Source organism: Trichosurus vulpecula, chromosome 5 (assembly GCF_011100635.1).
Source record: "Trichosurus vulpecula isolate mTriVul1 chromosome 5, mTriVul1.pri, whole genome shotgun sequence".
NCBI classification, from domain to species: domain Eukaryota; kingdom Metazoa; phylum Chordata; class Mammalia; order Diprotodontia; family Phalangeridae; genus Trichosurus; species Trichosurus vulpecula.
The window spans coordinates 26,827,265-26,971,443 of NC_050577.1; the positions used below are offsets into that span (position 1 = coordinate 26,827,265).

A 144,179-nucleotide genomic window follows, 5' to 3' on the forward strand; every position below is an offset into this window, starting at 1 on the left:
GTTTATTATGGTTTTTACAAATCTTCAGACATACATGATTAGAAAAGATACCCACTACTCATGATTGGGCCACCTCAGTATGGTATGACAATACTACCCAAATTAATGTGAAGACTGAATACTAAACCAATCACATTACTGAGGGGATATTTTATAAAACTACAATTTTAAATATAACTTCATAAAATATAAATTAAATATAAAGCTATAGCAAATGAGACTTTTATCTTTATAAACTAATAAAATTTATTCATAAGAATGAAAGGTTTAGAATATTGAGGAAAATGATGAGAAAAGTGTAGAAATTAGCATTGCCAGACTTCAAACTATGGTATAAAGTAAAAGTCATCAATACTATTTGGTACTGTTTTTAAAAAAAACAGGAAAAATAGACCAGTTAAATAGACTAGATAAGCAACAACAACAACAACAAATTATGGAGCCTACAATCAGGAAGACTTAAGTCAAAACTGTACTTTAGACATACTATGTGAGCCTGAGCAAATGATTTAACCTCTTGGTCTTTTTCCTCATCTCTAAAATGAGAGGGAGTTGGAGTCAGAAGTCCCCAAGGTCCCTTCAGATTCTAAATCTATGATTACATCATACTATCAAAACCAAAGTTCAGTGTTTGATAAACACAAGAACACCACTTATTAAGGGAAGGTTTCATTTTATGAAAAAGAAATGCTGGGATAACGAAAGCATTTTCAAAAAATAAGTATAGATCAACATTTTTTACTGTTTAGCACAATAACACCAAAATGGATAAGTAACCTAAATATAAAAAATCACAACATAAACAATACTAGAGGAGAATGAGATCACTTATCTCTCACAATTATAGCTAGAGGAGTATTTTTATCTAAATTTAGGATAAGTGATGTTCTTAAAAGAAAAAAAGGATAATTTTTTTCTGCATGAAAGTGAAAATACTTTTATACAAATGATGCATATAAAACAGAAGTGAAATTGTGTTTTCCCACATTTAATTGTATCTTTCCAATTAACATTTATTTTCTCTCCCTCCCAAATCTCCCCTCAATTAAACATTAAAAAATAAAGGAAGGGGGAGCTAGGTGGCACAGTGGATAGAACACTGGTGCTGCAGTTAGAAAGACCTGAGTTCAAATCCAACCTCAGACATATGACACTTACTAGCTGTGTGGCCCTGGACAAGTCACTTAATCCCAATTGCCTCGCAAAAAAAAATATGTAAATAAATAAAGGAAAATAAAACCCTCCTCACAAATATGTATGTGTATGTATGTATATACGAACATATGTATGTATTTTTCCATGTTGGCCATGCCATGGCCAAAACTGTATGCCTTAATTCTGCATTTTAGGTCTGTCACCTCTCTCACATGAGGTATCCAGCATGCTTCATCTGGAATTGTAATTGGTCACTGCATTTGTCAGACTTCCATAGTCTTTCATTTTTATTTATAATGTTGTTGTCATTATATAAGTTGTTCTAGTTCGTCTCAATTTAGTCTGTACTAGTATATACATACAGACTTAGATCTTCCTGATTTTAGGCTCAATAACATACTAGTACATACAATTTCTTCTGAAACTGTTCATTCCATCTTTTAATGATACAATAATATTCCAATACATTATTATACCATAAATTTGATCAGCTATTTCTCAAAAGGCAGACACCCCCTTAGGAGCCAAGTTGTTTTTACTACAACAAAAAGATTTGCTATAAGTTAGTTTACTTTACTTTCAGAACATCATTGTCTTTAAATGCTAGGAAAATGGGATAGCAGTGTGTAACAAATTAGACATAGATCAACATATCACATCATGTATAATAATGCCCTCCAAATGGATACATGACCTAAATAAAAAGGTATAGAATATACCTTTTATAAAATATACCCTAAATATAAAAGGTCATATCATAAACAAATTAGAAAAGGAGAATTGCTATTATTATATAGGATACTTATTCAAAAATATCAAAACAAGAATCATTCCTCAATGGAATGGTCAAAGGCTAGGAACAGGGAGGTCTCAAAAGAAGAGGAAGCTATCAAGCAACCATATGAAAATATGCTCTAAATCCATAGTGTAACTTCTGGCTCAAAGGACCAATTACACAGGACTCTCTCCTCATTGGTGGAGATTAATTACTCAATGCCCTGTGCCTGTGTGAGGGGCAGGCAAAGTTGGTAAGAATGGGAGAGAAGTGAGATCCTGGGCTCTTCTGACTTCTACTGTCAAGAGATAACTTCTGATTCCAACATCTCTTCAGGGCTCTGAAGGAAGAAAGATTCTGGGAAGAAGTGGACATGTAATACTTTGATCACGTCCCTATTCCCAGCTTGCTACACTAGAGACTTTCCCCTTGGGTGAGATCTGGGACTGTCTTTTGGTTGAGCTGAGTTATATTGCTCCCAAGGGAGAACTCATTCACTCTATATTATCTGCTATATATTCTCATATGAATACTTTCTCTGACTTCTGTTTTGCTATTGACTTGGATAAATGGGCTTTTTTGCTATGCATGATCATTGTAGAACTGGCCTCTGGTGGCAAGTGGGTAGGAGCAAGCCTTAGACAGAAAACTCAGAACACTCTTTTCCCCATTAAGAAATAATGATCCAGAGCTATAACTTAAACCTGAAAATTACTTCCCCTTGACTAACAACATTTAAGGGGGCAGATAGATATAATTCTAGCCCAGTACTCCTCTATTTGAGTACATGGGCAAACAGTCCCACATGTACACACAGCCCTTACATTCTACTTCTTTAAGGAATACAGTAGCCTCCCCAACCACTAAATGAAAAGACTCAAGAAGCCTGAAAATAGCTGAGCCAACCTGTGTAACAACAATTCAGCTAGCAGCTGTTGTGAAGCTGAAAGACCAACACAAGCCCAATAACCAGAGCTGCCAGCAAAGGTTCTTTGATCTGCTTTACTAAGGAAAGTAATGTTAAGGGGTTAACAATCTTACTTTAAGTCAACATACAAATTTCATTGACTTAGTTCAGGAGGAAAAGCCAGCAACCTGAACTTCAGAGCAAATACAAACAAGTTACAAACACACACAATACAAACAGACCAGATCACAATTCACAGTTACCAAAAAACCATCAACATCTGGGTTCACAAGCCAGAGGGCTCTTAATGACAGCTGCCCAGAGTCTCCACATTAACACTCCTCCAAGAGTGAGAACCCCAAGGGAAGATGCCAACCTCATGAGTTTATATATTCTGTTCAGGGTCAAAGGGCATCACACATGTGACTCACCCACGTAACCTAAAAGCATCACAAACATGTGTCTTAAACCCACGTGGTCTAGGCTTTCCTTTGAGGCAAGGAGGTCAACCTTTGATGATTTAGTCAAAGAAACAAAGGCCAGATTCTTCAAGGGCACTTGACTAAATAAGTGCTAAAAGAGAAAACAGTAAAAGAAAGTCCCACCTTAATTACCAATACAACCTGTCAGAATAAAATCAGCAGTAATGACCCAAAGCCTCTTTTCCCTCCAGTGGGAAATTTGGATATCAACTAGCAACCTATTTCTCCTTGTGTTACCCCCCACCACCATGTGTGGTCTAAGCTCCTCTTACCCCTGTCCCCAATGCCTGGTCCTGCCTAGCCCAGATAAGAACTTTATACCTGCTTTCCCCTCATCAGGTGCCTAACTCTATTCCGGACCCAGGAGCCTGCCCTGTGTATGTTTATCCTCCCTAACTGCCCTGCACTAAGTGAATATCCCCCTTCAGTAAAGCTTGATAGTAAGGGCTTTCGCCGTCCACTCCTGTCGTTGTTACTTTGGTTTTGTCCAGCGGTACTGTGTTCCTTAGGCCAGCTTTTTAGAGGCATGAGCTGTGGCCCAAGACAGTGAGGCAATCCAGTAATCTCACCTAGGTCAGGTCCCAAGTTTGATGTTGTTGCTGTTGTTTTACTTAGGGAACAGAGAGTGAGGGCTAAACCGGGAATTAATTATCTCCAGCCTGTACCACCTGACACCAAGACTGTGACTGGGGCAAAGCCCCAAATCACATGCCCCTCAGTCTTTTCCCCTTAGCAGTGTAAGTGGAAGAGATTGCTGCTTTCCCCAGTAAGCTACTTTCGTATTCCAAACTTCTGAGTCCATATGAAGACAAACTCACACTCAGCAAACTTGAAAAGATTTTTTTTAAAAAAGGAATATGACAATTTTTAGAAGGGCTGTAGAAGGCAAGACACATTAATGTACTTTTGGTAGACCTAAGAATTGGTCTGACTCTTCTGAAAAACACTTGGAACAGTACCCAAAAGGCAGTTGGTGTATCCAGGCCAGAACTAGGAGGTCCTATACAAGGGGAGGAATGGCCTGGCTATACAGACTGCCAAAATTTAGAGTTTTTTCTCATTTTTCAAGGCAAGAAAATATCACATGGTTTGGGGATAGAGACTTAACTTGGAAGAAAAACATCAAGAGGGGAAGGGATGAGGCTTCTCGGAGCAGCAGGGAACCAGCAGCGTGGGAACAACAAGAACAGCAATGTTTTGTAACAACAGCTCATCAGGCTCCCTTCCACAGACTCTCAGGGAGAAGCAAGCACTAAAGAGACAAGCAACAAGGTATAAGACATTCTGATTGTGGCTATCTGAATGGCTGGCACTTCGCAGGGAATATGGAGGAACTGATGGTCCTTCTTTCCCTTTCTCTTTCTCCCTGCTTCATCTGGGCATGGCTAAAACTAATTTCTAAGCATGTTCCTTTGTTCTGGTATAAATTATAAATGGCTAACATAGTCTTACTTCTCATAAATGCCTGTGGTCAATCCAGACCTATACATCTCCTTGTGTCCTTTTGTCCCAGCTCTCAGTGTGTAGTGGACCCAAGAAAACTCTGTGGGTTAAGACAAGGAACAAGGGCACTTGGACAGGGGATCTGGAGCTGTTTTCTTTCTAGCTCATGGCTGGGAATCCAATCCTTGGTCACCACCATCACCACTGCCTTTCTCTACCAAGAACATATTATGAGCCATTTATCCAGTGTTCTGTGCTAACTATGAACTCAGAAAGTACTGAGCAATTTTTAAAATGGAGCTTGGGAATATTCATTTATAAAACATATATGTGTATACACATGCATGCATACTCATACATACATGCATATATGTGTGTATAGATATGTATGTAGATATACACACATGTATATCTGTATGCATGTATCCCAAAGTGATTAAACAGAGAGAAAAAGAACCTATAGGTATACGTAGCAGAACTTTTTGGTATAGCAACAAACTGGAAACAATGAGGTAGTGCAGGTATTGGGGAACAGCTGAACAAATTATGTCATACAGATGCAATGTATTATTGGGTTTTTAATAAATGATGAAAAGGACAAATACAGGGCAATTTCAGAAGACTTACATGAACTGATGCATCAACTGATGAGTCAAGTAAGGCAAACTATGGTAACAGTTTGGATGGGGAACCTGCAGCCTCAAGGCCACATGTGCCCTTTTGACGAGGTTCAAGTTTTACAGAACAAACCATTTCATTAAGGGGATTTGTTCTGTGAAGTTTGGATTCAATCAAAGGGCTGCACTTGAGGACCTAAGGGCCACATGTGGCCCTGAGGCTGCAGGTTCCCCACGCCGGGTTTATACAGTGATTATAGGTACAGAAGGAGACATATATTTTAAGACACATCAATGTATGAATTTGTTTTGCTTAAATACACACATACATAATTGTTACAAAGGAGGAGTTTTACTTTAGAAGGAAGGAGATTGTGGGAAAAGAGTGGGGGTAGTAATAGTAATAAAAAAGCAAGCAAAGAAATGAAACATTTTTTAAAATACAGAGAAGAAATCAGAAGGAAATTCAGAAGGGAACACAGATAAGCAAAACAGCATTTGTAATACTATGTTAAAGTATATACTTTAAAAAATAAGCTGCACCTAACAGAGATTCATGATTTCCTATTCATCCCTCTTCATTATGTTCTTTGCATAGAGAAATGATGGTGTTGTTTGTTCAGTTCATAATAAAAAAAATTTAAAAACAAACATAAAAGGACATTAGGCCTCTAAAACCCTTCTAAAATCCATAACTATATTTATTTTGTATATATTTTCCTTCTTACTCAAAGATTTTAGCAATTGTTGAATCATACTAAGATATACATGACAAATCAATAATGAGGCAGCAGTAACTTGGTGGATAGAGTATAAGACTTGGAGTTAGGAAGATCTGAGTTCAAATTCTGAGTCTGGTAGCTGTCAAACCAGGGTAAATCATCTAACCTCTATGTATCTCAAGCCACTGTCTGAGACTTCTTTACCAAGCTACAGACAGGTTATACATCAGAGGTTTCCCAAAAAGTTTTGTTGTAAGGAAAGAATGAAAATAACAAAGTGAGTTAGTTCCAAAGTCTTGATAATTTATATTTGAATGAAGTATCTACATTAATTGATAGCAGGCTGGTGTACTGTAACATAGAGTTCATAGTAACAAAGACATGTGGGTCAATTCTACTTCTGATACCCCTGAGCTCTGTGACCATGAGCAGTAGCTTACTCTATCTGAGCCTCAGTTTTATCATCTGTAAAATGGGGAGAATAATATCAATACCTGCCTCACAGGGTTTTTGAGGGACCTAAGTGAGCTAATGTCTGGAAAGCACTTAGCAAATTTTAAGGTACTCTATGAATGTCCATTATTCCCATTTGTAATTGTAATATTTGTTATTTTAAGCAGTTTTATGTTAAATATTTAAACATATGAGAACAGATCAAAACAGAGGTAAATGTTAAATTTTTATTTACTTTTGTCTTAAGTACTCACATGGACATCATTTGATTGCCATAGTTAAGTAATAAATTTTAAATGAATAAATGTATCATTTCTGTACTGCTTTTGCTTCCTGGACCTTATATTTTAAATACCTGTGTCATCTGAAAATGGATAGCTGCTTGAATAGGTCATTTTAGTCACTTACATGCTAGTCTAAAACTCAGACATCAAAGCATCTATTTCTTTGAACTTGTCAGTTATACTCTCAATACATTCTCCAGTTCTGAAGAGCACTCCATCAATTATAAGACCATCCTCTTCGCACTGGTTTTCACATAGGATTTCTTCTGAAGCTTCGGTGTTGCACAGAGATACCTGAAGAGAATAACAGCATACACAGTTCACAAGCCCCACACAAAGCTTCCCTAGACTTAAACCATGCCCTGCCAACTAGGTGGGGAAAAAATCCAACATAACATTGTGGACTGTGGGAGAAAACCCTGTGATCTGGGAAGATAGAACTTTAACTAAGGAAATCATGTAAACTTTTAGAGGCTTAGTATCAGGGCTGGAAAATGGGGATAAAAACCCTGCACAGGGGGGCAGTGAGAAAGAACAGCAGTAACATTTATAGAACATGCTTCACAGTTTATGAAGCACAATGAAGAGCTATGGAGATATGAACTGCTGCTGTTGTTGTTTGGGGGATGAAGAAGTGTGCGAGCCTCAAAACCCAAGCTGAGAAAGTGCTGGGAGGAAGCCCTTAGTCATCAGGGTCATACTTGGGGTCAGATCACAGATTCACCCCCCCCACCATGCCACAGAGCCTCAGAGACACAGGCTAAAGCTTCTCAGATGTTAATGGCAAACGCCAATAATGTGAGAGTTGCCTTTGTCTCAACTCTAATATTTCAATAGGGTATATTAGAAATGTGAGGTGTTTTTATCATAAGAATTTTTCACCTTGGTTTTATCTTTGTAAACAATGTCATGAATGACCTTGAAGACTTCTCTTTTAGATTAGTGTGAATAATTTTAAAGCCATCACTAGTAAAGAAAAAACTTCTTGTCACCATACAGCCTCTTTTAGTGGCTGGGGTTAAAGACTAATAATGGTCTTGATGTGGCCTGGAGAAGCATTAAGGGAAAAACATTTGTGGGATGTTAACATCAAATGCTGAGGCATTGTCCTAGTGACTATTTTCCATTTTCTCTGTTCGTCTCTTCTCTCACTCTTCTCCTTTCTTCCCTTCTCCCTCCTTTCTGTCACTGTCTGTCTCTCTGTCTCTGTCTCTTCCTCTGCTCCCACCTTCCCTCTCTCTCTCTTCATCAACTTCAGTTCTCCCTCCTCTAGTCCATTATTGACACAGCTGCCAAAGTCATTTTCCTAAAGAACATGTCTTACCATGCTACTCTGCTACTCAATAAGCCCAAGAGGCTCCCTATTACCTTATAGCAACAAATGCAAACTCCTCTGTTTGGCATTTCAAGCCCTTCACAAATTGGTCCCCAACTACCTTTCCAGGCTCTTTTTGTATCACTCCCCTTTACACACGCTTCAGACTGTTCTTGTTGTTGCACCTGACATAGAACACCCCATCTCCCACCTCTGGCCTTTGCACTGGCTGTGCCCCATGCCTGGGATGCACTCACACCCCTGAAGAGAAGCTCAAGGCTTAACCTGCCATCTTTGGGAGTGCTAATGTCTTACCTTCATATTACCTTGGACTTACTTTGTATATCCTTATACATGTACCAGTTGTTTTCCCCAAAAGAATGTAATCTTGTCAAAGGAAAGAATTGTTTCATTTCATAGAGCCTAAGATAATGCTAGAACACTGTAAGCACTTAATGTTTGTGATTGGGTATCTTTCAGGTGCCTGTAGAGGCTGACTCAGAAAAAGAATACAAAAAAACTATTTGCAATTTAGATCAGTACTTTTGGGTATCAAAAATTCATGTTTTACTAATATTAAAGTCCTCTCATGGATCTGTGATTTCATTGTTTTCATAGTTCTTTCCAACAAAAATGATTCAGACCCACTCATATACTCCATCCTGTACAATTCTTGTGCACATTTTCCCAAGTCATCGGCATCAAAGTCCACCTGGTTTTAGAGGTCTTTCTCACTTCCTCCTGACCGCATGTGGTTACCAGAGGAGTAGTCTGGTCATTCACTTGCCATCTCTCATCTCTTCCATGTGACCAGCCCGTCTTCTCTTCTTGTCCTAGAATTCCTGGATAAGATTCTTTATTTGTGCTCTTCTGAGTTCCTCATTGGTTATGTTACAGCCCACTTGGACACATCATCATTTCTTTATTGCCTTCTGTGTAATAAGCATTTATAATTCTCCAGACAGAGTGTTGCTCCATGCCTCAATGCCAAAGCATAATTTTGGCAGGATGTCAGAATTAAAAAGATAGGCCTTTGCTCTCAGGGGAAGCTTGGGATCAGTGAAGAGCTTTGTTATTTCCCAAAGGCCGTCTAGCTAACCCTCTTACTCACCGTGTTCAACTCTGGGTCCAGCTTATTGTCTATTTTTACTAGCTTTCCCAGACATCCACACTGAAGGCCCAACTGTAGCAAATCCATCCAAATGCATATTGAAATCTGGGCAACTAACATTCTTCATCCATTTGGCCTTTCTCATATAAGTGAATTGCAGAGTTCTTCCAGGAAGCTCTGCAAAGTTCTAGGGCTTGATGAAAGTCACAAACAGGAATACTTGAAGACTATCACTGTCCATTCTGAATCGATCTTCCATTTGGACTCTGGGCTGGAATTCCGCCAGATATTTACTATCAGAGAGTTATTAACAAGGTCATTTCTGATGTTCTGTCTTCCAAGGAATCTTGAATGATTTTGATGTATGGAAGTTCCTTTTGCAAAAGAGTCTACAAGACAGGGTTTTGTTCTTCCAAAGCAAATGCTTTTTCATGATCAACCAACAATAAACACAATGAGATCCTTTATTCTCCACATCTTTCAGTTAACTGTGAAACAGTAAAGATGTGGTCCATTATTGAATATTGTTTGTGAAAGCTGACTTGTTTCCTGTGAAAATACTTATTGAGGATACCTTTGATTCATATATACATGTCCCTCACAAAGATTTTTGTACAAATCAAAGAGTAGGCATTATATTATCACTAACATATTAGCAACAATACATTTCAGATTTTTTACACATTTGTTCAAACAGTATCTCAGTTAATCCTTGCAACAACTCTGTAAGGTAAGGCAGATATTGTTATCCCTAAGTGTACAGATGAAGAAATGAAAATTTGGATAAGTTGAATGACCTAAGATACTAAGTAGTAAAGTTTAACTGGAACCTCTGAATTCCGGTCCACTGCTCTTCCCACTTCACCAAGCTGCCTTTTTTAGTTTAAATTATTACAGGATCCATTTTCAAATATCTTTGTGTGAACTGTCCACTTAGTGGACTATCCAGGTTAAGTTTCTGTCTATTTATTAATTCTAGAACATTTCACTATTCCTGTCTTGCTGCTTAAGAAATGCAAACAATTAGCCCAAGAACAACAAAAACAGGAATTCTAATCTGCATTTTGAAGATAAAATAATATATTCCCAAATATAATGGAGCTTTGATTACTTGTTGGGTCTTTATGTGTGTGTATGTGTGTGTGTGTGTGTGTGCACGTGTATATGTGTGCTTTAGTGGAGGGAGGGAGGTTCCTGAAATCATACATGCTATTGTTTCCCTCCATAGGGAAAATCATTGAGAGTAATCTGTGGTTTTAAACATTCAAACCTCAAAGAAGAAACAAATAGTGGAAGCATCAAGATGATAGGACCAAAATTTATCTACCAGGGTTCCCCCTCTTTTTCTTCCACCCCAACACAGATTAGGCTAGTGTTCTCTAAAAGGTAACAAAGTTATTCCTCGAACTTCAGTTGTTCCATGCTTCCCTTTATACAGTTTTCTAATAGGATCTTGCCATGCTGACATGGCTTCCTGGTCACCTAAGGCTCACCTATGTGATTCTGGGCCCCTCAAACTTGGTGAATGGCCCAAGCCTGTGTGAATCATCATGTCCTGCCCTGTGGATCAGACACGCTGCCATGTGAAAGCCAGGAAACAAATAACACTGTATCCTTGTTGAAGATCCTTTCTATGCTACAGCCAAGAAACTTCCTTTTTGAAACACTCAATGACCTATTAGAGCCTCATTCCATCCCATATCAAATCTGAACTAACAGGGTGCTTGCCTGAGTCAGACCTGTTTTAACAATGACTAAACTTTAGAACCCAAAATATCCCAAACAGGGCATTCTCAGAGACTAAGTATGCTTTGAAAATGATAATCTTAGTGTTTTCTGGACTGTTTATTTTCAAAAAGCTATTTTCCCTTTGTCTAACCTAGTCTCTGGTCATGTTAAACCTGCTTTTAAAAGCTGCATTAATTTCTTAAAACCACTGAATATGCTGTGCTTTACTTAAGACAAATTTATCTAGCCATGCATCTTTTATCTCACATTCATGGTGATTTTTTAAACCTGCATATCACCTTTATATTTCTCCCTCTAAAGTTTCATATTTTAGATTCAGTGTCTTAATCTAGCCATTCAAGATCTTTGTCATCCCATCTGTTAGCTATCCCTTCTACACTGGCATCATCTACAAATGTGATAAGAATGCCATCTATTCCTCTATCTAAAACATCAATTTTTCTTTTTTGGGAGAGGGAGGAAGGAGTTGATCTGTGATAACATTCCTAGAGGGAACACTCAGTGAAGAAACTTACTCTTGGATCACTCACTAAAGATCTTCTTCCTTACAAGTTGACAAAATTGATTACTCTTTGGGTCCAACAATTCAACCAATTCTAGTTCCATATCTATCTAAATATATTACAGTACCAATCTAGGCCAAATCATTCCATCCTGTCCACAAGAATAGCACAAGGGACTTTGTCAAATGCTTTAATAAAGGCCAGGAAAACTATATCTACAAAAAACCCCTTATCTAGTTACTAAAGTAGCTCTGTACATAAACGGTTGATAAAAGGGAGAAATATGGGAAGAATAAGAAGAGAGACAAAAACAAATACTCGGATAAGTTCCTAATTGTTCAAAGGAGTAGGAGAACTTCTATGCCATGGTTCATTCCTACTTCTCTGACCAAACATCTTTTAGATCCCTAGGCTACTCTCCACTTGAGCCAGGTTCCATCCTTCCTGCTGCTTCTGACACTTACAGCCCTGTGACCTTGGACAAGTCCCTTAACCTCTCTGAACCTCAGTTTCTTCATCTCTAAAATGGAAGAGTTAAAGCATGGCCCCCGGGTAGAGATAAGAAAATGCAATTCCTACCATTTTATGTAGAGGTGGGTGACTGTCTATATGGAACACGCAGACTCTGTAAAAGTTCTAGTTGTTGTTTTTTTCTGAACTGATTTTTTTTTCGTTTCCCATTCATTAAAGGGATGCCTCTAGCTTCCATAGGTAAGGGGACCCAGATATTAAAAAATATAATATATAATTTATAAAAAATATATAAATTTATATATATAAATATATAAAATATATAATATATAAAAAATATAATATAAAAAAAGTCCTTTAAAAAGAAAATATGTCTATACAAACTTTTAAAAGAAAATAAAATGAAATGTGACCTAGATGAGCTCCAAGGCCTCTTTTATCTCTGAATCTTATGATCATTTGATTATTCAACTAAAGGTCACAGGAACCTTTGACTCTCCACATTCAAGATAAATTTTTATTGTGTATAAAATGATGTTCAACCTGGAAGCTCTCAGCAAGAACAATTCTGCTCCTGTGAAGAATGTTTGAAGAGACTATTCTGCAAGAAGCAACAATATGAAGGGTCACAAATACCTTTCCTTCTGCATGTATTTCATCTCCATGTGCATCTGTCTCCCCAAAGGACTTCACGGGTTCTCCTGCTTCCTGCAGCATTTGTTCAAGATCTTTTAGTATGTCCTCTGTCTCACAAACAACTGAGAAAACACCAGTAGTAGAGTTTAAGTGTTACTCTGAGTTAATTTAATGTATTTCATTTTTTTTCAAATCAACCAAAGTAAAGATAAAAGATAAAAAAGAAACACTTCTTGTTGCTTTTATATATATATATATATATATATATATATATATATACACACATATATATATACATATACATATATATATATATATATATAGTATCTAGTGGGTATAAAATAAATAGTCTTTATAAGGGAGTTGCCTACAATTCCTCATCAAAGTACATGATAGTCTCGCCATGTGGAGACAAGCATTGTAAATGATTATAAAGTACCTTTGGAACAACTACAGCCAGCAGATGGGGGGGGGGGGGGCAGGCGGAGCCTATTACAAGAGAAACATGGGAAAAAGGAAACTGGGAAAGCTAGGGGACTTAGTAATATAGAGGGAATTCTGGATTGTACAGGAGAATCCTGGCTCTATAATCCTGAACAAATCACCCGATTCTTGGTGCCTCAGAGTTCTTATCAATAATAGGTGAATAAAAGGATGAAATCTGGGTAAAAGGTTCTAAACTGTAATTGAATAAGTAAGCTAAGAAATCTGTGAATTCTTTACCCATTCTAAGATCAAAATCTATAACTCACTCATACAGTATGACTTAGAGAATATCTCACATATCACTAGTACTCTTGAATCCCTGAAATAAATAACAAATCATTATCATGCTGATAGATACAGTACACAGACTGGGGAGAGGAGGCCATATGTGGACTGGTGCCTCCAACAGTGGCAGACCAGATATATGAGAAGCTCTTCTAAAAGACACCATGGTTCTAAAGGCAGGGCCCAAAGACCCTTCCCTCACCATCATCCCCTTTGGTAACAAAAAACTAACATATCGCTTCCTATTATTTTCTGTACATTGGAAGTTTAGCAAAGTTGGGGGTTTTTTTTGGTAGAATAGTTTAAAGTATACACAAGATAGAAATTAAAGTGAGCAAGGCATGTCTGTTAGGAACAAAAAATGTAAGCATGAGATGTTTCCAGACAAAAGTCTTTACTAATAGTTTAATTAGAAGACAATTGTCAGTTTACTTTTCCTTTATGCCAATTCCTTATATACACTGCAAAAGTATATACACTTGTAGATATACATGTATGTATACATGTAATAGCAATAATAATAACAAAGTCTCAAAGAAAAGGACAACTTATACAGAAGGTCAACTAAAATTCCTGGGAGAGATAATGTTAATAATGTAAAAAAATCATAATTAAATGGATCTTTCCAGAGGAAAGAATTTGGAAAGGAAATGAGACTTCTAGGAGAAACATTGACCTGGAAAATAGATCCAGGAGAGATAATTTTAAAATTATTGGACTACCTGAAAGCCATGATCAAAAAAAAAGGGCCTAGGCATCAACTTTTAAGAAATTATCAAGGAAAACTGCCTTGATATTCTAAAACCAGAGGGTAAAACAGAAATTGAAAGAATACACCAATTACCTCTGGAAAGAGATCCCAAAAATAAAACTCCAAGGAATATTGTTGCCAAATTCCAGAGTTCCCAGGTCAAGGAGAAAATATTGCAAGCAGCCAGAAAGAGACAATTCAAGTATTGTGGAAACAATGCAGTGCCTGGCACATGTGTGTTTAATAAATGCTTCATCAAAATGAAAATTAAACAATTCTGAGGTTCTATTGTACATCCAATAGATGGTCAAAGATGGCAAATTAACAAATCCATAGGCATTTGAGAACCTCCTATGTGCTGAGCACTGTACTAAATACTGCAGATAGAAAGACTAAAAAAAAACCCTCTGTTTTCAAAGTTCATGAGCTAATGTGAAAGACCACATGCGAACAATGTACAAAACAAGACAAAGTCAGAATAAAATGGAGATCATTAACAGAATAAAATTACTATCATTAAGAGGGATAGGAAAGTCTTCTTTTAAAATTCTTTTAAATTTAACTGAGACTTGAAGGAAATCAGAGAAGCCAGGAGACAGAGATGAGGAGGGAGAGAATTCAAGGAATGGTAGATAGCCAATGAAAATGCATGAGAACTGTTAGAAGGGCTTAGTGAAATTGGTCACTGTTGGTGGAGCTGTGAATTGGTCCAGCTATTCTGGAAAGCAATCTATTACCCAAAAGTCTAAATTGTGCGTACCATTTGACTCACAAACACCACCACTAGACTTAGACACCAAAAAGGTTAGAGAAACCTTTGTACAAACCCATATGTACAAAACCCATATGTACAAAAGTAATTACAGCAGTTCCATGTAGTGGCAACATACTGGAAAGTAAGAAGATTTTGATCAATTGGGGAATGGCTAAACATATATAACTACTCTGTAAGAAATGAGCAGAAAGTTGGTTTCAGACAAAGCTGGAAAGACTTGTGTCAATTAATTTAAAATGAGGTGAAAGTTGGGGAAATAACACACAATAACTGTGTAAAGATGAGCAACTTTGAAAGACTTAGCACCTCTTTTCAATGAAGTGAGCAAATATAGTCCGGAAGACTGATGATGAAGTCTGCCGTTGTCCCCTGACAGAAAGGGGAAAGACCCAAGACCATAATGCAGTATATATTTTTGGACGTGATCAATGTAGTAATTTGTTTTGCTTAACTATGTATATTGTTACAAGTTTTCGTTTTCTTAAATTTTCTTGGAGGCAAGGTAGGCAAGAGAGAAAATAATTACTGGAAAAGCAAAAGAAAATAAGTTTAAAAAAAAGTAAATTATTATAAATGAGTGGGGTATGTTTTCTAGGCATTGGGGATGGCCTAGGGAACTGCACATAGGTGAGACAGAATATATGAATTATAGGGTATGGCTATTTATGTGATGCTAATTATAATGTATCTGGTTTAGTGTTCCAAGTTTTTCTCTGTGGTTTTCTTTATCTTTCTTTTCACAGAAGTTTTTTTTTATTATATCTAGTTACTTGAAGATGTTATGTTTGTGTGTGTATCTGTTTATTGTGTGTGTATACATACAGTGATTCGAAGGCATAAAACTTTTCTTTCTTGGTTGTCTACTCTGAAAAATAATTTTTTCTAAAATATGGCATTTAAATTCTCATTATGTCTATAAAGGAAAATTTTTCAAATAAGATTATTCTATTTTCACTAAAAGCTTACATTATTAATCACCATATGTTTCTTATGTGGCAACTATATATAAGGCATTATAGAGAGTGAAAAGAAATAGCTCAAAATCTGAATTTTCCTGGATATGTTCTAATGATAGCTAACAAAAGGTTCTATGCAGAAAACTTCCTTAAATTTTGAATGTGTCAGTTTGAAATAAAGGTTTTGGTGAAATATTTCTTAAAACCAGTTCCCATTTTTTGAAAAAAGGAAAACAATGAACAGGTTATTTCCAGAAATATTGCCCTGCCCTGTCCATTTCACTTATGATTTTTAGCCTGGAGAGTAGACGGAAAACCCTGGATACAGTTTTAATTCTACTTTTTGAGAAGCCTATAAAATATTATTAATAAAAATCCTTAAAATTCTCTCTACGTTGCATATTGCATCCAAGTATCCTGGTTATTTCAGGCCTATGTTCAAATCCTTATCCTGTCTTAATTCTGCATCTTCCTACCTAGTCACTGGCATCTTCCATTGCCCTCACCCTTGCATGCAATTAACACAGAGATATATATCACAAAGAAGCTAGGAGCTCTCACAGTTCTGTGTCAAGGGTAAGACTCTTTCAAAGATGCAAATTAAGAGAGGAGTTAAAAGAACAAACTTACAGAAAACCTTTGGAGTGAATGCCTGCTGTCAATAGGTAGAAGTAGAGGCAAGGGAAGGGGCAAAGCATTGGAGCATTTTTCCCCATACTCTTCGAAAGCAACAGGTCAGTCACACTACACCTCAGGGGTCTGGATAGGTAGATGCAGCCTGATTTCTCAGGCTGCCACTTTAACACCCTAGTCTCAATCCCCATTCAGAACAGGTGTGTTCTTCCCATCTGGCTAACTTGCTTGCTCCTCCATCCCAGCTCCAACTCCACAGAGCTCTTGAAAATATTGAAAGAAAAGGCACATCTCTGGCTGTAGTCTAGTTCAAAAAGTCCCAGTGGGCAGAGTTCTGCTCCTGTCTCAGAGTTAGTGGTAGTTTCATTCCATTCCAGGGTGACAAGAAAATTATGTCTGACTAAGACTACGATTTCTCTAATTCACAGTAAGTTTTCAGACTTTTTCTTCAGCCCTCAAGGGAAAGTCTGAACACTCGTTTATACATAAAATCTACTTGTCTTCATACTTTGTGTTCCTAGTTTGTAGGACTTCATGATAAGATCTCCTAATGCAGTGTTCATAAGGCAGATTGGGGACTACTGCAGACAAGACCTTCACTACAGTATTTAGCTGATGACACCTCACTGTGGTATGGAAGGGACGTTTGGTTCCAATCCATCCCGCATTCAGCCACTAAAGTTATTTTCCTAAAACACAGGTCCAATCATGTCACTCCCTATCCAGTAAACTCTAATGGCTCCCTATTGCCTCCATAATCAAATGCAAAATGCTGCTTGGAATTCAAAGCCCCTCATAAGCTGCCCTCCTCCCCAACACACACACATTTCCAGCCTCCTGGCTGTTCCATAAACAAGATACTCCATCCCTTCACTCCAGGCATTTTCTCTGGCTGCCCCCCACCCACCCAAGAGTCTCACTCTTCAATTCCACCTAGTGATTTCCTTGGCTTTAAGTCCCATCAAAAATATCATATTTTACTAGAAGCCTTTCCCAAAGTCTCTAAATTATTGTGCCTTCCCTCTGTTATTATTTCCTATTTATGTTATATATAGCTTGCTTTGTATGTATTTGTTTGCATACTATCTCCCTCATTAGACTGTAGGCTCCCTGAGGGCAGGGACTGTCTTTTGCCTCTTTTTTATATCCCAGTGCTTAGCACAGTGCCTAGCACAAAGCAGGTTCTTAATGAATGTTTTTTGATTGGTTTGCTCTCAAAGGTGTTGCAACAATTCAGCTAGCAGCTGTTGTGGGGGTGAAAGACCAACACAAGCCCAACAACAAGACACTGCCAGCACAAGTTCTTTTGATCTGCTTTACTAAAGAAAGTAATGTAAAGGGGTTAACAATCTTACTTTGATCCCACACATACATATAAACTCACTTAGTTCAGGAGGAAGAGCCAGCAACCTGAACTTCAGAGCAAATGCAAACAAGTTACAAACATATACGATATAAACAGACCAAGTCATAATTCATAGTTACCAAGAAACCATCAACATCTGGGTTGACGAGCTGGGAGGCTCTTAGAGTAGCTGCCCAGAGTCCCATGCCAACACTCCTCCAGGAGTGAGAGCCTCAAGCAAACACTTCTGTTCTCTCTTTTTATACAGTCCTTGGACATCATCAAATGTCATCTGAATGACCAGAACTTAGGTGCCTACTATTGGCTCTTGCCTTAGCAACTCCCCTTAGGAACCTGAAGGCTTCATGCCCACATGGGCTTAGCACCTAGTAATTAGGGGTTTGGGGCTGGGGCTTTGCACCTAGTAAGGCTCAATCAAAGACAATTAATTTAGCATTCTAAAATGGAAAAAAAAAGTCCCAACTTAATTAACATTACAAAAGGCTGTAGTATAGATCACTAGCTGAGGAAGATCCTATAAAGCTTCAAGTCTGAATACAATGAGTGAAAGAACTCTGTGTTCTTATAGTATGTACACTGTGTGTCTACTATTGGAAGACCAGCCCAGCTGAATCTGGAGAAGCTCATCACTAGGTTGGCCATAAGGTGTGTCCAAAATGATAATTCTTGAGGATCATAGATTAATCATAGAGTTTTGTAAGCTGTGTTGGGGGAGTTCCCATACCAATGAAACTGTAAGTCCTTGAAATGCTGAAGAAAGAAAACAAAGATGCTGATACGTACATTTTCACATTTCCAAGATTAGAAAAGCAACAGTCAAATTAGTAATGATAGTGAATTCAACTGCATTGATAAATGCATTTTGGATTACTTCTGTTAGATATAAACAACGAAAACATACACACACACACACACACACACACACATATATATATATTTTTGGTCATACAAAAACCCACCAGGTCATGAATTAAATGATGAATCAATATTGGTAACACCAAATCAACAGAGACAAGATACTGCTTCCACAGCAATGGGACCATTTCTTCTCTGACTTCTTGCAATACTCCCTCAGTTGATAGAGCTCAAAATAATCCCCAAAGAATATATGTTATTATTGCCAATGATCCACAGACTGGGCTAGCAAAATTGGTCAATGATAGCCTCTGGGCATAGAAAAAGAATGAACGCCTTTGTTGATTGTGTGCCCAATCATCTCCCATCAATACTGATTATCCTGTAGTTTCACTGACTTGTTTCAATTTATTGTGAAGTGTAAAATGGTAGCATTATAGTAGCTCTATTACTCTCTGAAGGTAAAAAGGATCTCCTAGTGAAAATCCATATCTGGCCTTTTGAAATCAACCTAAGTAAAATAAATCAGGATACTCTGTTGGTGGTAGCAGTATTTCTACTTCATTTTTGAAAAGAAACAACTCACTATTTCTCTCATAAATCAGTCTTCTGAACTTTTTCAATGAATAGCTATAAAAAATTTTTAACTCAATTTTCTTTAAATGATTAAAGGCACAATTTTCTCCCAATGCAAAGAGGCTATTGGTTGTGTTAATAAAAAGATGACCTAAAGAACTTTCTAAAAAAAGTCTTCAACAAGTTGACAAACATTTATTTATCAATAAACTTACTATGTGCCATTGGGGATACAAATACAAACAGAAAGAAAAACAGTTTCTGCCCTGAAGGAACTTACATTTTAATGGCACATAGTAAATGCTTAATAAATCCTTGTTGACTGGCAGACTGATTCCCATGGATTCAATTATCATCTCTACACAGATGCCTCCTATCATGTACATACCTGACTTATCTGTAGCTCCTGTATCACCAACTTCTTTCTGCATATCTTTGCCTGGGTGTCCCATACCTCAAATTCAGCATGTCCAAAATGGAATTTGTTATCTTCCCTCTATACCTACCCTTCCATCTCCTAGATTTCTTTTTAAGGTTCTCCCATCCTTCCATTTACTCAGGTTCACAACTTCAGAGTAACCATCAATCCTTCCCTTTCTTTTATCACATAGATATCATCAAGCATCTCTCCTCCTCTCTCTCTCCTCCCACTGATTTCCTCCCTGGGTCAAACTCTCATCACTCCTTCCCTAAAGTAGCAAAGTAGCCATGACAGTTATGGGGTGCTTGTGCTGGTACCACAGCCCTAAGATCATGATGTCTCCAGAAGCCTCCTAATCTCTCACTAGGCCCCTGCCCTGTGAGAAAGTTTTCCCTTGTTGCAAAACACTTGCAGGCCTAACTCTGTAATTTCTTTATCAGAACAAGACACAGGAATACTGACCCAAGAACTCTCTTTTTGGTGCCAGATCCCCAAGGTCCATGCCTTTGGCAGTTAAACAAAAACTGTCTTTTTTCCCTCAGTGTCTGATGTCAACAAAGGTGTCTCTATAGACCCTCTGAATTTTCCCATTCGTCGCATCACTGACACCTGCTCCCAAAGACACGTGGACACTTTGCACATTCCTTTCCCTGCCCCTTTTCTATATAAGCTTTAAATTCACCCCCATGTAGTTGCAAGTTCCCCAAAGGAACTTCACCCACTACTACTGGTGTTACAATAAATCTTGCCACTTGCCTGAAAGCAGGCTTAAGTGCGTGAATTCATTCCAGGTAACTCTACCTTGTACCCTGTCATTCTCAGCTTCAAAACCCCAAACAGCTTCAAAATTGCCAAAATAATTTCCCTAAAGCACAGGTCTAAATATGGCATTCTCCAGATTGAGTTCAGTAGTTCCCTACTGTCTCCAGAATAAAATGTGAAATTCTTTGTTTGATATTTAAGATCCTTCTGGACCCAGCCTACCTCGGCAGACTTACTTCACAATACTTCCCTTCATCCCTTCTGCCTTCCATCCAAGCTGGTCTCCTGGCTGCTCCTGGTGATATCTCCTCAGGGCACTGGCCCTGAAAACTTCTCTTCATTCTCTTTCTCCCCCTCCTCTTTCCAGCCCTACCCCTCCCCATCTCTGCCTCTTGGAATTCCTGCTTTTTTCAAGGTCCCTTTCTTCATGCTTTTCCTGATTTCCCCATATGTTAATGTTTTCCTCTCCCTCAAATTATATTGTCTCTCCTTTATTTATACTTTCATTTCCTCATCTGTGTAAACACACGCTGGCATTTTACTCCTTAGCTCCCACTATAACGGAAGCTCCTTGAAGGCAGGGGCCATTTCAGTCTGTCTTTGTATCCCGTCACTTCACAATGTTCCTTGCAGATACTAAGCACTTAATGGATGACAGCTGAATTGAAAATTAATTGAGGACAAGTACATAAATTAACTGTTCCAAAAAACCAACAACTTCTAAGGCTTTCATAGCTTAAAAGCCCTAAGTCCCACTTGTTTGCCTTCTCAGACTGCCTAAGTGTGGGGGAGGGGAATGGCTTCCGAAGGGTTCCGGTGCTCCATTTTGCTCTTTAACCAACAGCACTGATGTCATAGCACTCCAGCTTTTACCAATTAATCCAGCCAAACTGTGTTACATTCCTCTTCGACTCTCTGCTTCCTGGCCATGTGACCAGGCTCCTCTCTTTGTTTATCCAATGGGAAATAAGACTTGTGCTTCCTCACAGACTTAGGATGATGACCAAATGAGTTTACACCCTTTGCATAAACTTCAACAATTGTATAAATATCAGCTGTTGTTGTTGTTTCAGGTGTGTTTTCCTGTTAGCCCAATTTTGCCCCTTTGGTTTAGCAAAAAGGGCTGTGTTGACCCAAGGTTAGCTATTCTGAAGGTCCTTGGTCAGAGACCCCAGTTTGGGTCTGCACCCTGTCTTGATGACTGCTAAAAGCCCTTTCAGCTCTAAATCCTGCAATCTCACAATCCCTGACTTTGGCTGGTATTCCCTTCTCGGGATGCTCTTGTCAAGTTCTTATAAACTGGTTGTTAATTCTAAGCCAAAACAAACAAACCCAAACCACCCATTCCAATATTTGTCAATATAAGAAAAATAAAATTCAAGTTAAGAAACCTAAAAACAAAAGAAAAGCACTGATACATAATTCCAAGATAAAAAAGAGAGTGAAAGTTAAAATATGATTATAACCCAGGACCTTTTCCAAAGCCAGTGGTCAAAATAATGAATAGTCTATTAATGACTGGACCTATAAGACCTAGCAGACATTAGCATTGTGCCTAGGCAGTGAGGGGTGGATCAAATGGGTATGTAAAATATTGCTTGTGGAAAAGTTATTTTTTTTCCTCCAAAGATGTGGATACTGATCTTGTGAAATGAAATTTAAGTAACAGAACTAAGGCCATTATAAATTTTTACATACCTCTGTTCTCCTTTAATAACGCATCATCTGAACAGACTATTTCAAAAGAATATTTGAAGAATTCTTTCCTGTAAAAAGAATGACATTTCTCTCAAATAATCAAGCATATTAAGCAATAATCAAACAATTAAGATTCATGTATATTTAATTATAATTATACATTATGAAAATTGTCCATCCCCCTCCATACCTTTTCTGAATTGTTTCATTAGGAATATCTTGAAGACACAATTTGTTTAGGAGAAGGCCCTGTTCTTATTTGTTTGTACTTATCCATACAAAGCTCTGTCTCAGTAGAGTAGATGATGACAATGTGGAAATGACAAAGGGCTTCAGCTCTAACCCTACTGGCTCTCCTTCAGGCCAGTCTGGAGCCTGCAAAGATTGCTGGAGGCTTCCTCCAGAAGCTCGGAGTGGCTCTGCTCTACGCACTAGGGGCTTCCCGGAATAATTCCCAGGGATCCTGGGGGCTTGAGGCGTAATGTAGGAGAGAACATTCTGCTGCTGCTGCTGCTACTATTGCTTCTGCTGCCTGAAAAATCAGGATGTGGCCGATAAGCCCCAGCTGGGGCTGCAACTGCAGGTAGAATGTGACCAGTACCTGAACAAAGACACAACCCAAGCCCTCAGTTCTCTCCTCTAAGTCTGGTACCTAGAGACCCACCTTGGCAGAAGCAGGGGAGCTCATGAATTCTTCAAGGCCTGTTTCAAGGCTGTATTCCCCGTTTGTAGAATGCAACCTGCTCTGAGCCACGTGATTTGCATTTTCCCACGCTTGACATTTATTTTTTAAAATCCTGCTGTAATATATGTGTACAAACAGAGAGTTGCCCATACTTCCTATACATTTCTAAGACTGTTATCAATCTGTTTGTCATTATTTCATTTATTTTCTATTTAGAAAATATTATAAACAAGTTTCACTACAATAGCAAACAGAATGAAAAATATAAAAGAGGTAGTTTTGTGCATGTATTTTTCAAATTCTTTATAATATCTTTATATTTTTAATACATACCTTTTATTTTTTCTAAAACTGTACTTTCTATTTTTATTATAATTTTTGGAGCTTTTCATCTGTGAGACAAAATCAACAAATTTTTGATTAATTTCTTTAAAGCAGCTAATGATTCTAATTGCTAAAACAAAAGAATAAGAATAAGCCTTGTCCTCTGACTAGACCAATAGAGTATCTTAGTCCAGGAAAAAAATTATATTTAGATTTAGATAATTTTTAGATTCATAAAATACCAGAGTTTGAAGGACCACATGGATCATCCTGATTCAACTTCTGCCTAAACAAGAATCCCTTCCACATCACACCCGTCAAGGAGATTTTTCAGCTTTTGCTTGAAGACCCACAATAAGAGGAATCTCACTACCTACCAAGAAGGCCCATTCCACTATTAGATAGCTCTGTTAGGAAATTTTTACTTAGAAAATCCTAAACTGTTTGCAACTTCTACCCATTGCTTCTGGCTCAGTTCCATGGGGCCAAGCAGAACAAATTTAATTCCTCTTTAGCTGACAGTCCTTCAAATACTGCAATTCTGCTTCATTCATGCAGCATACCATCTTTGATTTCAGCACACCATGATAGGCATTTCCTTGTCAGTGTCTCCCAAGTCACACAACTATTCCAAAGTTCTTCAGAGGCCTTAAGAGTGTCTTTATATCACTTCTTTTGACCAACAGCTGAGTGCCTACTTTGTGTGAGTTCTCCATAAAATAGTCTTTTAGGCAAGCATATGTTTGGTTTTCAAACAACACAGACAGCCCATTGAAGGTATGCTCTCTGCAGCAGAGTTTAAATGCTTGGCAGTTTAGCTCAAGAGGGGACCCTCAGTGTCCAGTACCTTATATTGCCAGGCAATCTTCAGAATCTTCCTAAGACAATTCAAAAGGAAGTAATTCCATTTCCTGGCATGGCACTGGTAGACTGTCTAGGTTCCTCAGACATAAAACAATGAGGTCAGCACAATGGCTCTATGGACCTTCAGTTTGGTAGGCAGCCTAATAACTCTTCTCTCCCATACTTTCCTTTGGAGACCCCCGAACACTGAATTAGTTCCGGCAATGCTTGTGTCAACCTCACTATCTATGTGGACATTCCAGGCAAATATACTGCTGAGTTCCATTTGCTATAATCATTGATTGCATATATGGATAGTTTGGTGCTGGCTGGGAGAGATCCTGTGTTTTCTTGGTGTTAATTGTTAGGTCAAAATTAGCACAAGCAGCAGAGAATCAATCCATATTTTGTTGCTTCTCAGATTCTGAGGCTGTACTGAGTGCACAATCATCTGAAACCCAAAAAAAATCACATACCAAGTCTCTCTCCACTTTAGTCTTGGCTTGTAGCCTTTTCAAGTTAAATAATTTACCATCAGTGCAGTAGCTGACCTTGATGCTGCTTTCATCCTTGTTGAAGGCATCTGACAGCACTGCTAAAAACATCATGCTAAAAAGACTGAGAGCAAGCACACAGCCTTGCTTTACTCCACTGGTGACTGGGAAAGTGCAAAACTTGAGCATTGTCCATTATCCAGAGCCCAGAGAAGCATGCTGTCATGAAAGTGATGTACAATACTAACAAACTTCTCTGGGCAACCAAATTTTGACATAATTTTCCACAAGCCCTCACAACTGACCATATCAAAGGCAGATCAATGAATATTGTATATATGCCTCTGTTCTGTTTCTTGCATTTCTTCTGGAATTGTCAGGCAGCAAGTACCATATTGACTGTTCCTCAGCCCTTTCTGAAGCCACACTGGCTCTCAGAGAGATAAGGATCTTCCAGGTGAAGGACTCTGGCAAGAATCTTGCCAGCAAAGACCAAGAGAGAGACACTGCCCCCCGCCAATCCCCATGATTGTCACAGGACATTCTATTTCCCTTACCCTTTATAGAGATGGACAATGGAGGCATCCTTGAACTCCTAGGGGATAACCTCCTATTGCCATGTAACCTGGAAAATTTCAGTCAGTTTTTGTGGAACCCCTGCCTTGTAAATCTCAGCTGGAATAGAGTCGGCACCAGGTGCTTTGCCACATGAGAGGAGCCTAATGGCATTTAAAACCTCTTCTTCAGTTGGAAATTCAGCTAAAGAGGGGATGACTTCTATCCGAGGTATATCGTCAATGGCTTCAGCATTGATTGATGATGGTCTATTAAGAACACTATGAAACTGTTTAGCCCATCTTTCCAGGATCACGTCCTTATCACTAATCAATGTGGCTCCATCAGCACTGAGTAGCTGAGAGGCTCCATAGGTCTTTGGCCCATAAATAGTCTTCAGGCCATCATAAAAGTGCTTTGGATTGTTACTATCAGCATAAAACTGAATTCCATCTGCCTTCTTACTGAATCAAGAATCCTGCATCTCTCTAAGCTTCACTTGCACTTTACCTTTGATGGAGTTAAATGCTGCCTTCTTAGAGACTGACGAACTATCTTGCTGGTAAACCCTGTGTAGTTCTCGTTTTTCATTTAGCAGCTTCTGAATTTCCCCATCATTTTTATCAAACCAATCTTGATGTTTTTGAGTGTTCTGGCCCAGATGAGTAAACACAGTACTATACACCAAACCTCTGAAGCTGCCCACTCCTTTTCTGCTCCACTGTTGCCAACCATGTGTGGGCTCAGCTTTCTGTGCAAGTTAGCAACAAACTGTTCCCCCTTAGAGAGGCTCTCTAATCTGTTGACACTAAGTCTTCTGATAGTCGTCTTTCCTTGGGGCCACCATTGTTGAATGTGGATATTTAACTTGCAGAGGCTAAGTCCACGGTCAGTCCAACACTCTGGACATATTGCCTTTGTCACTCTCACATTCTGTCTTTTCTCCTTACAATGACATGGTCTGCTGCAATAAGCAGACCAGGGTTGGTTGAAAAAGACAATTTTAGGTCACTTTTTCTAGCCCTTTCCTCATAAAGGAGGTGAGCAGTACAGTCCTTAAAAGGCTGATCAGACAACCGGGGGCTGCTACATCCCATGTGGTGAAATGTCAATGTTTGCTGTGAGGATGCATCCTCGAAGTTTTGTTGCATTTAAGTAAACTGAAGACAATGTTGGTGATGAGGTCATGAGATGTGCAAGTCTTCAATAGTAAGTAACCATTGCTGTTGCTGTCTCTGACTCCATTCCTCCCAAGAATTTCTTGCCATTTCTCATAGACTGTGCCTACTCTCTCATTAAAGTCACCCAGAATTATAAGCTTGTCTTCCTTTGGCACATTGATGATAAGGATTTCCAGGTCTTCATAAAAATTTTTCTTTGACCTCATAAGGGTTCACCATGGTGGGAGCATATGTACTGATGATGGTGGTGTGGCACTTTCCTGCAAGTGGCAATCATATTGTCATGAGTCTGCCATTAACTCCTTCTATAGGCATACAAGCTTGTTGATTAGATTAGTTTTTTCTTCCAATTCAACCATTTATTTACTAGCTAGCTGACTTCAACTTTTTTGAGACTCACTGATCTCATTTTTTTTAAATTTATTTAACATATTTAGTTTTCAGCATTGATTTTCACAAGAGTTTGAATTACAAATTTTCTCCCCATTTCTACCCTCCCACCCACTCCAAGATGGCGTATATTCTGGTTGCCCTGTTCCCCAGTCAGCGCTCCCCTCTGTCACCCCACTCCCCTCCCATCCCCTTTTCCCTTCCTTTCTTGTAGGGCAAGATAAATTTCTACGCCCCATTGTCTGTGTATCTTATTTTCTAGTTGCATGCAAAAACATTTTTGTTTGTTTTTGAACATCTGTTTTTAAAACTTTGAGTTTTAAATTCTCTCCCCTCTTCTCTTCCCACCCACCCACCCTAAGAAGTCAGGCAATTCAACATAGGCCACATGTGTATCATTATGTATAACCCTTCCACAATACTCATGTTGTGAAAGACTAACTATATTTTGCTCCTTCCCAACCCATTACCCTTTATTGAATTTTCTCCCTTGACCCTGTCCCCTTTTGAAAGTGTTTGTTTTTGACTACCTCCACCCCCATCAGGCCCCCCTCCATCATCCCCCCCATTTTTTTATCTTCTTCCCTCTTCTTTCCTGTGGGGTAAGATTCCCAATTGGGTATGTATGGTATTCCCTCCTTAGGCCAAATCTGATGAAATCAATGTTCACTCATTCCCACCTCATCCGCCCTCGACCCTCCTCCCACAGAAATGCTTGCTCTTGCCACCTTTATGCGAGATAATCCACCCCATTCTATCTCTCCCCATCTCCCTCTCTCAGTATGTTCCTCTCTCATCCCCCAATTTGATTCTATTTCTTTTAGATATCTTCCCTTCACCTTCAACTCACCCTGTGTCTGCGCTCTCTCTCTCTCTCTCTCTCTCTCTCTCTCTATATATATATATATATATATATATATATATATATACATATATATATATATATATACACACACACACACACACAGATATATACATACATACACATTCACCCATATATATACATAAACATATATGTATGCATATTCCCTTTAGCTACCCCAATACCGAGGTCTCACGAATCATACTCATCATCTTTCCATGTAGGAATGTCAACAAAACAGTTCATCTTTAGTAAGTCCCTTGCAATTTCTTTTTCTTGTTCTTTTTCTTGATTACCTTTTCATGCTTCTCTTGATTCCTGTGCTTGAAAGTCAAATTTCCTATTCAGTTCTGGTCTTTTCACTGAGAAAGCTTGAAAGTCCTCTATCTTATTGAAAATCCATATTTTGCCTTGGAACATGATACTCAGTTTTGCTGGGTAGGTGATTCTAGGTTTTAATCCTAGCTCCATTGACCTCCGGAATATCGTATTCCAAGCCCTTCACTCTCTTAATGTAGAGGCTGCCAGATCTTGGGTTATTCTGATTGGGTTTCCACAATACTCAAATTGTTTCTTTCTGGCTGCTTGCAGTATTTTCTCCTTGATCTGGGAGCTCTGGAATTTGGCGACAATATTCCTGGGAGATTTCTTTTTGGGACCTATTTGAGGAGGTGATCTGTGGATTCTTTCAATTTCTATTTTACCCTCTGGCTCTAGAATATCAGGGCAGTTCTCCTTGATTATTTCTTGAAAGATGATATCTAGACTCTTTTTTGATCATGGCTTTCAGGGAGTCCAATAATTTTTAAATTATCTCTCCTGGATCTATTTTCCAGGTCAGTGGTTTTTCCAATGAGATATTTCACATTGTCTTCCATTTTTTCATTACTTTGGTTCTGTTTTATAATATCTTGATTTCTCATCAAGTCACTAGCTTCCACTTGCTCCAATCTAATTTTTAAAGTAGTATTTTCTTCAGTGGTCTTTTGGACCTCCTTTTCCATTTGGCTAATTCTGCCTTTCAAGGCATTCTTCTCCTCATTGGCTTTTTGGAGCTCTTTTGCCATTTGAGTTAGTCTGTTTTTTAAGGTGTTGTTTTCTTCAGTGTATTTTTCAGTATTTTTTTGGGCCTCCTTTAGCAAGTCATTGACTTGTTTTTCATGGTTTTCTTGCATCCTTCTCATTTCTCTTCCCAATTTTTCCTCTACTTCTCTAACTTGCTTTTCCAAATCCTTTTTGAGCTCTTCCATGGCCTGGGACCAGTTCATGTTTTTCTTGGAGGCTTTTGTTGTAGGCTCTTGCACTTTATTGACTTCTTTAGGCTGTATGTTTTGGTCTTCTTTGTCACCAAAGAAAGAATCCAAAGTCTGAGACTGAATCTCGGTGCGTTTTCGCTGCCTGGCCATATTCCCAGCCAACTAACTTGACCTTTGAGTTTTTCAGTGGGGTATGACTCCTTGAAGACTAGAGAGTTCTATGTTCCACGTTTGGGGGGGAGGTGCCAGCTCTGCCACACCAGCACTGCTCCTTCCCCAAGAACCCCCAACCCAAACTGGGCTTAGATCTTCAGCAGGCTGTGCACTCCTGCTCTGATCCACCACTTTATTCCTCCCACCAGGTGGGCCTGGAGCCGGAAGCAACAACAGCCTTAGCTGCCCCACCTCCGCTGCCCCCGGGGCTGGAAGCCAAACCTCAAACTCCTTCCACTCCTGCAGCTTTTCCCACTAACCTTCTCAGCAGTCTTTGGTGTTTGTGGGTTGAGAAGTCTGGTAACTGCCGCAGCTCACTGATTCAGGGCACTACGGCATGCTCTGCCCAGTTTCTGGTCTTGTTGGTCCACGCCGCTCAGGCTGGGCTCTGCTCCACTCCGTTCCCAGCTCCCAGCTCCCAGCTCCCAGCTCCGTGTGGGACAGACCTCACCCAGAGACCATCCAGGCTGTCCTGGGCTGGAGCCCTGCTTCCCTCTGCTGTTTTGTGGGTTCTGCCATTCTAGAATTGGTTCAGAGCCATTTTTTATAGGTTTTTGGAGGGACTCGGTACGGAGCTCAAGCTAGTCCCTGCTTACCAGCCGCCATCTTGGCTCCGCCCCCAATTAGATTAGTTTTGAATTCAAAACCTATGCCAGCCTCACAGTGCCCCCTTTCACTGTGGCCACTCCAGAAAAAAATGTGAATCCAGCTCCAGTATCAGTGAGCTGGCCTTAATTTGCCAGCTTTGTTTCACTCAGCGCTGTTATTTAAATTCAATACCTGCTGAATTCTCTCACAACAAGAACTACTTGTCTTTCAATTCTATTGGATTTTGTGTTGTCTACAAGTATGTGCACATTCCATATACTGATGATGAGTGGAATCATCTTTGTAAAAGTTTTTGTGCATTTTTTTGTTTTGACCACAGGCTGGGATTCCCATCCACTGCAATAAGCAGACCAGGGTTGGTTGAAAAAGACAATTTTAGATCACTTTTTCTAGTCCCTTCCTCATACAGGAGGTGAGCAGTACAGTTCTTAAAAGGCTGCTCAGACAACCAGGGGGCTGCTAAATCCCATGTGGTTTATCTGATCAGATGACTCGAACTCCTCAAGGGTGCATAAGGACTCTCTTGCTATCTCCCTGGGCATCAGCTCCCAAGAAACCATTTCTCTTTTGGTCTTTCCCATCCAAAGATCCCTCTCCTCAGCAGAGAAAACAAACACAATCATCATGAAGCAGTGCTCCTTTTCTCTCAATAGTTGGTCATTATCATGCCATCCACTTGGAGCAGAAGTCTTCTCCCAGCTCTGCTCTTCCTCTACTATGAACAACTCTGTGTTAACCTGAATGTTCGTCACCAACCTTAGCTTGGTTTGAGCTTTAACATTCTTAGAAGTCCTTTTAGAGCCATGTCAGAATTTTTTAATCATTCTCTGTTTTTTTGTCCTTCCTTCTATCTTCTGTACACACCTTTAAAAATCTTACTTATTTAGTGAGTTCCTTGTGGATATGTATTAGTTTCTTTAGACAATTTCCTCCTCTTTCTCTTTCATTATTGATCACAACCTTGGACTGTACTTCTAACCCTGGAAAGCTCTCTTACAGATACATTTAAGTAGTAAAATGGGTTGTCTTACCTTTTGCTGAATATAAAACCTTCTATTTTTCTGCCTCAAAACTTATGCTTATGATACTTCTTGTTCCTAGAATGTCTTTTGTACTCCCCAGATCTCACCCTATAAAAATATCACTAATCTATGAAGACAGCTAAAAATCTTGCCTCCTTCATAAAGTCTTTCCTGATTACCCCAATAATAACTTAATCTCCTCCCCACTTCTGCACCTCTTCTGCCTCCCAACTCCTGAACCAGGATAAGCTTATCACCAGGAAACACATCATCACAGAGTCTGCTTCAGCTGTAGTACTAACACCTTGTCAGAGCCCTCAGTTGCCTCTGTCCCTCTGACTGAATGACTTGAGGGTGAAGCAAAAAAAATCATCCCAAAGCCTCCCTTTAAAGAGGACCCAGAAGCTCAGTTCAGCAATTCTTCATTTCTTTCCAGCTGCTCTGCTTGGTTTTGAGCCCTCTCATTCCTCCTCCCACCATCCTCTGCCCCTTATTTTGGTCCTCTTTTTGTGTTCTATCTTTCTCTATTAGATACTAAAGGTTATCTTCCTTTTTCTAAATTGTATCACGCAACACTTTGCACATCTCCTGACACATAGTAAACACTTAATAAATATTTATTACATTATATTGTATTATAGCTATTATGTATATTTCTCATCTCCCTAACAACCCAGTAAGCTCTTGGAGGTCAGCGGACTATACTTTGAGTATAAAAATTACTCAACTATTTGTTGTATGGATGAAGAAGGTGTCTGCCCCTGCACAGATTCACAGAAAAGTAATTCAGAGTCCATGTTCAAAAGCCAATAAGTTGTCATATTCCCATGTGAAGGGCGGATGGCTTAAACAGTTAACACCAACAGAAAGTTTTTCAGTCTTCATCCTTGGCTTCTAGACAGTACATCAGTTCCTTCCAGACAATAAGTTTCAGCTTCCCTTCCCTTTCTATTCTCTCCCGCCTCACGTGGCCAGATATTCTTTACCCTTCTTTACCCAATTCAAAGAATGTTTCCATAAACAAAGTAGAACACAGAAAGGAGATCATGTATAGAAACCATGAATCTCCATTTTATACCAGGTACTTTTTTTTAAAGTATCTAATAAATTCTACACATTAGACTCAAAACTGTCCTACTTATCTGTGTTTCCTTTCAAATTTCCTTCTGTCTTCTGTGCATTTAAAAACATTATAATGGCCCTTTTAAAAAATCCATATTGCTAACTCCTTCCTTCCAAAACCTCCCCCCACCAATTCAAAACAAAGAGAAATAATGAAGTTCACTTTGAAAATTTTACTTTAATCATACCTTCATTAGATGTATGAATATTTAAAGTTTCTTTAAAGTCTTTTGTGAATTTTTATATGGCTATATTATAACCTAAAAGATCTATGTTTTCACCAAGGCCCCATAATTCCAGGCCAAAACAATCCTAGTGTATTTCTAGAATTTTTCAAAAATTTTCTAGATATGTATGTAAAAGTATTGCATGGTCAAATTACATAGGGCAAATTTATTTTGAAGCGCAAGGGCCAAGAGCCCTTAGAAATCCTCTAATTCAATCCCTTTATTTTACAGACAAGTAAGCTGTGGCCCAAGGAATAGAATGAGTTTGTCCAAGGTTACATACATACTGAGTAGCAAATATGAAACCAAGTGTCCTGATTCTAACCTCAGTATTCTATTGGTATATCACAATGTAGCAAACCATTTTTAAATGGAAAATAACATCACATTACCATTAGAAAATATAAAATAATCCAAGTTTTATGAAAAAATAATATCTTATAATCATAGATTTAGATTCCAACTCCTTCAGTCTATAGATGGGGAAACTGAGACTCAGAGAAGTTAGTGACTTGTCCAAAGTCACTCAAATAGTAAGCGGCAACAGTAAGACTGTTCTAGCACCAGACTGCTTCATTTGAATTGTCCAAGGATTTGACACCACTCCTCATATTAGCCTAAATCATAAAGCATATCTAAAAATTAAAATAATATATTTTCTTCTTGACTAGTCAAATTGACAAGCATTTATTAAACACCTAATATGTGCCAAGCCCTATGTTAAGTACTAAGGATACAAAGCAAGGCAATGCCAGTTCCTTTGTCCAAGGATTTAGCAATCTAATGAGGGAGACAAGATACAACAACTATTTACAAACAAGATATAGACAGTATAAAATAGAGATTATCAGCAAAGGATAGGCACCAGCATTGAGCAAGAGAGGAAAGCCTTCTTGTAGAAAGTGAGACTTTAGCTGAGATTTGAAGGAATCCAGGGAAGTCAGGAGGTGGAGATAAGGGAGAAAATTCCAAGTATGGGCAAGAGTCAGTAAAAACTCATGGAGTCAAGAGATGGAGTATCTTGTTTCAGGAAGAGTGACAAGGCCAGTGTCATTGGATAGTATATAGAAGAAAATAAGGTGTAAGAAGACTGAAAAAAGTACAGAGGAGCCAGTAGGGGTTATAAAGGACAACCAGAGGATTTTATATTTGAACCTTGATTTAAAAAGGACAGAAAATCCATCTACGCATTTTTCAAGTCCAAAAATGGATGTAACTGTACCTCATGTCCATCACCTGTCAGGAGGTGGGTAATATATGTCATCATAACTTTGATATGGTTGGTTATTATATTGATCAGAGTTCTTAAGTCTTTCAAAGTCATTTTTCTTCTACCCATTTCTATTAAGAGTAATTGTTGCTCTAATTTATTTTCGGAGTCTTCAATTTTTTTAAAGACAGTATTTTGAAAATTATATGTGTCACTTGCTATAATGTCTCTGGATCCTCTCTGGTATCTCAAGACAGATTGTCATAGACATCAGAGCCCCTGGGTTGGGCTTTTCAGGTACAAGTGCAATAGCACCACACTGGCCACAGTCTCAGCTGCTACTCCTCAGGTCTTACAAGCTTCCTCTGGGGATTTCTCTGATCATGCTGTCTATGTCCATGCTGGAAATACCCCCTTCCCTATTACCCATGTACTTCTACCTGAATTTTTGTGCAATTCTGGGTTGGAAGGAGCCAACATAATTTAATAATTTAACATAGTTTCTCTCTGGATTTGTAGATCATTATTTATCTGGTATGACCTTCAGGGCTTAGCAGGGGTAGGTATGTGGAAGTTGGGAAGTCCATCTACTGTTGAAACAGTTATCTTGTCAAGAAGTCCTGCTTGATCCAATTTTGAAACTTCTTTTAACATTAGAAATGGTCTTCCAAGACATGTGATAAGCAGTCAATCCTCTTCTTCAAAACCTGGTTTAAATCCACTTCCTCCATGAAGCTCCCTTTGATTAAGTGGAAATGACACACAGGCAACCACTTTATTGTTACCCAAGGAAATCAATCAGCTTCCTAAAAAGAATTTAAGCAAGTGTGAAAATGGACATCTTATACAAACACAAGCAGCAAGAGCAGGAAACCTTTCTATTTGAGGAGCTGTAGAGCTCCTGCCTCGATGAGTATTGTCCTCCCAGTCCTATTGCTGATATCCTCTTGACCTCAGAATTATGCCCCCTCTATTGGTAGCTCACTCCAGAAGTTCTTTCAGTCCCTGGAGCCTCCTCACCTTAGAACAGACTACTTCCTCTGAGGCCTACTCACCATGGAATACCCTTCTGCAGGGCCCATCCCCCTTTTCTCACTGGGGAGTTCCTCCTGAAGCATCCATTTTTTTTTTAATGGCGGCAGCTTCCCTGCTTTTATTTCCTCCCAACTTTGCTCTTGACTTCCTCTGGACTTCAGAACTATGTCCCCAAGCCAGGTTCCTTTATCCCTAACTACTTAAGTCAGTGCAGATCTAACCAAAATTACTTTTTAAAAAACACATCAGTTTGTTGTCTTTTTATTTCTTCAGTGCAGAGCTTTGACTTAGCATTTTATGCTCATGGAAGATATAAATGTATACTACAATCTCTTATCTTGAGATGAATTGTCAGCCAATAATCACTAAAGAGGTGCCCATTTTGACAGAATTGCCCAGAGTAAATTTATTGGCCTTGAATAATTCACACAAGCCTCTTATCAAAAGTGATAGTAAAGAAGGAAAAGCCAATAACCTTATTCTCTTCTGTAAGGTATTTTGAGGAAGTAAAAAGCATCTCAGTTATATGCAACATCTTGAATGATTGTTATTATATAACCTGAACATCTGGCCAGTGTAAATAAAAGGAAGAAAGAGTTGCCACCTAGGAAATTATTTTTCAACACTTTTTAAAATAGGGTAGAGATGCTGAAAGGATTATTTTATAGAATTTTTGTGTGTAATTTTCTTTCTGGTCTTAATGATCAACTTTTTGTATTTTAAATATTATTCTAACAGGAAGAAGATAAATTTTAGTATTTCTAACAAGTAAGTAAATTTGTAAGAGACATATATACGTATTCCAGCTAGAGTGGAGTTTAGTAATCATGTTAGATATAGGCACTATCTACGCATCTTCACATTTCCCACTCCTACTGTCAGCTATTTTAAAGATCAGCCAAAAGGACTAAAATATTTTGCTGCTGCTAGGTGCCTTTAACAATGAGTTTATATTCAGCTTTTGGCTTGAAATGCAAAACATTTTTTCAGAAAATAGTTGACCACTTGGCCTACTCTGAACTACAGTACCTTCTACCAGTACCCCCTAAGTCCTACTAGTGATGGGGAATAATTAAAAACTCCAGTAAGCTTCATGAATCACAGAAAAGTTAAAAGGCTGATATTCATAATAAGAAGAAAAAACCCTTTTAGCTGTAGTGATCTCCACTAGAAAAAGAGAAGCCAGAAGCAGGTTTAAATTATAGGTTTAAATTCCTTAGCTTGCATATACAGAAGAATTTAAAGACAGATTTAGTAGAAACAAGTTACCAAGAGAAATCATAAGCCTTCTTATTCTTCTTTTCCAGTAGTTCTGTAAGAATAAAATGGATGCCTATTCATCCAGAATGTAGATAGCAAGAAGTATGAAAAGTCCCCATAAGATCCAGACCCATTTTAGCTAAATATGGTTACTTCACTAAATGCTTTAACATTTTTAGTCTCCAAAGGGGAGTGTTGGAGGATGATAGAATTAAGGACAGGAACTTTTGAGGAAGTTCAAACTAATTTCTGAAAGAGTTGCTACCATTAGGTCTTCCATGATTCTGAGGGCCATGTTACACTCTCTGACAAAAGAATGAGTGCAAAGTAACCTCTCACCTGTCTCATTGTTTCTCCTTAAATGATAATTCTATTCTAGTCTTCAAATGAGGTATCAGTGTCAATTATTGTGAACCTTCAAAAGGATTCCCTTTCCAGGTTAATAAATCAAAATAATAATTTGTCTCTTCCCTTCCCGCTTTATGGCTTCTCTAGTTTCTCTTTAAAAAGTTATATGGATGGAGACAAGATGGCAGAGTAGAGGGAGTATTCTAGCCAAATTTTCCCAGTATTTTCCTCTACACAATTTTAAAATAACACATCAAAGCAAATTCTAAAGCAACATGACCAACAAACGGTGAAGGTGAGATATTTTTTCCATCCCAGAATAACTTAGTAGGTCAGAAGGAGAGGTTGATGGCACTGGGGTTGGAGCTAGCCTAGACTGCAGAGTGGTGGCAACACCCACTCCAGAGACAGTAAGGGGATTGGAAAGCTGGTCAGAAAGAGATTCCAGGAGACCTCTGTGATAGCACTAGGTACAGGAATGGTGTCATTTGGCAGCTCTATTACCCATTGCCCAGTTCCCAGTAGCAGTTACAGGCTAGAGAGGAACATGTTTGTTCACAAGAGAGCAGGGTTGTGGTTCCAGGGAGAAGAGAAGTTGTCATGAGGAAGCAGATGCTCTAGTTATATAAAGATGAGAAATAAGACCAGAAAAGCACTGACCATGCTTCTCCCAGATCCCATATTAGAAATACCAATAACTTAGAATCCTCCAGAACTAGATATGAAAACAGCAGCATGAAAAAACCTGAAGCTTGGGATGATGAGAACCCCTCCTCCCCACCTAAAGGTGAGCAGAGCCTAACTCTAACATAAGTTCATAGTCAAGAAATAGTATCAAAAATTATCAAACAACATTATAAGAACCTGACCATAAAAAGTTACCATGGTGACAGGGAAGCTCAGGACACAGGTTCAGAAGAACACAATGACATGAAAACATCTACAAGCAAAGCCTTAAAGGAAAAATATAGATAGGACATAAACCCAATGAGAATTCCTCAAAGAGCTAAAGAAAAATATTTTTATTTCTTATAACATGTTATTATTTTTCAAGTTACATGTAAAGACAATTTTAACATTCTTTTTAAAAAAATTTTGAGTTCCAAATTCTCTCCCTCCCTCCCTGACTCACCCTTCCTTGAGATGGTAAGGAATTTGATATAGGTTATACATATACAGAAAGATTTTTTTAAAGTCATAAAATGATTTTAAAAATCAAATAAGAGAAGCAGAGGAAAAACCAGGAAAAGAAATAAGAGCAATGAAAAAGAATTATGAAAAGAGATAATTAATGGCTTGGTAAAAGAGGTACAAAAATGCTGAAGAAAATAAATACTTAAAAAAATCAGAATTGGCTAAGTGGAAGAAGAGGTATAAAATCTTACTGAGGAAAATAAGTGCTTAAAGGTCAGAATTGCTCAAGGAAGCTAATGACTCCATTAGACACCAAGAAACAACAAAACAAAATCAAAAGAATAAAAAAATGGAAGAAAATGTGAAATATCTCACCTGAAAAACAACCAACCTGGAAAATAGATTGAGGATAGATAAGTTAAGATTTATTGGTCTACACAAGAGGCATGATCAAAGAAAAATAACCTAGACATTATATTTCAAGAAATTATAAAAGGAAATTGCCAGAAACCTTAGAACTAGAAGGTAAAATAGAAATGGAAGGAATCCACTGATTGGATGATCTACTGAAAGAGATTTCAAAATGAAAACTCATAGGAAGGTTACAGCCAAATTCCAGAGCTCACAGATCAAGAAGAAAATACTGCAAGCAGCCAAAAAAGCAGTTCAAACACTGGAGCCACAGTCAGGATCACACAAGATTTAACAGCTACCATGATAAAAGAGCAGAGTGCTTGAAATATGGAAATCAGGTGTAACTTGGGGACAATGAACTTTGGGGCCTGTCTTAGTTCAGAGTAAAAAGTCCCAAATCAGTTCTCATCTCTTCCTTTAAGCTTCATGCCGTGACTGGTGACTCTCCCCTGGATGCACTAATTTCCTTTAATTTCTTCTTGGACTGGCCAGAGTGTGAGCAGATCATTATTTAAAAGAGAACTCCCTATTTATTTGAACAAAAATCCAGTTAACATGTTAATGTGAAATAAACCCTGTTGCACCTTGAAAAAAAAGAAATATGATATTCTAGATGGTGAAGGAGCTATGATTACAACCAAGAGTAATGCACCCAGCACAACTGGGTATAATCCCAAAGGGGGGGAAATGAATATTTAATGAAATAAAGGACCTCCAAGTATTCCCAGCAGAGCTGAATAGGAAATGTGACATTCAAACATAAGACTCTGGAAAGGTATAGAAAGGTAAACATAAGTGAGATGTCATGACAAACTTAACAAAGTTAAACTATTTACATTCCTATATAAGAAGATGTTACATATAATCTCCAAGAAAATTATCATCATTATGGCAATTAAGTGTCTACTTGGACAAAGGATATAGGAGTGGGTTGGTTATGTTGGGATGATCTCAAAAGAAAAATAGAGGGATGTACAAGAAGGAGAATGGAGAAAATTATCTTACATAAAAGAGGCACAGAATGAAGAGTTTGACAATGCAGGGGAAAATGGGTAACACTTGAAACTCACTCTTAACTATATTGTTTCAAAGAGGGAAGAATGTATACATATGTGTAGGTATATACACACATACATACATACATATATGTAAATATATGTGTGTACACACATACATTCAGTTGGATATAGAAACCCATTTTACCCAACAGGAAAATAGGAGGAGAAGGGGATAAGAGCAAGACAGGGGTGGTAGATGATAACAGGAAGGGCACATTATGGGAGACAGTGACATAAAGCAAAACAGACTTTAAGGAAAGACAGGAAGAGGGAGAAACAGAGACAGTGAGCAAGAGACAAAGAGACAAAGACATAAAGAGAAGAAGAACAAGAACAATACAAGAACAAGAAGAAACAGAAGAAAAAACAAGAAAATAGGATAGAGGGAAATACACAGGTAGCAATTATAACTTTGAATGTGAACATGATGAATTCACTCATAAAATGGAAGTAGATAGAATGCATTGGAAACTAGAATCCAACAATATGGTGTTTGTAAGAGACACAGTGGAAACAGAAAGAGTTAAAACAAGAGGCTGGAGTAGAATCTATTATGCTTCCACTGAGGTAAAAAAAATAAGTAGGGGTGCCAATCATCATACAAGACAAAGCAAAAATAGACTTAATTAAAAGAGATAATCAAGGAAACTGCATTTTGCTAAAAGGTACCATAGACAAGTAATATTAATTCTAAACATACATACACCAGATAGCATAGCATCCAAATTATTAAAGGAAAAGTTAAATAAATTATAGGAGAAAATGAATAAATATTAATAGATATAGATATACCAGTGGAGGACCTCAACTTTCTTCTCTCAGACCCACATAAATCTAACCATAAAATAAATAAGAAGGAAGTTAAGGAAGTGAATAGAATTTTAGAAAAGTTAGATATGATAGACTTTTGAGAAAATTAAATAGGAGTAGAAAGGAATATACCATTTTTTCAGCTGTTTGTAACCCCTTCACAAAAACTGAGAGAAACCCAGGGGTTAAGTCTAGAAGAAGACAGTAACTTCACGACACATCCAAATAGAGTCTCAGAGAAAAGAATGTCTGAGAACAAGGATTACAAGAGTACCTGGAAGAAATGAAAGAAAAATTTAAAATATAGAATACCTAGAGAGGAAAAAATGGCAAGGAGAATAAATACCTTAAAAGATATGAGACAGACAGACAGACAGAAAGAGAGGGACAGAGAGACAGAGGAAGAGAGAGAGAGAGAGAGCTTACCCAACAACTGAAAATTAGAGTGGGCTAAACAGAAAGTGATCCTATGAGATTATTAGAAATATTAAAACACATTTAAAGATTGAAAAAGCAGAAGAATGTGAAGGTATCACACCTGGAAAACAGGAGAGTTAAGGTAAGAATCATTAGACTTCTAGAAAATAATGACCAGAAATAAAGAACTTAGATGCCACATTTCAAGAAATTATAAATGCATATTGCATAAATTTCTGAGAAGCAGAGGGCAATGTAAAATTAGAAAGATTCCATTGGTCACATTCTGAAAAAAACCCCAAATGAAAACTTCCAGGAATGTTAGAGCTAAAATTCATAGCTTCTAGGTCAAAGAAAAATTACTGAAAAGAAAGTCACATGATAACTTTATTATATATTTAAAAGAAATAGCAAGTTGTATATAATAGATTTGCAGTTTCACATGCAATCATCTTTTTTCCTATTCTACTATGTTGTGGAAATGCTTATTTTATTTCTTAAGTTCAGAATAAATTTTTTTAAAAAAGGCAACCAAAAAGAAAGTGTTTAAGTACCAAAGATCCACAGTCAAGAACTGGCATCTATCAATGAGTGGGGAACTTGGAATATGATATTCCAAAAGGCAAAAGACAAAGACCAACAACCCTTGAAAAACCTATCTGGCAAAATTTAGTACAGTCCTAGAGCATGAAAATACTTTTGATGAAATAATATATTTCCAAGTATTTCTGCTAAAAGATTCTGTCAACAGGTTACTGTCTTCTTCTAGACTTTTGACATGGAATTGCAGGAGAAAAAGAGAAACATAGATACATACATCTGAACAACTGGAAAGGACTATCTGTGTGTGGGTGAATTGTTTATATACTAATAGAGGGGAAAGAAACCACCCTATTGTCAGAACACTGATATTTTTTAAGAGTCATGGAAAAAACTAAATATGGAAAGCAGAGGGTCTGGAAATGGATTTGTTATGTTTTGATGGACTTGGGAGAAAAAGGAAATGGGAAGGATCAAGGACTATCCTGTAGAGGGAAGGAAGAAAGAAAGAAGGGAATTTACTATGTCATATAATAGGAATGCATGTGACAAACATGATAAAAAATTGGAGGAAGGATTGGGGAGAATGGACATCCCATGAACCTCACTTTCATCAAAAGCAGACAAAGGAAGGTCGGATGAGAGAGAGAGAGAGAGAGAGAGAGAGAGAGAGAGAGAGAGAGGAGAAAGAGAGAGAGAGAGAGAGAGAGAGAGGAGAACAGGAACTTTCTTCTACTTTTTGTTATATATCCAGTTCTTGGCACAGTGCCTGGCACACAGTAGGCACTTAATAAATGTTTGTGACCTAATAAATGCTAACTGACTTACTGATTGCTATAGAAATACATTAAACAGAGAAACAGATGGGGTCAAGAAGAAGGAAGGGGGGATTATAAGGGAGGACAAGATAAGTACAATAATAAGCAAAATAAAATCCAATGTGAAAGGAGGTATTGGGAAAGTGATATTAAAGGGAAAGAGGAAAAAGGATTAAAATTTTGGGATGAAGATTGGGCAAAGTGAGGAAAAGAGAGCTATAGAGTAAAAAAGTGGGGCATATCACTTATAGATTACAAGTGTTGGGCAAACTCTTCTTCCAACCATTTCTTTATAAAAGAGGTAGGGAAAGGCAAAGATGGAAAATTAAAAGAGGACACAACTAAGGATCCAAGCTGTGAACATGAATGAGATGAACTCACATACAAAACAGAATAGGATTACAGAACAGATTAGAAATCAGAATCCAACAAGATGTTTAGAAGAAAAATAATTGAAACATAAAGATTCATATAGAGTTAAAATGGCAGGCTGGAGCAGAATCTATTATGCTTCAGATCAACACAAAAAAGCAAGGGTGGCAATGATGATTTCAGACAAGGACACAGTAAAAATGATTTTTAAGTAGGAAAATGACATTATGCTTAAAACCATAGATAATGAATCATTATCCATAATGTGTGTGTATGTGATTGGAAGAAGATATAGACAGCAAACCAATAATAGTAGGGGACCTCAATGACTGTTTTCAAACCTTAAAAATCTAGTAAAAAGATAAAGAAGAAAGAAGTTAAAGACTTAAATAGAACTTAAAAAAAATAGGTGTGATAGATCTACTTAATAGGAAAAAAAGAAGGTTCACATATTTTTCAGATGTGTGTGGTTCTTTACAAAAATTGTCTATGTATTGAGGGATAAAAAAACTTCACAAATGTAGGAAAAAATAATAAATATATTCTTTAATTACTATAATGTAATAAGAAGTATATTCAATATAGGGCCTTTGAAGAAAGAATAAAAAAATTAACTGGAGACTAAATAATTTAATCCAAAAGAATTGGTGAGTCAAAGAATAAATTATAGAAATTTACATCAAAATAAATGACAATACAACATACCAAAACTTATGGAATATAGCTAAAGTATTACAGAAAGAAAAATCTCTTAGATGCTTTCATCAACAAAGAAGAAAAAGAACACAGGCAACCTCAATCCCAACCAAACACCAAGGTAGAAATTCTGAAAACTAACAAGATTAAAAAAAGATAAATAACACTGAAGAAAAAAAAACTAAACGGATAAATAAATCTAGATGTGGGGTTCTGGGGGCGGGGGGGGGGATAGAACTTTTAAAAATAGGTAAATGGCTACCTAATCTGATTTTTAAAAAGAGAGAAGAAAGCCAAATTGTTTATTAAGAAATTAAAAAGGAGAATTCACAACTGAAGAAATGAAAGAAATCATCAGAAATTATTTTGATCAACTATAAATTAACAAAACCAACAACTTAGATGAAATAAATGCTCACAAAAATATAAAACACTCAGACTAACAAGAAATAGATAATTTAAACAACCCAATAAAAGAAAAAGAAATTCAGCAAACCATAAATGAACTCCCAAAGATGCCAGAACAAGGCAGATTCATAAACAAATTCTACTAACCATTCAAGAACAATTACTTCTAATATTATGCAAACTATTTGCAAAAATAAGAAAAGAAGGGTTATTTTGAAACTCTTTATATGATATAAATATGGTCTGGCTAACTAAAACAGGAATGACAAAGCAGAGAAAAAAACTGCAGACCAATATCCCTAAAGAATACTGGCAATAAAAATAAATAAAATATTAGCAAATAGGCTATAACAACATATTAAAAAATACAATGTAACCAGATTCAATTTATACTAGGAATTGAGGATTGATTCTATATAAGGGAAACTAGAAACAGACAATTTCAATAAGAAAAATAATTAAAACCATATAAAAATGCTGGAAACATTTGTTTTCTCATAAAATCCAAAATCTGTTTCTTTCAAAACACTAAAAAAACAGAAAAATAAATGAATTTTTACTAAAAAGTATCTATCTAAAATACCTATCTAAAGCAAGAGCTATCATTATCTGTAATACAGAAAGATTAAGAGGCATTTCCAATAATACCAGTAGTAAAGCAAGGATGCCTATTGCCACTAATACCATTTAACACAGTGCTGGAAATGCCAGTAATAGCAATAATATCAGAAAAACAAATTGAAGTAATAAAGACGGGTTTTAAGGGTGAACATCACTATCAACATTTGCAGACAATATAATGACCTATCTAGAACACTAAAACATCAACTAAAATTATTTGAAACAATAAATAAATTCAACAAATTATAATATATAAAGAAAATCCACACAAATCATCATTTATATATATAGCAACAAAACCCAGCAGGAAGATATAAAGAAAGAAATTTCATTCATACAGATTTTATAAAATATTTGGGAGTTTACACAGGATTTTATGAATTCAGTTCTTTGTGGAAATAAATAGAAGACATTAAAAAAGAAAATGTAATTATTCATGAACAGGCCATGCCCATAAAATAAAAATTATAATACTAAGTTTATTTATTTATTTGGTGCCATACCAAATTACTAATGATTTACATTATGGAGCTAGGAAAAATAATAACATTCATTGAGGGAATAAAAGTCAATAACCTTAAGGGAAAAAATGAAAAAATGCAGAAGAAAGTGGATCTAGCAGTACCAAGTATCAAACTATATTATGAAGCAGTAATCATCAAAATGATCTGGCACTGGTTGCAAACTAGAGAGGTCAATAAAAGGAACAGATTAGGTACACGACATAACTAACCAACTAGACAGTATTTTGATAACCATAAAATCCCAGCTGCTGGACTAAGAAATGACTATACAACAAAACTGCCAGAAAAATGAAAAGCAATCTGACAGAAATTAGGTATAGACTAACATCTCACACTGTATAACAATATAAGCTCCAAATGGATACACATATTAGACAAAAAGGACATTAGAGGAACCAGAAATAAATTTCCTTTCAGGTCTATAGGTAAGGAAAAAGTCTATGACCCAAACAAGAGACACAAAATACCACATTAAATAAAATGTACAATTTTGTTTATATAAAATTCAAATGTTTTTGCACAAACAAAATTGGTACAGTTAAAATTAGAAGGGAAAAAGATAACAGGGAAAAGTCTAACTGCAAGTTTCTCTGAGAAATATCTTATATCCAAGACATATATGGAACTGACTAGAATTTACAAGAACAATAGCCATTCTCCAATAGATAAAGGATCAAAGCATATGAAATCAATTTTTAAAAGAAGAAATCCAAGTTCTCAAGAAATGAAAAAAGCTTCATCTTATTAATATTTAGAGAAATTCAAAGTAAAGCAACTCTAAAATTCTACCTCATACCCATCAGACTGTCAAAGATGCTTAAAAAAGGGAAAATAACAAAATGTTGGAGAGACTGCAGTAAAATATGAATTCTGATGCTCTTTTTAGTATTGGTGAATTGGTCCAGACATTCTAGAAAGTAATTTGAACCATGTGCAAAAAGTCACTTCTTTGACCCAACAATACAGTATTTGACCTATGCCCCCAATGAGAGGAAAAAGATTCATATTAAAAAAAATTACAGCAGCTCTTTTTGTAGTAGCAAAGACCTAGAAATTGAGGAAATATCTTCCTATTGAGGAATGGCTAAACAAATCATGGTATATTAATGTAATGGAATATTATTGTGCCATTAAAAGGGGATAATTTCAAAGAAATCTGGGAAGATTTAATGAACTAATGGAGAAGCAAGTGGAACCAGGATAAAAATGTATATAACATTATACAGAAAAATAACTTAGAAAGACTTGAGAACTCTGATCAATGCAATAACCAACCATAATTGCAGCATGAACACTTCCAGATGAAGCATTCTAGCTACCTCTTGACAGAGATCTATTTGACTAAAGATGCGGAATGGGACATCCATTTTCAGATATAGCCAATGCTGGAATTTGTTTTGCTTGAATATATACATATATATTTACATACATACACATACATATATGTGTGTATTATATACACATATGTATGTATAGATTTGTTATAAGGGCTTTGTTGTGCTTGGTTTTGGAATTTTTATGGGGTGGGGATGAGAGGGTTAGAGGGAATCCCAGGGAAAGGTAGCCAAATAAAAAGAAAAGAAAGGGGGCTATTGAAGCATCTTTCTTCCATTCTAAAGCAGAAGAAAAAAAAAGGCCAGACTTTTAAAAATACAGATAAGCAGGATAGCACTGAAAGCTACTGGTTGAATATACTAAAAAAGAAAAAGAAGCTATGTATAACAAGGATTTGCAGTTTTATATATAATCCTCTTTTTCTGTTCTGCTATTACATGGAAATGCTCATTTTATTTGGCGTTTGTTAAGCTCGGGACACAATTTTTTTTAAATAGCATAGTAGGTCGGGTCAGCACAGTAACATCACTCATAGAATTTATAGCTAGAGATAATCTAGTCCGACCCATCCATTGGGCAGAGGAGGAAAACCAGTTTGTGGTCTGTGAATTCATCTACCCAAGGTTACAGAAGGTATCTAGTTGTAGAACATGGATATCTTCATGCGACAGTAAGGGAACACATTTCCTTGCTGGATAAAGAAGTTATTACTCAGTCCTATGACAACCTGCTCCATCACTGCCTAAGAGAAAGACTCAGGTGGAATGTTTGGCTTAAGTGCTGAATGATGGACAAATGAAAGGTGAAGGGATAGCACAATAAATTTTAGCAGTGTGAATCACTGTTTTTGATCATCATTCTGGACCCAAAAATCAATTTTTGTGGCAAAGACATGGGAAAAACAACCATCTTTTACCAGCAAAATTGCACTCTGACAAAGTGGAACTTTGAATGCAAATTTAGAAAAGCCAGAGGTAGTGGCTGCTATAAGCTCTTGCATTTTTGTTAACTCTAATGCTTCACTTCAACCAGATGTGCTGGAACCAAGCTAAAAGCTATCTATTGAAGCACAATTTTTTCCCCTTGGCAAAAGTGGGGAATTCTAGGTGCAGAAAACTGCATACACAAAGTCACTCCGTTGTTCTGTTTCTTTATTAAGGGAGGGTTCTAACAATAGGGGGAAATATAGGGAAATGATTATAATATTTTAAAAGGCATCAATAAAATTCATTACAAAATAATAATAACCAGCCAGAAATGGGAATTTGAACTCATGTAGGTGTCTCCCAGACCCCAAGGCTGCAGATCTCCTAAGAAGTTCTTGCCCCGCAATGGTTCTATGGGATGAAACAAAAGAACAACCAGACAGGGAAGCTGCAAGGCCAGCTCTATCTTTTTCTACATGCCCCAAGCTCTTGAGAGGACGAGAGTAAAGACAAGCCACCTTCAGTAAAGGTAAGCAATGTCGCCACACAAAGGAAAGCCCAAATGAAAAGCAAAATGAGATTGAAGACAGCCTGGGCTTCTTCCCAGGGGTTCTTCTGCTCACTCATCTTTTTCCACATAACTCTATGCCTGAGGCAAGAAGGCAGCAGAGGGGATCTGTTATAATATTTATCTTTGGAGAAAGATGCATTTAAAGCTAAATGAATTCTTAAGTGAGTTACAGTACATGAATTCCATATTAATAGCAAATTTAGCAATTAATGCAGACTCCAAGGCATCTGATCATAAAGTGTAAGTAACTTATGTTTGCAATAGTAAGCATAGGAGCAGGAATTGTAATTTCTTTGGTATAGGAAATTCTCAGATGAGGAAGCTACCTCTAAAGACCTGCAGATCATTACTGTCTCTGAAACTTACAGTCTTATAGAGTTGCCTAGAGCAAAAATGTCAAACCCACGGCCGCAGGTTGCACGAGACAGAAAAATTTCCTAATCTAATTGGGAAATGTTTAACACAATAAATAAAAATATAATATAACAGAGATAATTTTAATTTGTGGTTTCCTAACTCAATGTGCTGCCCCCAGGAATTCATTCCTATTTGGGTTTGACACCACTAGCCTGGAGCACCGAGAGGTTAAATAACTTGCCTGAGTCAAAGAGCCAATGTGTCTACTTGAACCCAGATCCCCCTGGCTTCTCAGTCATCTCTTTATCCACTATATTTCTCTACTTCTCTGCTAGTAGTAATAACAAAGAAAATGTTCCCCCCCTGTGGAGAACTTTCCCAACAATATAGTGGAAAGTGGGAACTCTTTTCCTTTACAAAATATACTGAGATTTCCAAAATTCTCTGAAGAGTAGCCATTTTGATGTGAACTCAAAGGAAGCTCTCCAGTGGAGCCCCAGAAATCTGTTCTTAGATCCATGCAGCTTCACCTTTTAATCAATAACTTGGTTGAAAGCAGGGATGGCAAACTTATCAGATCAGTAGATAATTCATATCTGACAGGGATAATTAATAGGTATGATCAGGGTTCTGGGCCTCACATGTTAGGAAGGACATTGATAAGTTGCAAAACATTCAGAGGACCAAGTAGTATGGCAAAGAGGCTTTAGGTCATGCTGGAAATGTTTAGCCTAAAGAAAAGACTTAGGAGGAAATGTGTTGTCTTCAAAGTATTTAAAGGGCAGTCATTTGGAAAATTGATGATATTTGTTCTGCCTAGGCTCACGGGGTATAATAATGAAAAAATGCATTAGAAGTTGCAAAGAGGATGGCGGCTGGTAAGCAGGGACTAGAGTGAGCTCCGTACCCGAGTCCCTCCAAAAACCTATAAAAAATGGCTCTGAACCAATTCTAGAATGGCAGAACCCACAGAACAGCAGAGGGAAGCAGGGCTCCAGCCCAGGACAGCCTGGATGGTCTCTGGGTGAGGTCTATTCCACACGGAGCTGGAAGCTGGGAACGGAGTGGAGCAGAGCCCAGCCTGAGCGGCGTGGACCATCCAGACCAGAAGCCGGACGGAGGGGGCCCTAGCGCCCTGAATATGTGAGCTGCGGCAGTTACCAGACCCCTCGACCCACAAACACCAAAGACTGCGGAGAAGGTTAGTGGGAAAAGCTGCGTGAGTGGAAGGAGTTCGCGGTTTGGCTTCCAGCCCCAAGGGCAGCGGAGGTGGGGCAGCTACAGCTGTTGTTACTTCCAGCTCCAGGCCCACCTGGTGGGAGGAATTAAGTGGCGGATCAGAGCAGGAGTGCAACAGCCTCCTGAAGATCTAAGCCCAGTCTGGACTGGGGGTTCTTGGGGAAGGAGTAGTGCGGGTCTGACAGAGCTGGCACCTCCCCCCCCAAACGTGGAACATAGAACTCGTTAGTCTACAAGCAGTCATACACCACTGAAAAACTCAAGGGTCAAGTTAGTGGGTTGGGAATATGGCCAGGCAGCGAAAACGCGCCCAGATTCAGTCTCAGACTTTGGATTCTTTCTTTGTTGACAAAGAAGACCAAAACATACAGCCTAAAGAAGACAACAAAGTCATAGAGCCTACAACAAAAGCCTCCAAGAAAAACATGAACTGGTCTCAGGCCATGGAAGAACTCAAAAAGGATTTGGAAAAGCAAGTTACAGAAGTAGAGGAAAAATTGGGAAGAGAAATGAGAAGGATGCAAGAAAACCATGAAAAACAAGTCAATGACTTGCTAAAGGAGACCCAAAAAAATACTGAAAAATACACTGAAGAAAACAACACCTTAAAAAACAGACTAACTCAAATGGCAAAAGAGCTCCAAAAAGCCAATGAGGAGAAGAATGCCTTGAAAGGCAGAATTAGCCAAATGGAAAAGGAGGTCCAAAAGACCACTGAAGAAAATACTACTTTAAAAATTAGATTGGAGCAAGTGGAAGCTAGTGACTTGATGAGAAATCAAGATATTATAAAACAGAACCAAAGTAATGAAAAAATGGAAGACAATGTGAAATATCTCATTGGAAAAACCACTGACCTGGAAAGTAGATCCAGGAGAGATAATTTAAAAATTATTGGACTACCTGAAAGCCATGATCAAAAAAAGAGCCTAGATACCATCTTTCAAGAAATTATCAAGGAGAACTGCCCTGATATTCTAGAGCCACAGGGCAAAATAGAAATTGAAAGAATCCATCGATCGCCTCCTCAAATAGATCCCAAAAAGAAATCTCCTAGGAATATTGTCGCCAAATTCCAGAGCTCCCAGATCAAGGAGGAAAATACTGCAAGCAGCCAGAATAAAACAATTTGAGTATTGTGGAAACCCAATCAGAATAACCCAAGATCTGGCAGCTTCTACATTAAGAGATCGAAGGTCTTGGAATGCGATATTCCGGAGGTCAATGGAGCTAGGATTAAAACCTAGAATCACCTACCCAGCAAAACTGAGTATCATGTTCCAAGGCAAAATATGGATTTTCAATAAAATAGAGGACTTTCAAGCTTTCTCAGTGAAAAGACCAGAACTGAATAGAAAATTTGACTTTCAAACACAAGAATCGAGAGAAGCATGAAAAGTTCACCTAGAAATGGACCAGGAATACAGTTTGCACCCTGACTCAGGAATACATAGTAAGGACCACGTATATATCTATTTTTCTTGTTTACTATTACTATCATGTTTTGGGTTATTTGATGGATAGAATTGTCTGTCAAAATATACTAATATGATAATATATTTCATAAGTTTAATAAATATAATAAATAGGAATTTTAAAGAAAATTACCCTACGTTTGTCATAGCTAATAGAATATAGTTATTAAAAGATCTTTACATACACCTTAGTCAAACTTTTATTTCAGCAAAATGTTTATCAGTCTCTCCTACTTTCCCAGTGAACAAAGTATATTCAGAACTTGTTGAATTAATGGATTCAAAGAAAGTCATGTTGACGTCAACCTGGAAAGACACCTCTAGTAGAAATGCATCCTTGGTACTATCCTATTAATATTTTTGTAAATGACATGACTACAATATCACATTTTTAAATTCAACATATATCCAATTCACCAAAAATTTACTAAACACCTATAATGTAAAAGACATTGTTTTACACACAGATAACAACAGCCAGGATGGGACAGCTAACACAATGGATGATAGAATCGAGATACTACCATATTTGGACAGGCTAGAACATTGCACCAACTCTAATATGATGGCTTTTCATAGGGATAAAAATGAAGTCTTATACAAGTTTTCAAAATTTCAAAATTTTGATCACTTAATTAAGAAATATTTCAGATATCAGCTTATCTGAGAAAGATCTAAGAGTTTTAGTGATGGATTTCAACACAATATATATATCACCAGTATGATATATTCCCCCTCCCCACGAAAGAGAATATGATATTAGCCTGTATCAAGAGAAGAAAAACATGCAGAAAGAAGATGATAATTTTACTTTATTCTGCCCTGGTCAGACCACATATCTATTATTTTCTTCAGTTTTGGGGAACTTTATTTTCAGAACATTGATAAAATGAAGAGCATCTAAAGGAGGGTGAACATAATGATGAAAGACTAAGTTTTTATTATATGATAATTATTTGAAGGATCCAGAGCTAGTAAGCCTGGAGAATATTAAAGAAGACATAGAGGGGAACTAATAGTTATCTTTAAGTGTTTGAAACTCTGGCAAGTATGAAAACAATTACTTTTTTATTTGTTTGGCCTTAGAGAACAGAACTAAGAAAAAATAGAAGTTTCAGAGGATCAGGTATAAGTTTTAGGTAAGAAAAAAATCTTTCTAACAGTTTGAACCATTCAAAAGTAGACTGGAAAAAAGACCTCAGGAGGAAATGGGTTCTCTGTCACTAATGTTCTTCAAGTTAAGGCTAGATGGTCACTTGTCATCAAAATTGCAGGAAGGATTCTTGGTCTTGTACAAGTTTGTGTTAAATAGTCTCTGAGGTCCATTCCAACTCTGAGTTTCTGTGGTTATTTCAGCAATTGCCTTTTCATGATCATCAGTGAAATAAATGAGCAATGCATGGAAATTTCTTTGTGGTCTCACATGTGGTCCAGAGATGATTTGCACTTATCACTTCTCTTTGCCGTGATGCATGGTCCTAGTATTTTTAAAAGAGCATTCTCCAGAAATCATAATACTCACCTTTTAATTTCCTGATTAATAACAATTTGTTATCACTTTTTGAACCTTAGAGCATCTCCAGGAAGTAGTATGCTACATGATTTGCCCAAGGTCATATAGTTTCTGACATAGCAGTAGCCTATGGACTCGTTCAAATGCCTTCTCTCCTCTCTATGTATTCCCTGTTCCATTTTTCTTCATTTTAAACTTATTCTGGTAAAAAATAAAAGTTAATGAGCCAAAAAAAAAGTTGCAAAGAGGCAAATGTGAATGGTATGAGAAAAGACTTTTCAATGAGCATGCAACAGTGGTTGCCTCAGGAGAGAACAGGATTTCCCTCACTGGAGGTCTGCAAGCAAAGACTGGATACTGAGTTTCTTAGGCTATCATAGCATGGATTCCATTCTAGTAGATATTGGACTCAGCCTCTGAAAGACCTTCTTACTCTGCAACTCCTTGATTCTGTGATTTTGAGTGAAGATTCCAAAAGATCTTGACACATTAGAGCATTAGACCATAGTTAATGAGATGAGATGCAAAATGGATAGATAGATGTAAAATTCTATATTTGAACTAAAAAGAATCAACTTCCCAAGGATAAGTTGGAGGGAGAATGGTGAAGACTTTTGTGGACTTCAAGTTCAACTAATTGAAAGTGTGACATGACAACCAAAAACACTAATTTGATCTTGTGTTACTTTAAAAGTGGCACAGCATCCAGAAAAGGGATCTGAGACAACCCTAACCTACTGTCCCATAGATAGATCTCATCAAAAATATTGTTGCTTTCTGGGCACCAAATTTTAGGAAGGATTTTATAAACTTGAGAGTATCCAGAGGAATGTAACCAGGATGGTGAAAGGCCTCAAGATCATTCCATATAAGAATCAGTTGAAAAAACTGGAGATGTTTATTAATAATATTCATGATAATGGTGGTCATAGTAGCTAGCATATACATATATACACACATATGCATATATGTGTGTGTATATATATACATATATATATATATATATATGTATATATATATATATATGGAGGAGAGAGAGAGAGAGACCACAAGCAGTTCAAGGTTTGAAAAGTACTTTACATATATTACAGCATTTGATCCTTACAAAAACCCTGAAGAGTAGGTGCTATTATTCTCTCTATTACACAGATGAAGAAACTGAGGCTGAAAAATTAAATGATTTGCCCAGGGTTACACAGCTGGAAAGTGTCTGTGACAGGATTTGAATTCAGGCTTACCTGACTCTAATTCTCATACTTTGTCCACTGCACAACCTGGCTGCCTTTTGGTTTAGCATGAAGAAGATAAGACTCAAGAGAAACAGGCAGGGTAGCTATCCTCAAGTATTTGAAGACTTCTTATATGAAATAGGGAAAAGACTTGTTCTTCAGAGCCCCAGAGGACGTAATTCAAAGCAATTGTTGAAAGCTGCAAAGAGGTGAGTTTAGGTCTGATATCAGGACAAACCTCTTAATAATTAGAGGTGTCCAATTAGAGTTTCCTGAGTAAATTATGGTGGGCTCTCTCTGTGATAGCTTTCAAGCAAAAATATGTTTTAGATGGGATTCTTATCAATCCATGGATTAGACCAAATGTCCACCAAGATACAACCATGAGACCTCCATCGTGCACTGGCATCTTCCTCTATGTCTCTCTTCTTGTTCTTTGCTACTGTGTCTCCTCACTCACATGGGACACTCTTCTGTCCCCCCACTCCCACCCTCATTTGAAGACCAGACATTTGATGCAGACAAGGAAAGCCTTACGAGCAAAAGCGGGGTATAAAACATCTTTTGCAGAGGCCAGGAAAACCTAAACACCTAGCCCTCCTTGTGATGCTCCATTTCCTGCACAATAGCTAAGTGGTAGCAGTAATAGCAAATGCTACCAGAAGGTGATCAATGGTGATGACAATGGCTTCTTGGGCTCTTTTTCCCCTAGAAGCACCAAGGGTTTCACTAGAAGCAGTGACTAGGGCAGCATTCTCCCTGGTACGATAATACCTTGTGTCAGTAACAACAGTCATTATACCCTCATCTTATCTGGCTAAGAATATAGTCCTCCAGCCCGCACTCTGAGTCACCTCATATTTTTATGAGCAAGAAAAATAATAATATGATCCCCTGCTATATAATAGATACTTGATTTTTATTACCATTGAGCTCAATCAGACTTAAGACCCACTGTGCATGGAAAACTAAAAGCCACCTTACTAAATTTAATGAAGATTGAACCTATAATGAAGCTATCTAGTTAACTATTAAATAGGAGCTAAGAGAACCTAATCAAAATTAAATACAAATGCCTCCTACAAAGTAGCCACATCACCTAGACTAACTAGGCCAGTGCACATTTATAGGCAGAGTGACACAGTCCTGCTTTACACTGATCCTTTAGTCTAAACTTTTCGTTCTGCCTTACCTATCCTACATCTATCCTTCCCCCTCACTGTGACACTCCAATTCAATCTCCCAGTCCATGAGTCCTGTTCCGGTCCCCCTCCCTTCCCTTCATGGTAGCAACCTTCTTATTGACCAATTCAACTATGCATTTTTGGCTAACTTTGAGTCCTTTAGCTCTTGTCTTTGTCCCATCACCAGACAAGCTTTATCAAATCCCGGTTCTGGATTACCTCCTACGAACCTTCCTGTTCATATTCATGTGCTAATGAATAGACCTTGAGTATGTTATAACCATGCCAACTAAGGAAATAGTATTGGTCTATCTTTGATCAGGCTACCCAATATATGGTGGTGAGAGTGTAGGTGGAAAGGTCAGCTGAGGCTGGGAAAGGTGGCACAGTAACAGCCAACATGGTGGCAAGGCCTCAGTCATTCTCTTCTAGCACCTTCACTGTGGTGAAGATCAGGGGCTCAGAGGGATCTGTGATTTTCTGTGCATTTTTGGTGTGTGCTGCTCCAGAACCCAAAAAGAGTGAGCAGCATAAGCAGCTGAACAAAGCTGGAGGAGGAAGGGATGGGGATATTGTTATTTATCTGAAAGGTACCTGCTTGAGCTTAATCCCAATTGCCATTCTAGAGAAGAGATATCCAGCAGTGAAGACACTGGGAGACTTGGGCTCAGAGTCCCGCTCCAGAGCAAATGGACAGTGGAACCTTTCCTAGTTTTCAATTACTGAATCTAACCACCTTCTGATCTTAGGGTATTGATTCATACCTCATGCCAGGTCTTCTCCCCAAGGGCGGGGATCTTATAAATTGTGTTGTTGTTAATTACAAACAAAATTGTGTTGCTGTTAATTACAAACAAAATTACATAGAACATATAATCTCTAATAGCGTTTTCCTCTTTCCCCTTCCTCTCTTTTGCCATTTCTTCCCTTCTTCATGGGGTTCATCATTACTCCCCAGAATATAGCTTTATTTAAAGCATCTAGTCTTCTGCCATACCAAATTTCTTTCAAAAGAAAAAGAGCATCAAAAGCATAACTCCCATGAAAATTCTAGTGTCTTTTTGAAGATGACAAACTAAAAGTGTACAAAACCTAATTACAACAGGATCGCTAAGGTTCTGTATACTCTAAATAAGAGGAATGCTCAAACCCAATACAGATAGTCTCCTATTACCTTATTTCTGGGGCCCTCGATCACATTCAATCTGCCCATTGCCCATCCCATTCCCCAAGAAGAATTCTCCTAAAGAATGTCCGTTAAGTTCATTCGTTAGCTTTCTTTTTCTTCTGCCACCAACATATTGGGTCAGTTTAGATCTGAAACACTGGCATTTAAATAAATGCTCTTGTACATCTTTCAATGGTGTTCTATAGTAAGACTGTCACTTAAAGAGAAAAAAAAGAGTTCATTCTTTTCAAGACGTTATGTCAGGAGCTAGCTTCCTGCTAATAATCTTTTCAACATGAAATATACAAACTATCTTACAAAGTTTCAACTATTTTAAAACAGGATTTCCTTGACACAGGCTAATAAAAAGGATCTACATTCAGATCATCTGTTGAGACAACTGATGCTTCATTTTTCACCCCACTTAAGGAAAAGTCAATTTTTGGTTGTGTTAGCTATTAAATTTTTCAGTGATACCTCTTTATTCATATGATATGAATGTAAGACCACGACTTGAAAGTCATATCCAAAAAATAATAATAGTTCAATTTTCATTCGATTTTATTCATTATTCTGCACTATTTTACTATATGGTGATTCTAGGATACTGTGTTGCAAAATCCTGCATAATGGCCTACTATTGGCATTTCATGGTCAATACAGACCAGTAGTAAGACTTAAAGAAAACATATATCTAAATACCTACATTTAAAACCTATGAGGCTGATGATGTCCCATTACATTTTATTCTTTGATGATCTAAATTTAATTTTTCTTAAGCCAGTAGAGATTATGGTTAATCATGCACAGTAGAACCAGAACTTACTCTTTTCTTGGCTTTCATGGCAGCTTTAATATTTGCTTCAGGTTCGTCCATTAATGGCATCCCTATAAAATATTGAGAAAAGAGCAAATTTAGCAATCACTTATTAAGTAGCTGCTGTGTGCAGAATGCTATGGTAGGCACTGTAGAAAATATAAAATTTAGATAAGAACTGATTCCTGTCATAATGGAGTATACTATATAGTTTAATAGAGGAATAAGACACACATGTGACACAATGATGCTGGTTGTTTGTTTCTTGTCCTTTCTTGAAGAGGACCAAAATGACATCACAGTGTTAAAGTCATGGGACAATGTGGCTGATCAAACCAGCATGAACTCAGAAGGCTGTACCACAAGCCAGGCACAAACAGTTCACATGAACACTGGGAGTGGAGATGTCACTAAGTATGTACACCTCACATTTCTTTTGAGCTACTGCAATTCTGCCTCACTCATGCAGCACATCAGCTTCTTTGATTCCAACACACCATGATGGGAAGTCTTTTGTCTCCCAGTCACACAACTGATTCCAAAGTTCTTCAGAGAGGCCCTGAAAGTGTCCTTGTCCTTGGATCATTTCTTCTGACCAATATCTGAAAGCCTGCTTTGTGTGAGCTCTCCATAAAATAGTCTTTTAGGCAACATATGTATGCTTGGTTTTCAACATGGCCAGCCCATTGAAGGTATGCTCTCTGAATACTTGGCAGTTTAGCTCAAGAAAGGACCTCAGTAACCAGTAACTTATCTTCCCAGGAGATCTTAAAAATCTTTCTAAAACAATTCAAAAGGAAGCAATTCAGTTTCTTGGCATGACACTTGTAGAATGTCTAGGTTTCACAGGTGTGCAACAATTAGGTCAGCACAATGGCTCTGCAGACCTTCAGTTTGGTAGGCAGCCTCATACCTCTTCTCTTCCATACCATCCTTTGGAGTCTCCCAAACACTAAGCTAGCCCTGGAAATGTGTGTGTCAACTTAATTATCTAATGTGTGCAACCTGGGAAAGTATACTGTGAAGGTAAGTGAACTTATCCACAGAATTCAAAATTTCTCCATTTGCTATAATCAATGGCTCCACATATGGATGGTGTGGTGCTGGCTGGTAAAGAACCTGTGTTTTCTTGGTGTTGTTAGGCCAAAATTAGCACATGCAGGAAAAAATCGATCCATACTTTGTTTCATCTCAGCTTCAGAGGCTGCATTGAGTGCACAATAATCTGTGAACAAAAAAATCAAGCACCAACACTCCCTCCACTTTAGTCTTGACTTACAGCCTTTTCAAATTAAAAAATTTATACACAACATTTTGGATACAAAATATACAATATATTGTATTGGATACAATATATTTTTTAAAAGTGCAAAACAGCTACCTCTGAAGTCCAAGAGGTCATTAACAACAGAAAACTCAAAGAAGGTTTCCTAAAGGAGGCATCATTCAAGTTTTGTTTAAAGGATGGAGAGAAATTCCACAGGTTAAGAGGGGCAGGGGGAGGATGAACATTCTAGACATTCAGAACGACCTGAGCAAAGACACGCAGGTGGAAAGTACAGTGTGTGTCAGGGTATAGAGAGCAATCTAGTTCTATTATAAGGAAGAGAATTGAAGGCAGTGAGGTAGGGGATAGAATGCCTGGAATCAGGAAGACTCATCTTTCTGAGCTCAAATCTGGCCTCAGACACTCACTACCTGTGTAACCCTGAGCAAGTCACTTAACCCTGTTTGCCTCAGTTTCCTCATCTGGAAAATGAGATGGAGAAGGAAATAGAAAACGACTTCAGTGTCTTTGTCAAGAAATCCCCAAATGGTGGGGTGGAGCCAAGATGGCGACTGGAAAGCAGGGACTTGCGTGAGCTTCCCCCCACCCTGGTCCCTCAAAAAACCTATAAAAATGGCTCTGAACAAATTCTAGAGCTGCAGAATCCATGGAATAGCAGATGGAAGTAGGGCTCCAGGCCAGGACAGTCTGGATGGTCACTGGGTAACGTCTATCCCACGGAGCTGGGAGCAGAGGTGAGCAGAGCCCAGCATGGGCTGCGCCCGGACCAACCAGACTGGGAACCAGGCAGAACAGGCCCTAGCACTCTGAATCAGTGAGCTGTGGCAGTTACCAGGCTTCTCAACCCACAACACCAAAGACAACAGAGAAGGTTAGTGGGAAAAGCTGCGGGGACAGAGTAGAAGGAGTTGGGGTTCAGCCACCACAGCGGAGGCAGTGGAGGTGGTGCAGCTACAAAACTACAGCTGCAGTTGGTTCTGGCCCCAGGCCCACTTGGTGGGAGGAATTAACTGGTGGATCAGAGCAGGAGTGCAGAGCCTGCTTAAGATTTGAGTCCAGTCCGGGGTGGCAGTGCTGTGGGGAGGAGAAGCGCTGGTGTGGCAGAGCTTGCTGTTGTAGAAATAGTTCTGAAAACAACAGCAGAACCCCTCAAGTTTGGGACAAAGTACTCTCTACAAGCAGTCATACCCCGACGAAAAACTCAAGGGTCAAGAAGTTGGCTGGGAACATGAACAGGCAGCAAAAACAGACTCAGATTCAGTCTCAGACTTTGGAATCTTTCTTTGGTGACAAATAAGACCAAAATATACAGCCAGAAGACGTCAACAAAGTCAAAGAGCGTACATCAAAAGCCTCCAAGAAAAACATGAACTGGTCTCAGGCCATGGAAGGGCTCAAAAAGGATTTGGAAAAGCAAATTAGAAAAGTAGAGGAAAAATTGGGAACAGATATGAGAGTGATGCAAGAAAACCATGAAAAACAAGTCAATGACTTGCTAAAGGAGACTCAAAAAAATACTGAAGAAAATAACACCTTAAAAACGAGACTAACTCAAATGGCAAAAGAGCTCCAAAAAGCCAATGAGGAGAAGAATGCCTTAAAAGGTAGAATTAGCCAAATGGAAAAGGAGGTCCAAAAGTCCACTGAAGAAAATACTACCTTAAAAATTAGACTGGAGCAAGTGGAAGCTAGTGACTTGATGAGAAATCAAGAAATTATAAAACAGAACCAAAGGAACGAAAAAAATGGAAGACAATATGAAATATCTCATTGGAAAAACCACTGACCTGGAAAATAGATCCAAGAGAGATAATTTAAAAATTATTGGACTACCTGAAAGTCTTGATCAAAAAAAGAGCCTAGACATCATCTTTGAAGAAATTATCAAGGAAAACTGCCCTGATATTCTAGAGCCAGAGGGCAAAATAGAAATTGAAAGAATCCACCAATTGCCTCCTGAAAAAGATCCCAAAAAGAAAACTCCTGGGAATATTGTCACCAAATTCCAGAGTTCCCAGATCAAGGAGAAAATACTGCAGGCAGCCAGAATAAAACAATTTGAGTATTGTGGAAACACAATCAGAATAACACAAGATCTAGCAACTTCTACATTAAGGGATCGAAGGGCTTGAAATATCATATTCCAGAGGTCAGTGGAGCTAGAATTAAAAGCAAGAATCACCTACCCAGCAAAACTGAGCATCATGCTCCAAGGCAAAATATGGACTTTCAATAAAATAGAGGACTTTCAAGCTTTCTCAGTGAAAAGACCAGAACTGAATAGAAAATTTGACTTTCAAATACAAGAATCAAGAGAAGAATGAAAAGGTAATCAAGAAAGAGAAATCACAAGGGACTTACTAAGGTTAAACTGTTTTGTTTACATTCCTACATGGAAAGATGATGTGTATAATTCATGAGACCTCAGTATTAGGGTAGCTGAAGGGAATATACATATACATATTTATATATACATATATAAATATGTATATGTATTATGTGTGTATATATATACATATATATTTATATAGACAGAGGTCACAGGGTGAGTTGAATATGAAGGTATGATATCTAAAAAGAATAAAATAAAATTAAGACATGAGAGAGGAATATATTGAGACAGGGAGAAAGGGAGAGATAGAATGGGGTAAGTTATCTCACATCAAGAAAAAGCAATTCTGTTGGAAGGGAAGAGGGGGCAGGTGAGGGGGAATGAGTGAATCTTGCGCTCATAGGATTTGACCTGAGGAGGGAATAACATACACACTCAATCGGGTATCTTACCCCACAGGAAAGAAGGAGGAAGGAGATAAAAAGGGGGGACAATAGAAGGGAGGGCAGATAGGGGGAGAAGGTAATCAAAAGCAAACACTTTTGAAAAGGGACAGGGTCAAGGGAGAAAATTGGAAAAAGGGGGACAGGATAGGAAGGAGCAAAATATACTTAGTCTTTCACAACATGAGTGTTGTGGAAGGGTTTTGCATAATGATATACATGTGGCCTATGTTGAATTGCTTGCCTTCTTAGGGAGGGTGGGTGGGGAGGGAAGAGGGGAGAGAATTTGGAACTCAAAGTTTTGAAAGCAGATGTTCAAAAAAAAAGTTTTTGCATGCAAATAGGAAGTAAGATACACAGGCAATGGGGCATAAAAATCTATCTTGCCCTACAGGAAAGTAAGGGAAAAGGGAATGGGGTGGGGGGACAGAAGGGAGGGCTGGCTGGGGAATGGGGCAATCAGAATATATGCCATCTTGGAGTGGGGGGAGGGTAGAACTGGGGAGAAAATTTGTAATTCAAACTCTTGTGAAAATAAATGCTGAAAACTAAAAATATTAAAAAAAATAAATGAATGAATGAATGAATAAGAAACCCCCAAATGGGGTCACAAAGAGTTGGATACAACTAAAAAATGACTCAGCAACAAAAATAATAATATGAGATAAAACTGGGTAGTGCCAGATAATTGATCTTGAATGTCAAGCAAGGCTTTATTCAGTAGTACCACTAAAGATTCCAGAACATGATATCTATTTATCTAGATCTAGATCTATCCCTAGGAGAGACTATCCTGGTAATAGAACTTAGGATACATAGGAAGGTAAAGGCCAGGAAGACATTGCTCCTGCAATGCACCAAGGATGTGGTAATGAGGGACTCTAGTAGTGGAGTAGCAGTGGGAATAGAGAGGAAGTAATGGACATAAAAGATGTGGATTTGGGGAGTGACAACTAGGTTTGACATATAAAGAGGGAGAGAAGAGTCAAAGATAATACCAAGGACACAAGGAAGACTATGTGAATGGTAGAACCCCCAAAGACATGACAAAATCTAACATCAGTTTAAATCAAAATCAAACTTAGGCATTTTTTTTCAATACTACTGATTTTAAACAAAACTTTGCCACCAAAATAATCCCCAAACTGAATCTGAACCAAAGTTACATCTAATATCCTATGATAAACACAGTAAAAATAGCAAATTATATTTTCAGTCATCAGTTATTTTTCTATTACTAAAGATGAATTGTCTACCTCCAAAAGAAGTTATCTAACTTGAATTTTGTCCAAAATGTTCTAAAATAATTTTGGAATATATTTATTGAAATGTATAAACGATGCTACTATCTACAGCTTTCAAAATCTACCTGGAAATAGAATGAAAAAATTGATTTAAACTAAGTAGCTGTGATGTATATAATTTAGACCCCAAATCTGCAACATTTATACTCAAAATTGTATTAGTGTTTTTGTAGTGAAATGGAATAATATTCCTCAGCACTGTCAGGAATTGCCCTACTTTCCAAAGAATGTGGTTAAATCCTGATTAAAATCTTTCAAAGTTTAAAATTATAAGCAAGCTCCCTATACCATCATAGCAGCTCCAGGTTCAAACTCAGTAATTCTATTCACTTTCTACAAGCTAATTTTTTCCTTAGTGGTAAAGATGTAATTTCCTCTCTTCAGAAATTCCTATTATCTATAGAGAATTTGAACTTATAGAGTAAAAAAATCATTTAACAGAAAACACAAATTAAAATAATGAGAAATGGCTTCATAACACACATTACACTCCTCTTTTGATCTATGTCCAAGTAATTTTGTTTATTAAGTGCATAACAGGAACTGTAGGTAATACATGAAATATTCTAAATGAGTAGAAACAGTCATGCCTCGTGCCATATGTAGAGGGTGTAGACAGGAAGAACCTGGTCAACCTCACAAGGTTAAAGGATGATGCCTTTGTTCTGTTACAATATCTTACTGTGTAAAAATAGTTGAACTGCCCCTGTTGACACCACATTTAGTACTTCATGATATTTCCTTGATGGGATGAGATGAGCACCTGTACCAATGACATAATAATGAGGATGACTGAGTCATAGCATTTAGAGATGAGTAGACTGTAGCCAGCGTGCAACTGAGCTATGCCTTTGGACCCGTCTTTTAAAGGGAAACAGAAAACAGCTCATGGCTGAACACAGACAGAAATACTACAAGGTTGAGAAGACTTGGGTCCCTGAGGTGGGTAGGGACACTGCTTATCCATGGAGACTTCTAAAGGGAACCCCTTGATCAGAGAGGTACTTCAGCCTTGGAGAGGCAGTGGCAGAGAAGGGAAGGGAGTTCTTGGAAGAGGAAGCACCCAGTGGAGGACTTCCTAGACCATTCTTCTATCTTAAGTGATAGTTCAGTCATCCAAATTTTGTTTTCAGATACCATTCTCTCAATCAACAAGTCACTTACCAAATCTACTTTTCTCTTCAATTAGTATTAGTGAAGAAATACTACCTTCTTCCCAATATCTTCAATTTCATCCCTGACTTCATAATCCCTAGCAATGTTTTTTAAATTCCTTCTAGCAATACCATTCGTCCCCAACAAAAATCATCAAAGGGATGAAATTGCTTTTGGATTTTACAAATCTCAGGTGATGCTGTCTATGTTCTGGATTCACCCCTTTGGTTTGCTAGCATGACCTCCTATTCTTCACATCGGGTAGACATGATGCATGGCTCCTACCCCTTAGGTTTCAGGAACTTGGAATGTATGGAGCTGAAAGAGGAAAAGAGAGAGGAAGAGAGATACTCCTTGTGTGGGAAGACTTCTTCCACAGATGTTCCTGCAGAACTGCCTGGCTAGCTCAGACTCAGTTTCAAGGTTGTGAGTCTATATGGATGTCAGATCTTTGGAGACATAGTGAGGCATAAGAGCTCTGGCTTTGGAGTCGTGAAGGAGTGAGCTCAAGTCCTGTCCCTGACACATACTGGCCCACACCGATCCTCTTACCAGAGTTGGCTCGTTGCCAAGGGGAGCACTTGATTGTAGTTATTTCAGGGATATTCGGTGGGCTGACCCCCAAAATCACTTCTCCAAACTTCGCCATTATCTGGATGGCAATGTGATTCTTACATCATCCAGGTTTGGAACCTTAGAGTAATACTGGACTCTTCCCTCTCACTCAGCTCCTATAGCAAACTAGTTGAATAGTATTGCCAATCAAGTTTCCATAACATCTCTCATATTTGTCCCCTTTGTTCAGCTCTCAAAGCCTTTCCTCTAGTTCATCACCTACGGTGTAGCTTATTGACTCTCCTAGGCTCTAAGCTCTTCCTTCTCAAACTATTTTCCACACAGCTTCCAAATTAATGTTTAAAACCCAGGTCTGACCCCTACTTGAAAGCATTCAAAGGTTTTTTATTGGCTTTAAGATACAGTTCAAAATTGTTAGTCTAGCATTTTTATATAGTTTTCTACAATCTATTACCCACCCACCTTGCCAGGTGGCAAGGTAACCTACTACTACTACTACTACTACTACTACTACTACTACTACTACCACCAGCACTACCACTACTACCACTACTACCACTACTACTACCACCACCACTACCACTACTACCACTACTACCACTACTACTACTACTGCCACCACCACTACCACCACTACCACTACTACCACTACTACTACTACTACTACTACTACTACTACTACTACTACCACCACTACCACTACTACTATTACTACTACTACTACTTGTTCATCCTTTGTTTTGAAAAAGACCAATAACATCACAGAGTGATGTCTTAACTTTCAGGCGAATTGGATTTAAGTGAGGCAGAGTTGCACAAAATCTTCATCCTCACTCTCTCTTCTATAGTCCTCCCTGAACAACCCATATACCTCACTACTACTACTACTACTATTATTACTACTACTACTATTACTACCACTACACTATATACTATATACATACCACTGATGTACTATACTACTACTGTATTATGATATATTACCATTAATAACAGCTAATGATAGCTAATATTTATATAGCTTTTAAGTTCATCAAGCATTTTAATATATTCTCATTTAATACAAAAATAAAGAAGTCAATAAAAATTTATTTTAAAGAGAGTGCCCAGAGTACCCATATATATGATAGTGAGGTGCTTGGAAGCCAACTTGGGAGGGATGAGTAGGATGACAGAGAATGAAAAGCAGGTATTGGAGGCATGAGTAAAGGAGAGTCTCACATGAATGTGGAGCTTGGGTGTCACAAGCGTGTGTTGGGATTGGAAGTTGGAGTGAGGATGGAGAGCATGTCAAAAAGCCAGTTTGAGGGCCGAAATCTTGAAATGGCTGTGTTTTATTTTGGAAGTAGAATAAGAATACATACTGAAGCATTCTGCTACCTGAAGATGAAAACTAAGGAGTAGAAAATGTACGTGGTGGTAGGGCTTCTGGAGTGGTTGCTGGGCTGAGGTAGAGAGGTGGCCCAATGAATATGGGCTTGGAATCAGGATGAACCTGAGTTTGAATACAGACTCACATTCTTACTAGCTGTGTGACCCAAAGAGAACCATTTCACTGCTTTATGTCTCAGTTTCCCCATCTGTAAAACAAGTATAATAATAATACCTACCTCCCCTCAGGGTTGTGAGGATAAAGTGATATGTTTCTAAAGCACTTTGTAAGCCTTAAAGCATTCTATAAAAGATTCTATTAGTAGTAATAGACATAGTAGTAGCAGCAAAAGTGGCAACCCCCTTAGTACATGCCCATAAAGAGGAAACAATGAGAATAAGAAGTAAAGGTTTTATCTAAGTGTAGGCACTCCCTCCTCTACCCCCAACCCCATCAGGGATTTGATTCCCTGCCCCCAACCCCAATCTGGTTGATGTCATCACTGGGTATAATCGCAGAAGATAGAAAGTTTTGATACAATAAAAAGATTTCTAAGTCCTGGTTAATGAGAGGTTTAGTTTAAGAAAGGGCAAATCCAACAAAATCATGGAATCTTACGAAGCAGAGAGGAGCTTAGAGTCTGTCTTGTCCAACCTCTCAGCCATCACATGAGTTCTCTCTATAATATCCCCTGTATTTGGTTACCCAGTCTCTGTTTGAACACTTCCAATGATGAGGTCCTCCTATTCGTAAAGTGCTTGCAAACCTTAATGCCCCGTGTAAATCCTAAGTGATGATGATGATGATGATGATGATGATGATGATAAAGATGATTAAAATTTCTCTATTAAAGTAGGTCCATATATAACTGAAAAGCCCTATTTTTAAGAGTGCGTCAAACTCTTTCCTTGAAACTTCTAACCACTCTAGTCCAACAAGCCATTAGTCCTAATTCAAAATCACCTCAAACCCTTGGAGTTCGCTCTAACAGGACTTGCCCTATGTTTATGTTGTGTTTACCTACCATAGAGAAATTGGAAATTGAATCATTCTACAGAATACCATTGATACCTAGTAAGAAAAGTTTCTCTGAATTCCGGAAAAGGCCACCTTCTGTAGAAAGCGTAGCCAAGTTGTCTGTGGGGATTAAGACATTTCACTTTTAGAGATAAAAGAAAAATTCAAGGCGAGATTAACAGCTTCAGGGCTTGCTTTAGGATAAATGAAGCAGCCTGGGTCCTGAAGCTCTCAAAGTTGGAAGGCAACATCAAATAAAAGAAAGAAATGAGGGAGTGAGTGACACATTGCCTGCGTCCAGACTTTTTAAAAATGACAGTCAACATTCTGAGTAAGACAAAAACATGTTTTCCAATGGCCCCTTGGGCTGCAATTATCCCTAGCCACTTCTTTTTATTAATGTGTCAAACGTGAAAATCAAAAATATTAAGGAGAAATAAAATAGCTATGTTGACTTGATAGAAAAAAATGAGTGGCATTACCTGCCCAGTCAATGACATCACAACTGCCAGGGTTGCTTCAGAAATCTGAGAATTTTCACTAAAAACAGCTCCTTAAAAATATGTCCCTATCCAACTCAAAAAAAAAAGAAATCCCAATATTGCCTTGGACTTTCTTTTTAAGATGTACAACTGCATTTGGCATGTTGGAAAACATTTACTTTTAGAAGTATTGTAGACGAGCCCTAAAAACATCGAGTTTACAGTTTAGAGAGATAGATGGACAGACAGACAGACAGATAGATGATTGATAGATAGATAGACAGACAGACTTTTTTATTTTTAATTCTATGGCTTTTAATTTTGAACTACATTATTCTGAGATCCACAAGAGGGCCTATGAACATATTACAAAAGAACAAATGGAAAGAGGTGCTTGATGAAAATAATCTCATGTAACATTTTGTTTAGTTCACTCAGTGTATGATTCAGTATAGATGTATCCATACAAATATGTATGTTTGTATGTATATGTGTCAGTATATATACATAGAACCTGGCACACACGTATATGGAGACTTATGACTCAAAGTTACTTGACTCAATCTTCATTTTGGAAATAAAAGTGACCATACCTCTTTTTGATAGAAGACACATCTCCAGTCTTTGCTCATGAGAAAATGCATATAACAGGTATGCTTCTTGTAGAGCACTTTCATACCATCTTTTATTAAGTTTGCATTTTTCTGGCTGTGGAAATTCAGAAATAGAATCAGCTTCTTTTAAAAAAAACCTAAATGTTTTAGAATTACCTTAATTTGTTTAGCTACATTGGTCTAAAATTATATCTAATTTTATTCATGTTACTTTAGATTCCTATTTTTGTATCCAGTTCATATTTGATAGAGCATTTTTAGATATAGAAAAATCTGCGGAAAGTTTTCATACTAACACTCTGAAGTCATCAGGATCCTATAGTACAAGAGAAATCATCTCAAATTTAGGAGGTGATAGGCAAATATAATCTACTCAAGCTATACTACAAAGAATGAATATATGTTAAAAAAATAATTGATTAAATTTTCAAGAGGCAGAAAAATGACTTAAATGGTAGAAAGCTGTAATAAAAATGATTACAGGAAACCTCACACTCCTCTTTAGTTTTAGCTGCATAACAGGAAGTATTTTGACCTCATTACACTTCTATAACACTTAAGTATGTTACTCTTCCCAAAGTTTTATTAGCTTAATTTTTATGTATTTTTAAAACTCAACTAAAAAAACTGCAAAGTACACTTTTTAAAGATTTTTTAAAATTTTAATGCGAAAGTACCAAAAATATTCAAATGTTCTAGTTTATGTTTCTCTCTCCCCTTAAAAAACTACTATAACATACAAACTAATATTTTAATCTTTTAATTCCTAACAGTGATTACTTAAAGGAAATCACATGTCTGCTTCAAGGACATAAGGTAATTGGAATCACACTCCTCCATGCAGAAATAGTAATGATAATTCATAAACACAATTAATTACAGAATCTCAGAATGGGAAGGGCCTTTTTGGACATTTTTTATCTAATTTACCCTATGCTATAATGGGAAATTCTTCTAGAAGTTTCTCACCAAGTTGTGAATGTTCCAGGAACCTATGACCTCCTGAAGACAGCCTGTGTTGCCATTGAGCAACTAATTGTAGGAACTTTTTCCTTGCATCAACCTGAAATGTCTCCTTCTGTGACTTCCTGTTGCTCCTAGCTCTGCCTTCTGAGTTCAAACAGAATAAGTCAAATCCCACATGACATCCTTTCAAACACTTCAAAGGCCGAGCGTATCACCCTTGTCTTCTCTGATTGAGGTTAAACATCAACAGTTCCTTCCATCAATTGTTCTGGCTTGACACTGAAGCCCTCACTGCCCTAGTAGCCTTCTTCTAGATTCATTCCAGTTCATCAATGCCATAGATATGTATGTTCTGGTGTGTATACTTTATATACATGTATATATGTACACATAGCTAATTATTAGAGTGAACAGATTATATGCTCACACATGTCTGTAATCAATCCAAAGGGATATCTTAAGTATAAGTACACAGGTGAGTACAAAGGCCTGGGTTTAAAGGACTGATTCATTTGGAGAGAACTAAGAAAATAATATTATTTTGCCAATCTAAGAATCTCTCAATTTTCTATAAGAATCCCACCTGCCTCATTCTATGTGATATATTGTACTAAATATTCTCAGTTTCAAGTAATAGATATTGGTATGAATTAGATCACATTTAGAATTACTAATTTTTTAGCAAAACATTACAGGGGCCTCCCATGATACCATGAGAGGTTCCATTTTAGACATGGCTTCCCAGATTCTTATGAGTAGAGATGGAAGGGACCTAAGAGGCCATCTACTCCAATGCCTTTGATTAACAGATGAAGACACAGAGGCAATGAAGGGTGAGGGGACTTTCCTGAGGCTACACAGAGATTCTAGTCAGAGCCAGAGCTGATTCAAACCCAAAAACTCATACTTCCAATTCAATGCTCTTTTTACTGCCTCTGATGGAAGAAAACTACATTCTTGACTCAGGGCCCCATTCTGTACAGAAGAGACCAGGCAAAAACCACAAATCAAATGATGACATTTACAATCAAAGATTTATAGCTAGAAGGAACCTTAGAAGTCACTTCTGACCCTCTCACATTCTAGATGAGGAAACCAGGGCTTGGCAAGATCATGAAGGGTGTGTGGAAGTCATATAGACCCCCCAGTCCCCTGGAGAAAGGTAACCAAGATCCTTGGAGTGAGGGTGGGGAAGGAACTCTCACTCTAAAGATTGTGGAGGCAGGACTTTCTTGAGTCCCTATAGAAGGGCTCTCAGAACAACTCTGTGCCTCCCTTGACAGACAGTGGAGGAAGTGGCTGGGAGCACAGGTGCTTGCAGCTCCCTGCCTCCTCAGCTATTCCAAAGTCACAGCTCCATTCTGCCCCATACAGCTTTGGCTCATAATTAGAGTCTTGACACTGGTCTGGGCCAATGATGTTCACCTCAGTCTTGCCATTCCATGAGACCTGACTTGCTCCTTTATCTTGCTTCATTCAAGACTCCTTGGGCTTCAAACCCTGCCCCCTCTCTGCTCACCCCAGCTGCATGCCTTGATGCTCTTTTAGAATGAGCCGTCTCAGAGATGGCTGGGCCTGGGGGTATACATGGGAGGGGAGGAGTATTTAACACATGCTCCCCACCTAGGTGGCATTACAAAAGGATGCCAGAGGCAGCTGTCATGAGATATCCTCCCAGCCCTCTCCACCCTGGTTCTGGAACTCAGACTCTGATATGAGCAATGGTAAGCAACTTTCTTAAGCTTTTCTGCTGTACACGACTCCCCACACTATCCAACCGCACACTGCAGTTTTCTGAGGCTGGAGATAAACATTGATTCACGTTCCATCATGCACACGTGTTTCAGGCTCTGCTAAGGCTTGAGAAGGGAAGGGTCAAAATACTGCTGGGGACTGAGGCAAAAGCTTCAAGACCTGTGTGGGTGTAATTGTCATCCGAGCAAAGTTCTGTCCCCCTGACAATAACAATATTTAAAGCTTCCTTCTGTTCTTTTAAACTAGGTAGTTAGGAGACCAAAGGTGAGGCATCTTTCTTAGCTCTGGCTTTGCACACTTGGTAGAAGATGATTAAGCTCAACCATACGATTCTAGCATACCCCCCTCAAACAAAAAGATTTCAACCGTAGCACACCCCATCTCTACCCACTCTGTCTTTCACTTGAGGCCAGGTTGAGTTTGTTCCAAGAAACTCATAACAAATCTTGAAAAGCTAAACTCCCTTCATTTAGGAGTTCAGTGACATTCATGGTCAAATCTAGAACTCTACATCTTTATAATGTTGAGGGGAACATGGCAGAGTGGGCAGAACACTTGATTTGGAGTCAGAAGGCTAGGGTTTGCTTCTTAAATCAGTAACCTTGACCAAGTCCCTGAACTTCTTTGAATCTTGCTATTTTCATTTGTTAAATATGGATAATAGCTGTGCTACTGATTTCATAGGGTGGTTTGAGGAAAGTGTTTCATAATCTATAAAATAGAGCATAAATGGGAGCTATTACATTTGTAATCTTTCAGAGTCAAAAGGAATACATTTCTGTTTCTACAATTCAGTGAACAATATCAAGTGCAGTTTGGGGGGAAAAAAGTACTGTCCGTAGATATTTTTCTGAAACAGGAAAGGAGAAAGGAAAGGAGAGAGAAGAGGAGAGGAGAAGAGATGGAATCAGTTGGTTAACAAGCATTTATTAAGCACCTACTGTGTGCCAGAAATGTACTAAGCTGGGGATACAAAGAAAGGCAAAAAGCAGTGCCTGCTCTCAAGGAGCTCCCAATCTAATTGGAAGAGAGAGGATAAAGGAGGGAAGGAAAAAAGGAGAAGGACCTTATTGCCATTCATGATGCAAATAATAAATTAAATTTTTTTTAATCAAAATTAATCAAAATCAAAATTTTTAATCAAAATTATAAGTTTGTTATTCAGTCTTTTCAGCTGTGTCTGACTCATCATGACCCATTTGGGGTTTTCTTGGCAAACATACTGGAGTGGTTTACCATTTCTTTATCCAGCTCATTTTACAGATGAGGAAACTGAGGCCAACAGGGTTAAGTCACTTGCCCAGGGTCACACAGCTAATAAGTGCCTGAGGCCAGATTTGAACTCAGGAAGATGAGCTGCCCCCTCTCTACTTAGCTGCCTCTCCTTACTAATTTAGGGCATTTTTATACTAAAGTGATAACCAAAAAACATATATGATACAGGAATTCTAAAATTAAACACCTGATAAGGCACTGAGAACTTTAAATGAAATGAGAAATACCATTTTGGAAAGGCTATCAGAAATACCTCACCAATAACTTAAGAAGACATGAAGAAAACAAACATGGTATTTGAGAACCCTTATGAACTCCCCAGTAGGTCTGTGCCATCTAGTGGTAAGACAAATAAACAGTTTTAGAATCATATACTAAAGAGGTCTTTGCTATCTCTTCTATAATGAATTATGGATTCCCAAATAAGAATCTTCTACTTTAAAAAAAATCCAAATTGCCTACAAAGTAATTCATTTCCTCTCAAATTAAAAGAAAATGTCAGTAAGATGAACTCTTGAACATTTCAAAACATACCTGAATAGTTCACATATTTTCATTTATTTTCTTTCTGCAATAATTATCAGAGAAATGTTTGATATAATTTCATCTCCAAAAAGTTATACTTGGGGAGGTTTTGACATTACTATTATCTTACAGTAGTTGAAAACCACTCTTTGAAATTGGAACCTAGGGGTAGCAAACTGTAAAGCCCATGGGCACACAACTTATAAGTGTCAGAGTTAGGATTTGAACCCCAGTCTAGAGCTCTGATGCATATTAGTCTTATGACTTATATGACTAGTATATGTGACTGGTATATAAATGACTTCATCTTCTAACCCCTGCTCTCTCTTTCGTAAAATAAGAACAGTATTAATATTTATATTCCTTGCTTTTCAATGTTGGTATAGAGAATGTTTTCTTTTCTCCTGGCTCCCCTCCTGACTCTCTGGACTTCTCCAGCAGCCTTCCCACTCTGTCCTTAATGCTTCCTCTTCCATTTTTCAGCTTCCTTTTGGGTATCGTCTTTTCCCATTAAAAAAGTAAACTGCTAGAAAGCAGGGACTGTCTCTCGTTTGTTTGTTTGTATTTATAAAAGCAGCTGGTAGCACAGTGGATTGAACACTAGGCCCAGAGGCAGGAAGATCTGAGTTCAAATCTAGTCTCAGATCCTTACTATCTGTGTAACCCTTTGGCAAGTCATTTAACCTAATTTTCCTCAACTGTAAGATGGGGATAATAATAGCACCTACCTCACAGGGTTGTTATAAGGATCATAATATAAAAGATAATAATATAATATAAATAATATAACATAAAGGATCATAAAATAAAACATATGAGATATATATAACATATATGAAATATATGAGATAATAATAGAAAGTACTTAGCATAGTGCCTGGCACATAGGTGTTATATAAAATGCTCCTTCCTTTCCCATAGCACAGTGCCTGGTAGATAGTAAGTGCTTAATAAAGGTTTTATCTGTCCATCTGTCTTGTAGTCCTTCCCTTGCTTATAGAGATGTTATTACTCTAAAGGAAGCACTTCAGCATTGACAGGGAAACATGCATGTACTGCTGTTGATAATGATAAGTTAGAAAGGACCCAATCTAGCATTTCATATTAGCATAAACTAGAAAATGTGCTTTAAAGAATTTGAAGTGATAGTATGGTTATTAAATGACACTTTCAAATGCTCTAACATTTAACAACACTGATGTTCAACTTGAAAATTAAAACCTTCATATCAAGGTCAAGAAAAGAGAGATTAATAGGTTCAACAAAGTTTAAACAGGAGCTAAACTGCTCTCCAGACACAAAGGCTTCCTCATTTTATGCACACACGCACTCTATCTTCTGCCTCGGTATCTCTGTCCTGGCTGCTCCTCAGGTCTGGAATGCACATCCTTCACACCTCTGCCTCTTGGAATTCCTAGTTTTCTTCAAGATTCGGTTCAAATGTCACTTCTTATATGAAGCCTTTCCTGATCCCCCCAAATACTAGTACCTTCCCTCCTAAAACTACCCTGTATTCATTCTGTATATGTTGTGCATATGCTTATATTTGTATATGTTTTCATCATTAAAATGAAGACTCCTTGAAGATAGGCAATATTTTACTTTTGTCTTTGTGGCCCCAGAACTCAGCATAGTACCTGGCAAATTATAAGCATTTCTAAGTGTTTTTTGATGGATTGCTGGACACTTTTTCAGAGCAGGAGACTCTATGTTGTACATGTTTGCACAGCCAAACTAGAATTAAAGGACAGCTATATTTCACACTTAACAAAATACTGTTAAGTGCCTGTTGATGTCCAATACTTTACAAAATATAAACGTTACTGTTTATGGGATAAATATGGGACAAATTTGGTGTGTCTTAGTCATGAATATGAACGCACAGAAGGTTAAAGAGGTGCGTGGCTAGGCCCAGGAGGGAGGCTCTGCCCTGTGAATCCCCCAAAATTCATAGGCTTGCCATACCTTGAAAAAGGTGGAGAAAAGCGTTGTCCCAAATAATCTTTTCCCATCAAGATGATACATCAAGAAAATAGTGATGGGCTTCTTGGCTGCATTTTAACCCATTGCAATTTGATTTCCATCCCCACCACTCTACTGAAACAGCTTTTCCAAAGTTATTATTGAACCTTCTTACTGCACATTGTAATAACCTTTCCTCCTCCCACCCTCCCCCACACCATCTGCATAGTTCCTTTGGAGGCATCCACACCTCCTTTAGAGTCTTTTCTCTTAGCTTCAATGGCCTTGCACATGATGATTCTCTTTCCACCTCTTCTTCCCTGCTGCTGCCTACTTCCTCATGCAACTTCCTCCCTCTTAAACATGAATGTCCCACAGGGTTTTGCTATTTGCCATCTTCTTTTCTCTCTACATTTTTTAAATTCACTTCCATGACCTCACCTATCAGCTCCATACAGATACACATACACACACACAGATTTAGCTGGAGTCCTGAAAATACCTTAAACCCAACATTTTCGAAAACAAAAGCTCCATCTTTCCTCCAACATTTGCTTCTCTTCCCTTAATTTCTTTATTTGTATTAATGGCCACCACCATCTCCCAGGTTCCCAGACTCATAACATTTAAATCATCTTCAAATTATTCACCTTTCTTACCTCAGACTTCCAGTCGGATACCAAATCCTGTCCAATCTACACCTTCCACAGTATCTCCTTTATCTATCACCTCCTTGCTCTTCTTACTACAACTATCTGAGTTCAGGTATTCATCATTTCTTCCTTGGAAGACACATCTATCCCCCACATTTTTACTTACCTAATCTTCCTAATGTACTAACTGATGGTGCCTTTCATCTATTCAAAAACCATTGATGATACTCCATTAGTTCAGGTTTTACAGAAGGGAAAGCTGGAAGGGACCTTGGCGATCACCTCCCCCCAACTTTGAAGATAAGGAAAATGAGGTCCAGAAGGAAAATGACTGGCCCACATTCCTCTTCCTTTACAACAGTCACTGCCTAATAAATAAAAAGCATAAACTACTTATCTTGGCATTCAAGGCCAATGACAATCTGGTTCTAACCTGCCCTTCCTGATTCATTTCACACAAATCCACTTCATATACTCAAGTTACAGCCAAACCAGACTAGTCTGCACTTCTTATTTATGTTCTGCTCCTCCCCATCTCTAGGCCTTCACTCAAACTGTTACCCGCATAACTCTTCAAATCATAGCCCATTACAATGCAGAAAATAATTTCTGTACATTTATTCCCCCCACTTTGATTGTAAGATCCTTGAGAAGAGGATCTCTGCTGTAATAATGTTCAATAAATGTCTTTTGAATTAAATTTAATTGATTAAGAAGTATAAGTATTTGCTCTTCCCAGTGAACATGTGAAGTTGAAACCTTAAAGGCACAATTCCTCTCAGGGCAACATTTCTTTCTTTTCTTTTTCTAAAGTTTTATTGATGCCTGTTGTTTTTATCATCATCCTTCAGATACACCTCTCCCCACTCCCTGAAACTCAGTAGGTTTTCCTTTTTGATAAAGAGAAAGACAGTAAAACAAAACTAGCTGATATAATGAGCACATCTGACAGTACACACAACATTCTATACCAAGAGTTTCCCACATATCCAACAAAAAGAAGTAGTGTAAAGCTATCCCTTCCACATCGTGACTTTCCCCATTGCAGTTTCAATATATCATGGATCAGCATAAGCAATTAAATGGAAATTTTGGGGGAGTTTTGCAGAAGCCACAGAAGATACATTAAGACCAGAAGATGACACAGAAAAACTTTAGAAACTTGGAGGTACATAAAATATATGTATTGCATTGTATAATATCAACCCAAATTTTACAATAAGGTGCTGTAAACACCTCATAAAAATAAAACAAAAAAAATCAGACCTTCTCTGGTATGAAAAGCAAAAAAAATTTTCAGCAGATTTCATGACCCTAGCCTCTGTGATGTGGAAGGGACAACTGTGCTTTTGCAACATATTTCTTCGCCTTCCCTCTAGAGCCAAGAAGAGTTATTTCAATTATTGCCCACAATTCAGTTGGGTAATATTTTTATTTGCATTGTTGTAATAATTTTCTTTGTTGTTTTCCTAATTCTACTCCCTCCAGGTTTTATCAGTTTATACGTGTTTCTCTGAATTCCTCACATTCTTTATTTCTTATGAGATAATTATATCCAATTACATTCAAATTGCCTAGCTATACCCCAATAAATGGGCACCTATATTGTTTCCATTTCTTTACTACCTGCCCCACCAAAATGCTGCTATGAATATTTTGATATAGGATATTTCTTTCTATCTTTGACTCCTAGGATCTTCACATCAAAAAATATGAACAGTTTATTGACTTTTCTCATATAATAACAAAATATTTTTTAAAAATAGTTGAACTACTTCAATTTTAACAACAATGTAGCATCATTAATATCTTCCTTCAATCCCTACAAGCTAGACTTTCTATCTTATAGCATACTTGCCAATTTGCTAAGTGGGAGGTGAAGCCTCAGAGCTGTTTTAATTTGCATTTCCCATCTCTTATTATCCCCAACAATTTTTAAGTTTTCCCAGCAGTTCTTGTCAAAAGTTCTTTCCTAAGTAGTTTATGATCTTGAACTTATCAAACTCTGGACACCCGAGTTCAATTGTTAGTAATTCTAGTTTACCTACTCTGCGCCACTGATCTGCTTACCTGTATTTCACTAGTACCAAATAATTGGGATGATTACAGCTTTACAGGTTGGAGATCTAGAAGTGCTACTCTCCTTTCATTCCTGCTTGACCCCTTCTTCCTCATTACTTATGGGGCAACTTTTCTAAAGACTGCACTGCCATGCCAGGATCAAAGAAGAAATTACTTTAAAGAGTAGTACAGGAAGAATTTCCTAACCATGAGTTTTATAAGATTTTAAAATAAAAATAGCACTGAATGAGCATATTTTCCTGGTATATTTTAAAGAATCAAATAGATACTGCCCCAAAGGGTTTGGGACACAATCTAAAAGTCAAGGGCTAGAACCCTTACACGGTTGTTGTGAGGATCAAATAAGACAAAGCACTTTGCAAATCTTAAAAGAACTATACAGATTTTAGCTATTATTCCTAGTTAAAATAATTAGATCTTAAAATAAATGGTCTCCATAAAAGCATTTTTACCCTGTAAATTCAGTAATTTCCAGTACTCTGAATCAGGAAATACAATAATATTGCTTCTTGAAAATGATAAGGTTAATTTTTAAACACTTTGAAAAATTATAATATGTGAGATTTGTTTGTACATTATGGATTCATATAAAAATTTGTCAGGATTTTTGCCTTTGTAAAAAGACTTTCTAGTTTAGGCAACTTAAATTTTATGTAATTTATAAAACTGGAAATCATGTGAACAGCAATTTCAATAAAATCACATGTGCCTATTCTAAACTCAATAATAAAAGAAGTCAAGCCAATGACCCCTAAAATTACCCCTTTGGAGACGATAGATTATTACAACTTTAGCTTTTAGTTTCACTAAAGGTATCTGGCTAGTAACTCAAATTTTAACAGGAGGATATTATAATCAATGCACAGTGTTAAGTACAATTGAAATTGAGAAACTTAAGTTTCAAAATCAAAATCAAGTCTACTAGAAATCTGGAAAACTAGAACCAAGAAGTAAAAGTTTATATAAAGGGCTTTGACTATTGTTTTATTGACTAAACTATTTATTGACTAAAACTATTGTTTTAAGTGCATTTGGCATAATTTCTTAGATGTTTGTCTCCGGAAATATGGGAACTAATGCTTAGCCATGAGCAGCCTAAAGGAATAAATGACAATTTTTTTCCTTTGGAATGAATCTTCACTAAAGAAAGTTTTTTTTTTTTAATTTTATTTTCCCGAAACACGTGTAAAAACAGTTTTTAACATTCATTTTTAAAATTTTGAGTTCCACATTCTTTCTCTCCCTCCCTTCTTTCCTCCCCTACTCCTCCTTGAGAAGGCAAGCAATTTGATATAGGTTATACATGTGCAGTCATGCAAAACATTTTCATATTAGTCCTGTTGTGAAAGGCAATACAGACAATAAAATGATGAAGAAAAACAAGAAGAAGAAAGAAGAAGAAGAGAGGAGGAAGAAGAAGGAGGAGGAGGAGGAAGAAAAGGAGGAGAAGAAGGAGGAGATAGAGGAGGAGGAGGAAGAGGAGGAGGAGGAGGAAGAAGAGGAGGAGGAGGAGGAAAGTTTAAAAAGGTATGTTTTGATCTATATTCAAACTCCATCAGTTCTTTTTCTAGGGTTGGTTAACATTTTTCATCATAAGTCCTTTGGAATTGTTTTAGATCACTGTATTGCTGACAATAACGAAGCCATTCACAGTTGCTCATCATACAATATTCCCGTTAATGTATTTAATGTTCTCATGGTTCTGCTCACTTCATTTTGCATCAATTCATGCAAGTCTTTGCTGGTTTATCTGAAAGTACCCTGCTGGTCATTTTTTACAACACAATAGTATTCCAATCACAATTATATACCATAACTTGTTCAGCCATTCCCCAGTTGATGGGCATCCCCTCCATTTCTAATTCTTTGCTACCACAAAAAGAAGTTGCTATAAATATTTTTTGTACATTTATGTCCTTTTCCTTTTTTAATATCTCTTTGGGATACAGACCTAGTAGTGGAATTGCTGGGTCAAAGGATATGCATAATTTTATAACCCTTTGGGTATAGTTCCAAATTGTTCTCCAGAATGGCTGGACTAGTTCACAACTCCACCAATAGTGCATTAGTGTTTCAATTTTCCCACATCCTCTCCAACATTTGTCATTTTTCCTTTTCTGTTATATTGGCCTGATAGGTATGAGGTGTTACCTCAGAGTTGTTTTAATTTGCATTTTTCTAATCAGTAGTTATTTTTAGCATTTTTCATATGACTATAGATAGCATTGATTATTTTATCTGGAAACTATCTGTTCTATCCCTTGACCATTTATCAGTTGGGGAATGACTTGTGTTCTTATCAGTTTTCTATATATTTGAGAAAGGAGGCTTTTATCGGAGAAACTTGAAGTAAAAAATTTTTCAAGTTATGAATATTGTACATGTGTCAGTCATTTATAGTTACGTGTGACTCTTTGTCTCCCCATTTTGAGTTTTCTTGGAAAAAAAATGCTGGAGTGGTCTGCCATTTCCTTCTTCAGCTCATTTTACAGTTGAGGAACTGAGGAAAACAAGGTTAAGTGACTTGCCTAGGGTCACACAGCTAGTAAGTGTCTGAAGGCAGATTTGAGCTGAAGAAGAGTCTACCTGACTCCAGGCCTAGCACTCTATCCACTGTGCCACTGTTGTGCCCTGCCCCCCCCCCAGTTTACCCTCCATCTTGCCCCAGCTCACCCCACTGTTTGTGTTCCCATCTCCACAGAAATCAGTTTGTGTTTTTTCCCTTTAAATAACCTGACCCTACCCCTGCTCGGAGCTGTTCAATTTGAGTCTTTGCTCTGAACAGTTGCACGCTTGAATAAATCCACATCAAAACTTATATCCGGGTCTGGCTAGCTTTTTTCGGCACACCACCACCTGCCTCCCACAGCTATGTATTTCCCTCCATCCTATTCTCTCTTCTTCTTCTTCTTCTGATTCTTCTTCTTCTTCTTCTTCTTCTTCTTCTTCTTCTTCTTCTCTCTCTCTCTCTCTCTCTCTCTCTCTCTCTCTCTCTCTCTCTCTCTCTCTCCCTCCTCTCCCTCTCCCTCTCTTTCTTCGCTCTGTCCATCCTCAGAAGTGTACTGCTTCTGACCACCACCTCCCCCAATTTGCCCTCCCTTCTATCAGTCCCCCTCCCTTTTCTTCCTCCTTTCTTTTCCCTCCTACTTTCCTGCAGGGTAAGACAGATTTTTATACCTAACTTAGTGTGTATGTTACTCCCTATTTGAGCCAATTCCAATAATACTAAGGTTCAAGTAGTGCCCACTCCATCTTCCTCATCTCCTACACTATAAAAGCTCTTTCACACCATTTTTATATGAGACAATTTACCCCATTCTACCTCTCCCTTCCCCATTCTCCCAGTGTATTCCTCTTTCTCACTCCTTAATTTTATTTTTTAGATATCATCCCAACATATTAAACTCACACCCATGTGCTCTATGTATACTCCTTCTAACTGTCTGAATAATGAGAAACTTCTTAGGAGTTACAAGTACCATCTTCCCATGTAGAAATGTAAACAGTTTAACCTTACTGAATCCCTTATGATTTCTCTTTTTTATTTACTTTTTTATGCTTCTCTTGAGTCTTGTATTTGAAAGATCTATTTTCCCAGCTGAGCTGGGTTTTTTGTGTGTGAAATATTTTACATTTTCTTCTACTTTTTCATTCTTTTGCTTTTGTTTTATTGTTTCTTAATGTGCCATAGAGTCATTAGCTTCCATTTTCCTCAATTCTAGTTTTTAAGGAATTATTTTCTTCATTAAGCTTTTTTACCTTTTTTTCCATTTGGCCAATTTTGAGCAGTTGTCTTCAGTGGATTTTTGTGCTTCTTTTTTGGCCTATTCTGTTTTTTTAAGGTATTGGTTTTCCTCAGTATTTTTTGTGCCTCCTTTACCAAGCTGTTGATTGTTTTCCTAATTTTCCTAATTTTCTTGCATCACTCTCATTTTTTCCCAATTTTTCCTCTACCTCTCTTAATTGATTTTTAAAATTCCCTCCAGGAATTCTTTTTGGTCCTGAGACCAATTCACATTTTTCTTTTATGCTCTGAATGTAGCAGTTTTGACTTTGTTGCCTTCTAAGCTTGTTTTTTGATCTTCCCTGTTACCATTGTAACCAGGTTCTTTATTTGTTATTTGCTCATTTTTCCAGCCTATTTCTTGACGTTTAACTATATTAAGTTTGGCTCTGTTCCCACAGCAGAGGGGGCACTGTCCCAAGCTTCAGGTTTTTTGTGCAGTTACTTTCCGAACTAGTTCTGGAGGTCTGTAAGTTTTCAGTTCTTCCAAGGTGGTATGATCTAAGGAGAGGTATGTTTACTACACTGCTGGCCTATGCTCTAGTCTGAGTGACCATAGGCACTCTTTTCTGTTCCAACCCCCTGCAGCAAGCTCTATTGTGTTAATACTCCTCCTTGTCCAAATCAGCATATGGGCAATGCAACAGAGTCCTGCACCCAGTGCCAGCAAAGGGCCCCTTGTAACCTCCTTCTGACCAACTGTCCGACCCCCTTACCATCTGTGGACTGAGAACTCTGGAAGCTGCTGCTACCGATTTATTTGCCCCCAAGACCTACTGCTGTCTTAATGTGGGCTTGTCTGCACTAGACTGTACTCCACTCTTACCCTGGTGTGACAGACCTTTCTTCCCAACCTTCTAAGTTATCCTGGGCTGGAAAATTGTTTCATCCCATCATTTCTATTAGTTCTGCCTCTCCAGAATTCCTTTTGAGGCATTATTTTAAAGTTGCTTTGAGGGAAATTTAGGAGAGCTCAGGCAGTCCCTGCTTTTTCTCTACTGCCCTGGTTCCACCCCTTACTTACTTCTTAAAGAAAGTTTTAAGAATCAACACTAACTACCTCTTCAGAGCACCCATGTTTACTACTGCTACTTATGCTTTCAAACCTTCAGTTTAACTCCTTGACATTATTAAATATTGTATTGATGCACAATTTTACTTACTCTTCTGGTTAAGTTCTGATCAGTCTCCTTTCTTGTACAGATTGTTTTCACTTTGGGCAATTCAGTAGAAAGTTAATTACCAGAATATCTTGTCCTTCCTTTAAACTGCTTTGACCAGCAACCAGTAATCTAAACAATCAGAACATTTCTGTTCCTTTGATACAAACTAGAAGATTGTGCCATCACTTCTCTCGGATTAGAGTCCTGGAAGCTTTGGCATTAGGCTTCTCTGCTTCTGAAGCTAAGTAGTTCATAGGAATAGAACTGAAAAGGATGTTAGAGATCATCTAGACAAATCCTTTATTTTATGGATGAGGAAACTGTAACCAAGAACAATTATTTTTAGTGGTGTCTAAGGTAGGGTCGAGGGCAACTGGAGGTGCTATAGTTAATAATGCTCCAGGCCTAGAGTCAGAAAAACCCTTCTTCCCTCTTAGGAATTCCTCTTAAAGGCTTAGCAGAAACTGCTCTCTCCTCTTGGCTGCTGGATACACAAATGCTCTGTCCCTAATTGACTTGGTATTTTACAGATGACCCACGGGGGCCACCAGGGCATACATTGGCTTAATGACTTTGATTGGTTGATTCAATAGAAATGTTTTTACTTGATAAAGGTATTAGGGATAGAGTATTTTATTAATTGCTTTAAGTGGGATAGAGTGATTGACTAACTCAACTGATCACCACCTTTACATATAAAATAATTTAAAAGGGAGGCACTAGGAGCTGGGAAAATCAGGAAAATTTTCATAGAGAAGATGGCCTTTGAGAAGAGCTTGGAAAGGAAATAGGTCCCTTAAAGTGGGGTAAAGAGAGGTGCATGTGGGCAGGAAGAAGAGCTAGTGTGAAAGCAAGAGTCCCAGAGATTTGGGGTCCTGTATGAGTAACTGCCAGAAGGCCCGTTTGGCTAGACCACAAAAGGGTACAGGGGAAAGGGTGTGATCAAAGGTATAATCCTTTGTGTGCAGATGATTTAGACCCAAGGTCCCAAACTTTCCAAAGTTTCCAAACTATAATGACCAGAGTAAGATTTGCTTCCAAATCCTTATTGATTTGTCACCTATACTGCTTAATCAAATGTTTTGTTAATGAAAGCAAAATTTTGTTTACTCTAATGTGGAGTTTTGTTTGCCAAAGAACAATTTATATAAAAGGGCTAGAAGACTTTTACAACCAAAAAATCAGCTCTCTGCCCTAGGGAAGGTATGAACTTGGCAAACAAAGCCTAGTTCTGCTTCAGTCTGGGCCTCTTACACAGCCCCCAGACAGATAATGCACTACATTCCTACCAGGAAGAGAACAGAAGAGTGAAATGTGTGTGTGTATGTGTGTGTGCACATATACACGTGGCCATGATTTCCTGATTCAGCAGCCAAAAGTCATCTCCTCCTTCTAAAATTTCTCAATGCATTTCTCATTACAATCCACAAAATATGGATCTCTCCTGTTCAATTATCAATTTTTATTTTCTATTATTACATTATTTTAATTTGTATTATTTGTATAAATTACTTTATTTGTATTTTATTTTGTTTCATTACTTAGTCTTATTTATTAGTGCTCTTCTCCCTCCCCAATAACTTAGCATTTACTTTGAACATATTTTGTGTTTACTTCTCTGTAAACATGTTATTTCTCTAGGAGAATGTAAATTCCTCAAAGTCAAAGACTATTCCATTTTTTTCTTTGTATCTTTAGTACCAAGTACATAGTAGGCATTTAATAAATGCTTGCTGATTTTGATTAAATTATTATAGCTATATATTATATTATAGCTATATAATAGTTCCTCTACCAAATTCCCAGAGGACAGAAATTAGGCAATCTTTTCTGGATTCCCCACTCCACAACACAATGTCTTACCCACTAGAGGTGATTAATAAATGTTAGCTTAATTGGATTGAGAAGAATGCTGCTCATTTAGAAGTCTGCACATACTTATCATGTTAAGTACGCAACTGTTTGTCAGCATGTGATTTCTAGGGAAACCAAAAGATCCCTGGTGTTGTCCCCCTCCAAATTACTACCTGAAATTCCAGGCTGAAGAAAAAGTTGGACCTTGTACTCTAGTGCTTACAGTTTTGTTAATAGTTAAATTTCAAAAGTTGCTTCAAAATATATCATTTTCAGCATTAGTTTAGTATATAAATAAAGGGTCAGAGTGGGATTTTGACTCAGAGAAAAGGAATAGTCAGTATGAAAATTCCATTGTGATAAACTTTGTTAGCCAAAGCACAATTTATATCTGGGTATAGTAAGGGTTATTATATTTTCATGTGGACAGAATGATTTTTTTTTAAATTAGAGCTGCTGAGCTAACTTTAATCAGTTACACACTGTTCTCTTACAAGAATATAAAAAGCCCTAGGATTTAAAAACATTATGAATAGTCTTCCAAAGACATTGATAAGAATCAATGTAGCTCACTAATTGGAGGAAAGGGTCTTGCATACCCTTGTTCATCTCTGAAAACATCTGCTTGAGGGTAAGGTTAATTACTCATGTAGTTTGAAAGCAAAATTGAATTCACAACAGGAGATCAATAAGAAGGCCTTTATGATTATCTAGGCTGTGGATGATAGCTTATTGGGAATTTGATATGATTATGAGGATTAGAAACAGATGCCCCATTTAGATTCTAAACAGGTGACACTGAAGCATTTACATATAAATGATCATAATATCAATATGGATCCATAAATGTCAGCAGCCTATTAGAAATACTCTCAAAGCTACCTACAATGCTAGTCCCCACAAGACAAAAATTAAATATAAGGTGGGTCTATTTAGTTTCTAAGCTATATCAATGACAAAAATGCCAAAAGGAACACACTGTTAGATCATTTCATCCAAAAGCCTAGAACCCCAAGAACACATAAAAGCTTCAATGTGTTATGAAGACAATGTGTTGACAATGAGGATAAAAAAGTATCATTTTTCCTAAGACTTTTAAATTGTTCGGGAAATGTACTCAAAGAATTATTATTTGTAACAAATATCTAGATTTCATTAGGATGTTAGTATAATACCCAAAAGGGACAGGAAGCTCTTAAAAATGGAATTCTGAAGAAGCTAATAAGTCATTGAAAAGGCAAAGGGGGAACTTTCTAAGGACATGGATGTAATTGCATAAAGAACTCATAGACCAACTCGTATTTATTAAAGGCACATACAGAAGAAAAAACACAGCTAGGTGGCGCAGTGAACAGAGTACTGGTCCTGCAGTCAGAAAGGCTCTTCTTTCTGGCAAGTCACTTAACCCTGTTTGCCTCACTTTCTTCATCTGTAAAATGAGCTGGAGAAGGGAATGGCAAACCACTCCAGTATCTTTGCAAAGAAAACCCCAAATAGGGTCACAAAGAGTTAGACAGGACTAAAAAATAACTGAACAACAGAGAAGACAAAAAAGCAAGGGTAGATGACATTATAAATACAAAAAATAGTACTGTTCTTGGCAAGAGCATTCAAACTCAAAATGGGTAATGCTGACGGTGAATGCAAAAGGCAACAAAAAGTTTTTATCCATAATGAAGGTGGGGAGCAGAGTGCACAAAGGAAGGACCAGTGCTCTAAGAGAGTCTATAGTCTGTTTCCTCATCTGAAAAAATAGGAATGTTGATACTTCATCACTTATTTCACATGGTTTTGAGGAATATTCTTTGCAAACCTTAAAGGACAATGTACATGTGAGTTGGTGCTTTTTTTTCTTTCGTTATTCTCTTTTTTTCTTCAAAAAGAAATGATTTTTAGATTGGGAAGAATTGAGCAAAATGATTAATAGGACATTGAAACTCAAGATAAGTGTAGAAACTGTGGGGGAAGAAGGGAAGGAGTATTTATATGGCACGTGCTCTGTGCCAGACATTGTACTAAGTGCTTTAAAAATATTCTCTCATTTGATCTTCACAACAACTGACAGGTATGGGTTATTATCACCCTGATTTGACAGCTGAAGGACCTGAGGCAAACAGGTTAAATGACTTGCCCCAGGTTACACAGCTAGTAATTTTTGTGATTAGATTTGAATTCAGGTTTTCCTAATGGCAGGCTCTATGTACTGTACCACACACCTAACTGCCCTCAAGAACTTAATGTCACCAGACTCAATCTTTATCCTATGGTATTGAATGAACCAACAAACGTAATTGTTGAACCACTGATCAATAATGCAGTACATAGAGTGCTATACTTGGAATCAGAGAAGAGTGAAGTAAGAATCCTGTGTGCCCCTGGGCAAATCACTTAACTTCTCTGCCTCAGTTTCCTCAGCTGTAAAATGGGCATAATAATAGCACCTACTTCCTAGGGTTATTGTATCAGATAAGAGAACATAGGTGAAGCACTTTGCAAAGCTTAGATTGACATATAAATGCTAGCGAGCAACTATATAAAACATCATAAAGAATGATAAAAGTGCTGTAGAATTACAGAAGGCTATTTTTGAAACAGATTTAATAAACAAAAATAAGAAACAACCACATTCAATAACCTACTACTGTTTAGTAAACTCAAGAACTCAGACAATTTGAAGCATTAGAAATTAGAAAGTGGTTTTAGACCAATATTTTACATTATGTATAATAATAAGATCCAAATGAATATGCCAACTAAACATAAAAGGTCATGTAATTTTTAAGTGATTAGATCAGAGAAATACTATAGAGTATATTTTAATTATAGCAAAGCATTTTACAGTCTCTAATATTATCTTTATAGACTAGATAAAGAGATCAGGGAGAGATGATAGTTCAGCTAAATGGATTTAGAACTGATTGAATGACTAGGCCTAAGGAGTAGTCATTAAAGTTTTGATGGAGGGACGTCTATAAAAGAAACTCCTAGGTATGCACAGTTCCCTTCTTAACTCTGTGTTGTTCAACATTTTTATCAATGACTTGGATTAAGGCATATGTAATATGTTTATCAAATGTAAAACCTGTGTAAAGATAATAAGAATAGCTAACATGTTAGAAAACAGTCAGGATCCAAGGAAAAAAAATTAATGGGTTAGAACATTGAAGCTAATGTAACAAGATAAAATTTAAGAATAAATGTAAAGTCTAATAGTTGGGCTCAAAAAACCAATGTCACAGGGAAAAGGTAAGAGTAGCCACGACTAGATAACAATTCAATTTCAGCCCTTTTTATCATTGAGTCCAGAGGGTAAAGACCACACACAGTTCAAGATATGAAGGTATTAATTGCAAGTTTAAAATGAGTCAAGATGTGTCACACAGAATCCAAAGATACTAATGTATACCTAGGCTGCACTGTTAGTGGCTAGTAGAACTGGGACATAATCTCTAGAACATGGAAAGTGTGACCTCGCTGTCATATTCTGCCCTAGTCAGATCATATCTGACCACTGGTGAGCAGCATATTTTAGTTTCTTTAAACTAAAGGCTTGACAAAGTGAAGCATGTCCAGAATAACCAGAATGATAAGGGGAAATAGAAACTATACCTTTCAAGTAGAAACTGAAGGAATTTGAGAATATTTAACCCAGAAAAGAGAAGACTTGGCAAGACACGAGAGCTGTTTTAAGATATTTGCAAGACTGTCAAATGGAACAGGGAATATTTTGCTTGGCTTATAGGTGTAGCCTGGGTTTGTCTGGCTATGTCCAATTCACTTAACCTAGAGGCTCCCTGGACAAGCCTTTGGAGCATGTTCAATTAGCCCCACATGGAAGCCTCTGAATACCCTACCACATGGGAGGGGTTGCCTCCTTTGATTGGCTTTCTGTGTCTTTAAAACTGGCCAGACTGGACCATGCACTCTTTCTACAGGTTTTTTCAGCCTCTTTTATCATTGTGTCCAGAGGATAAAGCCCACACACAGTTCATCAACTGCATGGGTACCATGAACTGAACTGTAAGAGTGAAAGGACTTTTTCCCTTCACTTCCTTCTTTGCCTCAGCTCCAAGAAAGGGTCCTGGAGGAGTTTGTTCCTGCACTGTGTTGTTTGTCCTCCTCAGCTTCAGGTGCCAGAGGTGATCCTCATGGCATCTGGGAGTTCAAACCATGACAACCCTGGAGCCAGGATTGCAGGAAAGATGGTGCAGCCAGCCAGCCTGGCATGGAAGCCCCAAGAAACCAGGGTGGCTGGCATTCAATCCTGAGGTGGGGTTTGGATTTAGAACTGGGACTGTGTCTATAGGAACAGAGCTAACCTATAAGTCTACTCTGCTCCCCCTCCCCAGAGACTGAGGTGGTGCAAAGGGATGCAAAATGATTATACCTCCCCCATGATGGGGGGGTAAGTTGGTATTTTAGTGTATATACCTTCTGAAGTAAATATTTCTGACTGTTAGTGGCTAGTGGAACTGGGATACAGGGAACCACTCCCTATACTTGGGAGAACAGCATTAAGGGGCTGCTGGAGCGTTTTGCAAAGAGCCTAGATCCCCTCCAAATCCTCTTAATGGGACTAGAGAACCCTGGGGGAAGTTTGAAATCTAACCTACCTGGTCTTCCAGGAGGTAAGAACCATGATAGAAAGTGTTACATGTGGAATCTGAGATAAAAATTGGTCCCTTCACTTTTGCAGGGATCCTAGAGAGATTCTCTGTTTGGGACTTTTCATTTTTGAGATGCCTTAGACTGGAAGACCCCTGAGAAAAATTGGTAATGTTTTTAGGCTATAAATGTACAATTGCTTTTTTTCCTTCCCCTTACAAGACAGTTCCATTAACGTAATTTTGCAACTTTTTGGTTTAAAAAATATTCTTAACTGTTAAGTACTGACACTTTTTGTTTTATTGAATTCAGAAAAGATTAATATACTGATACCTGATACTAATATATTGATGCACTTCTGTGTTACTGAATTCTGTATCAGTAACGCATAAGCACTGCTATTAAATTTAATGTGAGAATTCTGGAATCACAGGGTTGCTACCTTGTAGTAAAAATGTTCATATTGTTCTTTTTGCATTTAAGCAGACCTAGACAGCTTGTCTTTTGTGAAAGCAAAATGCTGTACAACATCTTTAGGCGAGAAATGCCCATGCTTGAAATCCACAAGTAACCGACATCCTCTACTAGTTCTCTAGCTGAATCTGTCTACTTGTTCTGATGGATGAGTTTGTAATTCCATTTGGTTTGCCTGGCAAGCTATGCCCTTTGGGCCTTTGGGATAAGAGATCCCGAGGAAATTGCCTCTGTAGGGATTGCCTATGCTAGAGGGACTCCTAGAGAATTTTACTGTTCCCTGTGTAGAAAGGAACACTTTTTATTTTAGTGTGTCCTACATAGGAAGGAACACTTTTTGTGCAGACCATAGTTGGTTGGCCTTATGCATTGAGAGAATAATTGCAAGAATTTCCATCTAGGACAGATTTTTCTTTCATTTGAGAAAGGGTCAAAGCCAAGTTGACCCAGGTCCCAAATCTCTGAAGGAAAAGATTGGAAAGCTTTTAATCCTCAAAATAATATATGACGTTTGGATTTCAGGTTCATGAATCTGAGTTCACAGGAAAATATCCTGAAACTCTGCCTTAACACCAGCAGATAGTAGGTAGATCCCATGCAATTAGGGTTAGTTGTTGAAGGGTAAGGGAAATGTATGTGCTCTGTGTGCTCTCTAGGAACATCTTCAAGAAGCCTGGGAGCTCAGTAGCTTTCCACCAGCCCATTTTTTTCATATTTTTATTATTTAATATTTTTAGGTTTCAACATTGATTTCCACAGATTTTGAGTTACAAATTTTCTCATTTTTACCCTCCCCCCCACTCCAAGATGGCATATATTCTGACTGCCCCATTTCCCAGTCTGCCCTCCCTTCTATCACCCTACTGCCCCCCCCATCCTCTTTCCTCTTTCTTTGAGCATTTGTTTTTAGAACTTTGAGTTCCAAATTCTCTCCCTTCTTCCATCCCCACCCACCCTCCTTGAGAAGGCAAGCAATTCAATATAGGCCACACATGTAGCATTATGCAAAACACTTCCATAATAGTCATGTTGTGAGAGACTAACTATATTTCCTTCCATCCTATCCTGTCCCCCTTTATTCAGTTTTCTCCCTTGACCCTGTCCCTTTTCAAAAGTGCTTGCTTTTGATTACCTCCTCCCCTGATCTACCCTCCCTTCTATCATCCTCCCTCTCTTATCCCTTTCCCCCTACTTTCCTGTGGAGTAAGATACCAAGTTGAGTGTGTATGTTATTCCCTGCTTAAGTCAAATCCAATAAAGGTAAGATTTACTCATTCCCTTTCATCTGCCCCCTCTTCCCTACCAACAGAACTGCTTTTTCAAGCCACTTTTATGCGAGATAATTTACCCCATTCTATCTCTCCCTTTCTCCTTCTCCCGATATATTCCTCTCTCACCCCTTAATTTTATTTTTTAGATATCATATCTTCATATTCAACTCACCCTTTGCCCTCTGTCTTTATATGTATATTCAAATACCCTAATACTGAGAAAGGTCTCATGAATTACAAATATCATCTTTCCATGTAGGAATGTAAACAAAACAGTTCAACCTTAATAAGTCCCTTATGATTTATCTTTTCTGTTTACCTTTTCATGCTTCTCTTGATTCTTGTGTTTGAAGGTCAAATTTTCTATTCAGCTCTGGTCTTTTCACTAAGAAAGCTTGAAAATCCTCTTTTATTGAAAATCAATATTTTCCCTTGGAGCATTATACTCAGTTTTGCTGAGTAGGTGATTCTTGGCTTTAATCCTAGCTCCTTTGACCTTCAGAATATCACTTAAGGTAGAACCTGCTAGATCTTCTGTTATCCTGATTGTGTTTCCACAATACTCAAATTGTTTCTTTCTGGCTGCTTGAAATATTTTCTCCTTGACCTAGGAACTCTGGAATTTGGCAACAATATTGCTAGGAGTTTTCTTTCTGGGATCTTTTTCAGGAGGTGATTGGTAGATTCTTTCAATTTCTATTTTATCCTCTGGTTCTAGAATATCAGGGTAGTTTTCCTGGATAATTTCTTGAAAGTTGATGTCTGGGCTCTTTTTTTGATCATGGCTTTCAGGGAGTCCAATAATTTTTAAGTTATCTCTCCTGGATCTATTCTCCAGGTCAGTGGTTTTTCCAATGAGATATTTTACATTGTCTTCCATTTTTGCATTCCTTTGGTTCTGTTTTATGATTTCTTGATTTCTCATCAAGTCACTAGCTTCTACTTGCTCCAATCTAATTTTTAAGGTGGCATTTCCTTCAGTGGACTTTTGGACCTCCTTTTCCATTTGGCTAATTCTGCCTTTTAAGGCATTCTTCTCCTCATGGGTTTTTTGGAGCTCTTTTGCCATTTGGGTTAGTCTATTTTTTAAGGTGTTATTTTCTTCAGTATTTTTGGGTCTCCTTTAGCAAGTCATTGACTTGTTTTTCATGGTTTTCTTGCATCACTCTCATTTCTCTTCCCAATTTTTCCTCTACTTCTCTTACTTTTGAGCTCTTCCATGGCCTGAGACCAGTTCATGTTTTTCTTGGAGGCTTTTGATGTAGGCTCTTTGACTTTGTTGACTTCTTCTGGCTGTATGTTTCGATCTTCTTTGTCACCAAAAAAAGATTCTATAGTCTGAGTCCTTTTATGTGGCCTGTTCATGTTCCCAGCCAACTACATGACCTTTGAGCTTTTGGTCAGGGTATGATTTCTTGTAGAGTAGAGAGTACTTTGTCCCAAGCTTTAGGGGCCTTACGCTGCTGTTTTCAGAGCTACTTCTACTCCACAGTCACCACATACAAGCTCTGCCACACCAGTGCTCCTCCTCTCCCAAGAACCACCAATCAGGACTGCGACCTAGATCCAAGCAGGGCAAAGCAAGAGAACCCTGTCTCTGCACCAGCAAAGCAATCCCTGCACTCCTGCTCTGATCTGCCACTTGATTCCTCCCACCGTGTGGGCCACAGACTCAGGAAGTATCTGATGCTGGAGCTCTGGAAGCAGCCGCAGGAGTTTCTGCTGCTGCTGCGCCACCTCTGCTACCCCCAGGGCTAGGGCCAGACTGCACACTTCTCTCACCCAGATCCAGAAGTTTTCCCACTAACCTGCTCTATTGTCTTTGGCATTTATGGATTGAATAGTCCGGTAACTGCCACAGTTCAGTGTTTCAGGACCTTAAGACCTGCTCTGACCAGTCTGGTTGGTCCTGGCACAGCCCACACTGGGCTGTGCTCTGCTCCCAGAATGGTGGGATAGACCCTTCCCAGAGACCATCCAAGCTGTCTTGGGCTAGAGACTTGTTTCCCTCTATTATTTTGTGGGTTCTATAGCTCTAGAATTTGTACAGAGCCATTTTTACAGATGTTTGGATGGATTTGGGGGAGAGCTTAAGTGAGTCCCCATTTTCCAGTCACCATCTTGGCTCTGCCCCCCCCCCATTATGTCCACTACCATAATTTTAAAGATGACAGGAATCTCATAACATAATGAGACAGATGCTTGATTCTAAGAAACAGAGCCAGGGAGAGAGGGAGAAGAAATGGAGGCTGGGACTTGGTCCAAACATCCTGTTTGCTCAGCTGCTATGGGGAAGCACAACACTCTCCACAAATTTCCCAGCTCCCTACTGACACCATCATGAATGCCCTTGGTCTGCAATACCATGCAGGAGCAATCATGGTACAGAAAAAACTCATTCTTATATAACTGCTCCATAGTATTCAGTTTTCATTCTATTTCTATTAACTTCGCAAATTTAAAAAGAAAAGTCCTGTAGAAATGTTGTTCAGTCTACAAAATATGTAGACTCTGCCCTGTTTAGCACCCTCTCCACTGTCTTCCCACCTGCTTTTACTGATCTCCATCCCATTCAGCATGGAACACAATCATCTGCCTAGAGCCAATAAAACCAGTGTTTCCCCACAAATACATATTCCCATGAAACCAAACAAAAATGGATAGCATATAGCAGCCAAGAGTATTAACTTTCTTTTAGGTCCATGGATTGATTTTCATTAGTGCAGTTTCTGAAATCCTTTAGGTCTATCCCGATTTCTCTTAGGCCTGGGGCAAATGAACACATACTTATTTTCATGGCTGATTTAAACCTGTGAATTTCTCCCAGTTCAATTTCCTCTCCTTGCTGAAGCAATCATCATGGCAAGAATGTTAGGAGATAACAAAATTTTCGGATAAGCATATACTTTAAAAATCATCTCTTGGTTTGGGGCTTACGTGACTCCCATGTATTGTCTCATCAATAACTACAAATATCTTACTAAACTTTTCCATAGTTGACATATTCAAGGAATTTTTCTTGCCATAATCTTAATAAAATATTAAGTTCCGCAAAAATAAAGGCTCTACATCTTAAAGGACATAAGATATATATTTAATGATGTACAATAAATGGCTAAAGTAGTACTTAGTTCTGTATTCTAGTTATAATTATGCAAAATATGGTAATGAGCTCTAGCCCAATGGAAATATGCAGTTCAAATTTGAATATTTCTTTGACAATATACCACAACGGGTGGTCATCCACTCTACTGAAGTCTTTGTGGGGTAGGGAGGGAGAGGTAGGAGCCCTTGCCTCTTGAGACTGTCAATTCTATGTTTGGACACTCTAACTGTGACAAAGTGTCTCTTTATATTGTACTGAAATTTGGATCCTTTCAACTTCAGTTCATTGTTCCTATGTAACATGTGTAACAGAGATGACCCTGGCCTCCACCACATGAAGGCCAGTTGGTTACTTTTCACTCCTATCCCAAAGTTCTGCAGTGCCCGTAAGTGGGTTTGGAAAGTATCTAGGGCTCTCTGCAAATGACTCCATCTCCCACTGATGTTGTTCCTTCAATTGCAGGGGATGGATCCTTTGCACCCTAGTTCCATTTAGTTGCCGATAGTGGGATTAGCTTTTACACAAGAATATTTATTTCAAAAGACATAATCATAAAAATACAAATTTACTCCTCCCACAAATGGGACTTAATCCCTCCCTCCATACCTCAAAGTCCTACCTCTCTTCCCACCTTGTACCACCTCAGTCTCTGGGTAACAGAAAGGCTGTGTGTGTCTGTGTGTGTGTGTGTGTGTGTGTGTGTATGTGTGTATGTGTGTGTGTGTGTGTGTGTGTATGTATGTGTGTGTGTGTGTGCTCACACATGTGCGTGTGTTTTCCATAGAGCTAGTTGTTAAACATTTCCCAGCACACTTTGAAAGGAAAGGAGAGTAGAAAAGGGGTAGAGCAGAGAAGATAAGAAAACTTTCTTGCTCTTCCTGAGTTGGACTTTATAATCATAGAATCATCACAGCCTGGCTTTATTCTTTAAAGTATGGTGAATTTAAAAAAAATAGAAAAGTAAGGACAAAATCACATATATAGCAACAATCAACAAACATTTATTAAACATTCATGTGTCAGCCACTGTGTAAAACTTAATCTTCACCATGAGTATTTTCTCCACCACCTTCTTAAGCCTAGATAATCAACAAAATAATAAATCAAGCCCTGGCTCTAGCACGTACACACACACACACACACACACACACACACACACACATACATACACATGACTTTTATTCCTGTTATTCCTTTATAAAGAGGGAAGAACATAAATTCTCAAAGTACCAAAGCCATACTATCCTATCTCAGTAAGATGACTGGTTCCCATGTTCTCTGGAGAAGATTAATTAAACAATTAAATCTCTTACATTTAACAGCCTTCTATCCCATATATTCATTAGCTGACTAAAGTAAACAAAGATTTTATTTATGGCAATAATAGTTTTTAAAAACAATAAAAATTAAATCACTGATCTGATTCATTCATGATAAGGATCAAATCATAGGACTTGAATGGATAATGATATGGGGTATATAATCTTACTATAAAATGGAAAGCCTATATAGTATGGGCATTATGCTGTTCCCAGACATCAACATTATTTAAGCATTCTCTGGAAGCAAGACATGTTGGTTTGTAGTGGGAGCAATATCCTAGTCTTTTCCTCCCAGGCTAGTTTTTCCTTAAAAGATATTGGAACTGTCCTTAAGATTTGATTGGTTCAGGAAACTAAAGTTACAAACTACTGACCACTTCCTAGTCACATGGGCACAAAAGAGACACTAGGTATTCCAGGTCAAAGGAAGAGGAGCTTCTATCAGACAAATCAACTCATGGTGCCCTTAATGCATATCCTTGTGGAATATCCTTCCCCTGCCATGGCTATGCAAATTTTTTTTATTATGAACTTCTAAACAACTTATGTCTTATTTCATTATAATACTGGACCTAAACTACCAGGAGATTGACCCGGGCTTAGCCTAAAACATTGGGGAAAGTTTCAGTAAAAACAAAATTATAATTGAATTGACTCTAACCCTTAAACAAAAAAGCTGTATTATCTGAACCGTAATCAGTTCTGGCTTAATTATAATCTAATACAAAAGATTGTTCTGAAACAGAAAGTTACTTGAAGACTTAATATAATGAAATATTCTATTCAAAATCTGAAAAATTTGTTGGATTACATGATTAATTGTCTCATTTAACTAGTGTTGCAATTTAAATTTCACTGCAGATATTATAAAAATGACCAAATGAGAATCCAAAAACATTTTCAAAAGGTATAGTCCTATAAGAAATCTATAATTGAATAATGCTAATAATTCTATAGCTAATCAGAAAAAAATAATACTCAAAGCTATTATGTCTATATTACCTTAGAAGCAAATATAATATCATATAATATTTTGTATTTACAATTTTTAAGTAATGCTAAAATAAATAATTATGTTTATAAGCCTTGGGAAAAGAGTCATTTTTTTAAAATGTGCTATAAAAAATACAGTGGAATCAATAAAGTAACAACAAAAATAAATGACAAATTTAATGTTATTCTACCTACCTTTAATGTGATACTATAATGACCAACACTGTTTGCTTTTATCCATTTTCTTGAATGTGGATTACCCAGGAATTCTACATGATAGCATTCAACATTTCCATCCAGGTCACAGGTCACATATTCCCCCATTAAAGGATCAAGACAAAGTATACCTGGCCAACTTTCAGGGGAAAAAAAATTTAATTGTTTAGAAATTATTCTTTTTTGGAATGCAAACATTATGTTGATCAATACATTTAACAATTATATGTGAAATTATCTCCTTTGAGTTCTAACGATTTTTTCACAAAGTTTAAAAATATCTTTGTCAATATCTTTTAAAATAGAAATATTTATTTGGTATACTATAAAAATATATGATTTTATTGATTTAGGTTAAATACAGTTTTCCTAAAAATTAGAATCACAACACCTAGCAATAAAAGTTAGAGTTTGAAGTACAATGAAACTTTATTAAGACATGATTTTAGAAGGAAACTCAATCTAAGGTAATGTACGTATCATATCCTGGCCAAGAGGCAGCACAGTGGATAGAACATTGGATTGCAGTCAAGAAAACCTGAGTTCAATCCTGCCTCAGACACTTCCTACTTGTGTTACCAGGCAAGTCACCTTTTTCAGCTTGTTTCCTCATCTGTAAAATATGGATTATAAGAGTGCCTATTTCACAGAATTTTTGTGAGGATCAAATTGAATAATACATTGAATTCTGTAAACTTTAAAGCATTATATAAATGGCAGTTATTATCTTTATCATCGTCATCATTCCCCAGGGAAGTCTAAAATCTTCAACTCTGGAAGTATTAAAAGCAGGCTGTTTGGAATGGTTTGAGTGCATTCCTTGTTAAGGCATGAAAATGAACCAAATGAGTTATTGAGACCACTTTTGGCCCTATTATTCCAGAACTATGTTTCCAAAGTAGTACTGTCCCTTTGTGGTTATTTCAAAAATTAATGTCCATCCACCTCCCAGTTATGCATACAGTATGTACAATGTAAAAATAATTGGTAAAAAGAAGTAGAAAGGTCATGGAAAAAGATAAAGCTTATCATCTAATAGGAGTTTCAAGTTCTTTCATAAGGTCTATATCATAGGCTCTTAGAAAAGTGCTCAACATAAACATAATTCATTGTAGAAGTATCAATTTTCCATATCTCAATGTAAAATGGGTCTGTTGAAAGAGAATGTTCAGTATGGTCAATACAAACTCTGAATACTGTAAAATATTAATGATTGGAAAAATAAAAGATAATGCTACTAGGTGGAGAAGCTTCTAAGAGGATTCAGGATACAGAACTGTATGTATCAGGGTAACTATGGATTAGTAATCATAGGATATCCTTTCAGTGATGTCACTAAAGAATATGAATATAAAGGCAAGAGAGTTCAAGCTTGACACATTCATACTACCATCCTTTTTCTCTCCTCACTCGTGGAAAAATATAGACTGCCCTACTTGCCACAAAGTAAATCCTCAAATGTCCTCAAGAATATTCTAGGCCTAGAAACAAAATATGAATAAGTAAGAAAGAAAATATTTTTCAAGGCAAAAAAATTAGAGCTTTTTGTATTCTATTTCCCCTTCTAACTTTTCCATAGCTTCCTTTTTTTCTGTCATTCTTCCATTCTTCTTTTTTTTCCTATTTTTTTCTGCCTGACAAAAGTGAAATGCTGTCCCCATCTGGAACTTATATGATGAATGATAGACATCTTGAAATTTCATGTTAAAAAGAAATTAAACCATTTCCTGCTCAGGCGACTCAGTTTCCTGACAGAAGGCAGAACTAGAAACAATGGGAAGAAGTTATGGAGACACAGTTAAACTTGATACTGGGGAAAATTCCTAAAAAATCCAGGCTATTCAAGTAAAATAGCTTGCCCCAGAGAAGGCAAGGTCTGTCCCACTTCTGACAGAATTCTTCAGGCAATGGTTGCATGGCCAATTGTTGGAGAGGCTTTAGAGCAGATTTTTGGCCAGGTACAGATGAGATCCAAGGATTCTCCCAACCAAGATTCTAGGATTCTGTGGCTTTGAGAATTAGAGAAAGAGCTCTGAATATGAATGAAGAGAAAAAACTCCAAACTGAAAAATTAGCTTTAGTTTAACTTGTTAGTTGTATTATATTGGAGGGTATGAAAGAACATGGCCAATACAGATTAAAATCATACAGGTTGATAAGTGTTGTAAGTATGCCAGATTATTTGGTTGTTCTTCAGTTATTTCAGTTGTGTCCAACTCCTTATGACTTCATTTGGGATTTGCTTGGCAAAGATAGTAGGGTGGTTTACCATTTCCTTCTCCAGCAAATTTTACAGAAGAGGAAACGGAGACAAACAGAATTTTAAGTGACTTGCCAGGGTCAAACACCTAGTGCGTGTCTGAGGCCAGATTTAAACTCAGGAAGATGAGCCTTCCTGACTCTAGGCCCAGTGCTCTGTCCATGGTGCTGTCTACCTGTCCATGCTTAATTGTATATGAAAATGTAAACAAATTTTAGAATAAGAAGCAAACTGGATTGTACTACAATGCTTATTTTGAATGATATACTTTAAAGAACTTATGTGATAATATAATCATAATGATGATGATGAGAGGATTTATATGGTATTTTCAGATTTCCAAGCATTTTACAAATATTATCTCATTTGATTTTTATAACAACCACAGGAGATAAGTATCATTATCCACACAATAAAAGTTAGAGTTTGAAGTAAAATATAACCTTTCATGACATCTTTCTATTGATTATCTCCAATTTATTTTGCATAAATATCATGTTGGTACATAGCTTTTTGTGTTATTTCTCCCTTAGATTGTGAACTCATTGAGGGTAGGGACTACCTTTTGCCTTTCTCTGTATCCCCCAGGGATAAGCATAGTGCCTGGCACATAGTAGGTGCTTAATAAATGCTTACGGATTAACTGATAAGTATAATTATAGAAGAAAATTCAGTAAAAGGTATCTTATCATGTTCTAGATAAAGGATTTACTTTCTCAAATTACAAAATGATCTCATTAGTTAGTTTCACCTCTGAGACAATCTCATGGGATAGAATTGGAGGACAGTATAGCAGTGATACTCCATGCCATTAACATTTTTACATAAAACATTAATTTGCCTTTAAAATATTTGCTTGTTCTTGCAGATATCAAAATTTTTATTGTTTTTTATTAATATTTTATTCTAAAATAAAGTTAAAATACTCTGGAATAAATGGTTGATTGGTGGCTGTCCTTCACTCTTGAAGAGGACTAAAATGACATCACTATGTTACAGTCAAGTTATAGTGCGTCCAATCATGGCTGATCAGACCAATAGAAGCTCAGAAGGCTTCACCAAAGGTCGGGCACAAATAATCCATAAGAACATTTGGGGTAGATTTTCTAAATTTGTGCATCTTACACATCTTTTGAGCTACTTTAATTCTGCTTTGCTCATAAAGCATAGTGCCTTCTTTGATGAGGGCATGCCATGCTGGGTGGTCCTCTGACAACATCTCCCATGTCACTAAATCAATTCCAAAGTTCTGCAGAAAGACCTTGAGAGTGTCCTTGTATCACTTCTTCTGACCACCATAGGAGTGCTTGCTGTATGAGTTCTCCATAAAATAGTCTTATAGGCAGGGGTACATTTGACATTTGAACATGGCCAGCCTATCAGAGTTGCACTATCTGCAGTACAGTCTGAATGCTTGGCAGCTCAGTTTGAGAAAGGACCTCAGTGTCTGGTACTTTATCCTACCAGGTGATCTTAAGCATCTTCCTAAGACAATTCAAATGGAAGCGATTCAGTTTCCTGCCATGGCCCTGGTATACTGTTCATTTTTCACAAGTGTACAACAATGAGGTCAGCACAACGGCTCTGTAGACCTTCAGTTTGATAATCAGTCTAATACCTCTTCTCTCCCACACTTTCCTTCAGAGCCTCCCAAACACTGAGCTAGCTCTGGCAATGCCTGTGTTAACCTCATTCTTGATGCGTGCATCTCTGGAAAGTACACACTCAAGCTAAGTGAACTTATTCCCAGGATTCAAAACTTCTCCATTTGTTATAACCAATGGGTCCATATATGGCTGGTGTGAAGCTGGCTGGTGGAGCACCTGTGTTTTCTTGGCATTAATTGTTAGGCCAAAATTAGCACAAGCAGCAGAGAACTGATCTATCTTTTGTTTCATCTTAGCTTCAGAGGCTGCATTAAGTTCACAATCATCCGCAAACAAAAAAATTATGCACCAAACTCTCCCTCCATTTTGGTCTTGGCTTGTAGCCTTTTCAAGTTAAATAATTTACCACCAGTGCAGTAGCTGACCTTGATGCCATGTTTGTCCTCATTGAAGGCATCTGACAACATTGCTAAAAACATGCTAAAAAGCATGGGAGCAAGCACGCAGCCTTTTTTCACTCCATTGGTGACTGGGAAAGCATGAGAACATCATCCATTATCCAGAACCCAGGCAAGCATGCCATCATGAAACTGATGTACAATACTGATGAACTTCTCTGGGCAACCAAATTTTGACATAATTTTCCATAAGCCCTCACAACTGAGAGCATCAAAGAATAAATGCCATTAATAACTCAAAAAAACATGCTTTCACCAAAAATACTACTGGCCCCATTAACACAAGCACTGCAGTATAAGAGAAAGAGTCCTGAATTGGGAGTCCCGAGCTCTGGTTCCAGCTCTTTCTATGACCTTGAGGAAATTACCTGACCAGTCTCAGATTCAGTTTCCTCATTTGTCAAATTACAAGGTTGAACTAGTTGATCTTTAAGGTCCTCTTTCAGGTCTAACATTATATGATTCTATATGTAACCTGGAATTCAAGGCTGGGGCATTTGGGTAAGACTCTCCTCATTGCTGGAAAGAATGATTATTCAATGTTGTATGCTTGAATGAGGAGCAAAGTTGGCATGAGAGGAGGGATATATTCTTCCTGCTTTGAGGGAAGGCACGTTTGCTTCCAGGAGAGACAGAGACAGAGAGAGACAGGCAGAGACAGGGAGAGACAGAGACACAGAGGGAAAAGAGAAAGAGATGTGAAAAAAGGAAAGGAGAGAGCTAGAGGGGAAGAGTGGGAGGGGAAAGAGAGAGAGAGAGAGAGGGAGAGGGAGAGAGAGACAGAGACAGAGACAGAGACAGAGAGAGACAGAGACAGAGACACAGAGGGAAAAGAGAAAGAGAAGTGAGAAAAAGGAAAGGAGAGGAGACAGCTAGAGGGGAAGAGAGTGGGAGGGGAGACAGAGAGACAGAGAGACAGAGGGGGGAGGGAGAGAGAGAGAGAGAGAGAGAGAGAGAGAGAGAGAGAGAGAGAACACATTTCGGGAAGCTGAAGACATGTGGAGGAGCTAGTACCTCCACATGTTCCTGACTTCCAGCTTGCCTCCCTAGAGACTGGCCTATTACTCTTTAGGGAAGATCAGGGATTTTAGGTCAAACTGAAATATCTTGCTTCCAGTGGAAGAGCTCTTTCAGTCTCTATATTACAGGTATTAACTAATCTGTATAACTCCTCTGATCTCTGCTAGCTATCTCCTTAGATAAATGAGTTTATTTACTATTCATTTTTGTGACTTATCTTTTGCATAAGTAGCTTTTGGTGGGAATGAACCATGCTTTTGGATATAAGTTTGGGGTAATTTTTCCCCTTTCACGGATAGTGAACAGGAAAGAAGCTTGAACCTATCGATATTTAGTGGAGAAGATAGATAGAATTCTAATCTGGTAAATCCCTCTCTGACGTGGAACATTATATACCATTTTATATCATTTTTCATTTCAACCAGACCCAGAACCTGAATTAATGAGTAACTGGAAGAAGATCCAGGACCTGGGCTTCTTTGTTCTCTAAAGTTTGCTCAGGAAATACCCTTACCTCTGTCAACATGGCCAGATCAGACTGACCTAAGGACATTCTTTCCCCTGTTAGCCATTAAGGGATGAGACCCTAATACAAAGAAGACTACCTTGCTTAATATTCTACGGGTATATACTTTAACTGACCTTTGTCAACACTCTTGTCTTTACAAACCTATTCCATTAAGGAAAATCCTCTTCTTGTATCATGGTTAAACCTACATGGGGATCATAAAATTGAGTAACATGCTGAATTGTGATTGTTCTAAAAAAAATATAAAACTTGTTCATTCCTCTGTACAAGTCAGTCAGACTCTGTCTGGCTCAATCCATGATCATGTCTGTCTGCTATGCTTAAAGGGAATGAATGGATAAATAAATAAGTAATATGAATTTTTCTATCACCTAGCTCTGTTGTTTCCTTCAACCAAGTTTTCAGGTTTAATACTGAGGACAGCAATGGTCAGTCTAGTGACCCCAATCTCCTGCTCCCTTCCAGGTAAGAATCAGTCTACTTTGGAGATGGATGGGTTAGTGTCTAGAGATAGCTTAGTGGCATTTAGATATGCCTTGTATGCACATATAACCTACATCAGTAACAAACACACACCTTACACATATAAAAACTGAGTGAATTTTCTGCTCTCCAATTCATTGGCTAATTAAACAACCACAATGAAAACTTCAGATACATCTGTTTACTTCAGAAATTCCACTGATCATTCTGATGTCTAATTATTGTTCAAATAATTAGGCAAGAGGTAGAAGTAGTTATTAAAGTTAAAAAGCTATAACAAAGGGAATGACAACAATTTCAATTTGATAAAATCATAAGATGTTAGATTTAATATCCACCTATCTTAAACATCTAAAATCTATACCATTGGTCAAACTAGGAGAGAGAATTCTGGGACAAGGGGGGAGTAGGTCAGAAAATTCGAAGGTCTCAAGATTTTTCCCACAAAAGACATAAAATAGCACCTCAGAGCGAACATAGAGCAGTAACAATAAATAAGAGTAGGGGCAGAACAACAGAGGGTCCTTCTGGGATAATCAGAGAAGATCTTAAGAAAAATCAGCCCCAGCCACAGGAACTTTTACTCCCAGGACAATGAGGGGAGTTGGGCATCTGAGCCTGGGAAGATTGAGGGAACTTCTGCTGACAAGGAAAGCCAGACTCAACAGTGAGTGAAGAAATTATACAATTTACCATCACAAAGATTGCTACAGACACTCATTCTGAGCCATCAAAATCTATACAAAGAGCTGCCTAAGTTTGGGATGGGCCTATTTTTGGCCATTCAATGAAAGCCAGAGTGATTTAGGTCTTAAGGTGGAGTCAAGGAGCTCCATTTAAAACAATGAGGTTTTAAAAGTCTGTCTTTTCACAGTTGTATTTCAAGAAATCTTAACTTAAAGATTTAAAAGATTAAAGATTAAACTTAAAGATTAAAGGTCTCCCAAAAGAACCAAACAAATAAAAACTTTGAGTAGCATAATGTAAGAATTAACACAAGACTTGTAAATAGAAAAAGGTGCCAATCAAGGTAATACACAGATTACCTACAGAAAAAAATCTCTATGCTGTAATCTCTAAAACACATAATGGTTAAGTTTAACAATTCCAAAAACAAAAAATTCTGCAATAAACCAGGAGAAAGAACTTCAAATAATACAAGACCCAATAGAAACTGTACCCAATAGAAACTCTAGAAGATAATGGAATAATGTCTTCCAAAAAGCAAAGGATAATAAGTTGCCAGCCAAGATGAAAACCTATTGCAAACCTATACCTAATGTCAATGAAAAAAAATGGACATCAAATAAAAGAGTCATTTGAAGTAGTCCTACAAAGAAAACCAAATTGAGCAAATTATTTGCTTCACAAACAGCCAGACAACAGAAATACAAGGAAGATAAACAAATAGAGCAACCAAGGAAAGTACAAAAAATGAAATAAATTACTACAGGAAAAAAAGAGGGGGAAGGGGACTAGAAAAAATCCTTATGTGGTTAAATATAGTTATTTTTTTAAAAAATGAGAACAGAGGGATCCTTAAGAAATGTCTTCCTAAAAGTACAAAAGGATACAAGGGTGAAAGAAGAAATTAAAAAGAAGAGATGATAAAGAAACAGACCTCAATCATAGACTAAGCCTCATATACAAGGGAGTAAGTGAGAAGGAAGGGAAAAACAAAAGGGTGTGGAAAGGAGAGAGGCCTTGCTTTGGTAGTGGGAGAGGGTTACACCGATGAAGGTTACTATGGGTGAAGAAAGATGTTCTATGAAGGGAGGTAGGGATCTTATGCTGGGTGTGGTCTTGGGGAATTGGGGCTTGAAAAAGACCACTTGTCCTATCTCAGAAGGAAGGGGATTGGAATTCCTGGGGTGAAGGGAGGAATTAGCACCTAGGAGAGTAGAAGGAACCTAAGAAGGAGATTCTGAGGAAAATGAAGAAAAGTAGGTAACCAGAGGGAGGTTATAGATGTGTGGTAGGCTACATAATCAGAGAGGGAGAAGAGGGGAGGGGTAAATTCTGGAATGAGACAGTGTCTTCTCTGTTACTTGCAGGAATTAGCTTTGTTTTAGGAGTGAGGCACAATGGAAAAGTGGAATCACAAGGCAAGCTCTATAAGGCAATAGTAGAAACTGTGTACAGGGGGAGAACCCAGAATAGATACCTTGGAAATTATGATCCCATAAAGAATAAATGAATAGAGAGAGACTAAAAAATTATAGTGGTCATGAACCAGAGAAGCAGGGTCTAGAGTAGACAGAAGAAGAGAATAAATAATGAAAAAAGTGAGGAAAAACCGTCTCTGAAGAGGGGTGCAAAAATGAAATTTAAAAAATATTAATGAACAGGACTAGCTTAATGAAAGAAGACAAAGAGAGAATGTACTTGACTGAAAAGAAAAAAATGGGGGAGTTGGGGATCAAATAAGCACATAAAGGCAAGAAATAAATAATACAATTATAATAAAAATAATTAATATGATTATAATAAAAATATTAATAATAAATAAAATATAAATACATAGATAAATAAATAAAAATAAATAAATAATAAAAATGAAATTATGAAATAAAATAAAATAATAAAAAATTTAAAAAATTAAAAAGCAGGAAAGGGTTTAATGGGAGAAAGAGGTTGGGGATGAGGGGAAGAGAGTCATTGAGAATAACAACTGAAAGAATATATCACTGTGTTTACCACAGATGAGGAAAAATTATGTAAAACCTGAAAATTGGTTAAAGGAGGAACAGAGCTAGGTGATAGAAAAATTCATATTATTTATTTATTTATTCATTCATTCATTCCCTTTAAACTTAGCAGATACATGCATGCACGGAGTCAGACCTGAATCTGACTGCCTGAACAAAGGAATGAGAAAACTTATATACATTATTTTTAGCAGACTCAGAAGTCTGTGTTACCTCACTTTTATGATCCCCATGTATGTTTAACCATGATACCAAGAAGAAGAGGATTTTCCTTCATGGAATAGATTTGTAAATACAATAAGATAAGAGTGTTGACAAGGGTAAGTTGAAACTACAACCGAAGGTTTCTGTGTTTCATTAACATTCCATAGCATAGTATTGCCCGTACAATATTAAGCGAGGTAGTCTCTCAGGATTAGGGTCTCATCCTTTAATGGTTAACAGGGAAAGAATGTTCTCAGGTCAGCCCTAACTGGCCTTATATACAGAGAAAAGGTATTCTCTGAGCAAACTTCAGAGAACAAAGAAGCCCAGGTCCAGGGTCTTCTTCAAGTGGATCATTAATTCAGGCCCTGGGTCTTATTGAAATTGCAAAAATGATATAAAATGATATAAAATGTTCCACAATTATAACTTGAAAAATATTAGAGACAAATGAAGGAAAATATAAACATAACTATCATAAGTGTGAATAGATTAAACAATACAATAAAATGAAAAAGAGTGACAGATTGGATAAGAATACACTCTGTTGCTTAGAAGAAATTATTTAAATAACAAAGCCATGCAAAATAAAACTGAGGGGATGGAAAAAATTTACCACACATCAAGTGAATCCAAAAAAGTAAAAAGAGTTTCAATCATGCTGTTTGATAAAGCAAAAATGAACAACCAAAAAATAAAAAGGAATAAATAAGGAAACTATATTATGGTGAAAGGAACCATAGATGACAGACCAACGTTAGTAATAAACTTATACACTGCAAATACCTTAGCAACCAAATTCATAAAGTAAACATTAACTGAAATAGAAGAAGATGCAAACAATAGCACAATATTGACAGGAATCCCTCTCTCAGTTATGAGTCTAACAGAAATAGAAACAAAGGGAGAATATGGAACTGAACAAACTACTGGAGAGATTGGAGTTAAAAGACTTATAACATCTTCTAAATAGGATGGCAAAAGAATATAAGTATCTCTCAGTACCACATGGAACTTTTATAAAAATTGACAATAACAATGACAATTGACAAGGGGCTTAGAGGTATTGCAAACAAAGATAAAAAGACAGAAATAGTTAATACTTTCCTTTATAGACCATAAAACAATAAAAACAGTTATTGGTTCAAAGACCACAAACAAAAGACACCAACCCAAAAGGAGATTTAACAGCGAAATTCTAAATAATGAGTATGTCAAAGAACAAATCATAGAAAAAATAGTTATGTGAAAGAAAATTATAAAGATAAAACAACATAAGAAAATTTCTGGGATGCAGCTAAAGCAATCCTCAGTGCGGAAAATCATATCTCTCTAAAAATACACTAACAAAATAGAAAAAGACAGGAATAATGAGCTGAATATGCATTTAAAAAATCAGAAAGCTAACAGACAAACCTAAAATAAGCAAGAAAGAGGAGATATTGAAAATTAGAGGAGAAAAAGATAAATTAGAAACCAAGAAAAACATAGAAATGATAAATAAAACTAAAAGCTGGTTCTTTCCAAAGACTAATAAAATTGATAAGCTTCTTCCAAGGCAAAATATGGAGTTTCAATAAAATAGAGGACTTTCAAGCTTTCTCAGTGAAAAGACCAGAACTGAATAGAAAATTTGACTTTCAAACACAAGAATCAAGAGAAGCATGAAAAGGTAATCAAGAAACAGAAATTGCAAGGGACTTACTAAAGTTGAACTGTTTTGTTTACATTCCTACATGGAAAGATGATGAGTATGATTCATGAGACCTCAGTATTGGGGTAGTTGAAGGGAATATGCATATATATATATGTATATATATATATGTTTATGTATATATAAGTGAATGTGTATGTATGTATATATCTATGTGTATGTGTATGTATGTGTATATATATAAGTGTTTATATATATATATATATATATGTAAAAGAGAGAGAGCAGACACAGGGTGAGTTGAGGATGAAGGGAAGATAGCTAAAAGAAATAAAATGAAATTAAGGGATGAGAGAGTAACATACTGAGAGAGGGAGATAGGGAGAGATAGAATGGGGTGGATTATCTCGAATAAAGGTGGCAAGAGGAAGCAGTTCTATGGGAGGAGGGGAGAGGGCAGGTGAGGGGGGAATGAGTGAACCTTGCTCTCATCAGATTTGGCCTGAGGGGGAATACCATACATACTCAGTTGGGTATCTTACCCCACAGGAAAGAAGAGGGAGGAAGATAAAAAAAAAAATAAAAGGCAGGGGGATGATGGAGTGGAGGGCAGATGGGGGTGGAGGTAATCAAAACAAACACTTTGGAAAGGGGACAGGGTCAAGGGAGAAAATTCAATAAAGCGGGATGGGTTGGGAAGGAGCAAAATGTAGTTAGCCTTTCACAACATGAGTATTGTGGAAGGGTTATACATAATAATACATGTGTGGCCTAGGTTGAATTGCTCAACTTCTTAGGGAGGGTGGGTGGGAAGGGAGGAGGGAAGGGAATTTGGAACTAAAAGTTTTAAAATCAGATGTTCAAAAACAAAAAAAGTTTTTGTATGCAACTAAACAATAAGATACACAGGCAATGGGGCGTAGAAATTTATCTTGCCCTACAAGAAAGGAAGGGAAAAGGGGATGAGACAGGGAGGGGGGTGATAGAGGGGAGGGCTGACTGGGGAACAGGGCAACCAGAATATAAGCCATCTTGGAGTGGGGGGGGGGAGGGTAGAAATGGGGAGAAAATTTGTAATTCAAACTGTTGTGAAAATCAATGCTGAAAACCAAATATGTTAAATAAAGAAATTGCATTTAAAAAAAATTGATAAGCTTCTAGTTAATAAGATTAAAAAGAGAACAGAAAGCCAAATAATAAAATAGCAAATAAGCTAGGTGAAATCGAACAAAACCAGAAGAAATAACAACAATCAACAGAACATATTGTATACCATCATATACTAACAAATCTTAAAACACAAAAGAAATAGAATACCTTCAAGAATATACAATACCCAGACTATCAAAAGGAAAGTCAAAAGAAGGTTCCTTTTTGTCTTTTTCTTTCTTCTTTCTTTGTGACAGCCTGCAATCACTAAATGAATATAAAATCAATTCTATTTTAAAATCCTTACATTAGGCATTTGGCAAGTGCATGGCTATATTCTGACATGCAATTGTTCAAAGAATCTGTGACATTATGTAGGATAACAAAATTTCAACTTGGTCACTGACCCTAGGCAAGAATTTATGGGTGTGCTTCACTTCAACTATAGATCTATAGAGCTTGTACAAAAATGTGTACTTTAAAAATCTGAAAGTTGAGAGTAGTTATTTATATTGTAAAAGTATTCCCAGACATGTTCCTTTAAATAGATTTCAATAGTGCACATAAAATATTATTCAACTTATATGTGACTTAATACAATATGTGACTTATTACAACTGTTCAAAAATAAATTACATAAAATTATGTACTCATGTATTCACGTCTGGTATCATACAATAATAATGGCTCACATTTATTAAGGATTTTAGATAGTTTGTGAAAGTTTTATTATACTCATGTGAGAAAACCAGGTTTCACTAGTAAGTCTTCAAGACCAATATCCTTTCCAATCGCCTATGAAATAAAGAGTAATGTTTGGTTTAGCTTTACTATTTACTCAGTAGCTAGATCCCTTGGCAAAACAAAACAAAAACATTTAAATATAGTAAATTTCCTTTATTTTACTTGCAAGACTGTTATAAATATTTTTGCTTTCTTTTAAGAAAAAAGTCCACAATATTCGGCTTTATTCTTCAAAAAAAAAGATTAATGGTTCAACATTTTTTGACATTTCACCTGAGGTCTTCTTCTTTTGCTTGACTTGGATAAAAGCAAAGATCTTTTCCATGCTACACACTTTCAAGTGACACAGTATATGCAGTAAAACTAGAGAAGAAACTACAAAGCTTTTTCAATGGTGGAAGATTACACTGAAGCTTCAGAAGATACTCTACAGATGTCTAAATTCATAGTATTTTCATTTTAAAATGTTTAAATATATTGTTTCCAAAAGGTATTGACTTAGGGAAAAATTATCTAGTTTTAATTTTCTTAACTACTTATTTGCTCTCTCATTGAGAAGTGTCCTGTATTTCTGAAAAAAAAATCATATTTTTAAACATATGAATGCTATCCTTTGAACAATTTCAGAAAAGGGAAAATTGTTCTTCAATCTTATCATGCAAAGAAATGTGATTTTTCTGGCATGTTGAGAAAGATAATATGTAAATATAAATATTATTATTATTATCATCAAATTTTATCAGTATGACAATTCATTATTTTTAGATTAGGAAGGAAGGAAAAAAGCATTTTCAAGTACCTACTATGTGCCAGGCACATATTAGTGCTTTTCAAATATTATCTCATTTGATCCTTATAACAACCCTAAGAGGAAGAAGTTATTGTTATCCCCATTTTACAGCTGAGGAAACTGAGGTAGACAAAGGATAAATGACTTTCCCAGGGTAACACAGCTAGTAAGTGTTTGAGGACACATATGCCTCAGCTCTTCCTGACTCCAGGCCTACAGATCTCTCCACTGCACCACCTCCCTGCCTAAAATAGATTAATATAGATACTAATCAATTGAGTCTCCTCAATTTTTTTCATTCTTGAGAAGAATTGTTACACAGTAGTACTATTTTAGATAAAATGAGGGATTTTTATCTTTGTACCATTCCTAAAAAATGTGACCTGAGGTAAAAATACTTTAAAACCATCATTAAAAAACCTTCATTTGACTTTGCCATTTCCTTAATCATCATCACCTTTGACAGTCATTCTAGAAAATACCACTTCTAGTCATTGTCTCCATTTCCTTGCATCTCCTCACTTCACAACCCCTGGAAGTTTCATTTCTGATTCCATCAGTCCCCTGGAACTGCTCTCTACAAGGTTAGGAATGACCTTGGTTGCTACATCTTAGAATATTTTCTCAGTCCTTTCTCATCCTTGACCTCTGCAACTTTTGACACTTTTAACCATCCTTTCCTCCTGGGTATTCTCTCCTCCCTCAATCCTCATGTGACAATACTTCTTTCTGGTCCTCTTTCTACCAGTTTGCCTTCTCCTTCTCTGTCTCCTTGTTGCATCATCAGCCATATCCTGGACCCCCAAGTCTCTATCCTAGGCCTTCCCCTACTCTCCCTCCAGGGGCTCCCCAGATTTAATTTATCATTACTATGTGGATGACTCAAATGTACACATTTTCTCTCTCTTGTGTTCTCCAATGAATCAACAAATATTTACTAAATGAAAGGAAGTGTGGCCTAGCAAAAAAGAGAGCTAACCTTGGAGTTAGAATTCAATTCACCTCCTGCCTCTGATCTATACTGGTTGTTTGGCCACTGGAAAAGTCTCCTAACCTCTGATACCCCAAGCAACTCTGTAACATGATACGATTGCAGAACATTGCTCATCTGCATTGGTAGAGAGAGATTCCACGATGAAAATTACCCAAATCAGAGAAATCACAGGCCCAAATTTTAAAAGAAAGGAAGCAAGGAAGAGAGGGCAGGAAGAAGGAAGGAAGCTGTACAAAATGGGACTCTAGGCTATTAGTGCTCAGCAAAGATTTCTAATGGCTGTCACTATCTTACTAAAATCTTGAACATGTACCTAGTAAATTGATGAATACATAATTGGAAAAATCATATTAACATTTCAATATTTTTAAATGGCATGAAATACTTATAGTTGATATTTAGGCCTGGTGTCCAAATTATTTCATCAGTCATATACATACAGTTTGTCATTGGTATTTGGTGGGGGGGAGTATTAATGGTTAGACCTTAAATTTTAGGTGCTTTCTATATTTATGACTTTTCCCATTTCAATCTTACCTTGGCCAACTGTACAATTTCACCAAGACTAGACTTCCTATAGGAAGTTGTGAATAGACATATTTAAATCCACTTTTAAGAACATGAGACTCTTCAGGAAAGCATTCTTCAGAAGCAGAGCATGTGTTATGGTTTAGGTCAGTGTTCATGAAGCAAAACCATGGCTCATTGTGATCAACCTGGGCAGCATCTTCACTAGATAACAACCTCCATTTTAAACAATTCTCGTTCTCACATTGAAACCATATTTTATCCATATACAAGTTGTCTTCATTTATTTCAGTTTTCTTTAATTTCTTGCAATCAAACTTTTTTTTTCTTCCCAGGAATGACATTTATCCTAGGATTTAGAAAATAAAAAATAGCGGTACAATAAGTATAAGAGAATATAATTAACAACAGTAATTGTAATTATTAACAAGGAATTTTCCAATTTTATTTCATACTTATCATCCTCACCCCCACCTCACACCCACTCCCCACCCCCATTTCTCCATCCTGCAAAGAACCAACTCTAAACAAGTTGTGTCCACTAATAGGAAGCAAGAGTACAAAAAAAAAGCATTAGTTACCGAAGGCATAAGTAGCCCAACCCACTGACTTCCACCTTCACATTAAACCTCTAAATCTAAAAATAAGCCAAGCATGATGAAGCAAGGAAAGGAGCTGCAATCACCAAGATTTCTTAACTTTTAGCCTACTAAAGCACTTAATAAGTTTGTACTACTCCATGACTTAGAAAAATCAAATGCAGGTAAAACTTTCTTTACATGATACCCTGAAATTAGCTTGACTAGACTCTTACTAAAATTAGCAATAAATGAGCAAGGGAAAGTACATAAAATAATAAAATATGAGGAGAAGGGAAAGGGGGAATTGAATAAGCATTTATAGAAGCACCTACTATAAGCTAACCATTTCACAAATAAAATCTCACTTGATCCTCACAACAATCTTGTGAGGTGCTGTTATCCTCGTTTTACAGCTGAGGATAGTGAGTCATACAGAGCCTTGCCCAGGATCACACAGCCAGTAAGTGCCTGATCCTACATTTGAACTAAGGTCTTGCTGAATCAAGGCCTAGCGCCCATCTGTTCACTGTGCTACCTAGCTACTTATGGAACAACTTTGAGTCAATATTATTAATACAGGGGTTTTAGATATATAATTAAGCTTTCTCAATATTGATTTAGTCCTTTGCTAATATTACTCAAGTATTTCATAGTTGTACATTTTAATAAAAAAATAAATAAAAGCAAAATCAACGCAAATAAAACATGACAGCAAACAATTCCTTTTGCATTACAGAAAGACAATTCCTTCTAAATGTTTATAATTGTGAGTAAATTATTCCTCCTGAACTATCTATCACCAAGGAAGTTACTATCTAGATGTAGTTGATTCTATCTTAGAGTATCTATTAATTTATGGCAATCATACTCTTAAAAAAACTTATTCACACTCTCTAAAATAAAGCATTTAATGCTAGGTCATACTTAAGAAGAGATGCTATTCATCTTATAGTAAAAGGGTAATTCTCAATGAAAGTAAAAAAATGGAAGTTAAGCAAAACTCTGAATTCAAATTTGTTTGGATAAAGTGATAACTCAAAACATCAATTTTTCCTTTTATATGCATTTTATGACAGTGGCATACAATTTCCAACCTTTATTATAAAGGAGCGGTTTTTAAGTGTCATACTCATCCTAACACTTAAAATTCAAATAAGCGATTTTATAAATGGAAACTAAAGAATTAGGAAATAATAGAGAACACACAGAACCCTAACAAAAATAATTACACCCAATTTGCTTAGCCTTCTAATCCTCTTTCTCTCTTGAATTAAAGAGGAAGTCTTTATTTAGTTCTACCCTTCAATTCTATTCTCTCAAGAAGGATAATATTAATAAATTAAAATCAGTGGTACTCAGAACACAATGTAGCTCAGGGGGAAACTAGTCCTACGTCAATAGAGACAGAAAAGTCCAAGTAAGAGCAATGAATAACCAAAGCATTTCTGTCCAGTAGTTCAATCTCTAAGATAGGTAGTCAGGGAGTATCAAACAGAAGGGGGGAAAAGTTATTACATTTGCTAAAGAAGTTCCATTTTCCATGGTGGGTAATTATTTAAAAAGCAAAGAAAAATTGGGCAAAACATAATTCAAAGTAAACTACTACTACGGTGAATAGAGTGTAGCTTCTTATAAGGTGTTTTCCAAACTGAGATGGATATGGGCAGTGGGGCTTAGAGCAAGTTTACATGAATAGATATATTCTAGAGACTATAAAGAAATAATTGATGGGAAATGGCGTTGGGATGACTGTACAGAAAAAGTGTTGAGCTGAAATTGTTGCATGATACTGTACTAGGAATTAAATTAAATATTCTCCTAATGTCATAGATTTTATAGAATGAAAACCTACTGTAGCCAATATCGTGAATGTTCCCACCTCTCTTACACAGACTTATAGCCTGTTTTTCCCACCCATCTTCAGTAACTTATGTGTAACAATAATGATAATAATAATAAAAATAATGATAACACAGCAGTATTTATGTAGAGCTTTAAGATTTGTAAAGATCCTTTTATATGTTATCTCATTTGATCTGTAGCAGAAAATGAACCAGGTTGATTAGAACCATCTTACCCAATTCCTCACTGAAATTCTTTGGTTCCTAAGAGAGAGTTCAGAATAAATTTAGGCTCTTTATCAGGTTTAAAACAAGCGAGGAATAATTACATAATCAGGGAGCACCCTAAGTATCTGAGAGAAAAAGGAGATCCAGGTTTACATTCACTACCTCTAAACCTGGAGTTAATGACTGGGACTCTTGGAATGGGTATATTGTAAGGCAGGAGTGGAAACAAAGGACAGCAGCTCTACTGAGAGGGCTCTAGTCTAGCGACAGAGTAATGTCATGTAATAGCAGAGTAATAGCACACCAGCAGAGACTTTTTCCTGAAAGACACAGGAGTACTCAGGATGCCCTGAATCCTGCAGTGGGCAGGACTAGCAGCAAGGGATAGAGAAAGATTTGTCCCAGCAGAGGACTGCGCTATGCCTGAAAATATGACATGTGACTACTTCCGTGGGGCTATGCTGAACTCAGAGAACAGCCACAGAAGGCAACGATTCCTGTTGGCATGTTCTGTCTAACACAGAGCTAAGAGTCTATGCACACTTTTGAGATATGGTTGATCTTTACAAGGTATCTTTTTTTTGGTCAGTTTTGTTTATACCTTATTTGATTTCCAAGTTTTATGTTTTATTGTGTGTTTGAGGATTAGTAATTTATTGATTTTCTATAGTTTTATACTAGTATATACAATTCAATGGCCTTTTTCTCAAATGTATTAATATAGGTCTTTGAGGATATTAACTTTCACCTAAAGAATGCTCAAGCCATACAGTTGTTTGTGCTGTCATAATTGTCTTTAATACAGTAATTTACTGTTCTTATTTGTTCTCTGACATACTTATTCTTTAGGATAATATTTTTAAATGTCCACTTAAGTCTGAGTCCTTTGTTCATACTTCCACTAATTTATTTCAGTTTTTAACACATTATGGCCCATAGGGATATAGTTACTATTTCTGCCTTTTTGCATTTATGCATGCCCTAGCCCATTGTCATTTTTGTATAGGTTCCATGCAATGCTGAAAAACAGATACACTATTTAAGACTGTTATTCAATCACCACAATGTATTATATCTAATTTTTCTAATATTTGGCTTAAATCATTCTCTTATTTTTCTGTTATATTTCTATGAGTTTGGAAGATGTTGAAATTTCCTATAATTATTACCTTATTACAATATATATATATATATGCAAATACATGTATATGTGAAGAGATAGAAGAGGGGATAGAAGGAAGGAGAGAGAAAGGGAGAAGAAAGAAAGGAGAAAAGAGAAGAGAATGGTAATGTTGCTGCATTATTTATGGGACTTTCAAACATAATGTTGTTTCCCTAATCTTAATCTTTCTCTCTTTCTACTGTTATCTTCTCTGAGATCAAAACTCTATATCTTTTTGTTTTCTGCTGAGAGATAATGGATTCTACAATAAACCCTTATTTTAACTCTGTATGCATTTTTATGAAGTATGATTCTTATAAACAAGTTGTTGAGTTTTGCTTTCTAATGCATGCTGCCACTCTCCCTTTCATGATAGTTTAATCTATATACATTATAGTTTTGATTGAATTTTCTCTCCATTATATGCTGCTATGAATAGCTCTTCTCTTCCGCCAGATATCTTTAGTTTGTGTTGTTGAGACAACCCAATTTACTCTTCTCCCCTCCCCCTATGGGGGCATCTAGGCTGCCAAGGAGATAGAGCACTAGGTCTTAAGTCCCAGAATACAATCAAGTGTCTGATCATTTCATCATGACAGCAAGACGGAACAGTAGATAGAGATAGTTGTTGTCCTTCATTCTCCAAGAGGACCAAAATTACATCACTATGCTAGAGTCAAGTTTCAATGTGTCCAACTGTGGCTGATCAGACCAACGCGAGCTCGGACTGTTCTACCACAGGTTGGGCACAAATAGTCCATGCGAACATTTGGGATGGATATTCTAAATTTGTGCATACCGCATTTCCTTTGAGCTGTTTCAATTCTGCTTTGCTCACAGAGCACAGTACTTTCTCTGATGTGGGAACGCAATGCTGAATGGTCCTGTGCCAGCACCTCCCATGTCATACAATCAATTCCAAAGTTCTCGAGAGAGACCTTGAGAGTGTTCTTGTATCACTTCTTCTGACCGCCATGTGAATGCTTGCCCTGTGTGAGTTCTCCACAAAATAACCTTTTTGGCAAGCGTACATTTTCCATTTGAACAACACGGCCAGCCCATCGGAGTTGCACTCTCTGAAGCAGAGTTTGAATGCTTGGCAGCTTAGTTCAAGTAAGGACCTCAGTGTTTGGTACTTTATCTGGCCAGGTGATCTTCGGAATCTTTCTAAGACAATTCAAATGGAAGCAATTCAGTTTCCTGTCATGGTAGTAGTGGACTGTCCAGGTTTCACAGGCATACAACAATGAGGTCAGCACCACAGCTCTGTAGATCTTCAGTTTGTAATCAGTCTAATACCTCTTGTCTCCCATACTTCCCTTCAAAGCCTCCCAAACACTGAGCTAGCTCTGGAAATGCATGCGTCAACCTCATTATCAATGTGTACATTCCTGGAAAATATGCTACCAAGGTAAGTGAACTTATCCACAAGATTCAAAACTCATCCATTTGCTGTAACTGCTGATGATTCCATGTATGGATTAGTGTTAACCGTTAGGCCAAAATTAGCACAAATAGCAGAGAAGTGATACATACTTTGTTGAATCTCAGCTTCAAAGGCTACATTGAGTGCACAATCATCCACAAACAGAAAATCATGCACCAACACTCCCTCTACTTTGGTCTTGGCTTGTAGCCTTTTCAAGTTGAAGAATTTACCATCAGTGTGTGGCTGACCTTGATGCCATGCTCAATCTCATGGAAAGCATTTGACAACATGACTGAAAACATCATGCTAAAAAGCATGGGAGCAAGCACATAGCCTTGTTTCACCCCATTGGTGACTAGGAAGGCACAAGAGCATTGCCCATTATGTATGTCCATGATGTACAATATTGATAAACCTCTTCGTGCAACCAAATTTTGACATAATTTTTCAAATCTGGCCTCAGACACTTAAGTCACTTAATCCTGTTTGCTTCAGTTTCCTCATTTCTAAAATGAGCTGGAAAAGGAAATGGCAAACCATTCCAGTATCTTTGCCAAAAAAAAAAACCAAACAAACAAACCCAAATGGAGTCACGAAGAGTTGGACATGACAGAACAACAACCTCCCCTTCTCTTCCAGTCCTGATTCAAATCCCTTTTTATCTTTTTTTCCCTCTTCCCTTATATAACCCATCCTCACTCAGTATATACCTAAAATCTAACATACTTCTAGAAACCTCCTTCTCTTCCCTGTCCCAACCCAGTCCCATCATAGTTACCATATGAGTACAGTGATATTTCTACCACTATAGTCATCACCACTACTACCACCACCAGCATCATCCCTTCTTTGCCCAGCTCAGATCAAAGTAAGACTCATGATATTCCTGTTCCCCCACTGATTCACTCTATGACTGAACAATATTCACCCACAGTGCCCTCAATTTCAAGAAATAAGTTCCTTTCCCCTCCTTCCTTTAAAGTTTCTTGTCAACTTATGGGCGGGGGGGGGGAGGGTGTGCGGGTTTCCAGCCTTTATGTTAATTACTTGATTATTTTGTTTTTCTTCACTGATCCTTAAAAAAATTGGGACACTAAAGGGCAATAGTATTCTTGCCCTTTTAGTGTATGAATACTTACTCATCATTTTCCCTTTTTTTGAGTTCTTCAATTTTTTATGCCTTTCTTAAATGTTCTTTGTAACTATATTTTAATAAAATATTGATATCCTTTGCAATCCTATGGATTTTACTTTATCCATTTAAAAACATAATTCTTGGTACCAAGCCCAAAGGGCACATCTTAAGCACCCCAGGAAGGGGAGAAAAGGACTTCTAGCAACCAGGAACTGTGAGTTACCTCCTTTTCCACATGTGCCCTCTAAATGTGAACCTCCCTGGTGGGAAAGTGTGTCACAGACTTTGAGGCTAGGGAATTGTTTTGTGCCAACTGTTCTTACTGTAGCATGCTAGTAAGCACTGTTTATAAAAAGCTAATTAAGGTAGGGTAACTGCTTTTTATCAACTGATGATCATGAGAAGAAATACATCAGTAGGGGTATGTGCATCATAGCACTAGAGAAGCCCATGCTCCAAATCTCAGGGCTGTCTCTAGATCCCTGGGGGGATGGAGTAGCTATCCTCAGGGGACTTACTCATCAGTGAATAGAGATTGTCATCTCAGAGCATGCCCTACATTGCAGTAGTCTCCTAACTGGTCTCCTTGTCTGAAGTTTCTTTTCTGTCCAAAAGCATACTCCACATAAGCTGCCAATTTTCCTAAAGTATGAGTTTAAGCATGTCACTGCTCAACTCAATAAACTTCATTGGCTCCCTATTGCCTCTAGAATCAAATACAAAATCCTCTATTTAGCCTTTCACAAGTTAGCTCCAATCTACCTTTCCACACTTATTATATATTATTCATTTTCCCTTCTTCTACTATCCATATAAACTGGATTTCTTGCTATTTCTTCTACCCAACACTCTTATCTCCTGTCTTTGGCTGTCTTTCATACCTAGAATATGCTCTCTTCTCACCCGAATCTCTTAGAATCCCTAGTTTCCATAAAGCTCTCCCTAACTGCCACCTTCTATATAGAGCCTTTTATGACCCCCTAGCACTAGCAGCAAAGATGTTTTTTGTATGTTTAATATACACTCAAATGTATATTTTCTCTTCCCTCAATATAATATATGCACCTTGAAAGCAAAGACAACATTGTTTTTGTCTTTGTGTTCCCAGTGCCTGGTATGTAGATAGCACTTAAAAGTTCATTGACTGACTGATTTGTTGCTGATCAAATTCAATTCAATTTGGTAAATTTATTAAGCATGGTAAACCTCTATCCAACTAAAGTAAAGTAAACAGAACTAGGAAAACAATATACACAATGAGTATAAGAATGTAAATGGAAACAAAAAAAAACCAAAACAAATAAAACTGAATGTTTTTAAATTATAGTGGCTGAACATAGGCCTAGATGTAGCACCTTCCCTTATTTACAGAGGGGAAGAGCTATAGGTGTGGAAATCTGTAAATGATGTCCAATTTGATTAATCTGGAAGGGATATATTGGGAAATGTGGATGATATAGAAACAAAAGAAAACAATAAATTGATATAAAAATAAGAGCCTTATTGGCCACTTTGAAGAAAGCAGTTTCAGTTGAATGATGGGGCAGAAAGTCAAACTGCTCAGGGTTACAAAGTGATTGATGATTATATCTTTACATCCAATGTCCCAATTCTCTGCTCTTTTCTCCTTTATTCTCTGATGTGAGGGAATGCTGACTGACTTTGGTCAGAACCATCTGTGATTCTATTTAATCAGTAAAAGCTTGGAGAAACAATGAAAATTGTGCAAGGATGGCTTTTGTGGAAGACTCAGAGAATCCTATAAGCAAAATTAAGAGGCTAAGAATTCATGATAGTGTAAGTCAAGCCAATCTTTGAAGGAACATTTTTGAATCTATAGGTTTGTAACTCAGCCAAGTTGGGAATCTGTCAGTCAGTAAACATTGTTTAAGCACTTACTATGAGCCAGACACTGGGCTAAGCACTAGTGATACAAAAAGAAGCCCTGCCCTAAAGAAATTCACAATCCAAATGGGGGAGGGGGAAGGGAGGGAGGATAAGAACACAAAACAAACAAGCTATAGATGAGATAAATCTATAATAATAGAAATAATAAATAATAAAAGACATAATAAATAAATAATAATAATAGATAATAAATAATAAATAATAAAATAATAAATAATAAAGACACTAGAATTAAGAGAAGTTGGAAAAGGCTTCCTCGAGAAAATGAGATTTTATTTGGGACTTGAAGGAAGCCAGGGAAACCAGGGAGTAGAGATGAAGAGGAAGAGCATTCCAGTCATGGGGAACACCAGAGAAAAATGCTCAGAGCCTAGAGATGGAATAGCATGCAATAGCAAGGAGTAGAGTGAAACTGGGTCATGGTGGGGAATAAGGTGTAAGACTAGAAAGCTAGAGAGGATAGATTTTGAAAGTCTTCGAATTCCAGAGAATTTTATTCTTGACTCTGGAGGTGACAGGGAGCCACTAGAGTACAATGAGTAGTAGGTTGACATGTTTGGACCTGCACTCTGGGAAAATAACCTTGGCAGCTAAATGGAGTATAGATTGGAATAAGAGACTTGAAGCAGCCAGACCCACCTGCACACTATTACAATTGTACAAGTGTGAGGTGATGAGGCTCTGCACCACAGCTCTTTCAGTACCAGAGGAAAGAAGGGGCTGTATTTATAAGAGGTTTCAATGATGAAATTATTAGGCCTTGGCAAAAGATTGGATGTAGAGTTAAGAGATAATAAGGAGTCAAAGATGACAACCTAAGTTGTGAGCCTGAGGGACTAGAAGAATGGGGGAACCATTGACAATAATAGGAAAGTTGGGGGTGAATGCTTAGTGGGAAAGATAATGAGATCAGTTTTGGACATGCTGAGCTTAAGACTGTCTATCAGACATCCAGTTTGAGATATCTGAGAGGCAGCTGGAAATGGAAGACTAGAGCAAGATTAGGGCAGGACAGGCATATAAGAATCATCAGTTTAGAGATGGTAATAAAATCCATTGGAGCTTCTGAGATCACCATGTAAAGTGGTAAACGGAAGAAGAGGGCCCAGGACAAAGGTCTTTGGGACACCTATGGTTAGAGGGTATGACCTGTATGAGAATCCAGAAAAGGAGACTGAGGAGTGGTCTGATATAATCAAGAGAGAGTGGTATCCCAAAAACCTGGAGAGAAGAGAGTATCAAAGTGTGCAGAGAAGTCAAAGAGAATGAGGATTGAGAAAAGGCCATTGGATTTGGCAAATGAGAGATCATTGTTAACTTTGGAGAGGGCAATTTTGGTGGAACGATATGGTCAGAAACTAGATTATAAAGGGTTAAGAAGAGAATGAGAGGAGAGAAAATGGAGGCATCTATTGTAGACAGCCTTTTAAAGAAGTTTAGCCAAAAACGACAGAAGAGATTATGTAGTACAATACTTAGTGAGGATGGAAGGATCAAATAAGAGTTTTTTTCATGATAAGATGGCATGTGCATGTTTGTAGGTAGTAGAGAAGGAGCCAGTAGACAGATATTGGAAATAAGAGACAAGTGGGGATGATAGGAGAGATCCTTTGAAGGAAACAGAATGGAATGGGTTTGCTTATACAGCTTAGGTTTGCCTTGGTAAAGAGGAAGGCCACCTCCTTATGTGAGACAAAAGTGAAGGAAGAGATGGCATCTGAGTAATATGAGATGAAGAAAAGGGGAGAAGAGGGAGCTAAGGACAAAATAGCCCCAATTTTTTCTATAAAATATAAGGCAAGACATTCAGCTGAGAAGGTAGGGGTAGGGGGAACAATGAAAGGCTTGAGGAGGGAGGAAAAAGTTTGGGAGAGCCACTGTAGAGCATGGGATAGTGAAATGATAACAGAGATAAAGAAAGGTTGCCTAGCAGTAGTGAGGACCCAGTTGAGTTGTGTAACATAAATTTGTAGGGGACACAGAACAGCTGCATGATTTTCTCTACCTTTGTTTAGCATCACATGTGTAGGAGCAAAGCTTATGGATGGTGGGAGTGATCCAAAGCTAAGGTTTAGCAGAGCATAATTGGTGATGTGATAAGAGGGCCAGGGACTCAAGAGAAGATGTCAGCATTAGAGTTGAACTGGTTCGGCAAGGAGTTAAGCTAGGGAAAAGAGGAGAGAGTAGCTAGCAAAGGGGAGATGACCTGAGAGAAAATTGAGGGGTCACGGGATTAGAGGTCATGGTATAGACAGAGTAGAGTTTGGTAAAGGAAGGCTGAGGAAGAGGTGGAAAGCAAATAGATTATGGTCAGTGTCATGGTAATTAGGGTAGGACTTTTTTATTTTCTCTTTTAGAATGCTAAGGTAATCAAGTACCTTTGATGAGTCTTGCCTTTCAAATGTAATGGCAAACAAAGTAGACTTTATATTGTCTTGTTTCTTTAATTGAATCAAGGGTCTTTGACCTGTTTAAGAAACAAGAAAGCCTATTCCATGTAGGTTTGAGTCACATGGTTGTGATGCCCTCTGACCCTGAGAAGGGTATATAAGATCTGAGCCTGGCATTTTGTTTTGGGGCTCTCACTCACTGGAAGAGTGTCATGTAATTTGACCAGGCAAGATTCTGGGTAGTCATTGTTAAGAGCCCACCAGCTTTGAAAACCCAAATGTTGGTGCTTCTTTCTGGTAACTATATATGTGTTGTGATTTGGTCAGACAGATAAAAGCCTGTCTGTTGATCTGTCTGTAATCTCTGTTTGTATTTGCTCTGAAGTTCAGGGTGCTGGCTTTTCCCCTGAACTAAGTAAATGGTATATGTATGTTTAATTAAAGTAAGATTGTTAAAGTTGCTTTCCTTAGAAAAGCAGATCAAAAAACCCAAGCTAGCTGCCCTTCTATGTGCTCTTGTTGTTGGTCTTTCACCTCCAGAGCAGCTGCAAGCAACACTGTTGTTATAGTCAGATAAAGGGATTTTGGAATTTGTGAACTTGGAAGTGGTACATTTGTGGATGATGGCAAGATCAAGGGTATGATCTTTGCATGTGGCAAAACATAACACATTTCTCCTCTTCCCAGAGGACGCTGGAGATACATTTTTTAAATGCGTTCCTCCAAAGAGATGGGGAGGTAATTATCTCTACCTTAACAAAAAGTTTAGGGAAAAAGTACAAGACTCCATGAGATCCCTACCACAAGGGCAGGCTGTCTTTCATCCCTGCTCAAAGACAGACTCTTCTCCAAGCTCTCTGCTGTCACTGATATTGCCCAGGCCTCCGCCAATGGATCTGCACTCTCCACCCCCTAGTCACATGCCACCACCATGGTGAAGCTTAGGAAGCCTGATAACAATTAAGAGGAACCAAAGAAAATGGATATCCCCAAAGGAGATAGAAGACATTGAGCATAAGGCCATGTCAGATGAAGAAGAAAGCAGTGGAGAAGAGCATGTGGTCCCTTAGAAGAAGAGCAAGAAGACCGTGGTTACACCAACAAAATAGGTACCACCAGCCAAAAGAGCCATTGTTGCCACCACACCCACCAAGAAAGAAATCATGACTCCTAGTAAGAAAGCCACCATGACCCCTGTCAAGAAAGTGGCTACCCCAGCCAAAGCTGTCATCACATCAGGCAAGAAGGAAGCTACTCAAGCTAAAGCAGCAGCACTACCCCACTCCCGCCCCGCAAGGGGGCCAACAAAAAAAAAGGGAAGAATGCTCAGAAAGAAGACAGTGAATCTGAAGAAGAGGACAGTGAAGATGAGAATGAAGAATTTGAGCCACTCAAAGCTACAAAAATGGGAGTAGCTCTAGCCAAACAAGACTTTGAAGATGAAGGGGAAGATGATAGTGATAAGGATGAAGATGAGGATGACTCTGAAGAAGCTATGGATACCACTATCTGCCAAAGGGAAGGCTACTTCTGTGAAAGCTGGGAAAACTAAGGAATCAGAGGAGGAGGAGGAAGATGAGAAGGAGGAGGAAGAGGAAGTGTTCATCAAAGTACCAAAGAAGACAAAAAAGGAAATGAGCAAGCAAAAAACCATAAAGCCAAGAAACAGAAATTAGAAGTTGAAAAATATACAAATTTTACTCTCTGACAACCTAAACTTCAACAAAACCACTTTTAAGCTAAAAAACTAACACAATGGACATCTTTGCAAAAAAGGACCTTATAGTTGTGGATATCCTCATTGGTATCATGAGGAAGTGTGGCTATGTGGAATTTGATCAGCTGAAGACATCGAAAAAGCTCTGGAATTCAGGGGCTCCAAAGTCCTTGGCCATGAAATGGAACTGGAAAAATCAAATTTAAAAAAAAAAGGTCAAGATGCAAGAATGCTCTTCATCAAGAATCTGCCTTATAAAATAACTTAGGCAAAGCTCAAGGAAGTGTATGAAAATACTATTGAGGTTAGAGTAGTCTGCACCAAGGATGGGTCACTCAAAGGAATTGCCTACATTTAATTTTTTTTTTAAATTTATTTATTTATTTTTAGTTTACCACACACAGTTCTACATAGTTTTGAGTTCCAGATTTTCTCCCCTCCCTCCCCCCTCCCTCCCCAAGATGGCATGGAATCTCATATAACTGTCAGCCTACATTTAATTTAAGACAGAAGCAGATGTGGACAAGGACTAGAAAGAAAAAGAGGGAACCGAGATTGATGGCCAGGCACTCATTTTGGACTACAAAGGGGAGAAAAGTTAAAGACAAGAGAATTCAAGAGGTGGGAAGAATTCCTGGAGTGGCAACAACAACAAGCTGGCAGACTCAAAGATACTGGTACTGAATAACCTCACCTATACCACCACTGAAGAAAGTATACAGGAAGTGTTTGAGAAGGTCACATCAATTAGCTTGCCCCAGGACAACCAACGCTGACCTAAAGGGGATGTGTTCATTGAATATGGCTCTTTAGAAGATGTGAAAGAAGCTTTGCATTCTTGTAACAATATAGACATTGAAGGCAGAGACATTTGGCTGGAGCTAAAGAGTCAGAAGACAATTAATTCAGCACCAAGGAGCCAGTTCTACAAAAGTTTGTTTGTGAAAGGTCTATCAAAAGGCGAGGCAGAGGAAACATTGAAAGATTCATTTCATGGCTCTGCTGGTGCCAGGACAGTCACAGACAGGAGGACAGGGTAAAGGGTCAGTTTTGTGGCCTTCAGCTCAGAGGAAGAAGCCAAACCTGTGACGGAGGCCATGCAAGATGGGGAAATAATGGAAATAAAATGACTCTGGACTGGGCCAAACCCAGTGACTGGAGGCCAAAGGGGCAGTTGTAGTCATGGAGGCTTCAGTGGCTGAGGAAGCAGTAGAGGAGGCCAAGGGCCTTTGGTATTAGAAGCCAAGGAAACTTCAGAGGTCAGGGTGGTTTCCAAGGGGAGGAGACAAGTCACAAAAAAAGATGAAGTTCAAATAGCTTCTTCCTCATTCTCTTTTCCACCTGCTATTTGAATGAACTCCAAAGGTTTTATCCTGTTATCTGATCACCGACAGGGCTTTCTGAGGACATTTCAAGACAAACATGCAGTCCAGAGGTCATCATGGAAAAACCTGGATGATATTTCATGGGAGAGAGCATGTTGGTTTTAACTGGATGAATGTTCCATATAAATTTTTTGCAGAGATGGATGATAGATGTGAGAGTTAACCTTTTTGTCTAGTTTATAATGTTATAACCCCTGTACAAAACCATTTTTTTCTACCAAAACAATCCCTATCACATTTCTTCTTTTCCAAGAGGAAAAGAGGAAAACCAGACAGGCACCAACACAACTGTACTTAGTATAGTACTTTGGACATAGTGGTTACTGAAATGCTGATTATTAATTGAACCAAAAAAGTTTGAGACAATTAGCTAGACTCTGTGCAGAAGTTGACATTGCAGTTATCCTAGAGATATATAGAAAACCGTTCTGAAGCTGTCAAATTAAAACACTGAATTTGACTATTTTGATAAAAACCCTGTAATGTCTATCTGAGCTTATTAACGGAAAAATGAAGGAATCAATAAAATAAGGATTTGTTTCTTGAATTCCTACAGAAGAATGAGAAGTACACTAAGCATCTCTACTAAAGAGAAGACTATATCTGATCAGAACTCATTAGAAATTCTTCCTTCTTTGATGGTTTTAATTGACCATTAAAAGACTTTTTGAAGGACTTGACTACTAAAAAGAAAATAGTCGATACTAAAATGAAAGACAAATTTCTGCATAAACAACAGAGAAGCAAGTTAAAGTTCTTATGCTGCCATCGATATTAAATGAAATTTGTACTGAAGTGGCAGTAATCAAACAAGTTTTTAAAATATTTTGCAAAAGAATATTAAATACTCTCTTTAAAAGCCTTAATTTTTTTAATGTATCAGAGAATTATAGGATTATAGAATTTTATGAACTAGGAAAGATCTAGTGCAGATAAGGAAACCAAAGCGCAAATAACTTAAATGACTTGCTAATTAGAGACCCATTTTTGTCAGAATTTAAAATGGAACCCAGACCTATAATTTTAAAGTAGTTTCTGAGGTAAGCAATAGAAAAACAAAGATGTAGTTCTCTACTTACTTTCCATGTATCCTTCCTGTTGATACCAACCTATAATTTATTTTGCATATTGCAAGGTGCATGTACCATTGTTCACTGTTAGAACTTTCTTCTTTGTGAGTTTCTTATACTAATAAAATCAGATTCCATCCCATTGTAAAATAAAACCTTACTCTATACTGTCCTAGTCTCTATGTGCAATGCACAATTTAAAACTTTATTATATCAGTTTCTGATGATGTATGATTATAATAAATCAACATGCATTTATTAAGTAATGTGATGAGTCTTTATGCTTAGCATGTAGAATCAGTCTTTTTACTTGATAGTCACACAACTAATTAATTAGAACTAAAACCAAAGTCAGTTGTCTTGCTCACTATTTGTTTTATGAATGATCCTTGTGGACAAGAACTTATACTTTTTTGTACTCTCCAAGGGACTAATGGAGAAGCATGTCCTTCCTGAACCCTCTGATGGATCTGTTATCTTCAATGGTGAGAATGTTTCCTCCAACAGTGTGGATTGTAACACAGGAATTCCTTCCCAACCTGTGCAACTTTTGTCCCTGTCCTCCAGAAAATCCTCCACGCAACTTTCTTGATATTTCATTGGACAACCAATGAAACACATGGACTATCCATTAGTTAACTACTGCTGTCCTAAGCAATAAGCCCATGCCCTTTCCTGGTTATACATTTTTCTGATGATATTTATTATTTCCCTTCTCTTGTACAGCCCATTATTGATAGTATTTTGCAGCATACTCATGTCCACCATACTTCTCTCCAACGTTCTTTGGGTAATTTGCACATTTAATTCCTCAGAGACTATGGTATTCCATAACTCTCAGTCACACAGTATCACCAGAAGAATAACTAATGTTAAGAAGATTGACCTTTGTTTCAGGGAAAAGTTTGGGGTCATTAAAAGCTTTGTGCAATAATTTAAGGATAATGTATCATGTCCCTGTCTTGCACAACTCTGGACCCAGCGTGTTGTCTCTATGTACAAAACAGATGTACTAATGGACTAGTTCTATGGCTTGTCCATCCTACTGTATATCATAGTCTGTAGAGTATACATTTTTCATCCACTTTGATTTTCCTATGTGAAGAGTTAGGCCAAATATATATGCGTCAAAACTCCTATTTCATCATTCTTATGACCTAATGAAGACAGCGGTTTTCTGGTCAATTTTCAATTGAAAAGAGATATTTGAAATTGTATGGTGTTATTAGGATTTAATACTCAGGAATGGAGCTTTATTAATGTACAACTAATGCATTAGTGTATGAACAAAACCCTAAACCCTATATATTTGCATGGTTAAACTGAAGTCTTATGCTTATTTTCAATTTTCAAAACTTACCAGATTTTCAAAGGATTCAAATCATCATATGTAAATATATATGTATACTATATATACATATATATATATATACATCATTTTTTTCTTTCCCAAATTTCACTACAAATGTAGTGCTTTTGACAATTCCCCTCTTCTCTATTTCTGTGATAATTCTGTTTTCTCCTTGTATGAAGATGCAATTCTTCTCTGTTCTACATTACTGTGGTGTTTCATAAAGGCAAAATTGAACAGAATATCTATGTATAAAAACTCTTTTTCAATTTGTTGTGGCATTATATCTGGGTCAAAACTCATGAATTGTAAATGTATGAGCTATAGGTAATAAGAATACTTTGTGAGAGTGGATATACAAACTTAAGATTGTAGATACACGGCAAGCTTCTAATTTCAAAATCCACTTTGAATTGAAACATAGGAGAAGAGAAACAAAGCAGAAGTAGCCTACACTTTCTCTATTTTTCAACTGCCCAGGACTTTGCCCTTCTCCTTGGCACTAGATTGCTATGAAGGAGAGAGTATTCTAAGTCAATGACACTTCATGAGTGAAGAGCTTAGGAAAAATCCACTATGATAGTCTATTATAAAATGTTAAAGGGATTAAAAAGATTACTTTTAATTTATACATAAAATTCTCAGATTTTCCTAGAAAGTCAGGAACCACAATGAATAGTACCGAGGATGAACTGACATTAAGAAAATGTCATTACTTCCCTAACACTGACACTTATTTTCAAATGTACCTAACTTAAATCTCTCGATGATTTTATATTTGCCATAATGATCAGTTCGTTCATCCAGGTTAATAGTATTCCTAGTACAGATTATAAAACGCTTTCTCTCTTGAGGCCAGATTCTCATTTCCTTCTGTTATCCCTTTCTTCAGCATAAGGAATTCCATTTGACTTCAAAGTGATTGTCATGTACAGAAGAAGATGAGGTGTCAGAGTAGAATGGAAATGGGGCTGAGAAAACAACAGTTTTATAATTTTAAAAAGTTGCTCCAAAAGATGATATCAAAAGATGATATTCAAATTCTAGCTTACAAAGTATTGCCAAATTGAGATGTACTGAAGGTAGCAATTCTGAACATTCTTAATTATAGAAAACATTTTCTGTTTAATTAAGTCTGATTCTGCATTCCAAAAATTAAGCATCATCCAAAAACAAGATAATTCATTGGAGAGCCACAAAAAAAATAATTAGCTTTAGGATATATAAAAAAAGGAATAGCTAAAGAAATTGAGATAATTTAGGACAAAGATGATAATAGACTTTTAAGATGATGGTCATTTATCTCCACTGAGGCAAAAAATAAGAAAAAGAAAAGAAAATGGGCTTAAACTGCAGACTGAGAGACTTGGGCTAGAGAAAGGGAAACATTTTTCAAAAGAGATGCTCTAGAATTATGTCTTTTTCTTTTACATATTTGAGCAGTGTCTAGATTGATGTTCTACACTCAGTGGGTATGCTAAATGTTGATGACTATCATTTCACCTAATTCTGCTCAGTTTCTCTTCTTCTTCCTGTACAGCATCTGGAGCTGGCCGAGTATTGTACAGAACAGATGGATAAGAAATTGCTTTTTTTTAATACTGTATTAAAAGTCATTACTAGTTAAATTGAATTTATTAAATGAAAACAGACTGATATTCTCTGTAGCACCCCCCAAAATATTTCCTAACAACTTTATATACTGTATGATTACAGTTATTTACTGTATTAAAATGAAATTGACTAGACAAGTGAATGAAACCAACATGGGGAAAAAATCCTAGAAGAATTGCCAGAATTTCCTGTAAATTTCTGTGGTCCCTGGATATTACTTTAAAGTACCATGGAAGAGTTAAATAAAAAACTAGAAAAGAAAATCAATTTTTCTTGAATTGAAAGGTTGTAGAGTTTCATTGTTTAACAGGATACAGGTCTTTAAAAATAGAGTGTGCCCAATATGGATTCTTGTGAAGCATCAATTTTTATTATAACATGACTGATGTATTCCAGATGGTAAAATTACAACACACCAAAGGAGTTCTGTACGACATCAGAATTTAATGAGATAGTGTGAATAAACGCATACACCATAGGAATGAAGATAAATGTCTGCTTATAATAGAAATTGTTTATAAGTGAAAGAGAAAAATAATAATTGTTTTCTAAAGAAAGCAAACTCATTTTTCTTTTGCTCCCTAACTCTGTTGTTAAAAGAAACATATTCATTTTTATTAACTAAGGGATATCCCAGATGATGCAACTGTCCTGAGATTAGGAAAATAATAGCAAATTCATCACTAACTGTAGAATTTTGCTATTTTAACTTTAAGAGTTTACTTAGTATGATTTGCATTTCTAGTAAATATCTACCTCATTTATAATTTATGATTAAGGCCGTAATGCTCAACGGTTTTCAGTCTTGTTTTCAATTGTTTGAAAAAAACAACAACCCAGTAACATAAACTTTTTGAAGCCATAACTTATATTGTGTATCCCTTCAATTGCCTTGTGCACATTAGACATGTACTAAGTATTTTAAAATTTTGAAGTAAGAACTTTTCCATTCATAAATGAAAGTTCCTATTGTTTTTTAAGCTCCATACAATGGAGTACATAACTCAATATGCCGATTTCAGCATCAATAGGAAAGTACAATTTTCTTAAAATTTCAATTAGTAACTTTTGTTCTCCTTATTTATATTATTTGGTTTCTTGTCTTTCTTTTAATAGCCTGAGTACTCTACACCTATCACTAGAACTCATGAACACAGTGATGCAGAAATAAAACTTAGAAACTGGCAGCCTTACTAACCAGTATCATTTAGGGAGGCAATTGTCAGGAGGCAGCTATAGGGAAAGCCTTGGTCTCTCCTTGCCACCAATAATAAAGGTGAAGAATTTCTCACTTTGGGAAAGAACTTTCCCTCTCTTTCCAGAATTAACTAATCTGGTTCTTTCTTGGGACTAGTTATGTTAAATGACACATCACCTAGAGAAAACAGAAATCCTTTAATAGCAGCAGTGGGTATTCATTCATAGGAAGGTCAATATAATTGAAATGCTAACAAGACTAGGTTCTAATGCCAATTACTTCAGCAACTGCAAATTGCCTACCACCACAAAAGCAAAAAGCTGGTCAAAATATGAAAACAAGCATTAGGTCCCTTTATGGTTCTATGATCCTATGCTTCCTGTCTCTTACATAAATCTCTGGGAAAGGGATCCTTCACCACAAGGTCCTTTCTTCTCCCTTTGCCCTATGATGCATCTCGTGGTAAAAAGGAAACCATACAGATCTAAGAAGTTAAGGTTCTCTTTGCATTATACCTAATAAACTCTAATAAAGCAGAGAGCATTCTGGGAATGAAAGCCTGGACAAAGGCATGGAGGGTCATGTGCAAGAAACAACCAGAACCAGCCGACAAAGATGCATCATAGAGTGTTGAGAGTCAAGTGTAAGAAGCCTGGAAAGGCAGAAAAGGGCCCAGGGCTTAGGTGCCTGAGATTTTTGTCACTGAAAGAACTCACCACCAAGGAAGCACACAAAGCAATCTAAGCAGAGGCTCCAAGACCATAGTCTAAAGAGCAGAGCGAATGCTCAGTCTTCTTTGACAATACTGCAATTATAACTGACATTGTTACCTTTTAGCAGTTTATAGTGAAGGGAACAAAATGATTCAACCCTCCCCAACTTGGCTCCGGCCAGACCAATAGTGAGCACTAATGAGTTATGATTAGACTCAGGGACCTGCTGATAATTAACAAGTCAGGGATCTCTTCATTAAAAACTGAGGTATCTCTTAGTAAGGGGACCCTAAGGTCTAAGAGAACTTGGAATGTAGAAGACAGAAGAAGAGCTAAGCAGGCTGAGACACTAGCAAGTGCCCTGACAAACGCAAGTTGTAGATGGAGCACAGCAGGCCTTAGGTTACTTTCTCTTGACCTTAGGTTCCCTTCTTCCAGTTAGGCAGGAGAAAGAGCTCTCTGGCTCTGGTTTTTGTTTTTTATTATGTGCAATGGAACAACAGTCTCTTCCCCTGTCCTCTGCCTTTTTCTTATCAAGCTGAGGATCCTTGCTCTTGTTATCACACTCCCCTCTCTTTCTCCCAATAGGCAAAGGAGAACTCTGGCTCTTCTATCCTTTGCAGACAGATCCACGGCAGATCACACTGGGTCTGGGTCTAGTGATAATGTTTCTACTGATAATCCATTTCCATTATTTTTTCAGGGATACTTTCACTTCTCATATCCATTTCATTCAGAGAGTTGATGAACTCAAGACGTAAAATGAGACATACATTTTTGGACATAGACAATCCAAGAATTCATTTTACTTGGCTATATGTTTCAAGAGGTTTGTTTGATTTACTTTTTCAATTGGTGAGGGCAAAGGAGAGGTGGCAAGGAAAGAAAATTAATGACTGTTAACTGAAAAAAAAGTTTTAAAAACACACATAAACAAAAATTGGGTCTGTATTGTAATTACTGGAATATGAATTTCCCTTCAGAGTCCAGGTGCTTGATAGTGACTATTAAATCCCTCTCTTGGCAAAATCTGGTGTTTATTGGGTGGAATTCAGCCTACTGAGTTGCCCTTAACAATTCTGAAGATACTTGGGAGGAAAGAGTATATAAGACCTTAATAGATTTGGGGTTTTGAACTCATATTAACAGTTTCTGAAGGAAATACGTGAGCAGATTTTATCAAACATCTTCCTCTCTTCCCATTTCTGTAACATATTTTCATAAGAACATGGGCAGTCTCCCCAAAAGTCCCTGTGCTCTAGTGCATAACAGATAACTGGTAGAGAAAAACAAGTAGTCTCATTAATAATCTCCTGTCATCTTAATGAAATCATGATGAAGACAGAGCTGTTTATCTTTTCCCCATTATCTTCCTCAGTTTTCTTATGTGAAAAGCTTCATCTTTCCAAACTGCCTAGCAATTTTTACTCTTAGATGTTAATACACTTAAAATAATAAAACATCTCCTCCCTTCTTCCACCTGGGGGAAGCCTACTCCCCCAACTAGGCACTTAGGCCGCCTCCCAGAGGGCAGTGATGATAACAATGACGACTCCTCCTCCTCCTCCTCTCCTCAGGATTCTAGGAATAACCTAGAGGGCTAGAGTTTTTGACATTATATTCCTGAGCCCCCAACAGTATACTCCTCATTTTCAATCAACCAGATGAATTCCATTAACTTTTTAAAAAGTGATTTACTGAGAATATATAGCAAAAATAGAAATTACAAAAAACATTCCCTCCAAACTGGGAGATCACTCTATCTTTGCACATGCAAATAAGCAGACTCAAACTTTAAATTCAGTGGTAAATGTGACAAAAGGGCAATCCTGGCCTGAAAAGCTCTTTTTTTCCCTTTGTGGCTTACTCCTGAAGTTCTCTGTAGGTATAGCTTTTGGCTTGACCTAAGCATCAGTATCTTTCTCAAGTCTATGGCTGACTCAGAAACATTCTCAAACAACTGGCTTTCTACATTTGACTGAATTTGAGTTTCGAATTCTCTCCCTCCCTGCAGCTTTGCTCCCATTCACTGAAAAGGCAAGCAATATGATACCTATTATATATATGAAAGTCATACAAAAGATAATTCTATATTAGCCCTGCTGCAAAAAAGACAAGAAAAATAAAGTGAAAAGCAATGTGCTTCAATCCTCACTCAAAAATCATTAGTTCTTTCTCTGGAAGTGGATAGCATTTTTCATCATGATTCCTTTGGAATTGTCATGGATTGCTGTGTTGATCAGAGTAACTTAGTTTTTCACAGTTGATCATAATGACAATATCGCCATTACTGTGTTAAATATTTTCCCGGTTCTGTTTACTTCACTTTGCATCAATTCATATGTCTGCCCATGTTTTTCTGAAACATCCCCTTCATCAATCCTTACTGCACAATAGTATTCCATCATTATCATATACCGCGACTTATTCAGCCATTTTCCTATCAATGGGCATCCCCTCAATTTCCAATTCTTTGCAATATGAAAAAGAGGTACTATAAGTGTTTTTGCACGTATAGGCCTTTTCCCCTTTTCTTTGATCCCTTTGTGATACAGGCCTAGTGGTGGTATTGCTGGGTCAAAGGGTATGTATAGTTTTATAGCCCTTTGGGCATATTTCCAAATTGTTCTCCAAAATGGTTGGACCACTTCATGGTTCCACCAAAAGGGCATTAGAATACCTATTTTTCCTCATCCCCTCCAGTATCTGTCATTTTCCTTTTCTGTCATGTTAGCTAATGTGATAGGTGTGAGATGGTACATCAGAGTTGTTTTAATTTGCATTTCTCTCAATTACAATACTATTTTGTCACTACTCAGTACCAGCCCTTCACTCATATACGACTGGAAACAAGTTCCCTCTAACATGCAGTTGCTTGGACTGGAACCAGCTAGGAACATATCTGTGCAGGATCTAAGGAAGAGACCTATACAGCAAATATGCTTCAAGGATTGGGCCCACATTGGCCAGTCCCTCCATTACAACATCAGTTGCCTCATTTGTAAAATGAGAAGATTGGAATCAATGATCTCTTAGGTACCCTTGAAATCTAAATACATGATGGAATGAAAATCCATGATCCTATAAAAATTCCCTTGAGCAATAAAATTCAAACATCTAACTAGTATTCTACAACTAATTGCCGTCTGAATAATTTCTACAATTTCTTCAGTATAAAAGAATTTGGTGAACTAAATCATTAGTGTTTTGGCTATTTCATATTTATAAACACCTACCTAAAATAATATACATGAATAAAAGTCTTTTTGTGGTTTCTACATATTATTCCAAATATCATGCTCAAGGATGTTACTGAATGAAAATAATATAAAAATACCAAGCTCATAATATATGTGTAATAAATATGTAATTTAGGTGCTTTTTATATATATGTTTAGTTTCATTTTAACTGTCTTTAAGTGGTAGTTATTTCTTCTTCCAATATGTCAGACATTTAGGCAAATTGTTTCTATCTACTGAGTTATATTTGTTTTGCATTTTAAATATTCCAGAAGCTGACCTATAAGAAATGAATTGGGCCTTTTTTCTGCTCTAGTCTATTTCTATCTTAATGAAAATGAAAATTATCTGGACTGTTCCAAAATCTATACTACCAAAATCATACTATCATATTATACCACATTATAATGTTGGATAACTTCATAATTTAGGGAAAAAGGATTCAGACCTACTTCTTCAAATATAAATTACTATCAGGGAATGAAGAAGAGGTGTGAAACAGATGAAAAGTTAGCAGTTTCTACCTTATCACAACTAAAACAACATTGCTGAATTTCAGAATGAAGAGAGAAACAACTTACGAATTTTCACTTTAAGTACTTCTGCAGTGGCTTCATTGTGGCAAGCAATACTTCCCTGCACCTTTTACCAGTAAGCATTTTGAGAGGCAAAAGAACCTTTGTCATAACAGAATTTTTAAAATATAATAAAATAAATTTAAAAATTAAGTTTTACAATGCTCCAAAAATTAAAATAAGTATATTTTCAAATCTATTAATATATTCTGGTCATATATATGTATATGTATGTGCATATATACACATATATGTGTGTGTGTGTGAATATATGTGTGTGTGACCCAAACTTGTAATGATTTGAATTCTATAAAATGATACCTTAAAATAAATAGAAAGGGATAAGTATAAATATTTATATCATTATTATCATATTAAACACATAATATACATCATTATCAGGAGACATTTAGAAACATTAATACAGTCTTTTTAAGGTAACAGAAGGAAAGATGACTAATTTATGTTATTCCAAGTCCACTCCCTTTTTTATTTAGCATAACTTGTCTACCAAATGTATGTAGAAGATTGGTAGATAATTGGGAAAATTTTACATAAATTAACATTAATTTACCAGAATTAATATTACTGCTATAAATATAATACCTGCTTTCATACTGTTTTTACACTAAATTTTAAATCTGAGTCATGAACTCAAAATTCTAGAGATATTTTAATATAAGAACACTTTCAGAAAAATAATTACATGGCCTTTTTTATAATTTTGATAAAATAAATCTTGTTAAATTTCTATTTAATTAAAGTAGCCTTTGAATAATCATTTACTCACTATTCCAGGGGACCAATTTATTCTGGATGAGTAGTCAAAACTGTTCATTTAATTAACTTTTTAAAATTTTAATTTTCCATGAGATAGGATTAAAATTGTGGACTCTAGAACTGTCTGTTCTTTCCATTGCTGTGTACTAATAATAGCATTTACATAGCAATTTAAGGTTTGCAAAGCACTTTACAAATATTATCTCATTTTACCCTCAAAACAACCCTGAAAGGTAGATGCAATTATTATCCCCATTTTACAAGTTACAAAACAGAGGCAGACAGGTTAAATGTCTTGTCCAGGATCACACAGCTACTAAGTGTCTGAGAGCAGACTGGAACTGAGGACACATTTGATCTCAGTTCTTCCTGACTCCAGGTCCAGCACTCTATCCACTATGCCAACTACTGTATTTGGCAACAGCCCAAACAAGATTTCTCTAATTTCTCCAAACTATCTAGGAACATATAGGTCATCAAAGGCTTTAATAATATCAAGCCGATTCAATAGTACTAAGTTAGCTTTATCGGTGGGTAGAATAGACAATCACTTAAGTATCACTTAAGGAGCATAAGCTTAATAATCTTCAACCATTAATCAAATAAGGCTCATTTGATCTCCTCATTGTGGCAAAGTTTTGAATATCTATTTAAAAAAGAAAATATACAGAAACAGCAAGAGTGGAGAACCACTTCCCCAGAAAGCAACAAAGTGACCAGAACTCAAACCAAGGACGCTAGACATCACCAGAAGCTATAAGGACCAGTAATACCTGGACACCCCAGGGTTCTGAGGATCCCTGGAACTCTGTCTTGAGAGAGCAGAGAGGGTTCTGGAGTTTCATAATGCTGAATATAAAAAATTTCAGGAGATCGTAGCCCAGGAGATGGAGGTCATCACAAGAATCTAAGTAACCTGTGTTAAGGCCAAAGCAGGGTAAACCACCCCATCCAAAAGTGCAATAGGGGACAGAGTCTGCTCTGGTACAAAGCCCTAATTTGAAAATTAAGCCTTTGGAGATGAGTGCACTAAAGAAAAAAAATGACCACTACAAAAAATTATTGTAGATCCAGAGATTCCTAAAAACTCGACTCAGTGTTGTCATTACAAATGCAAGCAGAGCCTCAAAGGGAAAAAATAGATTTTTTTTTTTTGCAGGGGGGAAGGCTGGGCAATTGGAGTTAAGTAACTTGCCCAAGGTCACATAGCTAGTAAGTGTGGTAAGTGTCTGAGGCTGGATTTGAACTCAGGTCCTCCTGACTCCAGGGCCGGTGATCTACTCACTGCACCACCTAGCTGCCCCCAAAATAGGTTTTCTATAAGACTAAGGAAAACTGACAAGAAATTAACCATGAAATAAAACTTCTGAGTGGAAATTTTTGAAGAAGAAATGGCTTAAAACAGAAAGTGGTAGACCTTAGCTAAGCAATAGACTCCCTGAAAACTAAAATAAACCAAGAAGAAATCAAGTTTTCATAGACAGCAAGAAATATTAAGGGGAAAAAATCAAAATACTGAAGAGCTAGAAGAAAGTATAAGGTTTCTGATATCAAAAACAACTGACCTGGAAAAACAACTCAAAATAACTTAAGATTCACTGGACTCCCTAAAAATTTTTATTAAAAAAATTAGATTGTATACAAAACAAAATTAGATTGGATCTATTAGAACCAGAATACAAAGTAAATATGGAAAGAATCCACTGATCATCTCCTGAAACTCCAAAAAAGGAGAAGTCCTAGGAATGTCATACTCCTATGTTAAACAAAAAATACTAGAAGCATCCAGAAGGAAGTTTAAGAATACAGGAACCAGTTAGGATCACACAAGACCTGGAAGCTGCTAATATACATATGACAGGAGAGCTCAGAATACAATATTGCAAAAGCTAATAAAAATATTATATGAGCTTTAAAAAAATTGGCTTATCAGTTCTTTTTGTGGTGGCTAACAACTGGAAATCAAAGGGATGTCTATCAATTGGAGAATGGCTAAACAAGCAGGATGATTTCAGATCATCCTGGGAACACTTACATGAACTGCTATTTAATAAAGTGAACAGAACAAGGAGAATGTTGTATACAGTAACAGCAATATTGTGCAATATTATGCTTATAATCAAGAAAAACTTACCCTCAAAAGCTAAGCTTGATCCTATAGTTCCATTTTAAAATGTTCCTTAATGAAATAAAGAACTTTCAAACACTTTTAATTATAAGACGAAAGCTAAGAAGCAGCTTTGAAACACAAATGCAAGAGTCAAAAAAACTTAACCATGGCAGCCAAAATGGTGGCTAGAAAGCAGGGACTAGCTTAAGCTTTCCCCCACATCCCTCCAAACACCTGTAAAAAAGGCTCTGAACAAATACTAGAGCTGCAGAACCCACGAAATAACAGAGGGAAGCAGGGCTCCAGCCCAGGAAAGCCTGGATGGTCACTGGGAAGGGTCTATCGCATGGAGCTGGGAGTGGAGTACAGCACAGTCCAGTGTGGGCTGTGGCAGTTACCAGACTTCTCAACTCACAAACACCAAAGATAACAGAGCAGGTTAGCGGGAAAAACTGCTGGATTGGAGTGAAAGGAGTGCGCAGTTGGCCCCAGCCCTGGGGGAAGCAGAAGTAGTACAGCTCTGGGGCTGCTTCCAGAGCTCCAGCTACAGTTGCTTCCAGCCCCAGGCCCACCTGGTAGGAGGAATTAAGTGGTGGATCAGAGAGGGAGTGCAGAGCCTGCTTGGATCTGGGTCATGGTCCGGGTTGGTGGTTCTTGGGGGAGGAGGAGCACTGGTGTGGCAGAGCTTGCTGTGTAGAGGTAGCTCTGAAAACAGCAGCACAGCCCCCTCAACCTTGGGACAAAGTACTCTCTACAGTCATACCCCGACCAAAAACTCAAGGGTCAAATAGTTGACTGGGAACATGAACAGCAGTGAAAATGAACTCAGACTCAAACTCAAACTCTAGATTCCTTTTTTGGTGACAAAGAATCAAAACATACAGCCAGAAGAAGTCAACAAAGTCAAAGAGCCTACATCAAAAGCCTCCAAGAAAAATATGAATTGATCTCAGGCCATGGAAGAGCTCAAAAAGGATTTGGAAAAGCAAGTAAGAGAAATAGAGGAAAAATTGAGAAGAGAAATGAGAGTGATGCGAGAAAACCATGAAAAACAAGTCAATGACTTGCTAAAGAAGACCCCAAAAAATACTGAAGAAAATAACACCTTAAAAATATACTAACTCAAATGGCAAGAGTTCCAAAAAGCCAATGAGGAGAAGAATGCCTTAAAAGGCAGAATTAGCCAAATGGAAAAGGAGGTCCAAAAGACCACTGAAGAAAATATTAAAAATTAAATTGGAGCAAGTGGAAGCTAGTGACTTTATGAGAAATCAAGAGATTATAAAACAGAACCAAAGGAATGAAAAAATGGAAGACAATGTGAAATAACTCATTGGAAAAACCACTGACCTGGAGAATAGATCCAGGAGAGATAATTTAAAAATTATTGGACTACCTGAAAGCTATGATCAAAAAAAGAGCCTAGATATCATCTTTCAAGAAATTATCAAGGAAAATTGCCCTGATATTCTACAGCCAGAAGGTAAAATAGAAATTGAAAGAATCCACTGATTGCCTCCTGAAAAAGATCCCAAAAATAAAACTCCTAGGAATATTGTTGCCAAATTCCAGAGTTCCCAAGTCAAGGAGAAAATACTGCAAGCAGCCAGAAAGAAACAATTTGAGTAATGTGGAAACACAATCAGGATAATACAAGATTTAGCAGCTTCTACATTAAGGGATCGAAGGGCTTGGGATATGATATTCTGGAGGTCAAAGGAACTAAGATTAAAACCAAAAATCATCTACCCAGAAAAACTGAATATAATGTTTCAAGACAAAATATGGATTTTCAATAAAATAGAGGACTTTCAAGGTTTCTCAGTGAAAAGACCAGAGCTGAATAGAAAATTTGACCTTCAAACACAAGAATCAAGAGAAGCATGAAAAGGTAAACAAGAAAGAGAAATCATAAGGGACTTACTAAAGTGGAACTGTTTTGCTTACATTCCTACATGGAAAGACGATGTGTGTAATTCATGAGACCTTTCTCAGTATTAGGGTATTTGAAGGGAATATACATACATACATACATGTGTATACACACACACACACACACACACACACACACATATAGGCAGAAGGCACAGGGTGAGTTGAATGTGAAGGGTTGATATCTAAAAAAATAAAATTAAATTAAGGGATGAAAAAGAATATATTGAGAGAGGGAGAAAGGGAGAGACAGAATGGGGTAAATCATCTCACATAAAAGTGGCAAGAAAAAGTAGTTCATTGGAAGGGAAGCAGGGGCAGGTGAGGGGGAATGAGTGAATCTTGCTTTCATTGGGTTTTACTTGAGGAGGGAATAACATACACACTCAATTGGGTATCTTATTCCACAGGAAAGTAGGGGGAAGGGGATTAAAAAGGGAGGATGATAGAAGGGAGGGCAGATAAGTGGAAGAAGTAATCAAAAGCAAACACTTTTGAAAAGGGACAGGATCAAGGCAGAAAACCGAATAAAGGGGAACAGGATAGCAGGGAGGGAAATATAGTTAGTCTTTCACAACATGACTATTTATGGGAGTGTTTTGCATAATGATACATGTGTGGCCTATGTTGAATTGCTTGCCTTCTTAGGGAGAGTGGGTGGGGAGGGAAGAGGGGAGAGAATTTGGAACTCGAAGTTTTAAAAGCAGATATTTAAAAAAAATAGTTGTTTTGCATGCAACTGGGAAATAAGATATACAGTCAATGGAGCATAGAAATCTATCTTGCCCTACAAGAAAGTAAGGGGAAAAGGGATGGGGGGGGGAGTGGGGTGATAGAGGGGAGGGCTGACTGGGGAATGGGGCAATCAGAACACATGCCATCTAGGAGTGGGAGGGAGGGTAGAAATGGAGAGATAATTTGTAACTCAAAATTGTGTGGAAATCACTGCTGAAAACTAAAAAATATCAAATAATAAAGTATGGAATTCAATAAAAAAAAGGAATATAAGCTCCTTGAGAGTAGGACCTGTCTTTCTTTTTGCCTGCATTTATATTCCCTGTGCTCAACACAATGCCTGGTGCATAGTAAGCACCTAATAAATGCTTGTTGACTTTGACTTGACTTGCTCTGTTATATTAGCAAACAGAGTACAAGTCCACCTCTATATCCTGGATCATCCCTGTAACATGTTCATCTGTGTACATACTATTTTTCCAATAGAATATAATCTAATTGAGGGCAAGGACTGTTTCTCTTTTGTCTTCATATCATCAACAGTTAGCATAACATCTTGCATGTAGTAAGCACTTAATAAATGCTTATGGAATTCAACTGAATTGTTTCCAAAGCCTATCATTCATTTCTTTCTTCTGGCTAGATAAGATATAGTACTATTTTACCACAATATCAACTCTAGTTCTCTTCCTTCCCCGCCCCCCCACCCAGACCCACCATCACCCATTTGATTGTAAACTAAACTGAGGATACCTATAATCACAATATTGTACTATACTGCATTGACTACATTAAAAAAAAGTTTCATTCTGCATTCCGAACCTTTTACCTCTCCATAAAAAGGGAGGCAGCATGTTTCATGATCAGACTGCTGGAATCAGGGTTGGTCATTATACTTATCAGAATTTCAAAGTCTTTTAAAGTTGTTTATCTTTACAATATTATTAATTGCAATTGTTGTCATTGTATACATTGTTCTCCTGGTTCTGCTCATGTCATCCTGTATCAGTCAATCAAGTCTTTTAAGGTTTCTCTGATACTATCCCCTTCATATTTTCTTGTAGAACAATAATATTCTATCACATTTTTATTTAAATGTAATATATTTAAGTATTTTTTAAATATTAAATAATATATTTATATTTATTTTATTATTTAGCCCTTCCCCAATTGATAGGCAACCCCTCAGTTTCAAATTCATTGCCACCAAGAAAAAGAGTTACAAATATATAAATACAAAAATATTCTTATTTAGAGGTTGTTCTGCTTAGGACTAATCTCTCCCTTAATCTACCTTCCTTCTATGTCCTCCTTCTCCCTTCTCCCTTTCCTTCCTATTTGCCTGTTGAGTGAAACTTATTTCTATAGCCAATTGTGTGTGTATTCTTCCCTTCTTTGATTATTTCAGATGAGAGTGAGGTTTAAATGTTTGTTTGTATGGACTTTTGTTTAGGTATCCTGATTATGTGAGATAATGTCCCCTAGTCTTTTTCTCCCTTTCATCCCCTAGCATATTCCTCTTCCCTTCCCTTTCCAATCTTCTTTTGGGGTCATTGAGTCATACCAGAACCATTCCCAAGCCTTCTAACTGGACTCCCACTATGACCCCTGATGGTGTTAGGTTTCAGAAGGAACACATGTATCATCTCTCTCTATTAGGAGAGCAGTTCATTTTTGTTCACTCCTTTATTATTATTTGTTCATATTTACCTTATTATGTTTCTTTCCCCTCCTGTGTTTGTACATTAAAGTTTTTCTGCAGCAAAAAAAAGAAACTTAACCATTCTAATAGTCATGCTCAGATGGAGGTTGTGCCTTTTGTCCCAGCCTTGATCATTAAAGTCCTAAAAGAACTGCCCCCAAGAGAGAAAAGAGTAGAAAAATATTAAATGCAGTAAATATGTCAGCCTCCATAAGATTATCAATATTGTTTTTAAAATATGGCATCTATCTCTGGCAAGAGACCTCTCTGGAATCAATAAAGAAGTCATTGGAATGGTCCATTCTATGAGATGAAACCCTGATGGCAGACATACTTGTGATATCATTGATGAAATCAATACTGGTGGTATGGAATACCTAGATGGTTACGAGCCACCAAGCAGACTACTGAAATAAAGGAACATTTGACTCCCCCCCCCAAAAAAGGATCCTGAAACTATTACTCAAGTAATATTTCCCAAATATAATTAATAATATTATTATCCCAAGAGCTTGCACTGTGATGGCACAGTCTTTAGGAATCCAGAGTCACCTCCATGCCACAGAAGAGGCATCAGAGTAGGATCTTGAAGAAGACTTCCTTGCTGGAAGAAGAACTATATCAATGATGTAATAAATCCATTGAAGCATAAAAATATTAAAATTTTAGAAATCATAATATTCTTCTAAGTTTTAATATTCTCTTAGGTGGCAAGATATTTGTGACAGGCAGATATTTAAGCTTTGCCAATCAGAAAGCAATTCTTTGGCCAAAATTATTTTTATGTTTTTATTTATTTACGGTGCTTTAAAAACAAAGGTCATAATCCAGATAATAAACAAGGGGTTATGACATCTTACTTTAAATTTCTAAAAGTCACAAATTAATTTTATATTGTTACATGATTAAGATTCTACACTAAAAAGTAAAGTAGAATGATACTGGGGGCAAAAGGAAGTGCAATTAAAAGTGAAGTGTAAAAATGGAAGTAGTCTCAAATTGCAGAATATTGAAATAAGTTGATTGAATGTGAAATGCTTTTTGTGATTATCACAACTGAATTTGCAAACCAGATATGACAAGCTGAGAATATGAATCAGCTGGAGTTCTTCGCATTTGGAAACAAATGAATCAAAGGTCTCTAAAACAATCACTAATGGAATATCAAAATCATCAGTGTTTTCAATATTGGAAAAACACAATTTTGTCCCTTTGAAGTTAATTAGCAATGTACAAATATATTATTTAGCTATAATGTAAAATATAATTTGGCTTTGGGCTCAAATTGAATCCAAGCTTAATAATTGCCACAATTTGTCAGAAAAGTATCTAAATATCAACATTTTTGTGTTCCTTATGCTAATAACACAAGATTTCAGTCCAAGATCCATATTAACGAGTACATTCTGTGGCTAATTGTTCATATTTTGGCTATATGCTTTTTTCTATTTTCAAATATTTTATTTTTTCTAATTACATGTAAAAAACAACTTTAACATTCTTTTTTTTTTTAAATTTTGAGTCCCCAATTCTCTCTCTCCCCTTTCTCTCCCCCATCAATGAGAAGGCAAACAGTTTGATGTAGGTTATACATGTGCAGTCATACAACCATATTTCTACATCAGTCATGTTATGAAAGAAGACAGACTTTTCAAAGAAAAGAAAAATGTAAAAAGTTTTTTTAAATTTTTTAAAGTATGCTTCAATATGCATTCAGAGTCCATCAGCTCTTTCTTTGGAGATGGAAAGCATTTTTCAACATAATTGTCTTGGATCACTGTATTGCTGAAAATAACTAAGTCTTTCACAGTTCTCCATCTAATGATATTGCTGTTTCTATGTAAAATGTTCTCCTGGTTCTGCTCACTTCATTTTGCATCAGTTCATGTAAGACTTTCCACATTTTTCTGAAAGCATCCTGCTGATCATTTCTTATAGCACAATAATATTCCAACTGGTGGCCAACCTTCTAGTAATGAGCATCTTCCAACTCGTCCTTGGACTGTGGTGTTAGAACATTTTCAATATAGATAAAACTCAGTATTCTGCCACATTCAGAAGTCCTGGGAGTGGGGAGAATCAACTGTTTCAGGGTAGAAATAATACTTGCCTTACTACTTGAGAGTTGGAGGTGGGGTTAGGAGAGAGGATGAGGATATAACAAGTACTTTGAAAAGACTATTACTCTAAAATAATTATCTTCCTGTTTAAACATTACTCTCCTCTAAACTTCCCTTGAGTACCACCATCCTTCCAGTAATCTAGGTTTATAGTGTTAATAGTCATATTTGACTCTTCCTTCTATAATGAACCAGTTTTCAAGACTTATTCATTCCATCTCTACAACATCTTTGCATCCATCCCTGTCTCTCCACTTACAGAATCACCTCTCACCACTTAAATGGTCTTCTTGCTTTCACTATTTCATCTTTCTTAAACTATCCTCCAAAGTGGCCAAAATAATCTTCTTAAGGCAAAGACTGGTCACGTAATTCCCCTGTTCAAAACATTTCAGTGACTAGTATAAAATACAATTCCTCAGCTTGGCATTTCAGGGCCTCCTCCATATGTCTCTAGCCTATCTTGCATTCTTATTTCATCTTTAACTTCTTCACACATTCTCCATTCCAGCCACACTAGCCTACTAACTACTTTCTAAACTTGATATTTTATTTTCTGCCGGATGTATTTCCATAAGCTGCCCACCGTACCTGGAATATCCTTCTCCCCCCACCCCATCTCCATGCTTCAGAATCCTTATCTTCAAAATTAAATTCATTCACCACCTCCTGTAAAGCCTTCCCTGATTCCTAGACCCTTCCTAGTTGTTAGCACTCTTTTCCTCTTTGTATATGTGTTATGTACCCTAAATAGAACAGAAACTCTTTGAGGATGCAAAATGTTTTATTTATTTTTACATCTCCAGCACAGTGTCTTGCACATGGCAGGCTTTTATTGATCATTGAATTGTATTTAATGTTTTGTTAGACTAATATTTGTTACTTGTGAGCTAAGGGTCCTATTTAATTTTTCTGGATACCTAGACACAAGTCAAATTCTAATATTCCCAGAGGAATGCTTGAGTTGGGGAACAAATCAAAAAAGACAACTATTAAGAAGCACACCCAACATTACAACCAATCTATATAAGCCCACGGCTCAGGTTCTTGGCCCTGCCATGCGTTAATTTTATTGATTTCAATTATATTTGTCTTCAATTCATTCAAATACAGTTTATGTTCCATTATTATATTTAACTATATATACATCTTGAATTTAAAGTAATCCAATTACTGAATTGAAAATAAATGGATACGTACAAGTAATGATCTTGTTTACATATATAATAGGAGGCTGCATGAAGTACACACAGAATTTATCCTACTGCTTTGGGGTAAATATTTGTGCTAGTTCATTGCTGGAGTGTTTTGGGGGACACTACTACTTAGTTTGGGGGCCCCAAACTACTTAGTAGGCAATTAAGGGCCAAAGGTGCTAATTGGTTACTGAGCAGGAAGAGCTAATGACTTACTGGATCTTTAAAAGGCTACAACTTCTCTTTAAATCTATCTTTTTTCCCCAGTTGCAGAGCATGTGAGTACTCTTTGGGCCTCTCACTAGAGGGATGCGGTGAGGGTGACTGCCTTTTTCCCATCTCAGCAGTATGGCAAACACTCCCACATGGCAGGTAGAACAGGAGCGCTCAACTAGGCCAGCTTGACTGGGGCTTTGACTGCCTTTTCCATTTTGTGTTTCCTTTTCAGAGTAGGTGATTCAACATCCATCTCAAAGATGGATATATCCAAACTTGGAGGCAAACTGTGAGTTCAGGAGGCCCTAAGTTTACATAGTGGAGCCCTAGAAGTTTCTGTCACGGAGAAGATGATTACTGTCACAAGGAGAAAAATCTTGGGCCTAGCTGGCCAACAGACATGAATTTTGCAAAGACTGCAGAAATGATATAAAATGTGGCATGCTTATCCAGCATTCCAGCCAACTCTTTTTTTTTGTTTTAAGGAGTTTCAAGTTAGCCTCTCAATTATAGCAGTAACAATGTACTAAGTTCCATTTTAAGTCTTTGTGTTAATGCACAATGGTATTTTTTGTTTGCCATTTCTTTTTCATGTAGGAAATAAATACCTATCCCAAAATTATTCATACTATACCATTAAATATCTTTCTACTCCCCTCTGTAAGGATACCTTAGATTTGAGTCA

General features: G+C 37.2%; 1 protein-coding gene and 1 pseudogene across 1 annotated transcript; one reads left to right on the forward strand and one right to left on the reverse strand.

Annotated features, from left to right (window-relative positions):
• Positions 1-6,767: 6,767 nt before the first annotated feature.
• On the reverse strand, positions 6,768-109,468 carry ZCWPW2 (zinc finger CW-type and PWWP domain containing 2; the record flags this gene model as incomplete). The annotated part of the gene is given in 8 exon segments (XM_036760480.1): positions 6,768-7,132; positions 12,624-12,745; positions 22,188-22,234; positions 22,236-22,255; positions 55,459-55,520; positions 66,012-66,126; positions 94,018-94,177; positions 109,176-109,468. Coding segments are annotated over 8 exon segments (981 nt in total), but the record flags the coding sequence as incomplete, so codon positions are not given.
• An 11,303-nt stretch (positions 109,469-120,771) lies between these two features.
• LOC118850829 lies at positions 120,772-122,863 on the forward strand (annotated as a pseudogene).
• The last annotated feature ends 21,316 nt before the right edge of the window (positions 122,864-144,179 follow it).